Source organism: Mastacembelus armatus, chromosome 11, assembly GCF_900324485.2.
Source record: "Mastacembelus armatus chromosome 11, fMasArm1.2, whole genome shotgun sequence".
NCBI lineage: Eukaryota > Metazoa > Chordata > Actinopteri > Synbranchiformes > Mastacembelidae > Mastacembelus > Mastacembelus armatus.
The window spans coordinates 21,376,645-21,517,538 of NC_046643.1; the positions used below are offsets into that span (position 1 = coordinate 21,376,645).

Below are 140,894 nucleotides of genomic sequence, written 5' to 3' on the forward strand. Positions count from 1 at the left end.
TCCTCCAAAGCTGCTGGGTTCCCATATGTTCCTTCCAGTTTGGCTCCATCAGGAGCTTCTCCGTAAATGTCCAACCAATGTGAAGCGTCCTGGTCTCTCCACTGCCCCCCCTCCAGACGTTAAAACGACCACATGGATTCTGGTCTGACCGTTCTGACGGAGCTCGCACACTCACACATCGGACAGGAATCAGATCTCGGACCACATATACAGGTAGACCAGATCTGATCTGAGAATATCTGGTTTGGAACATCAGGACTGAGACCCTGCAGCTGTGATATGGACATACTCAGTCCCCTTCACTCTTTACACAGTTTGTGTTGAATTTAATTCTGGTAAAATCCTTATTTTGCCCATAAAGTAAAGTTTGTTCAAATTTAATAAACTTCAAAAACTGAATTCTCATATTTGGAAGACTGTTCAGACTGTTGAGATGTGTCTAGATCTTGACTGGAGCGTCGGAGGCATCGGTGACAGTCAAACATCATTTAACAGAGTCAGCAGGAGGAAACAGATTCGGGGGGGGGGGGGGCAAATGTTGTTAATTTGTGTTTTTAAAAGACAAAGAAAAGCAGCAGATTAAAAAATGAACATGGAACTGCAATTAGGCACATCCCATTTATACTGTAAATATAACCATGACGAGCCAATAAAACTTCAATTATCGCTTCAATTATCTCTTATCACCATGACAACAGGCGGCGACAACTGAAAGACAGTCAAATAACCAACTTGACTGGGATTTGGGAGCCTCAGGCTGTAAACAGAAAAGAGTCTGGAGGCCAAATATTGAGAATTCAGCTGTAAACATGGAAACAGTAACATCATCATCACAGGGTTATAAATTCTTAGGTTTTCAACAGTTTTGTCCTTCAGATATGGAGAGAAATGTGAGACTTTGCAGGTGAGGAGTGATCAGCCAGACAAAACTCAGCTTGGATCTGGATAGATGGAGTCAGGTGCTCCCTGTCATGGTTGGATTGTTCAGGTGTCGACATAAAGCATCTCTGAGAGTACGAAGAGTGAACCTCCTCTACAGATCCTGTTTTTCTTATTCCGTTCAGACGACAGCGTGACTTTATAGGATCCCACCTCCCCCTGCCGGCTTCTCTCTCTGAGCTCACGGTGCAGGTGGAAGATTTAACACCTGTGTTAAGGTCTGAGCTTTCATTTCATTCTCTGTGTTTCCTCTTCATTTCATTTGATTCCTTACCAGCTTCCCATGAGGACCGTGGCTCTAAACGGACACTCGGTACTTTAAAAAACTACATTAAAACCTCTTTTGGAACCTTCTAATGTTCCTGTGTGGGTGAGGCGTGTCCTGGTGGGATTTCCGTAGTGGTGTTTGTAGACCAGGAGCCCTCATCCATCACAGCAGGACCACCAGACTGAAAGAGACACAAAAGGACCACAAAGCATGCAGCTGTGTTGTTTCCTGTCAGGGGAATAATAAGGTTAGATTATAAATAGTTATCCAATTTAGTCTAATGTTTTATTGGTCATTATACGATGATTTAAGGGCTCCACTTTTCAGTCTTAGTGTGTCTGTCTGCTCTAATGACTTCAGGGATGGCTGATTTATAAAAGACTTGTGTTTTAGCTGAGATCCTTTCTGTGGCCTGAGGGAGGAGAAAAAGCTTCGTTTTAATGTGCGTTTTATTGCCTTTATTTGACACCTGACGGTACATGTGCTACGAGGTTCTCTGTCTGCAGCGCGGTGCTGCATGCAGGAAGTTCAAAGTTCCGATTCCTGACGAGTGTTTGCTAAACAGCAGCTGTGTTTCCGGTCTCTTACAAGTCCACGTGGATGCAGACTAGGAGTTGGACTGCGGTGACACTCGGGCTGGTTTCAGTGGAAACGTTTTCTACGTGCAGTGATCTGTTCAGGGCTGTCGTGTGAACGCAGCCTGTCAGGGGTCTTGTGAGGACACGGCGGTCGAGCCAACTGGTCTGTCAGAGCTGATGCATCCGAGACAAGCGGCCATTAGTTCGTGTAGGGATGAGGGTGGGGTTTCGGGCAGGCGGGGTCAGATTGACGCGACAAATGTTCTCATGTTAAAGGGATTATCACCGAACAGAGGAGGGAAGCACCACACACTGACAGAGCAGCCTGCAGGGACTATTTTTCACCTCGGCAGGACACTGCTTTAGGAATGAAGAGGAAAGTTAAAAAAAAAAAAAACAAACCAAACCAAAACACAGGCATCCCAAAGAGTGCAGGCCTGAGTCAGCACATAGATGAAGCATGCAAAGTTTCCAGATGAGGGAGGAGAATCAGAAAAGGCTGCAGTGAGTGTCTGAGCTGACAGAGGTGAATTATTTATTCTCATGTTCTGCTGTGGCAGTTAACAGAGAAGTGCAGCGGCGTATTGTGGAGGGACGGCGGAGAGAGACGCCGTGTCGTTTGCACCATTTCCCCTCTTTTTTTTTCCTGATTGAATAGATACGAGAGGTGTGATGACTGTTAGCAGGTTGCCAGCCAGCGTGTTAGTGTGAATAATGACATCTCCCGTTTATCTGAGATATCCACTGTTTGAAAAAAAGACTGACAGCATAAAATTAAAAAGAAATACTTTTTGTAAAGGACAGCCGCCAGCTGGAGGCTCTGATTGACGAGCCAGTGCTGTTTCTCCAAACTGCAGCCAAGTGATTTGGAAAAGGCTCATAAACAGTTAAAAGACGGACACAGCGACAGACACGTGCGTCAGTGAGTACGACCTGATGTAAGTTCCTTACACGGGCCGCGGTCTGCAGCACAGCGAACGCTGCAGGAGACAGCGAATGCAACACGGGTCGTAAAATCCCGCAGAGACTTCGGCGTCTGTGCTCGTCAGCGTGGCGTTCCTACAGCCTGTTGGCTGCAGCTGTACGCAGTGACCACTTGGGTTTGCCAAGTGAAAAGAGGTAAATCCAACTGCTGCAGCAAAACCAGCCTCTTTGTACAAATGGTGATGCACAGTCACTTATTTCACAAGCGTAGAGACTTAGAGGGAATAAATGAAACAGGAAGTGAAACACAGGCAGAAGTTTAGGTACAAACCTTCTTATTGATTCTGCAGCGAGAACTGTCTGATTGTGTTTTATGCCTAAGAGCCTTTCAGTTAATTAGACACTTCCCTGCTTTTAGTTGCCTTGCTAGTCCCATACAACAGCGTGTGTGTGTGTGTGTGTGTGTCACGTTTCTCCACCTGATAATAAATATCAGGCTAATGCAGCAGCAGCAGCCTCGGCATCACATTTGGGAACTGCAAACTTTGAGACTGTGACTGAAAATAGATTTAAAGGTCCTTAGTGTGTTTCCTGTGTTGTTTTGTTGTTTCGTAGTATTGTGATCATATTCACCTGCAGTTTGTCAGCTTGCTGCAGCCTTGCAGCTGCATCTCCATGACCTCACCGGGTTTGAATCCATTTCTCTTTTTTTTTTCGTGAGGGAGCCGAATGAATGCACGAGTGAGGAACCAGCCAGAACAGCTGCGTGTTACAGCCTATGTGTCGGTGCTGCAGTCCGGTTTGCGTGCAGGCGCTGGGGTATGTAGGCCGACGCAGGGAGGGAGGAGGGGTATAAGGAGAGAGGGGAGGGTATAGGAAGAACAGGGTGAAGAGAGGAGACTTGTCCTCAGAATGACCCACAGCAGCAGCAGACAGCCTCTCTCTCTCTATATATCTCTCCATACTCGCTCGCCCTCTGCTGCGTAATCAGCTGAAAAAGGGAAGAAAAAACCAAAAAACCAGAAAAGCATGGCCTGCACTCTTAAACCTCCTCTGAGAACGGTTCAGTAAGGAACCCCAGAGTTTAAACCCCTGAATCCAGCAACTTTTTCCACAGGAAGATGATTATCATTAAATTTGCACAAAAGAAATAGTTTTTTTTTGGTTTTTTTTTTGTCATTTCAGCAGCTACTGAATATTCAAATATGATGTGCAAACAGTTTGAAAGCCACGATTGTCTTTGCTCCACCTGCCATGTGCGTTTTCAGTTTGGTTAACTTTAACAGTTGAGGCCGTTTCAGGTTCAGTGGGTTGGACCATGTGTTGGTTTGAACCTCCCATGGTTTCATGTAGAACCACTTGTTTCAGGGTGTGTGAAGCTTTAATCTCGAGGTTTAGTCCTCACTGGGTGGACATACAGTATAGACACACACACACACACACACTCTGGCCTGCGTGTGTGTGTGTTGGTAGAAGTAGGTCAGTAGTGAAAGGGTTCTGCTGTGTCCTCGGCTCGGCCCGTCACACCACTCGTGTCGACTCCAATTTTCTCTTCCTCATCATTCCTCCTCCTCCTCCTCCTCCTCCTCCTCCTGCTCCTCCTCCCTCTTCTATCAACCCCCTCCTCCTCCATCCATGTCTCTGGTCTGATTAGGGAGGGGAGCAGGTCCCACCCCTGGTTCAGTCGGGTCCTGTGCAGGTTAACTCTTCATTGCCCACCTCTCTTCCCTCCCTTGTTTTTTTCCCCTTTCCTGTCGAGCGAGGCTGGCGGTCTGCTGGTGTTTTCACACGGGCCCCTGCCAGACCATTTGCGGCGTGTAACTGGTGTTTTCGAGGGATACCCGATGCCGCAAAGTGGGGAAGAGCTCAGTGTTGTCAACAAGGACCTGAGTCAACCCTCCTCCCCCAGCAAAACAAACAAAAACTGGTATTTTCAAAAAAACTGGCTTCATGTTTCCAGCCAGTAAACTTCCAGGAAGGCTAGATAATGCCCAGATTTGTGAACAAATGGTGTCTTACCTAACCCTGACCAGCTTTACATGATTTACAGTAGAGTTTGGAGAGGCGAGTGTTTGAGCTCACACTGCCATCTGCTGGAAACAGATGCAAAAACAAGAAGCCAAAACCATGTCTGCACCACACAGACGTGCCAAAACGCCCCAACATGGCTCCCGAAAATGTCTCTGTCAACCTCATGAACAAATTCACCCCAAATCAACACCGACTTCCCCCCAAAAACACAACCAGCCCCACAATCCAAAGCTCAGGCTGGTCCGTCGACAGGTAAGAAGGTGTGGTGGAGTACGGAAAGGTTGTGGGTAGATTCTGGAGAACAGTGTGCTGCTCAGACTGGTAGGACTGGTTTCTATGGTGCTGCTGGTTTCTATGGTGTTTCACCAGGCGCTGAATACCTCGAATGATTCAGGCGGGTCAAGGACAAAACATCCAGCCTGAGTGTGGGAGTCCGACTAAAAGAAGCTGCTGTTCGCAGCCGAGTAAACAGCAGAAGGTGTTTAAACAGGACGCTGACTTAGAGCAGGGAGATGTTTCTGTGCATTAATTATTTAGCAACAAGCAAAACACTTTGAAACTTCTCGACATTTCATTCACACAGTTCAGCCCAGCGACGTATGGAGCAAGTCCTCTTCTAAAACTGTGAACGTAACGTAAATACTGAGGCGTAGACACAATCTGCAGACGCTTCTATCATTGCTGTGGATGCGTTCATCCCCTTTTTACATGACTATTATTGTTAGTGGTATTTCCAGTGGTATTTGTAGTTGTAGTTATAGTATTAGTAGTAGTTCTGGTACTTGTCCAGGAGCAGCAGACAGGGGTTTGTTTGATATGCACAAAGTTCATCCTGCACACCTGAACGTGACGACCCTGACTCTGTTTCAGATCCTCCTGCTGCTCTCAGATCAGCCCAGATCCAGGTTCATCTCCAGCTGAAGGAGTCGGCTCCAGGCGTTGGCCCGTTCTGCCCTGAGCTGTGTGCTGGTGCTGACTCATCTCTACCAGGTAATTTTCTATCATTTACCGTCTCTATAAGTAAACATCAAGGCTGAGGATCGTTTAAAGGTTTTAGTACTACAGGTGATACGTTATTGACAGTACTCTAAGTACACACTTGTCAGGGAACTTGACGTACCAGAGGAAGTTAAATGTTAAAATAAGCATCGTGATGACCTGAGTACATGTTTTAATTAGAGCTGGAAGAGTGATAGTAAATTCCTTTACTGCAGTAAAAGTAGCAGGATTACAGTGCAAAAATACTGCAGTATTACTCCTGCCTTAACACAAGTGTTAAAGGCAAAATGTATTTAAATATATATCAAAGGTAAAAGCAGCGTTTGTGCAGCAGATCCTGTCAGTGTCACTGCATTGATTATTTCAGGGGCAGTTTGTTGAGTGGAAGCAGATTTAACTGCTTCAAATATGAGTTTAATGTGTAACGTCACTGAGCAGCATTTATTTATTGAAGTACTGACTGATCTGACCTTTATCCCTCTGAATAATTGTAGCACGTCAGAAAACACTGAAGAATTGGTCAAATCATTTTCCAGAGCTGATGTTTTAACATGTTGTTGGACCAAAACAGACCAAACAGATTCAGTTTTCAATGGTAGGAACAAAGTTTTGCCATTTAAGAGCCTTAAACTAGAGAATGGCCCTGAAAATGCAGCATTTAGGAACAAAAAAACAGAAAATGCAACCGAACAGAAACGAGCTGCAAAGAGGCTAATAAATTAAAGCTATCAGCTGTGCTTAAAGTCAAAATAACCAGAAAACTTTGTGCTACTCCCTCAACATTTGTCTGTATTGTTTCCAGGGGGCACTAAAAAGTGACGGACATGTATAATATGTAGATTTATATTAAGTAACTCCAGGAGAAGTTTCTGTTCCAAATGAGTGTTTTCTTGTATTTTGTGTATTTGCATGTTTTTTAAGATGTAGTGCGTTGAGCCACCGTAAATATGTCAGTTCAAGGATTAGTCTCAAAATCAGAATAATTAATACATTAATTACTGTTAGTTTAGTTCCGCATGAAGCTCAGGCATGAAGCAGATGGATGGAGACAGATAAACAGACTGATAGATGAGTGGAGAGTGTGTTTTTATTTATTTTTTTAATCTCCAAGAGGAAATTATGGAGTAGGATAAAATGAAAACAACCAAACCCCTAAAAAAGAAAGAAATTTAGCCCTTTAGGCCGTTTAGTAAAGAATATCAGTCAACGCACTTTGGTACGTTAACGTCATTTTGTGAAGAAATTAAAGCGAGACTGGAGAAAAGAAAGAGCAGCTCAATCAAACTTCTTTTTCATTTTATTTTTGCTTGCAGACAAAAAAAAGATATCCATGAAGTCCAGATATAATAAATAAATAAACCACTAAAAACTGTTGGCTATTAAAGCAATTGAAAGGATGGCAGAAAGGCTTAACTTTGCAAAATTACAGAGCTCATACAAGCCGATGACGTCACTGACGAACCAGATCGGAGACGTCTCCAACCCGCTGATTGTTCTGTGATGTTTGCATATCCTAACAGAGTCCTACACGGTTCAGTAAACACAGGAAGAGAGCGCAGAGAAAAGCTAGATAAAAGCTTATTCTTTTTCCCACACGTACGAAAGGTAAAAAGTTCCCGTGGGAGCTGAGCCAAGTGCTTGTGTTTTCTTGTCCCTAAAATATCGTCTGTAATTCTTGTGGAAAACCTGAAGGATATTGTTTACTAGTTCACCCGTATCTGAGCAAAAGAAAACGCACTAATAACTATGTCTTCTTTTTTTTTTTCTCTCTTTAAAGTGATTCATTGACTTTGGTGGCGAGGACAAATTAAAAAAGGAACGCCATCAGAAAGACATAATTATTATTGAGTACTCGTAGTTTCATGCATACAGTATTGAATTCTCTAGAAAAGAAACTGTCAAAGTGTAAATGTCACAATCTTACCGAGTTCGTAGCTTAACTGACTGAGGTAAAGTTGCCTATTTCCTGAAGAAGAGCTCTCATGTCTTTTGTTAAAAGTTTGGACAAGGACACAAACAGAATTTGGGTTCGTCTGCCTTCGAGATGATCAGCTCTGATAAATCTGCTTGTTTAAAAACACCAAAGAAGAAGTGATTTGGGAACAGAGCTGATGATTTGTGCCTAAAGTGAGTTGAAAGTGTAACCACCATCAAATCAGAGAAGGATGCTCCAAACCGTGGGACATTAAAGCAGCTCAAAGAGCTCATTAAGGAAAAACCCCTCCCTCATCGTTTACTTTCTATGGTTTCGTTTTTTTTGAGGTATTTTTCATAATTATTGTGAACCCTGTTTCTCTGACTTGCTTTTCTTTTTCCACCACATCTCCTACATTTCCCAGAGTGTCATTTGACAACCCACTGAGGACCTCTGAACTTCCTGCTTTCAGCAAAAGGCTTGTGCACGGAAAGAGGTCAGTGACACTTTTTTAAAACCCTGAACATCTGGACCAAAAATCACCTGAACTCAATGTCCACTTATTTTTAGATTTCGTTCAGATTTGATTCTTCTCCTCAGCAGCTAAAACACAGAACTACAGTCACATGACAGCAGGCGATTATTAAAGACCATGTGACAGTTAAGAGAGTGATTGGGGAAAGAAAAGAAAAGTGGACCTTGAGTTTTATTTTTTGGTCACTCTGTTTATGGTCAAGCATTGATGCTCAGCTGTGGGATGTTATCTGAGTGAACTTTGTCTCACTAAAAGTCCTGAGAGCGTGGACTCTGCTATGAACCGCCAGGTCCAGAAAGGTGCGTTCTCTGTTAAGCCTCATTTATGCTCTACCTTAAATACGCGTTCGGATACGGACGACAGGTTCTGTGCGTATTCTGCCTCAATTACGTACATAATTTGGTTTTCAGAGTGCTTGCAGATGCGTACCCGTACGTGGGGGCAGTGGTTGACAGTGGAGAGTAATTTCGGTATAACCAATGACAAAAAATTCTCCGTCCGTCCACACGCTGCGATGTATTCTGTGGTCGCACAGACCACCTCTGTCTACTGCGCTCTCTTTTTTTTTTTGCCTCCTGTTGAGTGTTGTACATTAAGAACTGCTCCACCATCGCTGTGTTTACTGTCTTAACCTGACCTCTGAACCCAAAGGTGAACTCTGTCTACACTGCCCTCTAGTGGTTGTACTGCTTAACAACAACGCTAACGCATGAGGAGTATGTGGACAATGATGTTTTGATGTTTGAAATTGAAATGTACCAATTTACATGCGCAAGTTGAGCATAAATGAGGCTTTAGGCTGCTGTGAAGTTGGTGTGTGTTTGTTGAAGAGTAAATAATATTCGCTCTCTTCACGATTGTAAGTAACAAACACTGAATTTCCTTTAGTCCCGCTGCTTTACACCAGTTTCACTGTCGGTACGACCTGAGTTTCATTTCATGTCAGACGACACAACCTGCTCAGAAACGTTGTAAAAGGTTCTGATGGAACATTTGTACTGGGCTGCGTTAAAGTGCAGTACACCACGTTTTAGTCGTGTAGGGTAAATTAACTGAGCTGATGGGAAGAGCAGTGAAGTGGTGTGTGTGTGTGTGTGTGTGTGTGTGTGTGTTGCATCCTTCAGTGATTTGTGTGGTGGCGGGTTTGAAGGTAAATTCATACTGATGTCATTGAAACTGAATGGACTCAAACACCGACATGGAAATTACACCATTTTCAAAAAACTCAAAATAGCATAAAAACAGTATAATGGATTCAGTTTCCAATATATTATGTTGTTCAGACTTTAACATGACTTGGAAAAAAAAATACAAAATGGAAATTCCACATTTTTTAAAATTCAAAACAAAAGCTTATAAACAAAATGGCACTATCTGGAGTTGTCTATTCACAAAAAAAGTGGTTTTAAAAACCTTTTCTTTCAGAACAGCAAATGTTTTCATTGTTAGGGGAGAGGATGTTCCTTTGAGAAAAAGGTCTGATGATTCCTGATATTCTGAAAAGTTGAATATTCATGAGAAAACAATGAGGTCTCACCTCTTAGAAATGTTTTGGATTTTTTTTCCTTTATACAAAGTTTACCCTAAAATGTGGTTTTTCTATTTTTTGTAAGAAAAATGACATGAAAGGCCAAAATAAAAGCCCTCTTATCCCCACCAAAATAAAAGCCGTGTTATCTGTACAGGAGCAGAGCAGGAACTTACTCTTGTGCCGGTGCTGCTTGTTGAGAGGCGTCGTCCTGCATGTTCTGTTGGTCCCCACGTTGCAGTCAAAACAAACTCAATCCTGACGCTTTGTCCTTTCGTTCAGCTCATTAGTCTCAGTGCTTTTCAGCTCTGTCATGACCCAAAGTGCATGTCGAAGGCACAAACCTGTCCTTTCAGTAACATCTGATCCATTTGATCTGTGACTCCGTCCAAACTTCCTGCAGCCATCTTTGGGTCCTGACCCGCCAACTGAGAAACACTGACCGATATCGTCCTCATGTTGTCTCCTTGGTGGGGGGAAGCGACGCTGCAGAAAAAGAAAACCCTAAATGTGAAATCGGGATTGTTTGATGTTCCAGAAAGAAACTTCTGACCAATATTTGTTTCCTTCAGGTTCAGACGATGACCTGACATCAGCTGCACCGGCAGCAGCGAATGATCCGACATGAATGTGAGTGTTTTATTTACAGGGGTCACCTGATTAGCAGATAATTCTGTCTGTGTGTAATATTTATCATTTTATTTAAGGTCATCACTCAGTAACTTTGGTTTGGTTTATCACCTGAACAAAACTTTTTCATTCTCAGTTCTGTTGTTTAATCTTTTCTGTAACTAAATTGATTTATCGATTCTGTTTGTGTCTGGTTCTCCTTCATCCAGGTCGTGGTCTGTCTGAAGTCCTAACGCTGACAACAGGACTCATGAGAAGCTTCTTCAGTTCTGACTGAGGAGAGTTCCTCATATTTATCAGCTGTTGTAGATGCATGTGGGTCACCGGTGGTCCCATAGACCCCCCCGTCTGTGCAGCGACAGGGACTCGAGTTTGACGTAGCTGCATCTGTCTCTCCTCTGTCAGCCGTTGGAGTGTGGTCAGAGTGCAGACCTGCTGTCTTCAGACGAGTCCCTGCTCCTTCACATGCAGCTGGATGCTCAGTCTGTGTTGCGTCATGTGTTTGTGCAGCTGCTGTTTAGTTTCTTTGACGCCTCCAAAACAAGAAGATCCAGTCAGAAGTGTCTACACCAGACAGACACAACACTGTGGTTTCATACGCTGCTGCACAGTCTGAAAAGGATCTGAAAAGACTCTTAGCAGGATGCTGAACTAACTCCACCTCCCTGTGTATCTCAGACCCAGCTCCACCCTGAGGCCCAAACAGCAGCAGAGCAGTGTAGTAGCCAACACCGTTCACTGCAGAAACTAAACAACGGCTGCACAAACACAGGACACAACAGACTGAGCATCCAGCTGCATGTGAAGGAGCAGGGACTCGTCTGAAGACAGCAGGTCTGCACTCTGACCACACATTGATGGCTGACAGGAGAGACAGCAGCAGATGAAAACTGGAATCACCATCACTCCACAGAGGGGGAGAGGTCTATGGGACCACCTATGACCCTGCCTGATGAGGGGCATCAGGACTGCAGTTACCTGGGACTCCAGCAGTCAAAGCTCAGCCCAGTCTGACACTCACCGTTCTGCTCATGTCTGCTCCTCTGCCTGAGGCTGTGATTGGCTGACGCCTTCTGATTCCTCCTGGATCGTCTCCTCCTCCTCATCGTCGTCCTCCTCCTCTTCTTCTTCTTCTTCTTCCTCCTCGTTGCAGTCATCATCTGAGGCTTCCTCTCCTTGTTCTTTCGCCTCCATCTCTCCTTCACTGTCTGCATGCTCTGCTACTGTCTCTTCCTCTTCCTCCTCCTCCTCCTCTTCCTCCCCCTCCTCCTCCTCCTCCTCATCCTCATCACTAAAGGGCTCTTTGCCCTCCTCCACCCTCCTGGCAGTCTCTGAGAACCAGTCCCTCACCTGCTCGTAACTCATGCTGGACTTTATCACCAGATCATCCAGGTCTTTCTCGCTCAGGGCTCGGTGTTTGAGGTAGTAGTCCTTCAGAAACTCCTTACCAGACTTCACCTGCAGGAGGGAGGAAGAAAACAGGTCTCAGCATCAACAGAAACAACATGAGGTATGTTACAAACTCCCATTTCTCTTATTTGGTTTGTCTCAGGAATTCTTTGCTAGTAAGAGAAGGGTCCAGTTATTTACTGTATATTTTGTTTTGCTAAACCACATCTACAGATGTCACTGTGGGGATCAATCAGTCAACACTGCTGTAAGTCAAAACTGTATTTACAAGATTTCTGGATGTAATCAATGTTCTGGTATTTAAACTGTGTCCTAGCTGAGTGAGACTAACACAAAATGACAGCAGTCTTCATCTAAACAGGTTATTCTCTGTCCCTGCTTTACCCTGAAATCTGGTCCCTCACCGTCTGATGCCCCTCCCAAACATCCTGTTTCAGAAGGAACCACCCGACTGCCTACTGAGAAAGACAAGAGGTGAAGTATAATATACACAGTGACCTTGATGGCTGTGGCGCCCCCCTGTGGGGAGCGTTTGCACGGATATGGCCGACGTGTCCTCCTAGACCAACCCCGGAAACGCTTCCTGGACTTCTTCTGGCTCTTGGAGCCACCATTCAGTGCCTCATCCACCTTAAACCCAAAACATATTTCAATTCAGTGCAACTACTCTCAGGTCAATGCCTCTTAAAGAAGTACAAACGTTACTGTGACTGCATTTTTCTCCAGACCGTTGAACTGACTAGGAAATGTTCTTATAGTCAACAGGTAAACAGAAACAGTCCTACCTTTCCACTCTGGTAGAGGTAGTACCACTTCAGGTTGCTGTTCTTGCAGGCGTAGCGTGTGTCTCCGAACCAGTTGACGATGTACGTCCTCGGCAGACCGCTCTCCTCCGCCATCTGGTCGTACTCCTCAGGCGTCGGCCACTGTGTGCGGACGAAGGCCTTCTTCAGGATGTGGAGCTGCTCCGGTGTTTTCTTCGTCATCTTTCTGCCCACAGGGGGAGTGGTCTGTCTCTCCTGAGCTGAGGATGAAGGCACAGCAGCTGGTTTCAGCTTCTCAGTGTCTTCTTCGATGTCTGCATCCTTTGGCTGTGCTGCTGAAGGTGTTTTCCGCCTCTCGGTGAACCAAGCGTCTACCTCGCGCCTCGTCAGCTTTGTCTCCGCTCGCAGTCGGCTCACCTCCTCGTCTGAAGGCATGTCGGATTTCTGGAAGCTGGCCTCCAGGATGAGCAACTGCTCTGGAGTCTTTTCCTTAAACTTTTGTGGCGTGAAGTCAGGGAAGGCATGGCGAAATTTGACCCGTGGGTCACTGGAGGAACCTGAAGACCCCGGGGCATTGACAGTAGTCGGGGAGGAGTCACTGGCGTCGTCGCTGGAGTCGATGATGATGGTTGTGGTGGTGGGGGTGGTGTTGTCGTTGCTGTTGCTGTCGTTAAGGCTGCTGCTGCTGTTGTTCCTGCCTCCTCGACCTCCTGCTGGCGCTGGCGTTCTGCTGGATGAGCTTTCGCTCAGCAGGGCACTGTGATGGTCCTTCGAGTTCCTCTGGTTGTAGCGCGTGTCGCTGAACCACTTCTTTATTGCTCGTTTCGAGAGTTTTGTGACCTGCATGAGTCGCGATATCTCCGCCTCAGTTGCGAACTGCCTCCTGCTGTAGCTCGCCTTCAGTTCTGCCAGCTGCTCCTTAGACTTTTTAGGCTTGGTTGCTGCGGCATCCAAACTAAGCGACATGCTGGTGGATGAAGCAGACAACTCAGTCTTAGATTCTGAAGTCGACGGTTCAGCAGCTTTGGGCTGGTTGCCAGGGGCACCCGCGACCGTCAGAGTGATGGGAGACGCAACCGGCATGTTGCTGCCATTACCGGTCACCTGGGTGAGGACGAGGCCCGGCTGGCTGACGATTTGACACGTCTGAAAGATGGACTGAAGGCCGTTTGTGGCTGCAGCGATGTTGGCGGGGATGACGGTGATGGTCTGAGGGACGGTCTGCACCGTGCCATTAAACTTCTTCCTCCTTGCCTCCTCCACCTGCAGAGAGGAGCAACAAAGAGACTTAAATATTCTGATCCATGATTTTAACCTGCAAAATCAAATCCAATGAGTTTATTTGTAATCTTATGTTTTTGACTAAAGGGCCTCCTGCAACAAAGTCCACATTCAGCATAGTCCCACTGTTACTTTGGATGTGGAGTCATTTCACTATGACACCTAATGTATGCAGACTGATGGTTCACATAAAAGCTACCTGAAAGCTGCATGTCTATTGGTCTGATGTGCTTTTTGTTTTTTAGAACAAATGCAAAAAAAGTGAACTTGTGAAATGTGACAATACTCAGCTGACTCACAATAATTAGGAAACAGCACACGTGGGACAGAAGTGTGAAGTGCAGCCTAAATCAGGGTGTGGGTGTGATATTGTGTGAAAGCATCCTGTGAAGCACCAACCTCCTCCGGCGTCCAGCTGACTCCGTGTTTCAGCCTCTGAGCAGAAAACCACACTTTAATCTGCTCCTCGCTGAACTTGGTCTGTGAAGACAAGCCCATGATCTCCGACACTGACGGATACGGAAACCTAAAACACAAATCAGGGTGGAGCTCAGTTTTCCACACAGACAAAAGTTTCTATGACCACTTTTTCAGAAAACTTCTTACAACGCTTTTTCACAATAAGTTTCTACCACCACTTTTCAGAATAAGACTTTCTACGACCACTTTTCAGAATAAAAATTTCTACGACCACTTTTCACTTTAAAAGTGTCTATGACCATTTTTCACAATAAACGTTTCTATGACCATTTTTCACTTTAAAAGTGTCTATGACCATTTTTCACTTTAAAAGTGTCTATGACCACTTTTCACTTTAAAAGTGTCTATGACCATTTTTCACTTTAAAAGTGTCTATGACCATTTTTCACAATAAACGTTTCTATGACCATTTTTCACTTTAAAAGTGTCTATGACCATTTTTCAGAATAAAAATTTCTACGACCATTTTTCAGAATAAAAATTTCTACGACCATTTTTCAGAATAAGAGTTTCTACGACCACTTTTCAGCCACAAACTATACTATAACCAGTTTTCAGAATAAGAGTTTCTACGACCACTTTTCAGCCACATACTATACTATAGCCAGTTTTCAGAATAAGACTTTCTACGACCACTTTTCAGCAACATACTAAACTATGACCATTTTTTTCCAATAAAAGTTTCTACGACCATTTTTCAGAATAAAAATTTCTACGACCACTTTTCAGCCACATACTATACTATAACCAGTTTTCAGAATAAGACTTTCTACAACCACTTTTCAGCCATATACTATACTATGACCATTTTTCACTTTAAAAGTGTCTATGACCATTTTTCACAATAAACGTTACTATGACCATTTTTCAGAATAAAAATTTTTGACCACTTTTCAGCCACATACTATGACCATTTTTCACAATAAAAGTTTCTATGACCATTTTTCAGAATAAAAATTTCTACGACCACTTTTCAGCCACATACTATACTATAACCATTTTTCAGAATAAAACTTTTTGACCACTTTTCAGCCACATACTATACTATCACCAGTTTTCAGAATAAGACTTTCTACAACCACTTTTCAGCCACATACTATACTATCACCAGTTTTCAGAATAAGACTTTCTACAACCACTTTTCAGCCACATACTATACTATAACCATTTTTCAGAATAAAAATTTTTGACCACTTTTCAGCCACATACTATACTATGACCATTTTTCAGAATAAAAATTTCTACGACCATTTTTCAGCCACATACTATACTATGACCATTTTTCAGAATAAAAATTTTTGACCACTTTTCAGCCACATACTATACTATGACCATTTTTCAGAATAAGAGTTTCTACGACCACTTTTCAGCCACATACTATATTATGACCATTTTTCAGAATAAGAGTTTCTACGACCACTTTTCATTCACATACTATGACCATTTTTCACAATAAAAGTTTCTACAACCACTTTTCAGCCACATACTATAACCAGTTTTCAGAATAAGACTTTCTACGACCACTTTTCAGCCACATAATATACTATGACCATTTTTCAGAATAAAATTTTCTATGACCATTTTTCAGAATAAAACTTTTTGACCACTTTTCAGCCACATACTATACTATCACCAGTTTTCAGAATAAGACTTTCTACGACCACTTTTCAGCAACATACTAAACTATGACCATTTTTTGCAATAAAAGTTTCTACGACCACTTTTCAGCCACATACTATACTATGACCATTTTTCACAATAAAAGTGTCTATGACCATTTTTCACTTTAAAAGTGTCTATGACCATTTTTCAGAATAAAATTTTCTATGACCATTTTTCAGCCACATATTACACTATGACCATTTTTCAGAATAAAAATTTTTGACCACTTTTCAGCCACATACTATACTATGACCATTTTTCAGAATAAGACTTTCTATGACCACTTTTCAGAATAAAAATTTTTGACCACTTTTCAGCCACATACTATGACCATTTTTCACAATAAAAGTTTCTATGACCATTTTTCAGAATAAAAATTTCTACGACCACTTTTCAGCCACATACTATACTATAACCAGTTTTCAGAATAAGACTTTCTACAACCACTTTTCAGCCATATACTATACTATGACCATTTTTCACTTTAAAAGTGTCTATGACCATTTTTCACAATAAACGTTACTATGACCATTTTTCAGAATAAAAATTTTTGACCACTTTTCAGCCACATACTATGACCATTTTTCACAATAAAAGTTTCTATGACCATTTTTCAGAATAAAAATTTCTACGACCACTTTTCAGCCACATACTATACTATGACCATTTTTCACAATAAAAATTTCTACGACCATTTTTCAGCCACATACTATACTATAACCATTTTTCACAATAAAAATTTCTACGACCATTTTTCAGCCACATACTATACTATGACCATTTTTCACAATAAAAATTTCTACGACCATTTTTCAGCCACATACTATACTATAACCATTTTTCAGAATAAAACTTTTTGACCACTTTTCAGCCACATACTATACTATCACCAGTTTTCAGAATAAGACTTTCTACAACCACTTTTCAGCCACATACTATACTATAACCATTTTTCAGAATAAAAATTTTTGACCACTTTTCAGCCACATACTATACTATGACCATTTTTCAGAATAAAAATTTCTACGACCATTTTTCAGCCACATACTATACTATGACCATTTTTCAGAATAAAAATTTTTGACCACTTTTCAGCCACATACTATACTATGACCATTTTTCAGAATAAGAGTTTCTACGACCACTTTTCAGCCACATACTATATTATGACCATTTTTCAGAATAAGAGTTTCTACGACCACTTTTCAGCCACATACTATACTATAACCAGTTTTCAGCCACATACTATACTATGACCATTTTTCAGAATAAGAGTTTCTACGACCACTTTTCATTCACATACTATGACCATTTTTCACAATAAAAGTTTCTACAACCACTTTTCAGCCACATACTATAACCAGTTTTCAGAATAAGACTTTCTACGACCACTTTTCAGCCACATAATATACTATGACCATTTTTCAGAATAAAATTTTCTATGACCATTTTTCAGAATAAAACTTTTTGACCACTTTTCAGCCACATACTATACTATCACCAGTTTTCAGAATAAGACTTTCTACGACCACTTTTCAGCAACATACTAAACTATGACCATTTTTTGCAATAAAAGTTTCTACGACCACTTTTCAGCCACATACTATACTATGACCATTTTTCACAATAAAAGTGTCTATGACCATTTTTCACTTTAAAAGTGTCTATGACCATTTTTCAGAATAAAATTTTCTATGACCATTTTTCAGCCACATGCTATACTATGACCATTTTTCAGAATAAAAATTTTTGACCACTTTTCAGCCACATACTATACTATAACCAGTTTTCACAATAAGTTTCTACGACCACTTTTCAGCCACATACTATACTATAACCACTCATGGTATTAACTAAAAGACACGTCTGGTGATATTTTTATGAGGTTATTATTGCCAAGTCCAGTAAAAAGGCTGAACATCTACTGGTAAGTGCACTCTGTGCAGCCTGCATGATTGATAAAATCTTCAATGAACAACTGTTTTTTCATGGACTTTCTTCACAATAAATAAAAACATAATGAAAAACAAAAAAGTGTGACACCACCAAAGTCTGCCATCTGTAAAGACTCTGGCGGTGACTCCAGCTGCAGTTACCTGTTGTAGGCGCTGACCAGCAAGACGTTGTTGTCCATGGCCGTGTTGTAGGTAGGGATGCTGCTGATGGGGATGAGGAGCTGAGTCTGGGTCTGAGCACTGCTCTGCTGGTTCTGTAGGGCCGACAGCACCTGAGCCAGAGTCCCTGGAGGCAGAACAGCACCCCCGCCGGAGCTGCCTTTAATCTGTAGCATGTTGGGGTTGTTGACCACAATGCTCTGTGGGACGGCCTGGACCTGCACTGGTGTGGAGACGGGGATCAAGCGAGGGGTGACGGGGGCAGGGGTCATGGGGGCAGGTGAGAGTGTGGGTGGCTCCTTGTTCTCGTCATCCTCATCGTCGCTTTCCACCTTGATAACTTCGTTGACGGCCATTTTGTGTGTGGCGGTGAACTTTTTTGGCTCCATTCTGCTCTTGATCCGCATGATGGGCGTCTTGCTGAGGGCGATGCCTCTGCGGGACGTCTCCTCGACCTCTTCGTCCTCCACTTTGACGAAGCTGCCGTCAAAGGTGAGGTCGTTCACTGTCTGTTGAAAGATGGTCTCGTTGTTTCGCTTCACCATCGTCCGGGTGAAGTTGTCCTCTCCGGGGTGGAGACGAGCGTTGTGAGCCAGCAAAGTGTCATAACTGCAGGGAAAGACAATATCTCAGAAATGACCAGAGAAGAAAGTTCTGACCTGACTTCACATCAAAGTGACCACACGAGGAGACAACGCAGACACATCCTGAGCCGTGAAGCTAAAACTCATAACTGCATAAATTAAACAAACAAGTGCACTTCAGTCTAGATCAGCGAGGAACAGATTACTTGATGGGATCATAACAGTAAACTTCATCTTTTCACTTTTTGGCAGGTTTCTCTCCGAACTGATAAGTTACTTGGAGGAGAGTCACTAAACTTTGGTTCTGTTGATGATGGAATTCAGGGCTGGTTCTGGATGTTTTACTGCCAGATGTTTTACTGCCAGATGTGAGACGTCCACCGATGCCCCGAGGAAACATTTCACTACAAACATGTTATAACAGTCACAAGGTTGAATATTTTATTATTTAAAACTGGACTTTTTTTTAGTTTCACTCAACTTCTGGTCTATGCCGTATCATCTTTACCCGAAACGTGTTAGGTATGATCATTTATTTTAACAGCAGCTGGAGTTTCCACAGCCTCAGCTGCAGAGTGGAGCAAACATCTGGACTGACAGGTGATAACTATTAATCTAAATGGACAATCTGGAGATTTTCTTTTTCTATTTTTGGTTTTTGCCTTCAATAAACAAAACGACATTAAACCCACATACAAAACTAAAACCACACAACAAACGTTACTGAGCCAGGTGTACATGCCCGGCCCTCTGTCCTGACACGCAGTCCAAAAACACAGGTGTCCTACCTCTTGGTGTGGTAGTCGCACTCCATGCACACATATGAGGTGTTGAGCACGACATCTGGATGCTCCGAGTCCACGTGCATGGTGAACAGGTTGAGCTCTGACGTCTGGAAGCTGCAGTATTTGCACTCGTAGCCTCCCTCTGCCAGGTTCAAGTCCAGATAGGGGTCCGACATCGGCCTGACGTCGGTCTCCTCTCCGTGCTCCTCCAACACGCCAGAAACCTCTGAGGAGACAGTCACTACTCCGTTACTGCTCTCCGGTTCTGCCACATCTGTGACGTCCTCCATCTCCTGATCAGAGTCTATGGGTTCTCGAGGAGGAACCATGCACGGGGTGGTGGATTTCCTCCGGCTCGCCATCCTGAGCTTCGGTAAGTACTGCGTCTAGCTGAGTCTTAGAGCTGTCTCAGTTCACGTCTTGGCTCCATAAAGTGGGACGTCGTCAGTCGAAATGTTTCCTCTGTCGTCTTTAATTCCTGAGGATAAGAACAATGAGAATATTTGAGTGAAGACGAAGTTACTTCTGGTTAAATCAACATTCAGACATATTCAGGTGAAGACAGACCAAATGCCTTTCACACTGGGAGACACAACAAACAGACTTGGCCATGGACCTGATTTAAAGTAAATACCTGCCTGCTGATTCGGAGCTGGGCTCTATTTTTTATACCACTCTGACAAAGGCAGGACTGATCCTGCACAATGTGCACTTATGTTTAGTGTATTTTCATGTATATAGTGTTTTAACATATCTACAGTATATTCTGTGTGTTGGAAGGACTAGTCATGTGATCACTGAAGGACTAGTCATGTGATCACTGAAGGACTAGTCATGTGATCAGAGTAACTACTTAAGCTAATTAAAATATCAATTGTTGTTGATGTGTTTTGGGACAGTTGGACAAAAAGCAGTCACAGATTTTTGATTTCATAAAAGGTGTTTAACTATTTTATGACAGTTTATTGAAAAAAATGAGTCAAATCATCGTCATAATATCTGGGAGATTAACAGAATGCATGCTTGCAGGTGCAGAATAGGCCCTGGGGTCCCAGAGGTCTGGGGGTCCCCTGGACCAGGAAGTCTGCAAGAAAAGATGATTGAAAACCACGGAGGGCCAAAATAAAACAACACAAACTGCCTCATCTGTTGTGGGGGCCTGATGTTGGTTCTGGTCTTTCTTATACTGACATGTTTCAAACCAAAACGTGTCGCGGGCTCGACAAAAGCCAAAGTTATGGAAACTGTGGGAACAGGACAAATGCAGAAACAGCGGGCCTGCCCTTTAAAGGTGCCCGATGGACTAATTCACGTTATTAGACGAGGTTTTCCTGCAGGTCCCGGTTCAGGTCCCGGTTTCTGCTTAACAAACGGGTCCCCCCGTTAATCTGAGCTGCAGCAGAACCAGCTGCGCCTTCGGGCTCCGGGGCTGCAGAGGAAGAGGAAGCGGTCCCGGCTAACGTTAGCTAGCTCAGCCCGTCCTCCGGCGGGGGCAGCGGCTGCGAGGCCGCCTCTGACCGGGCTCACACCCCGCCAACAGCCCCCGGTCGGCTCGTCGTGGACTCACCCGCTGAATTGGCTCCCGTTTACCGGCATCTTGCAACGAATAGTTAGCAGGCTAACGGCCGTAGCAGCGTAGCATCTCTGCCCGAGTCTTCCGCCTTTGCCCCAAAAACACCGAGGGTCCCATCTGCTTCAGCCGGGACACGAGCCGACTACCGCCCGCTAGCTCCGGTTCCAAACACGGCCCCCGCAGCTCGCATCGTCCGCTCCGTTAGCAAAAAGGAGAATTTAATGAAAAAGGCACCGAGAGTTGAACGAATCTGACGATGGCCATCTTTGATACCGCGAGCAACGGCGAGAAATGCATCCGGTTTGAGCTTTTCAGAATAAAGCTTCCGTAGTCATTAACGGCAATGAAACAACCGGATGGAAAACACAACAAAAACAACAATAACAATAAAAACAATAAAAACACCCAAACATGTGCACGTGCCGTAAACAGCCTTTAATGCTTTCGTTTTTAAGTTAATGAGAAAAACGTCACAGCGTATTAACATTTAAAGGAAGGTTCGTATGTTAATGGAGACTGGGGTAGTTTTATATATATACTGTGCAATTTATCTTATTGGATTGATTGATTGATTGATTGACAGACAGTTTTTTAAATGATTACTTCATAAATCAATAAACGCCCAGCCTACATGGCTTTACAATACCATTTTTAAACAAACAAAACATCCACTGTCTTTTCCTGAACACTAACTTTATTAAATAACAAACACTAAAGTCAAACAAATGTTCTATATTTCCATATCAATTCACACATCTGTCCCTCTGGGATGTTTTTAAACCTAACAACCTCTAGAGACAAATCTTTGGCTTCTCGACAGATGTGATTTAACTTCCTTTAACCATTGAATTAAATGTATTAATTACATCCTAATTGTATTAACACTCCGTCGGTGACTGGAGTCATTGATGAATCTATATTTTACGTCCTGTGTTGCCTGTTATCTCTGTTGCTGGTCCTTTATTGTGAAGGTGCCCCTGTTAGTCACTGTGCTGAGGTCAGTTTGACAGATTTATTTGTTTTTTTCAGATCAGCGTTTTTTTCAGGGCAGCAGGTTCATGTGCGTCATTGCGTCATAGACAGACGACAGGAGTGTTTTCCAACTGTGTACTATCACATTAAACTAGGCCAATACACCGTGTACTGATGCAGTTATGCAAGAATTTGCAGTAACACTCTGTGCGAAGACTCACACTTAATTTAAGCAAAGACCTAATGTAAAAATACTGTGTACCATCACTACTACAATACTACTAATAGTACTACAACTAAAATAGCTCCGAAATAATCATAGGAGGATACAAAACACGGTACTAGGAAATTAAAAGCATAAATTAGCATATACTGGACTCAAGTAAAGAAAATAAACACCATATCATTGATTATTAAACATACGTGGAACCTGCAAAATATTAAAAACACAGAAAAGAGACAAAAACATCAATAATCAATTTCTGATTTCTTTTTATTGGCTGTTTGGCAGAACCAGAAGTTTCAGGATGGAAAGTGTTTAGTGGTAAACGCTAAACTGAAATGATTAACAATGAAAAGAGAAGCTGCTGCAGAGAAAACAACAGGCCCATGAATATAATTACACCTCACTAACACATTTATTCTAGTTTTGTTCATGATAAAATATTTTAAAGAAATACTGTGTGGTCATAAATATTAATCTCTTATAATACATTATATGAATAAATACTCCATTATAAATAGCATGTCATAGTACACACTTTGAGGTATTTCTGATACTTGATATATTTGATTAACATATCAAACTGTAAAAACAAGAAAGCGCTTCATGTTTAAATGCACTGAGGTTTTATTAAAATAGACCTGGGGCTCAGGAGAAACTGTCAATTTCCTTCTTCATTTCCTGCAAAAAAAAAAAAGACAAACAGGGAAAATGTAAACCTGGAAGCAACAAAATAAACAAACGCTGACAGCACAGATGCTGAGCAGTCACTTTTAAAATGTTTTATTTTCTGCAGTTTGCAGTTGACGATGTGCATTAAGACGGTTTGACATCTGCTCGTGTGGACGCTGCTGTGGTTTTCTGACAGACGTGAACAAACACAACAACCATCAAACGGCAAACAGCTGCGAAATTAAAGCTTTGTGCTTCTGCATCTTAGGCCAAAACAACATCAGAACCTTTTCAGAGCATCGATACTAAGAAAAATGGACCATTTACAACAATACAGGGATGGAGCTGCAGATGAGCCCATCAATAAGGAAATGCTGGGAACAACAGTTTTCCCGAGGTGATTTTCTCAATGTTTAATGATGCAGATCTTTTGTCAATAAAGGTTTAGGAAACTTTGTCTTCCTGAACTTGCGGCTCCCGTGAAACACCAGTTTTAGGCCAGTCTCAGTGAGGCCACTGTACCTGAATGAGCTCTGTCTTGTTGTAGTTGTTTCTGTGTCTGTAGATGCACTGAGCCAGCACAGCATAAAGCTTCTCCAGTGGCTCCACCTCAGCGCCCTCGGTTTTATCCACGACTCTGCTCAGGAGACCCTGAAAAACACAAACCTGGCAACAATAATCAAAGCTCTAGACCGTTTCTGCACCCACCAGGCCTCCACAGTCGCCCACTTTCAGACCCGTGTCTGCAGGTTTCGGTGGCCCAAAGAGTGACCGATGGCAACGTCACCTCCCAGAAAAAGAGTCAAAACTATTTCACCAGATTTGATTCACTTGAAATGACAAATGTAAAGGTAACATCTTTTAAAAATCACTAGGACTGAACACTGACATCTGAAAACAGCACGTTGACTCACCTTCAGTTTGCTGCGATCGACTTCCAGTGGTGGCGTCTTGTCGTCGAGGAGCTCCGGGGATCGGTCCCTGTCGAACGGCCGCATCTGCTCTAGGGCGGCTTTGTTGGCTCTGGTCTCACGGCCGCTACGCTTCTCTGAGGAGGGTGAGGCAGAAATGTTTATCACTGCAGAAAGCAGAACTCATGCCAAGGCTGGTCAACTCATCTAAAAGATCAGTCAGCTGAGTGGGGCTGTGCACAGACACTGCAGGGAGGTGGGAACAGTATTTCAGGCGTATGAAACAGACTTATTGATCACATGAGATTCACTGCTGTGAGTAAATGTACCAGTGGTACTTCTGAAGCCACTGGGTACCTGCAGGTTCTGCTGTCACCTTAAGTGGATCTAAGAACTAATTGCATGTCTTCACATTATCGCATTAACCAAAGCCACAAAGCTCTTCACCCTCCTTGTGAAGCATTTGTACCATGAAGCTGTGTTGGTGTTGATAACTGAGCTCAGCTCTGTGGCAGCCTGGCCCGGAGCCCAGGGCTCTGCAGAGCCTCTGGCCTGTCGTAGCTTGTTGAGCAGCAGCAGGAGCAGAAACAGCGGCCGTACTTTCACTACCTGTTTTACACCCGTTTCATCTGCAGGGCTTTGAAGCTGCAGCTGTCGCTCAGTCACTGTCGAGTGAAGAGCGGTTAGTAGAGCGGGGCACTCAAGCTTCCAGCGTTAGAGGTCCAGCTCCATGCATACAGACCTGATGTGCTCAAACAAACCCCGTTCACTGGCTTCCTGTGTGAGGTCTGGGCTCGATGTCTGAGGTTCAGCCTCACTCTGGAGACGCTGAAATCTGGCTCAGAATGGTGGTCCCCGTTCATAAGGACTCCATTTTGGATGACTGGGGACCCAGTTACGTTGTGATGATACCCGCTGATGGCTGCTGTCAGGTGGCTCTGCTGCTCATCACTGCTCTCTGATGTAGCCGATGAGCTTCGACCAGCCGAGCCGTTCACCAAGCTCATCTCAACTGCTCCATTTTCCTCTGAACATGATTCAGAGTTGGACTTGGTAGACAGAGAGGTGCAGGACGATGAGGCCAGGACAGTTGGCTTCTTTTTCTTGGCTTTCTTAATGACACCGGTGCTCCACTTTGATTTCCGGGGCTGTTTGTAGCGTTTTTTCTTACAGACTGAAAATCAGAGAGGAAATGAGGGTACAAAAAGGGAGAGATCATTACACAGAGCAGAACCTGAAGGTCGGAGGATGGTGAGTGCAATCAAACCCCCTCTTGAGCTCCTCCTCATCTCCTCTCGGCCGCTCATTTCACCTGCACTTTGCCTCTCGTTACTGTTTCTTGCCTCAGCCCTGCTGAAGCTGCCTCTTCCTCTCCTCGTCTGCTCTTTCACTCTGATGCTTAAAATAAAGACTCTGCAGCTTCCTGTCCATGTAGCGTCAGCTCAACTCGCTTTCATTCTCTCGTGTGAACAGTGTTGACTTGAACTGAACTTTTCAATTCACCACGTTTGTTTTCTTGCTAATGAGAAGTGACTTAGTGGAAACTCATGTGCAGCTATTTATTGTAACCAGCTGTGCTGCATGATGTTTCCACATGATGCTCTAAAAGCTGTTTTATCCCAAAAACAGATAAATGGCTCTGCATGTCTTAAAACTCACTATACTGCAGGCTGAGGGGGGGCAGGGGGATTTAGGGTTATTGATCTACTGCAATGATCCAATCACTAGTTCATTTCACTTGTATCTCCTTAAGACAAAGCAGCATCTGTACAACAGACAGACAATACAACACATTCATCAACAGACTCTTTTGAGGACCTGAAGGCATAAAACTGTCCCAGCAGTGAAAGTCTGAAACACCAGCGCTCTTTCTTGTTCCATTATTGAATTTCATGACCCCTTAAGTTTAGTAGAACACAGAGAGAAAAGTTTCTTTAAGGCTCCTGCTGTTCAGCAGCAGGAAGTAAAAGCCAGTCATTGCTGCCTGGTTCTCCAAAGGAAACTTACGTTTGAGTCCAGGGCTGCAGATGCCGTCGGCCTCCTCTGGGTTGGCCTCAGTTCCACAGGAAGAAGCTGCCAGTACAATAAAAGTCTCTTGATTAGTTTGTTGTTAAAGTATAAATAGCAGCTTGCTGAGGTCTAAACATTTAGCGTTTATGTTCTAGAAATGTCACAGCTGCTGTTGCAACCGACAGGACGGCAGGAAGTTTCACCTCTATTGAATCGAGACTCTCTGATCTCCTCGCAGACTCTCTCAAAGTCTTCGTCCAGCTCGTCTCTGATGATGGCTCGGACCGTGTCCTTCAGCGCACATGCACGGTGGCGGATGTGACGGTCTGACACACACACACACACACACACTGTAAACACTGCAGGACTGCACCTGATGATTATACAGTTTAATTTCTGGATGGTGGATGAAGTGTTTAGTCCACAGTACAGAGAAAAGTCACACACTTTCTTCAAATGTCTTGTTTTTGTCTGTAACATCAATTTAACTGAAACCAGAAAATCTTTGGCGTTCACTAAAACGATCGATCGGCCATCCAAATAGTTGCAGATTGAGTTTCTGCTGGTCGATAATTTAACTGATTTAAGACACTGATTGATCTGAGACATCTTTTCTTCACAGTGCACAGGTGAATCCAGGTGAAAGTTCTGCTTCTGCTTTATTTTCCCTGTCAAACCCACTTTTCTCATGAAACACAGGCAGCGACGGATCAGAGCTCAGAGGATTGTGAGGATTTTTACATCAAATAAAATCTTCTGGCTTTACACCAAGCCACAGTGTCTGCACTGAAAATGTCAGACTGCCAGCTGTTTCTTTATGACTGAAGTGGAGCTTTCACCTTATTTCACCTGCTCAGCCTGTTTCATCAAGGCAGCGAAGAAGAGGATAATAAGTTAAACCTCCAGAAAACAAAAATCTTCTGCGTTAACAAATCACAAGTAATATTAAATAACGTTTCAAATGAATACTGAATTTATGCTCCGACTTCTTCTGTCCTTCTGTAACTGTGGTTCCATCCTGCGTACTGGTTCTTGACAAACAGGAAACAGTGTTCACAGTCGTCACTCACCCATGGGATCGCTGTCCGGGTTGTACTCGAGTGCGTTTTGCCAGATGAGGTCTGTGTCGGACATGAACTCTCTGACAGTGACGTACTTGTGCTGGTCGATGTTGGTCAGCAGCGTGGAGAGGTCCATGGGCTTCCTGATCACCATCAGATAGTCTGGGACCTGGAGGAGAAGAGGAAGATTTCTCTGCATCAGTGTGGAGTTAAAGTCGACACATCTACCAAAACTTCAGCAACTTCCTTCGATCTGGAAAAACCGTTGTGGCCACTTGCTGAGACAGGTTATGAACTAAATATTGAGCTGATAGAAACACAGGTCATAGTTCTGGCTCCATATGGACTTTGGTGAAACAGGAAGTGAACCAGCCTGCAGTTTGCTGACTGCTTCCCTAAAATCCACTCACCTCCTCTATGTCGACCGGTTTGGTGAAGGCCTTGAAGCGGCGGTCCAGAGCCAGACGCTCCGTGACGTTACGCAGGAAGAGACGAAGCTCTCGCAACACGTCCTCCTCCTGCTCCTCCAGACGCAGGAGCTCCTGCTCTGACCGCTGGCAGGGGGGAGGCAGGGGAGCCAGAGGAAGGATCTCCATGGCCTGAGTCACTGAAGGAAACATTTTAATCTATTACTTCAACACAACCATTTTTAGAGCTTGTGCTTTAACTTTCAGTCCTGCAGGAAGAGTCTGAGTGAGGATCTCTGGGGACAAGTGAAAGTCTCTAGTCAATGTGTTCAGCAAACACAATGAAACAAGCTTTTCCCCTGTAGACCAGGGGAATACATACATACATGCTTTTTTGTTGGAGGTTGGAGCCTCGGCTGCCTGGTTCAGAATGAGGTCCTGAAAGAAGTTGGTCCTCTCCTGCTGGGTGGGAACACTGATGGTGTAAATCTCACCATAGTCATCCCGAAACAGAGACTGGATCTGGAGACAAAGAATGAACCAGTGAAAAGTTCTGCTTTTTGTGGTGAAAAGAGTTGAAAACTACCATCTGATGAAAGAACATGTGAAAGGAAAAAGGCTTTAAATACACTCTGCATTATTCCTGCCTCGTCTGTGGACCTCCCTCTTACTCCCTGATGTCCTCACAGGAACTATCTTCTCAGAATAGTAGATTTAGCTCCAGTCAGTGTGAGCCTGGTCACTATAACAAGAAGTGTAGATTGTGTGCTGCTCAAGAGCTGCTCACCTCTGGGTCCAGCTGTTGATGGGGGACGCTGCAGGTAGCGAGCAGCAGGATGGGGGAGAAGGAGGGGATGCTGCCCAGCAGGCTGAGGAAGGAGGCCCTCAGTGCTGGCCCAGCAGTCTCCCACCACTGCTGGATGTGGGGGATGTACAGGATGCTGGGAGACGTCCTCTTGGCCTCACAGAACACCTGGGACAGAGAACGATGTTTACCTCCTACAGCATTTACACCTACACGGAGCTAAAGAAACATCTTGAGGCAGACTTGTTTCAGGGTTAGAAGGTTATTCTTCTTCTACAAGAGATTATGTTGATGGTTTTCTGTGATTAAATGATGAGTAGAATATAGTTTTTGTCTGTGTGTTTTTTCATGTTCAGGTTTGTATGTTGTCAGGACCAAAAATCTCATGTGGTGTTTACTGAGGAGCCACCTGGGTGCAGGCTTCCTCCGGGGAGGTGCTGCTGACTCCGAACAGCACCGCGGAGTCCAGGCTTTGGACGGTGAAACGCTCCAGAGCGTGCAGAACCGCAGGAGCCAGATGGGAGGTTTGACCACCATCAGGACTCCCTGCCAGAAGCATCCGTGGACGATAGGACGTCGGGTGTTTGACTGCACTCCTGCAGAGAACAGTAAGAAAGAAAAATAAGAAAAACGTCATTTTGCAAAAAAAAAAAGACAACCTTTGAAAATGAAGTGTCAAATGACATTATATGAAAAATGTTTTGGATATTAACAATTCAGTTTTTCTCTTGACCTGTTGTATCACATTATGGTGTGTTTACATTTTGCTTTTTGATTACAGTGTAAATCATAAAAAGTGAGGAGGTGAATAAAGTCTTTCATTCTGAGATAAACACATGCTGGTCCTGGTCTCAGACTCACCTGGCAAAGTGTAGGAAGTTCCTGCTCCTGGAGGTGGAGGGTGTGGAGATACTGGAGCCCTCCTCTCCGTCATACATCAGGCCGTCGTCAAGGATACCACAGGTCAGATCTGACGTGCAGAAAACAACAAAGAAGTTTGTAAGCAACGTGTAATTTGTCATCTTCGACAGCGGGAGTCTGAAACGTCCAGCTGTGACCCACCTGGCTCCCTCTTCCTCTTCATCCCCTGCTCGGCGTGAGGAAACAGCCTCTGCAGAGCCTCCAGGATGTCCTGCAGGGCAGCGCCCAGCAGCGGGTGGACAACAGGTGAGAGGGGTTTGGCGGGCGAGGCGGCAGAGCGCTGCGAGGCCGGTGACATCTTCCTCATGGCCGCCACAAAGTCGCAGCCGCTGATGGCGATGGACGAGACGTCCAACAGGAGTTTCTGGGACGTGCTGTAGATCTGTGGGTAGCGGCGACGCAGAGCACAGAGTGCTGCCTCTGTGCACACCGCCCTGATGTCAGCGCCACAGTAACCTGAGAGACAGCGAGGTCCCAGAACAAACACATTGAACTCACAGGGTTTACGTCAGGTCAGGGTTTAATGCCAACTAAAGGAACAAAAACTATCAGACTTTCTCACCAACACATTTCTCAGCCAGTTCATCCAGGAAAGCTTCAGACAGGAGGGGTTTCCACTGCCTGGTGTGGATTTTCAGAATCTCTTTACGAGACTGAAACACACAGAACAATGAAGACAGCTGGTGAAATGTGGCCACACAATGAAGAAATATAGCCAAAGGTGAAGAACAGAGATAAACAGAACCGGCAGAACCCTATACTGAAAAACACCAGTGAGAACTGTGCCTTCATGAATCCACTGTGGGGTTTTTATTTCAATGGGAATTGATATATTTTCTGCATCATAAAATATGTTGAATGTACAACTCTGTGCTGAATATACATATTTTAGATTCTGACAGAACACTCTCAGGTGCCTGATCAAACCCAGGTTCACTGTGCAGGACAACAGTCCAGTTCAGGTTTCTTTTACTGGACTTTTATGAAGTTCACTGAGAAATGAAAACCTATTTATGTTGTTTATATTAATCCCCTGTGTATTTGTAGTGCCTGAAACCTTTTTTTGATAATAAGAATCATAGTCAACAAATATGATAAACATAAGTTAAATTCAGAGATTATATTCAACATAATCCTAAAAAACATATTCTCATACAACAGAAAATTTAAAAACACCTCTCTGTCAGGCAGCCCAAAGAGGAACTCTCTGTCGAACCGCCCCGGCCGCCGCAGCGCCGGGTCGATGGAGTCCAGGCGATTGGTTGCTCCGATCACGACGACCTCCCCTCGACTGTCCAGCCCATCCATCAGAGCCAGGAGCGTGGACACAATGGAGCTGCAGGGAACCAGCCAGACAGAAGGACTAAAGAATTAACTTCTGCATGGATGCAATAATAACAGAGTCAAAGTCAGCAGTCAACTGTGAAACACCAGCAAAGTGTGTGTGTGTGTGTTCTGACCTGTGAATCTGGTCCTGTCTGCTGGATCGGACCGGAGCCAGGCCGTCAATCTCATCAAAGAAGATGATGGAGGGACGCATCCGATATGCCTGACACACACCGACACACATTCAACCTCTGCACTTCAAATGATAAGGTCAAGATCATTTCCTAACAGAGAAGTTTTCATTCACCACTGACACTGGGGGATAACTGGTTAGCTGCACTGACACTCAGAAGCTCTAATTAGTCACTAGTCGTGGCAAACATGATGTCCACTGCTGCATGTCGGCTTCAACACAGCAGATACACAACAAAGACTAGGACAACACATTCCTCACTCACTGATTTCTTTCCAATAAAAGACCTTTTTCTAAATAAACTATAAATGGACAGATGGAGCATGGGCTGCACTCCTCCAGCAGGGGGCAGTACAGGTGTGCTGGTGGAGGTGACTGCTACCTGCTCAAACAGCAGCCTGAGCTGCCGCTCCGACTCGCCCACCCACTTGCTGAGGCAGTCGGCTCCCTTCCTCATGAAGAACGCCACCTTCCTGTTGCCATGACTACACTCGTTGGCCAGCGCCCGGGCAACCAGCGTTTTCCCGGTCCCAGGAGGTCCATAAAACAGACAACCCCTGGGGAGGCAGATGGGAAATATTTATTTTCCATTCATTTGAAAGCAGGTATCATATACTGGGCTCTAGGTTTATTTCAACAGACGTGTTTCAGCAGTTACAAAGGATGAAAAATAAACTTTCACACAACCAAAGGTTTGTTTTTTTTATATTATTATAATTTCAACAAACTTTCTGGGGCTTGTTTCCTGATACTGAGTTTGTTACTGATACTAATACTGAGATTTTCAAGCCCGGCCATGATTGGATTACAGCTGGCAGGTTGATCACAAACACTTCTTCCAGCTACATTTATTTGACTCCAGGCACCTGGGAGGCTGGATCTTGAAGTTGTCAAAGACCTCGGGGTAGAGAAGCGGGAAGACGACCATCTCCTTCAGAGCCGAGATGTGACCGGACAGACCTCCGATGCTGTCGAAGCCCACCTGAGGGAAGGAAAGGAGGGAGGTGGGATGCAGACGTGGAACGTGTCATGAGCAGGTTCCACTTTAAGTCTTCACAGTGTAAAGTTTAAATACTGGAACAGACAAAGTAAACTCACAGACTGGTCAATGGACATGGGATCGATGTCTGCCAGACCTGCTCCTGCCGCCATCTTGTCTCTGCGAGGACCCAGTAGATTCTCTGTACGCAGGTCGAGGGGCCGACAGCTGGAAGGAGGAAAGACACCAAAGGAGTCAACGAAACTGGTTTCTGGGCCAGGAGTGAGGACTGGTGTCAACAGTAACAAGATGTGAGCTCTGTCACTGACTTACTGACCTTTCACTGACTCTTTCAACGTTTTGCTCTTCGTCATCAGAGTCGTCTTCATCAGACTGATTCAACATGGTCCTCTTGGTGGGTCTGGAGGAAAAACTAAACCACATTAAACTTAGTCAACCTGGAAGAGCTTTCAGGTGTGAAATCAAAACTGCATCGATGTAACAGTCACAGGGTTTAAACATCTAAAACTTTCACAATGGATGACAACACACCCATGATCTTTGTCTGACCTGAACACTCCTCTGTGAGTTGTGTTTGGTCCAGAGGCGCTGATCCGGAAGGTTCCTCTGGGGAACTCTGCAATAAAAGCACAACTTTAGCAGCGCCTGAGCCTGGACTTTGGAAACACATCCTGACATTTTGATCAGAACTGCCTTTAATTAAGTTGGTAAAGCTAAATAATGCTAATGATTCAGCTTTTCTCTCCTGAATCGTGTCAGTGGTTTTAGTTATGGTTCGGAGCAGTGCAGTACTGACCGCTGCTGGGTCCCTGGTACAGTGACGAGGCTCTGCTCAGTTTGGCCTCAAAGTTCTGGTTAACGCTGCAGTTACTGTCTTCATCTGCAGCCGCTGTCTGCCTGCTGTCCTCATCACCGACTGCACATGGAAACAATAGTTTTGGTTCATTAGACAAAAAAACTATGGGTGATTAAAAAAGCAGCACCTCCATGTCAGATCATCTCTGTCCTTACATTCTCCACTCTGTTTGCACAAACCCTTTTCTTCCTCGCTGTCACTGAGCTCTCTCTGCGGTGGTACTGGTGTTCTGCTCCTCTGGGCTTTAGAGTAGATCTTCTGCAATTTCATCAAACACAAAAACACTAAGAAATTCAAAGCTAAACAGCTTCAGCTGCAGAGGCTCAGGGTTAAAGCATCAGTCCACCCGGCACCCAGTGTGTTTTGTGGACTCTGGCTGCAGAAGCAGCTGCGTCTGTGGGGCCTGAAACACACCTCACTTTAAGAAGATGGACATTTGCAGATCATGACCACATTAAGTACAATGAGTACACCTATGGGGACATGGAATAACAAGCTGAAGTTCCTGATACAAGTGTAACGTCACTCAGCCTGACCCATTCTCTTGACCTGACACTATCAATAAAAGACAAATATGGGACCTTTAATTACAAATGTCCTTCTTCCACGTCCTCTCACTGTGAGTGTTTTAGTGATGGAAACATTCAGTTCACGTTTGGACTGGAGGCCCGTGCATCTAAAGCAGGTCAGCTTTAAACAACAACAAAAACAAAAACAAGGGCCGGTGCTCCCCTGCTCTCGGCTGCCTTCCAATGTGGTGGCCACTGATAGAGATGTCGCCCACTCCCCATGATTGGCAAGCAGAGGGAGGGGGTAGGGTGCAGCTGGGTGCAACGCCCTCATAAAGGCCTGATAAGAGAGGCAGCACCCGCTGATGGAGACACTGTGTGAACACAGTGTTAGTCTGGGTTTCAAAGCTGCTACACATCATCTCAAAGGTCAGAAATGAGTTTTAGAAATGAGCTGCACTCACAGGCAGCTGAACCAGGAAACACCTGCTGAGATGCTCAGACCATAGCACCCTGATTGCTTTTTATTAAGGTCCCCATTGGCTGCTGGTCTGTTACAGTAAAAAGACTTCCCTGTGGTTACTAGGCTGTTTTAATCCAGTAACGACATCACTCACGCCTTCTTTGTTGTTGCTAAGCCGCCTCTTCTTCTTCATGCTGTCCATCCTCTTCAGGACAGACCGGGCCGAGCTGCAGAGAGCGTGAGACAGTGTAGATTCATGGTTAGAGAGAGTGCTTCTGTCTGTCGTTCACATTTGTTGACCCTGATCGTCACACCCTTTACACAGCGGGGTCTTAATGAGCCCAGATTTGGGAGAGATTAGAGCAGTGAATGATTGTCTCCAGGACTGGCACAGACGGATTCAGGCTGAACTTCGTCGGCTGCGTCTTACTTGGTGCTGATGCCATCGAACATATTCGAGGCCTGATATCTGTCGGTTGGCTTGGTCGGCCTGGTGCTTCTCCTCAGCCCGTTGTTGCTACCACCTCCTGCAGAAGTACACAACAATAATATCACCATGTTCAGTACACGAGTTGACTTGAAACTCACCTACTGAAATCGTTTTGTGCCACATGGTTTTTGTTTTGACTTTTTTAAAAAAGACAGTATTGCAAGTGCAAAACACTGGTTGCAGGATATAATATTTGTTAGTTTGGTTTAAGTACAAAAAGATTTGAATGTTTGCCACAAATAAAGACACAATTTTCTACAGAAAATGATTTAAGTTTTAGGTTTGACCCCATTTAAACATGATAAAACACATGAAGCGTCACATACTACACACGTCAGCCAGGCTTCCTTAGCCACATTTATGTGGAACATATATAACAGGTGCCAGTATTACAACTGTATCTAGGTGAAGTACTTTCCACCTCTGTCCTGACATTAGGTCGTACTGGTACCTGTCCTTACCTGGAGTGTTACGAAGTCTTGGAGATTTCCTGTTGACAGGAAACAAGAGTCAATATGAGGAAAAATACAGCATTTATGTTACATTCAGGTCAGGCAGATATTTGTATCTATCTTCATTTAAAAACACACACAAGGTTTCTTAAATGACTATAACCCTAAAGTGTCTATGGAGAGTCTAGACTGTCAGACCGGATGACGCTTCTCGCTGGTTTCACATCTTCATCCTCGTGAGTTTCTGAGTCCGTCTGATTCTGTTCATCTTCAGCATCGAGTCCCTGAAAAATATGTCAAACTTCAGCTCAAAAGGTTTTAATGTTCTGGTTTAATGAGCATCTGGATCTGTGACGACCACAGGGAAGTCTTCATCATCCCACCTGACAACTACTTCCTTTAACTCTGGATCGATTGTTTAGTGAGTATAACATCAGGAAATATATAAACATTACTCTGAAAATACTCTGAAATTGTGTATTAATTTAAATATATATGTATATACTGAGTTTACCACCATAGAAAAGTTATTCCTAATAACTGTAAGTTATTAAATGAACCAAAACAATAATAATCAAACACAATATTATTATAATTATTATTTTCTAACCTGTGACTTTAAACAGCTTTAATGATGTGATTCTCCTAAACTGTCTCTAAACACTGGCTGATAAACCAGAAAACATGTGGTGCAGTAAAAAGTACAAGGTTTGTCAAGTATGAAGTAAGAAACACACAAATACCTTAGAACTGTACTCGGGTATTTGCAGTAAACTGCAGTAAATGTACTTTCAAAACAGTGACTAATAAAATGTCACACACAAACACACTCACGTTGGACTCCTTCTCTTTGACCGTGGTCCCGCTCCGGGTCCCCGGTGCAGCCCACCCCGGGGTCCCGGAGCTCCGGTCCGGTTCGCTCCTTCGCTCCGCGTCCCCTCGGTCCCTGCGGCGGAGCGTCACCATGACAACGCCGCGGCTAGCACGTTAGCGTTAGCTTAACCCTAGCGGCGGGAAATACACGAAAAAACGGGCTTAAACCGGGGGGAACCGCTTTGACTGGCCCGGGGAGGTTTAGAGGAACAGGGGCAGCCCGCTGCTCCGTGTGTCGAGGCGGAGCCGAAACACAAACCGAAAAACACACTCGACAAGCTGCGACAAGCTGCGACAAGCTGCGACAAGCTGCGACGCTCGGACGCTGTGTGGATTCAAAAGCTTGCGTTCTACCGCCGCCTAGTGACGTCACGACGCAGCGGGCCCGGGGCAGCGTGGCCACAGCCCCCAGTGCAGACCAGTATGAGCTGCACCAGTAAGAACCGTGATGCTGCACATGTTTTATGGCAGCCAGACTGCAGCATAAAGCAGAAGGATCCGAACTGGACAAACTGGTGCAAGAAGCTGGTTCGGTGACCGGGTATGAGGCTGGACTCACTGGAGGCTGTGGTGGAGAGATGCTCACAGACAAAGGTAGAGTCCATCCTGGAACACACTGACCATCCCCTTCACAACATCCTGATGGAGCAGAGGAGCAGCTGCAGGACTGGACCATACAGGAGACCCTTCATCCCCACTGCCACAGTGCCACACTCACTCCTATGGGCAATTTAGAGTCACCAATCAACCTGACATACATGTTTTTGGACTGTGGGAGGAAACCCACACAAGCACAGGGAGAACATGCAGACTCCACACAGAAAGGCCCCTGATGGGTTTCAAACCAGGAACCTTCTTGATGTGAGGCAGCAGTGCTAACCACTGATCCACCATGGTGCAGGACAAATAAATCATATCTTCCTAATTCTTGCTGCTCCTTTCAAACACCCTGTGGAGTATTTCAGGCTGAGGTTACAAACTAATGTTTCCTTCTCGTTTCTGTTCTGCTTGTCGATGTGAACTGTACGAATGAGGAAATTAAACACTGCACCAGGATCCTGACTGAGAAAGAGACACCCATGATCTCAGAATGTTTTTCTGTTTATTTACAGTGGACATTAACATAAAGCTCATACACCACATATCAAAGTTAATCACATATGAAACCGAACCATAACAGGTAATATGCATAAAGTATGTCCTCATTCTGATTCTGCAGTACAAAACAATTCACATTAATTCATTGTCCTTCTACTGTCCCCAATGACATTTACTCACAATGTAGAGTATTATACTTACAACATAAGTGCATCAATCAGAAGTTGATTTGAACTTTAGAAACAAATACCTGATATTTGTCCGTCTTACAGTCCACATCATCTTATTGCACAAATAAATTAGAGACTTTAGAACTGATTGATTTTTTTTACACTGATTATCTGAAACTTGTTTGGTTCCATTTCTGTAAAAATGTTTGAACAAGTTCATCACTGGGACTTGTCTAAGTCAACCCACCTCATTTCATGTGTAATACACTTTTTGACAAACACATAATATAAGAAGCAACAAATCCAGGGTTAAAATGGCACAACAGAAAATAACATGACATGTTTCAGAGGCAGATGCAGTGAAGGCACCGAAGCAAATATTTTTGCTTTTGCAAACAGTCAATCAGATATTTCATCCTGACAGACACACGTTTGTATCATTTCAGATTTTTCCATAAATCTTCCACCTGTTTTCATTCATTGTGTAGCTGCATTTTGATGCATGAAAATATATTTCGCCTGAAAACTTCAGTAAAATATTTACAAAATGTTTTAAACACATAAAATCATGTTTTTACCTACTTTGGCTAAAATACATTGAAGCAATTTTTAAACTCACTGCAGAATCAAGTTAAACCACCCAATCAAAGCAATTAAACATAAGATCATCAGTAGTTAAACTGATCAATTATTAACCATCACTTCACCATTCAGGCCTGTAAAGTACAACAGACCTCAGCTTTTATTTTCATTGCAATTTCTTCTTTCAACTCCTGTAAAAGTTCTTTTATATCCATAGAACATTTATTTACCAAGATCCTATGAAACTGATTTTTATTACTTTCAGACTACTTATTACTTATTTCATTCTCAGTCATAAAGATTTCATTTTAAAAGACTGATCTGAGAGCAGTGACAACTACAATGAAACATTCCTGCTCTTTTAATTAAAAACTAAATCTTTTCTTTCAAATTTACATTATTTTAATTTTTAAACAAGTTCCCAAAGCTCCATGTGACGTATGATTTGAGCCCAGACCAAAAGAAATAAACACATGGTTATTTAAAGAATTAACAAGGTTCAGGTGTGAAGAACAAATGATGAATGTATCCACTGATTTTAACTAATGAAATTTCAGCTCTTCACACTTCAGGTTCAATCTCCATGTTGCCTGGTTTATGCATGGTCACCAGTTTCAGGTGGTGGAGTGGAACTCTTGCCTGCAGGAATCAACAAATGTGTTAATTTCCATAGTTTCTACATAAACTTACTGATTTATTGCTTCTATTTTTTTAAGTTTACATCACATCTCTCCAGCAACAGTGTTTCTGTTATTCTGGCCAAACCTACAAACACATAACTTTGCCTCATTGTTCCTGAATGAATGAAATATTGCAAACTGTCTATGAAAGAACACATATCAAAATATGTAAAAGATGATGTTGTATATTTTAGACTGTCTCAAGTAGCTGCATATGGTTTGAGGACAGCTTGGCACACTCATGGCGTTCATTTATCAGATCCTCTGGATTGGTTTCAGGTCACAGGTGAGCCTCCTCAGGAGTTAATCTGTGACACCTTAATGTGCTTTAGACCATCAGTTGTCAGAGGAAGCGTGGGTACAGATTTAAAAGCCCTATCAGTGCTACCACAGTTACTGTACTAGTCCATATTATAGCAATAAACAGTAAAGACCATGTTTATTATTAGAAAGGAAGGCCAAAAACCTGTCTTTTTATAAAAGACAGGTTTTAAACACTTTATCATCAGACCATGAGCCATTAACAAGTTTACTACACGTAATAAATAAAACTAAAACTATTTTTATGTGCGATGACATTTAAAACAGATCTGAAACTTCATTACATTAAAAATGAGCTTGTTTATTACAATTATATAAAAGTGAATGGCACATTAACCCTGACAATATATCTTGATATGGTTATGATGATGAGTATCTTTTAAACATCAAACACAATTTAATTACGTAACATTAAACTTTTACCTTTATTTTGGTCAGTCATGAGAGCCTGTTGTTCTGGGGTGATGGGGCCGTTTGCTACACAAACACAAGCAGAGAGGAAGAATTAAACATCAATCTGTATTATAAAAACATGCATCTATTAAACAATTATTTTTTTCACTACATTTGAAATTCGGACATTTATTTACACACATATAAAAAGAATCAGCACTGTGAATCTTGAAAAATTAAATTCCCATTCCATTCCCATTGAAGTGCAGAGAAATAAAGTACTTACTTGGTTCTACAACCACATCCGGGGAATCTGTGAACAAAGACAGAATTAACAGATATATTGCAAGAACATATTTTATTATCTGAGTAACACTATTAGAATTAAGGAACACTGCTTGAGTCAGTGGCTGTTGTACAAAATGACGTACATCAAAGTGACACTGTAGGAGCAGGTCATAAGAACCATGGGATTTGGTTTTTTTATACTAAACCAAAACATATTTGTAAATAATTTGGGTACTGAAGACAGACTTTGGGCATATTTCAACTGTAAATGCTCTTCATATTGTTAATGAGTGTCTTTTAAACATCAAACACAATTTCATTAGGTAACATTGAAATTTACTTGTCTTGTGACCGTTCATCAGAACCTGTTGTTCCACAGTGGTGATCTGACTTCGTGCAGAAGAGCCTAAACAAATACAGGCACAGAGGAAGATTTTAAGATTAAGATTAAGTTCGTAAAACTATAAAAATTGTACTACCTGTGAATAAAGACAGTCCCCACACATACAAGAACAGATAAACTCATCTCATTGCAAGAACATTTCTATGTGATTATCTCAATGTCTGGAGGACAGAATCACTGGCTTGTCTCTCAGGAAATCTGCTGTTCTATGATGGACCCAGTAAAATGGACAAATCTCACAGCAGAGTCTTCAGTGTTAGTCATTACTGGAAGATTAAAAAATCTGCAGTGAGTGTTTCACCATGTAATAAGGAAACTATAAGCCTCTCTTCCTGCTCTGCTCCAAATATTAATATCAATAACATGTATGTATTAAAACACACAATCAGTTCAGACTAACAGCAGGTTCAACCTGTGTTTACATCTGGACTACAGATGCACAAAATGTTCATGAGTGTAAACGAATGTGACGCCTACAGTCAGGTCACATGACTAAAAGCCACTTTCACAGCATTATGTGTTTTACATTGTGATGCATAAATTATACAGCATGTGTTTGTTTTCTAAACTCAACTGAGAAAACTATTTTAAAAAATGAGAAATCAGCCAGTTATGGTGAGTTTGGTGAATGAAACACCAAAAATAATCACATTGATGCAGACAGCCTAAATATTCACTATTAATCAGTCGTTCACACTTTTACACTGACAATACTAAACAGTTTCAACGATAAATCCTCTTATTTACTTATGGACTTCATGAGATAATTACAATGATAATTTACAGGAAACTGCACAATTAAATCTCCAACTGTAGATAAAACAAACTTCTATAATCTCACAGTATTTATGTCACATCTAGTTCAAGAAAGGCACAAAGCAGGTGTGAAACCCTCCCCCATTGTCTCTGCTGTAAGGTTCTCTTGAATACACTGAATGTTTCTGCATCGTAGTTCTTAACGTAATAATCCCTAATCTAATAATGTTCCAAATATAACAATAATGATGCATTAAGAGAAGCAACAGACCTCAATATTAAACTAAAACGCTCAGTACTACTATTATACTATATTATATATTATACTATAAAACTATACATGGATGGAGAAATCATTATGATCTTAATATTTATTACAGGCTTATTGAAAAGTCTTAGTTTTAACTAATACCTACATAGAAGTTTTTTGCTATACATTTACATTACTTTTTATATTCAGTTCACTCAAAAAAACTTTTGATCGCAGCCTGTCCTGTAATTAAACACATGATTCTGATTTATGACAAACTGGATGTCATTTTTCTAGGTTTGACCGTAACTTTCCAGACCTTCTGCTAAACTAATATCTGATCACAAGCTTTTAGCTCAAGTAAACTCTGACATGTTCCCTGAACCTGAATTTAAAACTACTGTGGCGACTCTAGTAAGAGCCTTAGCCGGTTGTTTCAGACATTACCTGCAGCCTCCTGCAGTAACGTAAACGCTGCAAAAAGACAAAAGGAAATAAAACATCAATGAGAAAATGTTTTTTACCCCATTCCTTCTGAACCCGTACACCTGTGGCCTCGTGAATGACTTCACAGGTGTAGTTAGACACGTCACTCCTCTGAATCTCCACGCTGTCTCTTCTCTGGTAGGTGTCGTCTTCATTTGGCCGAACGCCCGAGGACACCAGCCCGTCAATCTTCTCCAGAATACGGCCATTCCTTTTAATGGACAGGATGATGTCTTTGGGGTAGAAACCTGTGGCCAGGCACGTCAGAACGACGTTTGACTGAACCCTGGCATCTTTTGCAAACACATACACGTCTGGAGGACCTGAAAAAGAAAACATGACGTGAGTTCATGATTACAGAGTGATGGCATAGCAGAATGCTACAGACCAGTGTCACAACATATATCAACCGTTTGTACCACTGACATCCTCAAATGTCTCCTCATAAAGACAATCAATCGTTACATCTACTACAATAAACTGGCCCAATATATATTTCTAATTAAGACACCAGTTTGACACAAAACCACACTGGACTGATGCTAAAATTAGCAACATGCTACATTCAGGGCTATAGATCTTCAGTTCTCTCTATAGTTCGACACTTGCAGCCCGTGTCAAACACTGTTTAACAAAGACACACTGGTCTGTAGAATCATGGCTGGTTCTAATGAAACATCAGCTCCAGCTGTCTGCCCTGTAAGTGAAGAAAAGGTGAAGATCTTAAGATCTTAACCTGATTCCACATTTGATCATCTTACTGATTAATCTCTTCATTAAAGTGCCCTGTGTACTTTTTACTGATGAGGTTTATGAAAACAGAAATCGTTGTCATACATACTGGCTTTTTTTAATTCTTCGGAGCCATATTTCATGAACGTGGTCAACCACTGTACACACTCTTTCTCCAGGTAGCCTCTGGTGTACTCTTTCAGCACCTGAACCTCATCCCACTTCCTCTTGGTCTCTAGAGCCTCTGGAGCCGGAGCAACCCAGACTCCATGGGCGTCATCAAAGGACAGAAAGTCGTCTCCATCGTAGCTGTACATGTACACACCACGGCTGTACGTCAGGTCACCGTCGGTCTGCTCGTCAGCCTCACAGCCCACCATCCACTGAAGGACATGAATGTCTGAAGGGCAGGACAGTGAAACAAATGGGTTAAAACATAAAGATTAGAACTCCACAGCTATCTACAGCCAAGATCGAATGTGTGTGGGGATCTGCTCAAACATTAAAAGGACTGGTACAGAAAAGAAGCTGCAAATAATTATTGATACAAAAATACAAGATACTGTAACTAATCTCATTAAAGTGATGTTGTTTGATAACTGAGCACTAATGACCTGCTCCTGACTTCAGGTTCTATCATGAGAAAGTTGGAACAAACAAATCAAAAGCCCGTCACATTTCATGGAGCTTACCCGTATCATTTTGTCTCTTTCTTTCCATCAGGATTTTGATGTTGACATTGAACCACTGCTGCTTGCTCTGGCGGGACTGTGTTCCTTTGGTCCAGTACTCCTCCTTAAGCTTCTCTTTCATCCAGTCCTGTTTGGGAACTTTCTTTGGGTTGTCACTGTCAAAGTAGTCGATCATCCTGTTGTCCAGCAGACCCATAGCTGTGAACTGATGGATACCCGGGAGCTCGACAGGTCTGGAGAGGGCAGTGTAGATGTAACTGAGGGAATGCTTCCCTGAAGATCACAGAAAAACAGACAGATGCTTATTAGAGAAGGCAGAAAGCTTTCAGAGCCCAAATCACAGAAACTATAGTTGTGCATGTGAAGCAGAGAAGAAAAGACTTGAAACCCAAAAAGATATTTGGGGTCACGGCTAGAGGTCGACCGATATGGGTTTTGTCTGGCCGATGCCGATATTTAGAAATCAAGGCAGCCGATGGCCGATATATGATGCCGATTCTTTCGGCCGATTTTAATTTTCCCCCTTCATCTCACAAGGTATAAAAGTGCCCAGGAATAAAAAGTGTATTATTGTTATGTTTGTAGTATTTTTTGTCCTTGCTTTTTCTGCTCCCATGCTCAGCAACCTCTGGCAGATATTGCACTTGGCCTTCCCTGATGTTGGCTGAGTGAAATACTGCCATACTGGGTTCAATTTCTTTTCAGCCATCAGACTATAATTTAAAAAAACAAAACAAAACAAGATTTGTCATTTTAAACTCTCTTTTTCTATAATTACATTATTCCATGCACATCACAATCCTAATATGTTTTGGGGGAAAAAACAGGATTGATGTATTGCAGGGTACCTGTCATGATCCTGATGTCTGTTGACAGACCCTGCTGTAATTCAAAGGGCCACAGTCTAAGAATATGTGTAAACAAATATGTGCAACAAGTCATTTGCATTCAGTTCAGACCAAACTTCAGGCTAAGACGTGCACATTAACTTTCCTCATTAAAAGTGGATTTTGTGGTGGGAGCATCGTGCCCGTGTTGGGTGTGTCGGACGCACAGACACATTTACTGAGGAACGTTATCCTGCATGTAATTACGTGTTGGAAATGAAAGGTTTTCCCCTGTCATCATTAGCTGAAGTGTGTGTGTATGTGACTATAATCATTTAGCCGCTGGGTCTGTTAGAACTTGTAACAGCCCCACCTTTACCTGTTCGTCTTAAAAGTTTCAGAACATGATTTCATAACTTTCCAGAACTAATAAATCAACCTGGTCACTTGAGCATCATGAACAATGAAAACAAATGCTTTTCCCACACTGTGCTCAAAGTTATGGCCATATGTCAGTTCAGGAAACTACTTTTTAAAATTTTACTTTCGCTTTTGAGCAGGTTCACATTAAAGTGTCAAAACTCTCAACTTACCGCCGCTAACCGTCACTCCTGTCCCCAGAACAGCCAAAAACGTGAACACGAACATTTTCAACACAACGTGGACGTTTCTCTCTCCCCTAAAAACGATGTTTGACCAAAAAACCTGGACTTCAGGGAAGCTGGGGAACAAGCCTTTCTCAGGGCAGGACGAAGGAGGAAAGGGGAAGAGGGAGGAAGAAATGAGAAGAAATGGGAAGAAGTGGGAAGAAGTGGGAGGAGGAAAAATGGAAATTTTGAAGAGAACGAAATTCATACAGGGTTTTTATTACTCTTACAGAACGTCTGACCAAATTGACACTGACAGATGCAATTTTCATTGGATTATTGTAAGATTTGAGACAAAATTTAACACTTTGCTGCACTACAGCAGGGGAAGTTATAGATCCAAAGGTTAGCGGTTCAATCCCCGACGCGGCATGTGTTTGTTTCACTCCAACTCGTACTAAGTGTCATTAAACTTTGTAATTCCATATAATTAACTTTACAAATATTAATTTCATCTATTCTATTACAGCCAGACGTTAAGAGTTTTGCTGCTGAATGTTTGCATATTGTGTTAACATGTAACTAACAATAAGAATGTAAGAATGACTTTACATGTTTTAAATGTTTTTCTAGTCATTGTATACTATCAAATAAGTTGAATATTTGACTTGTTTTTAAAAAAATCTGTGTTAAATAAAAGTAATACTAAGATATAAAGGATTAGAGCACTTGAAAGATGCTTTAAAAATGTAATCCAAACTTTATTACAATCTAAAAATATTATATCCATAATTAAAATCAATATAGAACATCAATATATACAATATTATAATGTGAAAATGTAATATAATAAAATCAATTTAATAGCACAAAAAACTGGTGGTGGTGACCTGCTGGTTGCTGAGCATCAAGGCCAGTTTAGGTCCTCAGTTTCACCGAGTACTCTGCCAGGCTGTCCGCCCTACACCACGCTCATCCACAGCCTAGTGAACAAAGTAATACAATGGAAATCAAAAGTAATCTTACCATCACAAGTAGAAAAACAGCACACATGACACAGTACAACCTGCGGCAAAAAGACCTACCTGACGTTGCTCAGGGACTGCTGGGGTGACGGCCAGGGGTCCTGGGAGAGGAGGCCGAGGTGGCTGCCAGCACAGGAGAGGGAGGGAGACACAGAGGAGAGGCCGTCTGAATACATTTCCTGGGTCTGGGAGCAGGTGACGGTGTCTTTATAACAGCCTGGGCCGTCACAGTTGAATCAGAGGAACCACTGAGGGGGCACCATCAGACCCTCCAAAACCTGTAACCTTACGTGGCACGTTGTCAATCAGTCATACAAAACACAACAGGCATGATCATTTTGTGACATACATTTTGTGTGGTTTATATGGAAACCACAGCTGCATGTCTGCGTTCCTCCAAACACAGACGTCTGTCCCCTCAGCTGCATCGGACATTTCTCAGTCTGTAATATAGTTGAACAGCAAATCCAAAGAATGTGTCCCCTTTTAAGATGACTTCCTATCACTCTGTCCAGCTTTACCTTCTGATACAGATCATGACACTTATTTTGCTGTGGTGCTGCTCTGTTTCCAGGCTGAATAAAATAACATAACACCTGGTACAAAAGCTGGACTTCCAACTGCCTAGTTTGATTATGGATGCTTGTTTTTGACAAACTAGTGTCTGTGATATTTCTGGTAACACACAAATGCACCAGTGGACTTTGGAAAATCAGCATGTTGTGACAAATGTCATGTCAGTGTGGGACATAAAGCTGTACAGCTGTTTAACACAACTAGATTCAGCTCAGTCACATTTAGAGCATTAGAAGGAAGTAAACACACTGTAGTTAAGGTTAGACCTTGTGCAACAACAGCTGCACTAGACAATACAACACAAATCTCATTCCCAATGTGACTTGAAACAACATGAGAATATAATTTAACAGCATAACTTAGCAGCGTTATGACGTTACAGTAAATAGACTGAGGCTGCAGTTAAAATAACATCATGGCTCTGCTTTGTTTTTGACCATCAGATCAGAGAAACATCAGATCTATGTTAGCTGAAAGCTGGACAGGGACGACGGCGATTGGCCGCGAGCAATGACCGTCTGTTTGTTTGAAGCTGGGGAACAATAGTCGACCGTGTCTGCCCGCAAGGACCAGCATTCACGGACTGCTCGTTAACTAGACAGTTTGCATTTAACTTTTTTAGGACGTCGCTACGTGAGACCATTTGACTGACTGGAGCTTAAACAAGTCAACAAATAGCATTTTGTTTATTGGTACTTCTCTTATAAAAAATACTGTATTAGAAACTGGGTTTTCTGCAGTGTTTTATGGTTTAGGCATTCCTGCTACACAGAAATGAATGTTCAAGCTGCAACCATTAAATAATTAGTTTATCATTACGAAAAAAACAATCAACTGTAGGGAAATTTTTTTCAGGAATATTTAATGAATTGATCACAATTAAACTGTGACAATTTCCTTGGTAACACCCTGCATTATACAAATCTCTACAAATTATATAACACAAACATATTTCACCAGTAAGTTCAGCTGGACGTATTTTATATGTGTATAAGATTTTTTTTATTATAATATGTATTGTACAGTACACAACGTGTTACCACAGCTCCGAAAGAAAAGTTAACATCTGTAAGAGACAGTGAACGCACCACTGAAACTTCCTGGTTATTTGTTGTTTTGAAGTTCGTGGTCACGTGACACAATAGGCCTGTATTTTAGATTATATATATGATTTATGGCAATAACTTCTACCAGTGCGATAAAATCATTGTTTGAAAACCAAACAACCCAGAGATATACAGTGGATATAAAAAGTCTACACACCCCTGTTCAAATGCCAGATTTTCGTGATGTAAAAAAATGGCAGCAAGATAAATAATTTCACTGTAGGTATGGTGTTATTTTGGTGATGTGCAGTGCTGTTTTTGCCCCAAATATACCTTTTGGAATTATGTCCAAAAAGTTCAACCTTGGTTTCATCAGACCATAACACATTTTCCCACATGCGTTTGGGAGAGTTCAGATGTCTTTTTGCAAAATTAAGCCGGGCTTGGATGTTTTTCTTTGTAAGATAAGGCTTCCGTCTTGCCACCCTACCCCATAGCCCAGACATATGAAGAAGACGGGAGATTGTTGTCACATGTACTACACAGCCAGTACTTGCCAGAAATTCCTGCAGCTCCTTCAGTGTTGCTGTCGGCCTCTTGGCAGCCTCCCTGACTAGTTTTCTTCTCGTCTTATCATCAACTTTGGACGGACGTCCTGCTCTTGGTAATGTCACTGTTGTGCCATATTTTCTCCACTTGATGATGAGGGTCTTCACTGTGTTCCATGGAATATTTAATTCCTTGGAAATTTTTTTGCGGCCTTCACCTGACCGATATCTTTGAATAATGAGATCCCTCTGATGCTTTGGAAGCTCTCTGCGGACCATGGCTTGTGCTGGAAGATGTGGCTACAAAAATGTCAGAAAAAGCCTACTAGAACAGCTGAACTTTATTTGGGGTTGATCAGAGGCACTTTAATTGGTGACAGGTGTGTGCTGACTCCAGTTTAACATGAGTTTGAATGTAATTGGTTAAATCTGGACACAGCCACATGCCCAGTTATAAAAGGGTGTGCACACTTATGCAACCACATTATCTCAGTTGTTTATTTTTATTTCACCTTCCTAAAAGATTTCTGTTTGTTTTTCAATTACATTGTACAGGTTATAGGTCACATGAAAGGTGGAAAAAGTTGTGAAATTATTTATCTCGATGTAATTTTTTTACATCACAAAAACTGGCATTTGAACAGGGGTGTGTAGACTTTTTATATCCACTGTATTCCTTATAATTATATGTTTGATCAAACGTTTTTGGCAGCTCTGTAAAACTAACGTTAGGTCTGATGATTATTAATGAAGTTACGTTATTATCAGCAGTTTGACCTCGAGCTGTCCTTCCATTAATAACGAACTCTCTCTGTGACTTTTTACATTTGTGTTTTCCGTATAGTTTAGAGACAGTGGCACTGAGACAAAGACAGGAGGCAGAGCTGGAGGTAGCAGAGCTGAAGATGTTGAGGTTCTCTCTGGGAGTGACGAGGATGGATAGGATCAGGAATGAGGACATCAGAGGGACAGCTCATGTTAGATGTTTTGGAGAAAAAGCCAGGGAAGCCAGATTGAGATGGTTTGGACATGTTCAGAGGAGGGACAGTGAATACATTGGTAAAAGGATGCTGAGGTTAGAGCTGCCAGGAAGGAGGCCTAGAGGAAGACCAAAGAGGAGGTTCTTGGATGTAGTGAAGGAGGACATGAGTGGATAGTTGGTGTGGGTGAGGAGGAGACAGAGGATAGGGTTAAATGGAGGCATTACGGATCCATTCCACACAAGTTGGTGGAAACCTCGCTTGACCAGTACCACGTTCCAGGCAAGATCAAGGACCTCATACTGGACTATTATATCTGCTTCAGTTTGAGAGTCACTTCCGGAACAGGAACATCAACTTTCCATTGGCTTGAGAAGGGCATTATCACTGGATGCACTATTTCTGTGATATTGTTCGCCTTGGTTATGAATATGCTGGTGAAGTCAGCAGAGGTGGAGTGTAGAGGCCCACTCACCAACTCAGGTGTGCGGTAGCCCCCTATCAGAGCATTTATGGATGATCTGACAGTGACTGCAACATCAGTCCCGAGCTGTAGATGCAAGGCCTGGAACATGACATTACCTGGGCCCGGATTAACTTCAAGCCAGCCAAGTCCAGGTCCCTGGTTGTGAAGAAGGGGAAGGTGACAGACCAGTTTCGTTTCTCACTAGGAGGCATCCAGATTCCATCTGGGGGAGAGAAACCAGTTAGGAGCTTGGGTAAGATCTATGAGTACACCTTGAAGGACACTGCAGCAATCCGGGCAACAACGGAGGAGTTGGGAACCTGGCTACCAGGCAAGTTTAAAGCCTCTACCAGCATGGCATTTTGCCGCGACTCCTCTGGCCACTGCTGGTCTATGACGTGCCAATGACCACCGTCGAGTGCTTCGAGAGGAAGGTCAGCTGTTTCCTGCGGAAGTGGTTGGGCCTACCGCGAAGCTTCAGCAGCACCGCCTTGTACAGGAGGAACAACAAGCTGAAGCTGCCCTTCAGGAGTCTGACGGAGGAGTTTATGGTTCCCCGAGCAAGAGAGGTGCTGCTGTACAGGGACTCCAGTGACCTCCCAAAGCACAAAAGTAAGAACCGGCAGGAAGTGGAGGGCTCATGTGGCAGTCAACCAGGCTGAGTTACGGTTGCAACATAGAGAGCTGGTGGGAACAATGGCATCCGGATGGCCAGATCTCGGGAGCAATACAAGACCCCACTACAACAAGTCCCAAGGAAAGGAAAAGCGTCAGCTGATCCAGGAGGAGGTCCAAGCAGGGGTGAAGGAAGCCCGCTGCAGTAGGACAGTAGGGATGCGGCAGCAGGGGGCGTGGACCCAATGGGACAAGGTAGCTGACTGGAAGATTTCGTGGACAGAGCTATGGAGATCTGAGCCACACCGCATTAAGTTCCTCATTCAGTCTTGTACGATGTCCTAACAAGCCCGTCCAACCTCTTCCGCTGGGGCTTGACTGAGACTCCACTGTGCCCTCTTTGCCAGGGATGACGATCGCTGGAGCACATCTTGACCTGCTGCCCAAGGGCACTAGGAGACAGGCATTACCACTGGCGTCATGACCAAGTGCCAAGGTCATTGTGGAGGCCATTAGCACAGGGATGTCCACCAGTAAATACCAACAACCAACAAGGCAGTCCATCGAATCAGAGTGTCATCATAATTATCGCTGCTTAATTGGGGGGGGGGCAGTTCATGAATGATTGTCTCCAGGACTGGCACAGACAGAGTCAGGCTGAACTTCGTCTGCTCCGTCTTACTTGGTGCTGATGCCATCGAACATATTCGAGGCCTGATATCTGTCGGTTGGCTTGGTCGGCCTGGTGCTTCTCCTCAGCCCGTTGTTGCTACCACCTCCTGCAGAAGTACACAACAATAATATCACCATGTTCAGTACACGAGTTGACTTGAAACTCACCTACTGAAATCGTTTTGTGCCACATGGTTTTTGTTTTGACTTTTTTAAAAAGACAGTATTGCAAGTGCAAAACACTGGTTGCAGGATATAATATTTGTTAGTTTGGTTTAAGTACAAAAAGATTTGAATGTTTGCCACAAATAAAGACAATTTTCTACAGAAAATGATTTAAGTTTTAGGTTTGACCCCATTTAAACATGATAAAACACATGAAGCGTCACATACTACACACGTCAGCCAGGCTTCCTTAGCCACATTTATATAGAACATATATAACAGGTGCCAGTATTACAACTGTATCTAGGTGAAGTACTTTCCACCTCTGTCCTGACATTAGGTCGTACTGGTACCTGTCCTTACCTGGAGTGTTATGAAGTCTTGGAGATTTCCTGTTGACAGGAAACAAGAGTCAATATGAGGAAAAATACAGCATTTATGTTACATTCAGGTCAGGCAGATATTTGTATCTATCTTCATTTAAAAACACACACAAGGTTTCTTAAATGACTATAACCCTAAAGTGCCTATGGAGAGTCTAGACTGTCAGACCGGATGACGCTTCTCGCTGGTTTCACATCTTCATCCTCGTGAGTTTCTGAGTCCGTCTGATTCTGTTCATCTTCAGCATCGAGTCCCTGAAAAATATGTCAAACTTCAGCTCAAAAGGTTTTAATGTTCTGGTTTAATGAGCATCTGGATCTGTGACGACCACAGGGAAGTCTTCATCATCCCACCTGACAACTACTTCCTTTAACTCTGGATCGATTGTTTAGTGAGTATAACATCAGGAAATATATAAACATTACTCTGAAAATACTCTGAAATTGTGTATTAATTTAAATATATATGTATATACTGAGTTTACCACCATAGAAAAGTTATTCCTAATAACTGTAAGTTATTAAATGAACCAAAACAACAATAATCAAACACAATATTATTATAATTATTATTTTCTAACCTGTGACTTTAAACAGCTTTAATGATGTGATTCTCCTAAACTGTCTCTAAACACTGGCTGATAAACCAGAAAACATGTGGTGCAGTAAAAAGTACAAGGTTTGTCAAGTATGAAGTAAGAAACACACAAATACCTTAGAACTGTACTCGGGTATTTGCAGTAAACTGCAGTAAATGTACTTTCAAAACAGTGACTAATAAAATGTCACACACAAACACACTCACGTTGGACTCCTTCTCTTTGACCGTGGTCCCGCTCCGGGTCCCCGGTGCAGCCCACCCCGGGGTCCCGGAGCTCCGGTCCGGTTCGCTCCTTCGCTCCGCGTCCCCTCGGTCCCTGCGGCGGAGCGTCACCATGACAACGCCGCGGCTAGCACGTTAGCGTTAGCTTAACCCTAGCGGCGGGAAATACACGAAAAAACGGGCTTAAACCGGGGGGAACCGCTTTGACTGGCCCGGGGAGGTTTAGAGGAACAGGGGCAGCCCGCTGCTCCGTGTGTCGAGGCGGAGCCGAAACACAAACCGAAAAACACTCGACAAGCTGCGACAAGCTGCGACAAGCTGCGACAAGCTGCGACAAGCTGCGACAAGCTGCGACGCTCGGACGCTGTGTGGATTCAAAAGCTTGCGTTCTACCGCCGCCTAGTGACGTCACGACGCTGCGGGCCCGGGGCAGCGTGGCCACAGCCCCCAGTGCAGACCAGTATGAGCTGCACCAGTAAGAACCGTGATGCTGCACATGTTTTATGGCAGCCAGACTGCAGCATAAAGCAGAAGGATCCGAACTGGACAAACTGGTGCAAGAAGCTGGTTCGGTGACTGGGATGAGGCTGGACTCACTGGAGGCTGTGGTGGAGAGATGCTCACAGACAAAGGTAGAGTCCATCCTGGAACACACTGACCATCCCCTTCACAACATCCTGATGGAGCAGAGAAGCAGCTGCAGGACTGGACCATACAGGAGACCCTTCATCCCCACTGCCACAGTGCCACACTCACTCCTATGGGCAATTTAGAGTCACCAACCAACCTGACATACATGTTTTTGGACTGTGGGAGGAAACCAGAGTACCTGGAGAAAACCCACACAAGCACAGGGAGAACATGCAGACTCCACACAGAAAGGCCCCTGATGGGTTTCAAACCAGGAACCTTCTTGATGTGAGGCAGCAGTGCTAACCACTGATCCACCGTGGTGCAGGACAAATAAATCCAATCTTCCTAATTCTTGGTGCTCCTTTCAAACACCCTGTGGAGTATTTCAGGCTGAGGTTACAAACTAATGTTTCCTTCTCGTTTCTGTTCTGCTTGTCGATGTGAACTGTACGAATGAGGAAATTAAACACTGCACCAGGATCCTGACTGAGAAAGAGACACCCATGATCTCAGAATGTTTTTCTGTTTATTTACAGTGGACATTAACATAAAGCTCATACACCACATATCAAAGTTAATCACATATGAAACCGAACCATAACAGGTAATATGCATAAAGTATGTCCTCATTCTGATTCTGCAGTACAAAACAATTCACATTAATTCATTGTCCTTCTACTGTCCCCAATGACATTTACTCACAATGTAGAGTATTATACTTACAACATAAGTGCATCAATCAGAAGCTAATTTGAACTTTAGAGACAAACGTGTCACAGTCCACATCATCTTATTGCACAAATAAATTAGAGACTTTAGAACTGATTGATTTTTTTTACACTGATTATCTGAAACTTGTTTGGTTCCATTTCTGTAAAAATGTTTGAACAAGTTCATCACTGGGACTTGTCTAAGTCAACCCACCTCATTTCATGTGTAATACACTTTTTGACAAACACATAATATAAGAAGCAACAAATCCAGGGTTAAAATGGCACAACAGAAAATAACATGACATGTTTCAGAGACAGATGCAGTGAAGGCACCGAAGCAAATATTTTTGCTTTTGCAAACAGTCAATCAGATATTTCATCCTGACAGACACACGTTTGTATCATTTCAGATTTTTCCATAAATCTTCCACCTGTTTTCATTCATTGTGTAGCTGCATTTTGATGCATGAAAATATATTTCGCCTGAAAACTTCAGTAAAATATTTACAAAATGTTTTAAACACATAAAATCATGTTTTTACCTACTTTGGCTAAAATACATTGAAGCAATTTTTAAACTCACTGCAGAGTCAAGTTAAACCACCCAATCAAAGCAATTAAACATAAGATCATCAGTAGTTAAACTGATCAATTATTAACCATCACTTCACCATTCAGGCCTGTAAAGTACAACAGACCTCAGCTTTTATTTTCATTGCGATTTCTTCTTTCAACTCCTGTAAAAGTTCTTTTATTTCCATAGAACATTTATTTACCATGATCCAATGAAACTGATTATTACTTATATATCTTTATTTATTTTATTCTTTCGACGATCTGCCCTCAGAGTTTTCACTTTCATGCTGAGAATTTCACTCATTCGTAGATAGATCTCATTTTAAAAGACTGATCTGAGAGCAGTGACAACTACAATGAAACATTCCTGCTCTTTTAATTAAAAACTAAATCTTTTCTTTCACATTCACATTATTTTCATTTTTAAACAAGTTCCCAAAGCTCCATGTGACGTATGATTTGAGCCCAGACCAAAAGAAATAAACACATGGTTATTTAAAGAATTAACAAGGTTCAGGTGTGAAGAACAAATGATGAATGTATCCACTGATTTTAACTAATGAAATTTCAGCTCTTCACACTTCAGGTTCAATCTCCATGTTGCCTGGTTTATGCATGGTCACCAGTTCCAGGTGGTGGAGTGGAACTCTTGCCTGCAGGAATCAACAAATGTGTTAATTTCCATATTTTCTACATAAACTTACTGATTTATTGCTTCTATTTTTTTAAATTTACATCACATCTCTCTAGAAACAGTGTTTCTGTTATTCTGGCCAAACCTACAAACACATAACTTTGCCTCATTGTTCCTGAATGAATGAAATATTGCAAACTGTCTATGAAAGAACACATATCAAAATATGTAAAAGATGATGTTGTATATCTTAGACTGTCTGAAGTAGCTGCATATGGTTTGAGGACAGCTTGGCACACTCATGGCGTTCATTTATCAGATCCTCTGGATTGGTTTCAGGTCACAGGTGAGCCTCCTCAGGAGTTAATCTGTGACACCTTAATGTGCTTTAGACCATCAGTTGTCAGAGGAAGCGTGGGAACAGATTTAAAAGCCCTATCAGTGCTACCACAGTTACTGTACTAGTCCATATTATAGCAATAAACAGTAAAGACCATGTTTATTATTAGAAAGGAAGGCCAGTCAGTCTGAAAATCTCCAGAACTTTGAATGTGCAGCTGCCAAAACCATCGAATGCTATAATCAAACTGACGTTCATGAGGACTGTCCCATCAAACTAACAGAAAAGTCAGATCCTAACATGGTTTTTCAACGTGCTACTTCAGTGAAACATGAAATTATGTTGTGCTTTATAATTTGATTTAACATTATGAATCCAAAGTGCAACTTCATATAAACAAAGATACTCACTTCCTCTCCCAGAGTCACTACTGTTGATAGATGAACTTGAGTCTGTGAAGTAAGAACATGTATGAATGTACTGACACAGCAGCTGTGTAGACACCTGCACATGGGGCTACAACAACTAATTATTTTAATGATCAACTAATTGGTTGATTATGTTTCTGATGAAACAATTAGATTTTTATAAAAGACATATTTTAAACACTTTATCATCAAACCATGAGCCATTAACAAGTTTACTACACGTAATAAATAAAACTAAAACTATTTTTATGTGCGAAGACATTTAAAACAGATCTGAAACTTCATTACATTAAAAATGAGCTTGTTTATTACAATTATATAAAAGTGAATGGCACATTAACCCTGACAATATATCTTGATATGGTTATGATGATGAGTATCTTTTAAACATCAAACACAATTTAATTACGTAACATTAAACTTTTACCTGTATTTTGGTCAGTCATGAGACCCTGTTGTTCTGGGGTGATGGGGCCGTTAGCTACACAAACACAAGCAGAGAGGAAGAATTAAACATCAATCTGTATTATAAAAACATGCATCTATTAAACAATTATTTTTTTCACTACATTTGAAATTCAGACATTTATTTACACACATATAAAAAGAATCAGCACTGTGAATCTTGAAAAATTAAATTCCCATTCCATTCCCGTTGAAGTGCAGAGAAATAAAGTACTTACTTGGTACTACAACCACATCCGGGGAATCTGTGAACAAAGACAGAATTAACAGATATATTGCAAGAACATATTTTATTATCTGAGTAACACTATTAGAATTAAGGAACACTGCTTGAGTCAGTGGCTGTTGTACAAAATGACGTACATCAAAGTGACACTGTAGGAGCAGGTCATAAGAACCATGGGATTTGGTTTTTTTATACTAAACCAAAACATATTTGTAAATAATTTGGGTACTGAAGACAGACTTTGGGCATATTTCAACTGTAAATGCTCTTCATATTGTTAATGAGTATCTTTTAAACATCAAACACAATTTCATTAGGTAACATTGAAATTTACTTGTCTTGTGACCGTTCATCAGAACCTGTTGATACACAGTGGTGATCTGACTTCGTGCAGAGGAGCCTAAACAAATACAGGCACAGAGGAAGATTTTAAGATTAAGATTAAGTTTGTAAAACTATAAAAATTGTACTACCTGTGAATAAAGTCAGTCCCCACACATACAAGAACAGATAAACTCATCTCATTGCAAGAACATTTCTATGTGATTATCTCAATGTCTGGAGGACAGAATCACTGGCTTGTCTCTCAGGAAATCTGCTGTTCTATGATGGACCCAGTAAAATGGACAAATCTCACAGCAGAGTCTTCAGTGTTAGTCATTACTGGAAGATTAAAAAAATCTGCAGTGAGTGTTTCACCATGTAATAAGGAAACTATAAGCCTCTCTTCCTGCTCTGCTCCAAATATTATCAATAACATGTATGTATTAAAACACACAATCAGTTCAGACTAACAGCAGGTTCAACCTGTGGTTACATCTGGACTACAGATGCACAAAATGTTCATGAGTGTAAACGAATGTGACGCCTACAGTCAGGTCACATGACTAAAAGCCACTTTCACAGTATTATGTGTTTTACATTGTGATGCATAAATTATACAGCATGTGTTTGTTTTCTAAACTCAACTGAGAAAACTATTTTAAAAAATGAGGAATCAGCCAGTTACGGTGAGTTTGGTGAATTAAACACCAAAAATAATCACATTGATGCACTTATGGACTTCATGAGATAATTACAATGATAATTTACAGGAAACTGCACAATTAAATCTCCAGCTGTAGATAAAACAAACTTCTATAATCTCACAGTATTTATGTCACATCGTACAAACTCTAGTGGAAGAAAGGCACAAAGCAGGTGTGAGCAGAGACAATGGGGTTCTCTTGAATACACTGAATGTTCTGCATCGTAGTTCTTAACGTAATAATCCCTAATCTAATAATGTTCCAAATATAACAATAATGATGCATTAAGAGAAGCAACAGACCTCAATATTAAACCAAAACGCTCAGAACTACTATTATACTATATTACTACATTATATATTATACTATACTACTATACATGGATGGAGAAATCATTATGATCTTAATATTTATTACAGACTTATTGAAAAATCTTAGCTTTAGATGAGTTTAACTAATAAATTGGAAACTAAGTGTGTATTGCACCTACCAAGAATGCCTTTTCTATACAGGACAAACAGCAGCACTCCAAATCCGACCACAAGTACCACAACCATCACAATAGCCACAATCGTGCCAGCAATGATAGGTGTGAATCCAGATTGTTCTGGAACTTTGTGATCTAAAACACAGAAAACATTTACTTTTTATATTCAGTTCACTCAAAAAACTTTTGATCGCAGCCTGTCCTGTAATTAAACACATGATTCTGATTTATGACAAACTGGATGTCATTTTTCTAGGTTTGACCGTAACTTTCCAGACCTTCTGCTAAACTAATATCTGATCACAAGCTTTAAGCTCAAGTAAACTCTGACATGTTCCCTGAACCTGAATTTAAAACTACTGTGGCGACTCTAGTAAGAGCCTTAGCCGGTTGTTTCAGACATTACCTGCAGCCTCCTGCAGTAACGTAAACGCTGCAAAAAGACAAAAGGAAATAAAACATCAATGAGAAAATGTTTCTTACCCCATTCCTTCTCCACACGCATGTTTGTGGCCTCGTGAATGACTTCACAGGTGTATTTAGACACGTCACTCCTCTGAATCTCCACGCTGTCTCTTCTCTGGTAGGTGTCGTCCTGATTTGGCCGAACGCCCGAGGACACCAGCCCGTGAATCTTCTCCAGAATACGGCCATTCCTTTTAATGGACAGGATGATGTCTTTGGGGTAGAAACCTGTGGCCAGGCACGTCAGAACGACGTTTGACTGAACCCTGGCATCTTTTGCAAACACATACACGTCTGGAGGACCTGAAAAAGAAAACATGACGTGAGTTCATGATTACAGAGTGATGGCATAGCAGAATGCTACAGACCAGTGTCACAACATATATCAACCGTTTGTACCACTGACATCTTCAAATGTCTCCTCATAAAGACAATCAATCGTTACATCCAGTACAATAAACTGGCCCAATATATATTTCTAATTAAGACACCAGTTTGACACAAAACCACACTGGACTGATGCTAAAATTAGCAACATGCTACATTCAGGGCTATAGATCTTCAGTTCTCTCTATAGTTCGACACTTGCAGCCCGTGTCAAACACTGTTTAACAAAGACACACTGGTCTGTAGAATCATGGCTGGTTCTAATGAAACATCAGCTCCAGCTGTCTGCCCTGTAAGTGAAGAAAAGGTGAAGATCTTAAGATCTTAACCTGATTCCACATTTGATCATCTTACTGATTAATCTCTTCATTAAAGTGCCCTGTGTACTTTTTACTGATGAGGTTTATGAAAACAGAAATCGTTGTCATACATACTGGCTTTTTTTATTTCTTCGGAGCCATATTTCATGAACGTGGTCAACCACTGTACACACTCTTTCTCCAGGTAGCCTCTGGTGTACTCTTTCAGCACCTGAACCTCATCCCACTTCCTCTTGGTCTCTAGAGCCTCTGGAGCCGGAGCAACCCAGACTCCACTGGCGTCATCAAAGGACAGAAAGCTGTCTCCGTCGTAGCTGTACATGTCCACACCACGGCTGAACGTCAGGTTACCGTCGGTCTGCTCGTCAGCCTGACAGCCATGCATCCACTGAAGGACATGAATGTCTGAAGGGCAGGACAGTGAAACAAATGGGTTAAAACATAAAGATTAAAACTCCACAGCTATCTTCAGCCAAGATCGAATGTGTGTGGGGATCTGCTCAAACATTAAAAGGACTGGTACAGAAAAGGAGCTGCAAATAATTATTGATACAAAAATACAAGATACTGTAACTAATCTCATTAAAGTGATATTGCTTTGATAACTGAGCTCTAATGACCTGCTCCTGACTTCAGGTTCTATCATGAGAAAGTTGGAATTGTTGAGTTCGTGGTCTTTCTAACCACGTAACAGCATTCGATACGTGGAGCCGTAAACAAATCAAAAGCCCGTCACATTTCATGGAGCTTACCCGTATCATTTTGTCTCTTTCTTTCCATCAGGATTTTGATGTTGACATTGAACCACTGCTGCTTGCTCTGGCGGGACTGTGTTCCTTTGGTCCAGTACTCCTCCTTAAGCTTCTCTTTCATCCAGTCCTGTTTGGGAACTTTCTCTGGTTTGTCATTGTCAAAGTAGTCGATCATCCTGTTGTCCAGCAGACCCATAGCTGTGAACTGATGGATACCCGGGAGCTCGACAGGTCTGGAGAGGGCAGTGTAGATGTAACTGAGGGAATGCTTCCCTGAAGATCACAGAAAAACAGACAGATGCTTATTAGAGAAGGCAGCCTTTCCTAAGACGAACGTCTATCCAAACACTTAGTTTCACCATAAGACAAAATACTTAGAACAACCACTAATCAATAAGTGAAAATACTCCAGAATCTGTGTCATGATTAACAAGGTAAAAAGATACCTGTCAACTAATGTTCTCTTAATTACTTATTTAACTGTTTGTCCTAACCAGTCTCCCTCTGTGGTCACCTACGTTTTAGCAGCTTTCAGAGCCCAAATCACAGAAACTATAGTTGTGCATGTGAAGCAGAGAAGAAAAGACTTGAAACCCAAAAAGATATTTGGGGTCACGGCTTAATGCATAAGCAAAAGAGAATCGTGAACTGTTGAATCATGAACAGACTCAGTGATACCAGCTACAAACTACAAATGCAGCTCATACACTTCTTGTGCTCACAGCCTATTAGAATGTTTTTCAGATGTATCACCTATTGATAACTCTGCATGCTAATAAGAAATAGCAGTATGTAAAAGTGTTGACAAACTGTATGTTTTATTTTCTTTAAATCATTATAAGAACCAAACTCCAATTAGAAATGAAACCAGGAAATCAGACTCAGAGATGAAATCAAACATCAACAGTTGTTTATCACCCAGTTCTGAAGGTTCAACACAAATATCTCAACAATCCCGTCTGTCCACTTGTGACAGCAGTCAGAGGGTGGTGTTCACAGACTGAGCCACAGGCAGACGCACAATGTGACAGCACCACCTTCACCTGTTTTGTCTTCAAGTTTCAGAACATGATTTCATAACTTTCCAGAACTAATAAATCAACCTGGTCACTTGAGCATCATGAACAATGAAAACAAATGCTCTTCCCACACTGTGCTCAAAGTTATGGCCATATGTCAGTTCAGGAAACTAATCGATCTAATTGTTGGAAGCTCAATGTATTTTCTAAATTTAGGACAAATGATCTTTCTGACTGACAGACAACTATAACAGCAGTCCAATAATAAACCAGCACCAACCAAACACCGTCAGGTTCAGGGTCTGAAATTGAAGAATCTACTGCTGATGTGTGTCCTATATGAGGATAAGTTAAAACATATTTGTTTTTCTACCCGTTGGTTTGACAAAACTATTTTATTCTTTAAACCAGCATTTTAGAAACCAAACAATGATTATTCGGCCTGTGTACCAAACACAGAAGAGGAAGCGTGTCAACCTCAAGGCCCGCGGGCCACATCGGACCCCAATACAAGAGACAAAACACCAGGACAAGTACAAAAACCTGGAGACCCAGCAGAAGCCACGAAAGGCAGAAGAGACACCTTGATGTTATTGTTGAAGAATTTATTTATTTGAGGAAAATGTCGTCGCAGTTTGATCAAATCCATATTTCCGGTTAAAACGCTGTCACTTTTACAGGATCAATAAATGTTAATCCTGTTCGGCCGAAACATCGACTGTGTGTTTAATGTTGGCCCCTTGTGCGATTGAGTTTGGCCCCACTGCTGTGGATCAACGAATAAAAGTAAAATCACTAACAAAAGTCTGAATTTCAAAGACGTCACAGCTGTCAGCATTTCACTTTCGCTTTTGAGCAGGTTCACATTAAAGTGTCAAAACTCTCAACTTACCGCCGCTAACCGTCACTCCTGTCCCCAGAAGAGCCAAAAACGTGAACACGAACATTTTCAACACAACGTGGACGTTTCTCTCGCCCCTAAAAACGACGTTTGACCAAAAAACCTGGACCGTGTCCGCCCGCGAGGACCAGCTGCTGCTGCGTCTTTTCACTTCCCGAAACGCTTCTGCTGCATTCACGGACTGCTCGTAAATTAGACGATTTGCATTCAACTTTTTTTAGGACTTCGCTACGTGAGACCATTGGACTGACTGGAGCTTAAACAAGTCAACAAATCGCATTTTGTTTATTGGTACTTCTCTTATAAAAAAATACTGTATTAGAAACTGGGTTTTCTGCGGTGTTTTATGGTTTAGGCATTCCTGCTACACAGAAATGAATGTTCGAGCTGCAACCATTAAATAATTAGTTTATCATTACGAAAAAAACAATCAACTGTAGGGAAATTTTTTTCAGGAATATTTAAAGAATTGATCACAATTAAACTGTGACAATTTCCTTGGTAACACCCTGCATTATACAAATCTCTACAAATTATATAACACAAACATATTTCACCAGTAAGTTCAGCTGGACGCATTTTAAATGTGTATAAGATTTTTTTTTATTATAATATGTATTGTACAGTACACAACGTGTTACCACAGCTCCGATAGAAAAGTTAACATCTGTAAGAGACAGTGAACGCACCACTGAAACTTCCTGGTTATTTGTTGTTTTGAAGTTCGTGGTCACGTGACACAATAGGCCTGTATTTTAGATTATATATGTGATTTCTGACAATAACTTCTACCAGTGCGATAAAATAATTGTTTGAAAACCAAACAACCCACAGATATATTCCTTATAATTAGCTATATGTTTGATCAAACGTTTTTGGCAGCTCTGTAAAAACTAACGTTAGGCTGTTATGCTAGCGTTAGCATTAGCGTTAGCATTAGCGTTAGCATTAGCTGAGACCTCGTTTTGCCCGCCCATAACTAGCGTTAACTAAAGTTACACCAGAACAGTAACACTGTGTTACCGACAGTCCCCGCTGCCTTACAACGTTAAGTCCATATAAATGTAGCGTTAATTAACTGGATAACATCGATAAGTTAATATCGGACCGTTAGCTTTAGTTAGCTATAGTTAGCTATAGCCTGATGAAACACGGACACAGCTAGTTAAGGCGATTCTTATTTCCGCCTCACAAAAGTAACCGACGACGCTGATCTTACCGCATCCAGCTGGCTCTAAATACAGGCACAGCAACGGCAGAACCACAAAGATCCAGACTGGGGTTCGATCCATTTCTTCCAATCTCAAAAATTATGGTTTTAAGGTTAAAAACTGTTGAGAACAACAAACAAACGTATCCAGGGCCGCTGCGTACTGCAGACGTCGTCCAATCATATAATTCGGAGCAGGTGTTGCTAGGCAGACTACACTGGCTCTGGTTGTCAGCCTAGGACAGCTGCGGTGCACAGGCTGCAGCGGTGTGAGGACTTTCTTCATCTTTTATGGAGTAAATCCAAATGTTCTGTTATAAATAAGAGTCCTGCTTTTAAAATCAGTGGTGTTACTGTAAATCCACTGGAGGTACTCAGTTATTTCCATTCCACTTCACACATCTGCTTCATATTTAATAGAAACTGTACTTCCTTAATTTACCTTTTATTTAACTTCTTTACTCATGGTGATTTTTCATACAGGGTTACCCTTTAAATTATGGCACATTAGTTCCTAGTTGGGGTCTTGCTCACGCAGCAGGGGTTGTAGCCAAAAGTGTGGCCTGTCCTGTCGGTGGCACGGACCATTACAGAGACCAGCTCTAGGGGGCGCTGTTCTGTGGTCTGTGTGGCCTGTCCTGTCGGTGGCGCGGACCATTACAGAGACCAGCTCTAGGGGGCGCTGTTCTGTGGTCTGAGTGGCAGCAGTGTGTCCTGTCTGGTCCGTGCCTGCAAGGTGTCTGGTCTGTCTCAAGGATTCGAGGTCCGTGCCGTGCTATCTGTGGTCCTGGTGGTTTGTGGCCTCTATATAAATGCATGTCATTGTATTAAAATCATAATACTAGATCACAGTAATCAGGATTTCGCAGACAGTCCAAAAATAAAATACAGCAGGCATACAGGTCTGTATGTTCGGAAAGTCTTTCGTTTTTTTTTATTTTAATCTATTAATTTATTTTTATTTATTTTTTCAATTCCGCGTCGTATGTGAACCACAAGGAGAGAGAATGAATCTAGAGCTGTGTGGCTCTAGAGCGCTAGGAGCCAGCTGAGGTGGCTCGGGCATCTGTTCAGGATGCCCCCTGGGGAGGTGTTCCGGGCATGTCCCACCGCGAGGAGGCCCCGGGACTATGTCTCTCGGCTGGCCTGGGTACGCCTCGGTGTCCCCCCGGAATTGCTGGAGGAAGTGTCCAGGGAAAAGGAACTCTGGGTATCCGCCCCCACGACCTGGCCCCGGATAAGCGGAAGAACATGGATGGATGGATGGAGTTCTTTATAAAAATATAAAGTTTAGTCATTTAGTCTATAATTGGGTAAACTTGACTTTTTAACTTTTTTTTTAAACCATGGATAACAATTCAGTCTACTTTGGTAACTGTGATCACCTTGGTATTCATTTCTTGTCTATGGAAGCTCATTTCCATTATTTAAATAAAAAATAAAAAGGTCAATCATGATTCAAAGAATTCTCCTGGTATATAAACGTTATGAGATAAAAAACAAATTTTGACATAAAAATCCAGAATTTTGACTTAAGCATATAAGCAGCTCCAAGAAAAACTGATTTCATTTGTAAGAATTTTCTACTAAAGGAAATATCTGTTTAAAATGTGGTTCATGTGAAAGGCAGTTGTATAAAAAACCAAAACAATATCATGTTGTGTTGAACAACGTTGTTTTATCATCTGTGTGCTCCGACTCTTAAAGACATAAAGAATATCTATGTACATCACTTCTGCTAAGGTGTAGGTAATGTCAGGTATTATATAAATTGAATAATTCAAATATTAACAGGACTACAGCTAAAGTGATCAGGGAGGCAGGTAGGAGGGTACTAGGTGTGTCATCTCTGACAGAGGAAAGCAGATAAGGAGACTTGGTGGTGGAATGAGGAAGTTCAGGAGTGTGTTAAGAGGAAAAGGTTAGCTAAGAAGAAGTGGGACACTGAGAGGACAGAAGAGAACAGACAGGAGAATATGGAGATGCAGCGTAAGGTGAAGGTAGAGGTGGAAAAGGCCAAACAAAGGGCGTATGAGGATTTGTATGATAGGTTGGACACTAAGGAGGGGGAGGTGGATTTGTACAGGTTGGAGAGGCAGAGAGACAGAGATGGGAAGGTTGTGCAGCAGGTTAGGGTGATCAAGGACAGGGGTGGAGATGTGTTGACAGGTGCCACAAGTGTGATGGAAAGATGGAAGGAATATTTTGAAGAGCTGATGAATGAGGAAAATGTTAGAGAGCACAGAGTAGAAGAGGTGACTGTTGTGGAGCAGGAAGTAGCAAAGATCAGTAAGGATGAAGTGAGGAAGGCGTTGAAGAGGATGAAGAGTGGAAAGGCAGTTGGTCCTGACAACATACCTGTGGAGGTATGGAAGTGTTTAGGAGAGATGGCAGTAGAGTTTCTGACTGGGCCACTTAACAAGATCTTGGAGAGTGAGAGGATGCCTGAGGAATGGGTCAACAGTCCAGAGCAACGGAGAGTGTGGAAAAGAAGTGAAGAGACGTGTGCAAGCAGGTTGGAACAGGTGGAGGAAAGTGTCAGGTGTGATGTGTGACAAAAGAGTGTCAGCAAGAATGAAAGGAAAGGTGGACAAGACAGTGGTGAGACCAGCAATGTTGTCTGGTTTAGAGACAGTGGCACTGAGACAAAGACAGGAGGCAGAGCTGGAGGTAGCAGAGCTGAAGATGTTGAGGTTCTCTCTGGGAGTGACGAGGACGGATAGGATCAGGAATGAGGACATCAGAGGGACAGCTCATGTTAGATGTTTTGGAGAAAAAGCCAGGGAAGCCAGATTGAGATGGTTTGGACATGTTCAGAGGAGGGACAGTGAATACATTGGTAAAAGGATGCTGAGGTTAGAGCTGCCAGGAAGGAGGCCTAGAGGAAGACCAAAGAGGAGGTTCTTGGATGTAGTGAAGGAGGACATGAGGATAGTTGGTGTGGGTGAGGAGGATACAGAGGATAGGGTTAAATGGAGGTGGATGATTGGCTGTGGGGAGAAGAAGAAGAACAGGACCTCTGGAAGCAAACTCTGCTGAAACCTCCTGACTCTTTATTCAATGCTTATATCTGAGCAAACATATTGGAACATTTACATATTCCTACTTACAATAATACATATTTATGTACATATATTATTACACCTGTAGACTTTGGATTTGACAGATATTTTAACTTTCCCTTTTGCAGAGAAGTGTCATCATTTGATGCTGAGGATGAGACGTCCTGTCTTTCTGTACATTCACTTCAGGTTCAGAGGCTGAAAACACTGAAACACTTTTTGCAGGGCTGGATTAGTGTACTCCATTAATGCATATTTTATTGTGGTGGTTTTCTCCTGTTGTTCGAGCTTTTAACTAAAATCTGTTTGAAATATTTCCCCAAATTTGAGTGTAATCAGTCTTAAACCTTGCGCTGCTTCTTGCTCTTAAAGTTAGTGATCCACTGGGCAGCTTTGCAGTAACATTTAATTTCCACAAATCATTTAAACACAGGCTGTAACAGTGTCTGTTGCCAGACTTCATCAGACATAGTAAAGTGTTGTGTAGCACCACCCTTCAATAGTCTAATAATCTCCTGTTAAACTCCTCTTTCTTATTTATTAAAACTACTCCCTCCCTCTTCAGTTCCACTTGTTCTCCCCTGTGCTCCCCCTGCCTTCATCCCTCCATCCCCAGTCAGTCCATCTTTTCTTCCCAAAGCGAAAACCGAACCCTCCTTTCTCCCGACTGACAGCCTGGAGCCCCCCAGCGATGGAGGTTAAAGCTTCATTTCTCCTGCCCCCGTCCTCGCCCTCACCTCCCTCCTGATAGTGCATGTTCTCCAGAGAGTGAGCCCCGGTGAAGGGTGACAGCAGCCGGGCCGTCACGTCTCCTCTCTGGGCCCTCAGCAGCACCTCTTCCTCCCAGGACCCGTCCCCCTCATCCCCAGGCTCTGGCAGGGCTGGCTGGGGCTCTTGAGGCCAAACGGCCCTGGTGTCATCTCCTGGGTCCTCCAGAGCAGCCCGGGGGTGCAGCAGGGCTGCCTCTAGCTCAGATCCATCCACTGCGGGGGGGGGCGGGGTGTGACGTGACGGTCTGTGGGATGGGGCACAGGAGGGCGAGGGAGAGAAGGGTGAGCTGACAGGCACTGAGATGGAAAGAAAGTCTCATCTGGAAACAGAAACAGTAGAAGTTAATCATCCAGAGGTTATTTTGTGTTTTTAAATCTGTTCTTACTTTCACGTCGTGCAAACATCTCTTAGGTAAAGGTAACAGAAACATCATGACAGTAAAAAACAGGGTACAATCAAAGACTTATTCAGAGCCAACCATTTAAAACATGCAGTGATAACACCAATGTGCACATTTGTAAGAGTCTGGTTTTGATCCGGAGCATCGTCGTCTCGTCAGGTCGTGTCAGACAGGCCACAAAATATAGAAAAAACACAGCATATAAAAATTACAAACAAAAAAAATATGTTATTGAACGAAGCTGTATGTGTTTAGTTCAGTGTTATACTATACCACACATATATATATATATATATATATATATATCATATAGTTATTCCAGCCAAGCTATAGAGTCTTAAAGTAGCAGAAAATATTCCAATCTAAAAAGAGGAGATGCTAAAATCTTGTAGTGTAGCTCCATATGTGGCTGAGAAGGTTCATCACTGGGCTCCTCCTTAGCTGCTTTGGACTCAAATATGGTGTTAAAGTTTTCTAAAGGAGTCAAATACATTTGATAATGAAAATAAATTAGTTACGTCTTTAGCATCAAAGAGGAAACCCAAGGTCAATTGCAGCTCATTTCTTACCTTGTGCTGACGTCCAACCTGCTGTATCTTCTCTGACACTTGTCGTCTCTGACCTTTTTAAAAACTGCCCGTCGTCGGGCCCCCAGGCCGCTGTCACCCATTGGTCCTTCATCTCACGCTGTCAGTCGTCATAACCTTCATTCTTTCAGCTGGGAAACCACAGTCCTCTTCAGCGACGGGGACCAGAGCGTCACCATAATTATCGCTGCTTGATTGTTGGGGCAGTTCACAAAGAGTCAGCGGCCAATTCATTAAAATGTTTGTGAGGACAGAAAGTCTCCAGGAGAGAGGGGGAGGACACGTCTCGCTGGGAAAACACAGACACACCTGAAAGAATGTCATTCCCGCCTTCTGCTCTCTGAGGAAGCATCTCTCTGACAAACTACCGGCCAGTACTCACCTCAAACTGACGGACGTTACTCTCCAGCTTCAACTGCAGACAATTATGTGTCTTCTACATTCAGGCTGTTTGAGGGATGAATGATTCTTTTGTTGTCTGAACCCTAAAGTGAATTAAAGAGGAACAGAGTGAGCCTGAAAACCTTCTGAAACTCATTACTTCTAAAGGATAATTCTGCTGTGGCTGTATTAAGTGTTATCACTCACTGTTATCAGGACTCAGAGGTAATAACTGAGCTCAGTGAAGAAGTTACAGTTTAATGTTAGCATGTCAAGAAAGGTGCAGAAAGAGAAAAAGAGCGTAAACAGCAAAATTAATCACCTAAACAAAAATGAGTCCAGAATCGTTTTCATCGCTCAGACTGAACAAAGAGTCTCTGGGGATTTAAGAGCTACCACAACAATAAGTGTTTGTGAACCCACAATTAAAAGAAGAAGCAGGGAACAGCTGAGAGGCTGCACGGAGCCGATGTTTGGTATTTTCTTCTGCACCTTTGACTCATCAATTATCAATCAAAAGTGAATTATCATTTCTGCTCTACATGTAAACCCATGAAACTCTTGTGGTGCACAGAGTAAATTGGGAGGAAGCACTTGGTAAAACGACTGATGGTTTATTGACACAGGCAGGAAAAGGCTCCACTGGACGAGACGACGGCAGAGAAGAAACTTCTACTCAACGTTGGCTGAAAAACATATAAACCTACAAAAAGACTTGTACAAAATTAGAGAAATATTAAATGTGGAAGTTAATTTTTGTCCATGGAAAAAATTTTCAGTGTCCTTTCAGATGCTTCTTGCAGCCTTTCATCAGCAGATGGTTTGTGTCGCAGTCAAGTTTTCTGACTCTACTAATCCACAGGAGAATTACAGGATCTGTTGAAGTTACAATTTTTAAGATTTGCATCAAATATAATTGTGTTTGATTTTATTGTCAGCATTGTTTCTGCAGCAGCTATTCAATTACCACAAGAATTCCTACTGGTCTGATTCCCTTCAGGTTAAAAACATTCATCTGAGATCTTACAATTACAACTGGCTCTAATTTTACAAAGCCCCTTGTTTGTTTTAAAGGGTCTCCTCTATCAGTAATGTGGTCTGTAAGAACTGTCAGGATCAGCTTCTCTTTCCGCTCCTGCCTCCCCAAAATCCTCATAGGCCTCCAGAGAAGAGATACCCTCCGTTGCATTCTGGGAATCATAGTCCAGGAAGAAGGCAGAGTTTTGCAGCACATGAGGCTGGTTGACGGCGGGACTCAATGGCGGGTCGCCCAGGGGGCTGGTGAGCAGGGACAGCTGCAACTGGTCGATGGTGCTGGTGGGGAAGGGCTGTGATTGGTCGACTGGGGAGCAGGCTCGCGGTGGGGAGCTGGCAGCCACAGTCACGCTTCTTGGGGGAGCGGAGGGTGAGTTGACCTGAGAGTCGTCAGCGGTGAGGGAACGCCTCAGTTTGGCCCGAGCATTTTGAAACCACACCTGAGAGGGTGGCAAAGAAGAACAGAAAAATATTTTAAGTCATCCGTCCAAAAGGTTAACAACTGCTTTACAAAATCTCTGTTCAGTTCAAAATGATAAAACCAGTCCAACAGTTTAAATCTGCAACATCACCTGGACTTCGTACCTGCAGGACTCTCTTGGGCAGGCCGGTCTTATGTGCTAGACAGGTCCAGTCTTTACCATCAGGGTTGTGTTTCTGGGCGAAATAAGACTCCAGTGCTCTGAGCTGCTCGCTGCGGAAACACGTCCTGATTCGTTTGGTCCGCCTGTGGGCTCGTCCAACCATCCCCCTGTCATCCAGTCGTGGCTCAGGACTGCTGACAGACTCCTCCCCCTCACCTGAGACCTGGTTCTGAGCTGTCTCACACATGAATACAGGTTTGTTTTTGTTAGCTGGCAGAGCACACTTCAAGGCTTTTGTGGCTCTTTTAGCTTCTTGTTTTGGTTTTATGGTTTTACTGACAGTTGCTGCAGCTCTTTCACCTTTATTTAGGTGGATCCACCTGTTTACTGTGACTCATGGATTGTGGTTTGTGTTCATCACACATGGTTTTGAACATTACATTGTTGTGGTAAAATCACCAATAGCCCTTTTCATCAAACAAGCCACTGTCCACAACCTTCTCAGCAGCAAAAAGCAGACAGAGACCAGCTGCTGAACACAGCTCATTCCCATAGTTCATAGTTCTGCATAGTTTATTTGAAAGTTGGATGGATGGGGGTGTATTTTCCATAAACACAAATAACTTTAGACACAGAAACAACCCAGCTCTCACCTTCTGTCAGATTTGGTTTGGGCTGTGGATCATAAGACTGCGGGACACTCCCTCCACCATGATAATGAGACTGACAGTAGAGGTTCTGACCCTGCATGCAGTACAGGTTCCCAGGCATTAATTTCACATCACACTCCTGCAAAACATGGTCAACATCATAAGAATATCTGTGTTAATTTAGGATTTTGTACCAGTAATAATACTGAGACAGACTAAACTCAACATCAGGCACAAAGTGTTTCTCTAAATGTTCTGAAACCCTGAGCTAACCTGGCAGGAGAAGCAGTGAGGATGGAAGGTCAGCTCACCGGACCTCATCACTAAGGCAGAAGCTGGGATTGGTTGGAAGCAACGAGCGCACTGACCGCCTCCAAACAACCTGAGCAGGAAGAATAAAAACCAATACATGGTAAGAAGTCCAGAACAATTAACAGGGTTCACAGAGAACCCAGGTTTAACCTCTTCCTAACCACAAAGTCAGAAACACAAACAGGTTCAAACTGTGTGGGTGCAGCATATAAAGACTTCAACCCACAGGGGTTTTCTCAGAATAATCAGAACCACAATTCACCCAGAACGACCAGCGATAAAGACGACACATACATTTGAATCTACTGTGGTGAAACTTAATGAGTAAATGAAAACGGGCCCAGTCTCTGACCTGCAGTAGTCCTGCTGGCAGTAGATGGTCCCGTCTCTCCAGAACAGAGAGGGGTGTGTCTGCAGCTCACACTGACATTGGCTGCAGCGGAGGCAGACGCTGTGCCACACCCTGCCTGCAGCCAATAGGAAGAAGCGGTCAAACACCTGCTCTCCACAGCCGGCACATATTATTGGCTCCTGGATGGAAACAGCTGTTGGAGTCTGAAGTAGAGACCGTGGTTCATTAAGACTTGTACAGCCGATGATGCAGCACATAATATTTTAAAAACTTAATCATTCCTGAGGATGAATCTTTCTTAGTAATTTTACTTTCTTCATGCTCACATTGTCTGCAGCAGCAATGTCCTCCAGCCCTGCCGGGCCTCCACCCAGCTCCACTCCCTCCGCCTCACCACTGAGGTCACTGCCGTACAACAGGTCCTCGAGGGTTCGGTCGTCTGGCGACATCATGACTGTCTTGAGGAGGTGGAGGAGCTAATTACCAGTCCTCTCTGCCCTCATTAGGGAGCTATGCATGTAATAGTGCTATTATTAACAACAGCAGCAACAGTGACACAAACAGGTAACAACAGACACACAACGTGAAGACCATCGTCATTTTTGTTGTTTTTATGAGTGACACAACAGCTGTAGGCCACATGTGTACCAGCTGCTGAGACTAAGGCCAGAATTAAACTGCACACATTTCATCATCTTTACATTTGTTCCCTGTGTCTGTGTGGGTTTTCTCCTCCCACAGTCCAAACACATGCAGATCAGGATTAGGGTCTGAACCCAGGTGGACCCGGGGCCTTTCTGTGTGGAGTCTGCATGTTGTCCCTGTGTCTGTGTGGGTTTTCTCCTCCCACAGTCCAAACACATGCAGGTCAGGATTAGGGTCTGAACCCAGGTGGACCCGGGGCCTTTCTGTGTGGAGTCTGCATGTTGTCCCTGTGTCTGTGTGGGTTTTCTCCTCCCACAGTCCAAACACATGCAGGTCAGGATTAGGGTCTGAACCCAGGTGGACCCGGGGCCTTTCTGTGTGGAGTCTGCATGTTGTCCCTGTGTCTGTGTGGGTTTTCTCCTCCCACAGTCCAAACACATACAGGTTTGGTTGGTTGGTGACTCTAAATTGCACGCAGGTGTGACCCCACCTCTCAACCACTGCATGCTGGGATTGGCTCCAGCCCCCCGCCTCCCCCAGATCAGCAACATGCCCATATAAACCCGACAGGTCACAACATTAGAGCTTAATGAAACTGGAGTGAGGTAGGAGGTGACGTCATGACTATTAATCAGTAAAAATAAGTACGTCGTCCTCATACCTGAGTACAAACATACAGAAAACAAGCCAGAAAGCAGCCACAGTTTCCCCTTTTATCCAGACAGACAGGAGGAAGGACATAAATAAGATCTTACCGTTTTGGTTCAGAGTGTCCTAGTGGGGTATTTTCCACTGAGCGTGCTCCGAACGAACCTTCAAACAACACGACCCTTTAAGAAGATCCCACAGGGTTTGTGAAGTCCTGAGCGTCTTTCTCTTCGCTTATAGAAAAGTCGTCAGTGGGGAAAACAGACTCCTTTCTCTACCTGGCGTCTCTCCTGAATGTCTTCTGTCTATTGACATCTGTCTTTGAGAGACTCCCCTTCCACCTGGCTGCTCTCGCTCCTCCAGGTGTCTCTCCTGTCTTGTGGTTTTGGGATCAGTTTCCCACTCCGAGTGCTTACCTGAGATCTGCTTCCACCTCATCCTCGACCAATCACGTTCAGAGCATCTGAAGTGACAGCAGCATCAGCACCTGTCCGTCCCACCCCCCCCCGGCTGTCCCGGGTGACGTCCCAGTGGCTCACACCTGTAAACAAGAGGCCCAGGTGGCTCTGAGCGCAGGTAAAAACCGAAGTGATTGGCCACCTGGTGAGCTGATGGGTGGGAGTGCTGCACCCCAGGGACCAATTAAAAAAAAACAAAGGCTGTTTAAAGAGACATCTGGGACCTGCCCTCCAGGATGAAAAGACGGCAGGACTCGACTGTTCCCTCGATCCCTCGGCTGTTTGGACCAAAGGTTCTTCTTCCATGTGACCTTTTCCTCCCTGTTTCACTGAAAAACACAGATACAAGAAGATTAAAGCTTTGCCTGTGTCCAAAGAGGGAGAGAAGACATTAGAATAAAGACGAATATGAACAAATAAGACAGAAATCAATTAAACCCAGAGACAGGAGGCCTTTGTTTTTAATATTTGACATTAAAGAGGCCGATTAGCTTCAGTTGCTGGTGCAGCCTGTTCGAGCATCACGACCATCTCACTGTGCTCTCTGCTTATGGCCAGTCTGGACCTGGTTTCACTGCTTGAACCATCCACAACAATCATTTGTCGGGGCTTCGAATACAAAACTCACATCAGTAACCATGGCAACAGACAGGTTTCAGTACTAAAGATAAACCGTTTCAAACAGAAAACTATCAATGTTGTTTCAACTATCAATATGTTCAAGCCAGAAAGACTATTTCAATCTCACAGATTTCTCAGCTTAGTCTAAACCTCATGTCAACTTTTAAACATCGTCTTTGTGTGAAGTGCTGAAATACTGAACACACTGTGATACTAAATTATCTACAACGACATGATGATGTTCTTTGGTTATAATGAGTGAGTTGTAGAATCTGTTGGTCTAAAGAGAAAACTCAGTAAAACACATACAAGGCTTCCAATTAATGTGATTTACGAAGCATCATGGTTGATTTCTTTACCTGAAATTGTAAGTCAATTTACATACTAATTCTATTTCTGGATATAAAATCATAATTAAAACTAAATTGATAACTGGACGTTTTAAAATTAACTAACTATAATACTGTCAAAATGTTTTATTTTGTTTAAGGGAAAAGTAAAAGCTACAAAAGCAAACAATTCATTTAAGGTAATATTTTTATTAAAATATTTTCTATTTTGAATGACCCAGTTCCAGGGGCAGGTACAAGAAACAAAACAGGAAACAGCTCAGTTAAAACTGTTGAGGCCACTGGAAACAGGTGAGTGATTGAACAGGTGAGTTCAGGTGAGCAGGGAAAGGAGGAAAAGTCCAGAGACATCTAGTGGCTGAATGGAAAATGGAAGGAAAGGATTTCTGTTTCAACAGGGATGGTAACAGATCCTTGTATACAATCACAATGTGAACAGCTGAAACTAAAGTGTTTGTGCTGCCACTTCCTGAATGTGGACTGTGGCTCATATATAAAAGGTCTAAGGTCAAAGTGGTTGAAGCCACTGACTTGGCTCAGTACAGCTCAGGACAGAAAACTTCATACAGCTCAACCACATGGGGGCACCAGAATGCTCATATCAATCTGTACTGCCCTCTTCACTGAAAACAGACAAGTGATGACAAATAAAATCAACAATAAACATGAAGCTCAAAGAAAATGGATTCTCATCAGATCCATGTCCATGTCAACAGGAAAGTTGGAATCAGGATGATTTTGATCAGATTTGTGTTTAGTTTGTCCAGTGAACAGTGTTGGCTCCTCGCTGCACTGACCTGCAGACACTACACTGCTCTGCTGCTGAGAAAAACATTTCCTGATAACCTGCTCTGTGTGGGTGTGTGCTCACGTCTTTTACCAACACATGCATGTTGGATTTCCAAACTCTTGCTGTTTTGAAAAACTTAGAAAATACTTTCAGTTTCCCAAAGTTTTAGATTCACATGGTTTTTATAGTTTGTCTAAATAGTTTCATCAATGCAAAGACTGGACGATGCAGCTTCCTGGCAAAAGAGAGTAAAGGGGTGGGGTGTGAGCGATACTGTTCTTGCTGCTACTTCCTGAATGTTCTTAAATCACACGGAGCAAGAAACCCAACAGCAGCATCTGGATTTACACAGTTTAACAGAGTTTACTATACTAGTACACAGGTTTTACTGCAGTATAGCAGCCAGTCAACACAGTGTGGGAACAGAAAGTGAAGTTTATCTACTGATCAGCTGTCTCAGTCCTCTGAAGATGTCCTCAGATATTTATGCCAAACCAGATGTTTCACGGAAGGTGAGACACAACAGAAGGGTGGAGGAAGATGGAGAGTGGGAAGAAAGGGAGGTGCAGATCTACGAGACTGCAGACGATGTCAGAGATGATCCCACTGGTTTTCAGTCTGAGGAAGGAGGTAAGTGAGAAATTATCAAATCCACTTCAAACCCACAGAGACACAGGGGGGGAACATGCAAACTCCACAAAGAAAGGCCCTGGGGTTGAACAGCATTCAAACCTAAAACCTTCCTGCTGTGAGGCCACAATATGACACCACTGCAGCACCGTGGCCCCCCCATGATAAATCAGTAATCTAACAATTAATGCTTATTTGTCAGTTGTGCCTTTCAATCATGTTGGACCTAAAGTTTGTTCTTCCCTCAGTATGTTACACTGATCTTTCCAACCCAAGCTCCTGCAGCCCATCACACATCAGTGTTAGTTTCTATACAGCGACATGTGCAGTATGAAGTCTTTCCTAAAGTCAGTCGGATGATGTTCTGTTAACAAGCTGCTGACAAAATGTACAGTACCACAGCTTTTCACGTCTTCTGTTGCTGCTTTTATCAAATGGAACATTTAACTGACCAGTGTTGTTTCAACTCTGGGAAAGACACTTTTACACTGAGCACAAAGAGCAACCACAAGGCAGGAAGAAGTGGGACGTGCACAATGACCACATCCGTAGAGCTAAGACCGACTGAAGACTATTTTAATTCAAGGGTGTCAGGTGGAAAATTCAGTGGTTCATCATAACTGAAACTGTCAGATCAGTGGTTTAACAAAGGTGTTAAAATAGTTTGTCACATCAGTGACGCTGCTGACAGGCTGTTGACAAGACGCCACCACAGCCACAGATCTAACCAATGATGCTAGAGTGTGAGGTCTAATGGTAGAAGCAGAGGATGATGGGTAATAAGTGTAGCTGTGTTTGGTTAAACTCGCTCTGTGTGCTTTGCCTGTGCAGGACCACACAGTCAGAACCATCCTCCAGTCCAAAGAAAACCTCTGAGAGGAGCTGCAGTGTGTCTGGGAGTGCTGTGCCTTCTGATGATGGTTGGGATCATCTCCCTGTCCATACGCTGTAAGATTCAACACGACCGCTCAACTCATTAGCAGCAAACACTAAACAAGTTCACATGATGCCAAACAGAGACTGTTGGTCTGTGAAGCACAGTGATGACACTTTCCCCCCAACATCACTGCCCTGCTGCCCTGATTTGAGTCTGTCTTCATATAATACTGACATATGTCCAGGCAAAGAGTCATTGGTGGCTGTGATCAGTCCTCCTCTCCAAACTGCCTGTGAAGTGATCCCTTCACAACACAACTCCACTGTAAGAAACAGACACACAATCCACCGTCGTCCTCCTGTGTAAAAATGTGAGGACGCCAAAATACACAGAGACATTTTCATTCAGCATTTTTCAATGAGCTCTAATTATTTTATTCCTTTAACTGAATTCATCTGCTTGGTGACAACAGTTGACAGTTTTCAGTGCAGCTGCTGTAAAAAGTCTGAGTGAGTGAATGTTCATACGACTGAACATCAGAACATGATGAAGGTGTTAGTTCCTCATCAAGTCTGAACCTAAAAAACTGCACAGATCACACGTCACATTTCCTGTGTCAGAAACTGCTCAGCTCTTTGTTTCTCTGTGTCTCTATTAATAGTGTGTGGACATTCAGCAAAGTGCTGCACAGTGCTGCTGCAGAGTAACACAACTTGTATCTCTGCAACAAACAACCTTTTCAGCAGGACTTGAGTTTCTCACTTTATTGAAAAGGTTTTTCCAACTCCATTGCATGGATCATATAGTCCAGTAATTCAACTTATAACACACAAATGAAGGTTTTCATGAAACAGGAACAAAGTGCTTCAAGTATCTGTGGCTGTGGGTGGACCTGCTGCTACTTCCGTCATGCCCTGTTGAAAGCTGCCTGACTCAGACAGAAACAGACAGTGAAGACTGGTCCAAAACAGCTTCAGGTGCTTTTTAGCTCTTTGTCCCTCAACATGTCTGCAGACATTCAGTCTGTGTCAGATGTGAGGGTGAAATATATCAGAGGAGTCCCAGAGGACACAAGAGAGACAGACAGAAGCCAGGATGGACAGCAGCTCACTGATGTTGGCTTACAACAAGCTGGTGAGTCTGAAATCATCAATATTAGAAGAGAAAAGCTGATGCTGAGTCTTAGTGGCTGCAATTTGACAGGATTTTTACACAAACTGGAGCTTTTCAGTTTGACTCTTGCAGAAAAACCAATTCTATTATCATCCAGTCCAGTTCCTGTAAGTGCAGAACAAAGAGGATCAACTTGTGTGAGTCAGTATCAGGTCACTTTGTGCTGGAAGTTGGTCAAAGTGCAGGTCAAATGTCTTTGTTGGCAGCAAGCAGATGCATTCAATGACAGGAATAAAGGACAAAGAGCTGAATCAAAGTGTCTTCTCTGTGGATTTGGCCTCTGCAGGAAGACACAGTGAGAAGAAGCTTCCAGCTGTGAAAAGAAGCAGGTTCAGAGTTTGGACAGGGGCTCTGGGAGTGCTGTATCTGCTGATTCTGGCTGCCATCATCATACGCTGTGAGGACTTTTATTCCACTGTCTTCACTGTTTTGGTTTTCCACATTCAAACTACAGGTTTTTGTTTGGGTCCTGGTCTTACTTGGTATTTCAGCCACCGCAGAGTCACTTCCTGTCTAGTGACGACGCCCTGAGTGAGCTCAACACACGGCAGGTTCAAGAACAGTCGGCTCAACAAATAACTGAACTCTAGATTAAAGCTGTGACTGTGATGGTTAATAAAACACAGGAAGTAACTCAGCTATGTCTTTATAAAGCAGAATGATTTGATGTCGTCTGTTTCTTCTGGTGTTTTTCTCATCGGATTTTTCAGTGACATTAGAAAACAACAACCTGAGCAGCAGCTACTCAATATTGGAGAAAAAAACTGCTGGTAAGATTTTTTTGAACTAACAGGCAAATACCATAAAACACATGATCCAACTTCACACTGCATCAACATTTTCATGTTTTATCTGCTGCTGATTTTCTTAAGACATGGCAGCCAACAACAGTCAGTTACAGGAAGAAGTGAAGAAGCTGAAGGACAAAATTGAAGGTGAGAAAAGTTTAAAAACTATGATCAAATATCAGAATTAAACCAGTTTCTATGATATCACTGAAGAGTCACTTTGAATTCTAACTGTCTAATGTAGTTGAACAGTTTTGCTGTGTGGATATTTGTGTTGGAGGTAATCACTTCAAATGAGAGTGACGTCGTATTTACAGAGTAAAGAACCTGAAAGTGAAAAGTGGAGACAGAAAGATCTGAACCTACACAGTGAAAGTACAAGTCTTATCAGTCTGACACTGAATGACATGAACTGGCTTTAAAACACTTGTCTCACATTAAGGGACGTGGTGTCCTGAAGGATGGACGAGATTTGGATGCAGCTGTTACTTTAAATTCACTCAGGAGAAATATTGGTCTGACAGTAGGACAGACTGTCTAAACAAAGGAGCTGATCTGGTGTCGATAAACAGCAAAGAGGAGCAGGTGAGTGTGTTTGTTACTGTGTGTGTGATCTCTGATGTAACTGCCAGTGATCTGTTCCTTGTGTTTCTGACCTGCTGCCAGTCTGGGACCTGCCTCCTGTCTGGACCCTGATGGATTTATTTGCCTGGTTAAACAGCTTTCAGGCTGCACAACTGGAAACCTCTTCACTGACTAGTGATTCTAGTAAAGGGCCTGGAATTCAACCTGTTCTGCCTGTGTGGACTGTACAGGCATTTGGGTCCACGTCACTGCTGCTTTTCTACATCAACTATCATGGAAGCTGATTTTAAGGCCATGGATATTATTATTTCACATACTGGAGATTTTAAGGCCTGGATTGGTATTTTTGGATTTGGAGTTGGTTTAGGTCACTGCACATTTGCAGTAAAACACAAAAGTCTTGGTTAAAGTGACAAAAACAGGAGGTCTGACTGATTCTGCATGAACTGAGCTCTAATGGTTCAGAGAATTTAGAGACAAAAGTTCATGTAAGGGAAATATTTCATTATTCAATTCATTCTCAATATCTCAAAAACCCTCCAAATGTGTGTGTTGGTTTGAAAAACACATTCTGATAAAATGACATGTTAACTTTGGTTTTACTGTGACAACGGTCGGTCTATGAGAGGAGCTGATCTTCATCAGTTCTTTGGCTGTTTCTGATTTATGCTCCATGGAGGAAAAGAAAAGTTGCAGCAGATTTAGTTTTTCCTTCAGACAGACTCACAGGACGATTTTACTACAACAGAAATACTGAATTATGAATGGAGAAATAATTATTGTCTCTTGTCAACTATTAGGAATTTGTCACAAAGCTGAATGTGAAGGGACAGTCCTGGATCGGTCTACGGACTGTACAGGAAGGATCGACATCTACCTGGAAATGGGTGGACGGATCAGCGCTGACAGAAACGTGAGCCAGTGTTTTGTTTCTATTTCAGTACCATCAAAGTCATTATTGGAAACTAACAGAACCATGTGTTAAAGGCAGGACAGCAACACATGTTCAAAGGATTTTCTCAGTGTTGCTTTGGAACAACCTGCAGATGTTGAATCCAATGAAAGAACGTGAACAGAAAACTGAGTGTTTGAATGAAGAGCTGGACTTGAGCTCTGTTCATCTGCAGTCTGTGATGAGGTCCAGTAACAAGGACTCAGTCTGAAAGAGTCAGGATTCAGAAAGTCTTCAAAGCCCTGGTCACAGTTCAGCTTATTGAACGTGTGTGCTGCTCTGTATCCTCAGACAGAAAAGAACAAACTGCTTCTCAACTTCACAAGTCAAACAAATGTGACTGCAGGTCCTTTAACTTTAGCTCAGCATGAAGGACGACCTGCCTCTTCTCTGCTCTTTAGAAAGGGAAGAACATATGAAGGAAAAAGCTGAATATGACCATTAGTCCCAGGGATGGATTAAGAGAGCAGCTTTACAACCAGTTTGTCCTGCTGGCAAACTGAGCTACTGCAACTAAAATCCCTGCAACCCACAAAGTCTTTTCATCATAGACGACCATTGAAAACTGATGTGAGTCCAACAGTTGATTGAACACCTCAAACTGCACCAGCTCCATTATTACTTCTCTGTCATTCATTTCTCTAGCATTAAGATTTAAAATTGGTCAAACCTTTAAAGCTGTTTCAGAGAAACCCTACTGAGCATGTGCAGGGAGCTTAAAAACCAGGAGTCAGACCAGGACCAGAGAAAAGGTCTGTGGAGTATGAGCAGAGTAACTTTCATTGGAATGAATGGATGCCATGTCTAAGTCCTGGATCCAGTTTTCATAACACATCTGGGACCAGACTCATACCCATAATCCTTTGTGTTTGAGGTGTCTGCAAATCCCCTAAAAATAATGGAAAATATCTGAAATATTCAAAGTGAGATTCAAGTTTATGTGAATATGAAAATAATCAGGAGTTTCAGCCCAGTTTAAAACTATATTTTATTTGTCCACAGGTTCAGGGCAACAGGACATGGAAATCCCACAAGCGGGTACTATGCATCATGTTGTGACCAACAAGGAAAATGGACTCAAAGTTATTATTATGACAATAAAAAGACCTGGATCTGTGAGAAAAAGATTCCCTGGTTCTGCTGATGACAGAGGGCTGTGGACTGTTGGGATGAAGCTGTTTGTCCAATCAGACCAAAGACACCAAACTATGAAAAGCTCTGCATGAGCCTCAGAGTCATCTTCCATTAGTTCACATGTTCAACCATCTGGATTCCATAGACATTGTCCCTCTGTGCTCTATGGTGCAGACAGAGCAGTGGGGCTGGAAGTCGTCCACACAACAACTACATGTGCACTCACTGACTCTGTCGTCCCACAGAAGGGTTAGAATAAAAGTGAACTGCAGCTTGTCTTTACTTTGCTTTACTTGCTTTATTCATGAGTCTGTTGCTGCTCAAACTGCTCAAAGTGTCTTCTTCATTTTCTCTGATACACCTGGAGTTAGTATCTGCTTCGTTTGACCTGGACCAGGGTCTTTTCTTCATCTAAACATGTGTCACATTAACCACATTAGAAAATACTGTAAAGAACCAACAAACTATTAAAGGCTTCTTCACCAAATGCATTGTCTAATATCATCAGTGTGTCTGGGGAATTCTTTGTGAAAATACAAACATGTGGTCAGGATGATGCAGCAGTGTCTGTGCAGCTGGAAAAAGGCCTCTGTCATGTTTCTACTAAGACACAACAACCAGAGTCCAGAACAGCAGAGTAATCCAAAACCAGGACACACAGGGAAACCAGGAAGAGACAGGAACAGCTGGAAGTCTATGGTATAAAAGTGAAACCAGAGCAGTATATTTACTGGGGAGAGTGATCAGGAGATGAGGAGCAGGTGTGCTGGTGAGTAGAGGGTCAGCTGAGAAGAGGCACAGACAAAGTTTATTCAAGATGGCATCATGGATGGATATCCAGAGACATCTGGTGGCTGGATGGAGAATAGCAGGTCTTGTAACTTTCCAAGTTGCTGAAGAAGTGAGAATGTGGGTGAATGCAGACAAAGAGGTGGACAAAACATAATGGGCAAGAATTCTGATATGGTCCTTAACTGACATCAAGTCAATGTGATATGTTTGGGTGTAGATACAAGTCAGGAAGGAGCCCTGCTTCCAAAAACTAACTCGTCGCCAGGACTCCACGATCTTAACCCTCTGGGGTTGACGCACACGCCGGTGCGTTTTGACGCATCTTTTTCTTAATTCATAAAAAACTGTCCTCGGAAAGTCAAAGTTCTCCCAGACAAATAATAGGTTGTACAGATGTGGTCTGACTGCTGGTGCATGAGGGAAGTGGGACAGGTGTGTCTGTAGGTGAGGGGAATCTGAGGACGTCTAGTGGCTGGATGGAGAATGGCAGGTATTGTAACTTTCCAAGGTGCTTCTCAGGGGTGGATGCTTATTTATTAAAATCTGAAAGGTGGCTTTAACAAACTTACATGCTAAGTCAGAATCCACCATATTATAAACGAGGTGCAAATCACTATTAGAAACATCATGCATGAAAACCTGCTCATTGAAAACGCTGAGAATTTTGTTTAAAAATATATCTAAGTTTAGTTTTAGGAAGCCTACAGGTTCTAAAACAAGCAACTGCACAATGATCACTAACATCGTTACAAAGTACCCAGGCGGCAGCATATTTGTGTGGAAAGTTCCTCAGAATAACATCAAGCAAAGTGGACTTGTCCAAATGCTCAGGGTTTAACCAAGTTGCAGATAGCCAGTCCCAGTTTAAGTCACCCAACAGAACCAACTCAGTGTCTGACAGTTTATGTAGAATGTCCAAAAACAGTGACGGCTTCACGTGATGCCGAAGGTGGACGATAACATCCTATTACTGTGAGCTCGGTGCCGTTAGCAAGGTTTAACTTCATCACTAACATTTCAAAACATCTGGTTTAGTGAACGAGTCCACCAAGGTACAGTCCAATGACGTCTTTGTATAGACTGTAACTCCTCCTCCTTCGTTTACACCATCTGTCCTGAACACATTATATCCATCAATGTGGATCATATCATTCGTGACTGATGGTTTTAACCACGTCTCTGACAGAACTATAACGTCACAGTCAGTTTGCTTGGCCCAGAGACCAATTGCGTCTATTTGGTTCAAACTGAGCACTTAAAAAAACACAATGAGTCTCTCCAACATTTGATATTTGTATAAAAAAGATAACTTACATCTCTTGCAATACTGCTGTTGGGACGTCCCTCAATCAAATGTCTTTTCTGAGTTTTGGTAGATTCAAGTATAATTGTTGAGTCTGAACTTGATGAGCCTTCAGATGCAGGAGATGGAGATTATTCTGACAAACATGAGGCTCCTGAAGAAGAATCCTCAACACTGTCTAAGAACACACAAATAGCACTGTGATGAAAAACTGTGTTCAAACTGTGCAGATAAAATCTACACTAGCAATAAATTAATAACCAAAAAATTCTCACGGATATTAGTTCGCAGTGTCAGTAAGATCCTCCCGACTGTCGTATCGCGCTAAATCAACCACATGCTATACACACTTTATGCTAGCAATCGGACACTTCGATGAAAAACGGTTTAAAACAGCAAAAAAAAAAAGAAACACTTGAAAATGTTCGTAGTCCAGTAAATAAACTTCACATAACATTGTTCTAAATAAACATGTGCTGATATTGAGCTAAAAGATGAAATTTGAAAGAATTGAACTTACCGCGATGACAGAGAAAATGGCGACTGGAAAAATCCAGCTCCGCATTTCTTCACCGGAAATAAAGGCGCGGTCCAGTTTGACTCTCCGAGTGTGAAACTGTGGGAAACTCCCAACATTTACTCCAACACTAACTCTGCTAGTGTTGGTTTTTATCGGCTCAGTGTTAAAACGACTCTGAATTTTGTTCATGTCATGTTACGGTGGAAATTTAACCCTGGCAGATTTGCCAGTCTTCCCTTTGTTCCCCGGTAACTATTTGCCAACCATGTTTATATTTAGAAGATTTTCAACCGGACATTAACGAAGGTCAAACAAAAATCAACGAGTTTCAATTATGGGCATCTGTTTGTTGTTGGTTTCATCAGTTTGTCACTGTCTGACTGTGACTTTAGACACATAATGTGGAAATAACTGCAAATCAACCAAAATGATCACCATTGATTAGATCTTACATGAAGTTGGAGCCACGTGGTGTTGATGGAAAAGTCCTATTGTTTATGTTTGCCTGTGATTTTCACGTGTGCTAATATTGATTTAGTTGTTAGCTTTTATCCAGGATTCAAGAGCTGCTTCAAATACCAACACACGACGGAGCAGAAAACCACCATGGGGAACAAAGGTACTGGGGAACATAGGGAAGACCCCCTTTCAATCCAGTAGAAAGCCCAGTAGTGAGCCAGTGAGAAAAAGGAGCGACATCAGAGTATGGTATAGTAACAGAGTATGGGGAGATCCAGAGAGAAGGGACCATTGTGTCATATTCCAGTCCATGATTCACTGCTGTTGTCAGCATGAAACCACCTGACAGGTGGAGTAAACAAAGCCACCACACTGGACACATTGTTTGTTGATTCCTTGTTTAGGTTGGAAATATAGCAGGAAAATACAGCAGGTGGCTCACCGAGTGCAGATGAAGCAGAAAACAGTGAGATGATACGCAGAGATCCTTTTTCTCCCCTGGTTACTGCAGTCCAACAAGTGGATCCCGAGAAGGCCTAGGCCTCAGCAGTCTGGGTTTACAGTGCTGTAGTTATATGAAAGCACCTGATCAAATGCATCATCTAAAATCCCCAAATTAACTGGTGGACATTGTTCTTGAGAAGTAACACACATTCATGTGGAAATGATGTGAAATGTCGCCCATAAAAACACAAAAACTTAGACATCAGGCACTGACACACAAACAACGGACTGACTTGGGGCCATCTTGAGCTGGGTCTTTTACAGGAAGCATGTGCAGAGAGTGACAGCAGCAGGACTGTGAGCGTCCTGTGGGTCTGAGCGACTTCCTGCAGCACTCGTCCAGGACAGGTGAAGGACACCAACAGGTAGTGGGGAATCAGCAGTGGCTGCAGCTGGACACAAGATGAATTCATGATGAAAACAGGTTTAGCAGTTCACTGAGTTTCAGATAAAGTGGATAACAATTATTTTATATTCTCTAATGTGGCTTTTTGCTTCAGTGTCAACACTGACAAACCACATTGGACCTTTGTTTTTCAAGGTGTTAGATTCTCACCAAGTCTAAACCTCAATACCTGCACAGATCACACGTCACATTTCCTGTGTCAGAAACTGCTCAGCTCTTCGTTTCTCTGTGTCTCTATTAATAGTGTGTGGACATTCAGCAAAGTGCTGCACAGTGCTGCTGCAGAGTAACACAACTTGTATCTCTGCAACAAACAACCTTTTCAGCAGGACTTGAGTTTCTCACTTTATTGAAAAGGTTTTTCCAACTCCATTGCATGGATCATACTGTTCCTGAATGTGAACTGTGGCTCATATATAAAAGGCCAAAGGTCAAAGTGGTTGAAGCCACTGACTTGGCTCAGTACAGCTCAGGACAGAAAACTTCAAACAGCTCAACCACATGGGGGCACCAGAATGCTCATATCAATCTGTACTGCCCTCTTCACTGAAAACAGACAAGTGATGACAAATAAAATCAACAATAAACATGAAGCCCAAAGAAAATGGATTCTCATCAGATCCATGTCCATGTCAACAGGAAAGTTGGAATCAGGATGATTTTGATCAGATTTGTGTTTAGTTTGTCCAGTGAACAGTGTTGGCTCCTCGCTGCACTGACCTGCAGACACTACACTGCTCTGCTGCTGAGAAAAACATTTCCTGATAACCTGCTCTGTGTGGGTGTGTGCTCACGTCTTTTACCAACACATGCATGTTGGATTTCCAAACTCTTGCTGTTTTGAAAAACTTAGAAAATAGTTTCAGTTTTCCAAAGTTTTAGATTCACATGGTTTTTATAGTTTGTCTAAATAGTTTCATCAATGCAAAGACTGGACGATGCAGCTTCCTGGCTAAGAAAGTAAAGGGGTGGGGTGTGAGCGATACTGGTCTTGCTGCTACTTCCTGAATGTTCTTAGACCACACAGAGCAAGAAACCCAACAGCAGCATCTGGATTTACACAGTTTAACAGAGTTTACTATACTAGTACACAGGTTTTACTGCAGTATAGCAGCCAGTCAACACAGTGTGGGAACAGAAAGTGAAGTTTATCTACTGATCAGCTGTCTCAGTCCTCTGAAGATGTCCTCAGATATTTATGACAAACCAGATGTTTCACGGAAGGTGAGACAAAACAGAAGGGTGGAGGAAGATGGAGAGTGGGAAGAAAGGGAGGTGCAGATCTACGAGACTGCAGACGATGTCAGAGATGATCCCACTGGTTTTCAGTCTGAGGAAGGAGGTAAGTGAGAAAATATCAAATCCACTTCAAACCCACAGACACACAGGGGGGAACATGCAAACTCCACACAGAAAGGCCCTGGGGTTGAACAGGATTCAAACCTGAAAACGTCCTGCTGTGAGGCCACAATATGACACCACTGCAGCACCGTGGCGCCCCATGATAAATCAGTAATCTAACAATTAATGCTTATTTGTCAGTTGTGCCTTTCAATCATGTTGGACCTAAAGTTTGTTCTTCCCTCAGTATGTTACACTGATCTTTCCAACCCAAGCTCCTGCAGCCCATCACACATCAATGTTAGTTTCTATACAGCGACATGTGCAGTATGAAGTCTTTCCTAAAGTCAGTCGGATGATGTTCTGTTAACAAGCTGCTGACAAAATGTACAGTACCACAGCTTTTCACGTCTTCTGTTGCTGCTTTTATCAAATGGAACATTTAACTGACCAGTGTTGTTTCAACTCTGGGAAAGACACTTTTACACTGAGCACAAAGAGCAACCACAAGGCAGGAAGAAGTGGGACGTGCACAATGACCACATCCGTAGAGCTAAGACCGACTGAAGACTATTTTAATTCAAGGGTGTCAGGTGGAAAATTCAGTGGTTCATCATAACTGAAACTGTCAGATCAGTGGTTTAACAAAGGTGTTAAAATAGTTTGTCACATCAGTGACGCTGCTGACAGGCTGTTGACAAGACGCCACCACAGCCACAGATCTAACCAATGATGCTAGAGGGTAAGGTCTAATGGTAGAAGCAGAGAATGATGGGTAATAAGTGTAGCTGTGTTTGGTTAAACTCGCTCTGTGTGCTTTGCCTGTGCAGGACCACACAGTCAGAACCATCCTCCAGTCCAAAGAAAACCTCTGAGAGGAGCTGCAGTGTGTCTGGGAGTGCTGTGCCTTCTGATGATGGTTGGGATCATCTCCCTGTCCATACGCTGTAAGATTCAACACGACCGCTCAACTCATTAGCAGCAAACACTAAACAAGTTCACATGATGCCAAACAGAGACTGTTGGTCTGTGAAGCACAGTGATGACACTTTCCCCCCAACATCACTGCCCTGCTGCCCTGATTTGAGTCTGTCTTCATATAATACTGACATATGTCCAGGCAAAGAGTCATTGGTGGCTGTGATCAGTCCTCCTCTCCAAACTGCCTGTGAAGTGATCCCTTCACAACACAACTCCACTGTAAGAAACAGACACACAATCCACAATCCTCCAACATCAGAACATGTTGAAGGTGTTAGTTCCTCACCAAGTCTAAACCACAATACCTGCACAGATCACACGTCACATTTCCTGTGTCAGAAACTGCTCAGCTCTTTGTTTCTCTGTGTCTCTATTAATAGAATAAGAATAAGAAAACCTTTATTTGTTCCACAATGGGGAAATTGCATTGTTGCAACAGTAAGTACAAAAACACAGCAGAGAGCCAGAAGTAGCAAGATGTGAAATAAATAGGAAATTAAAAATATTTTAAAAAGTACTAAGAATAGAACTATGAAGCTACAAAGACTGTAAGTATATACAATATGTGCCTATGGGTATGTACAGTATATGGACATCACTAGATATATAAATAAATACCAGGTAAAGTGACTACAGTATATTGCACTGATGTGATTTACATTATACTACACTCACAATAGATGGATGACAAATGTACAGTTAGCAGTGATCATTGTAGAGTCGGACAGCAGCAGGAAGGAAGGACCTGCGGAATCTCTCCTTCACACAGCGAGGGTGAATCAGTCTATCACTGAAGCTGCTCTCCAGGGCAGACAGGATGTCCTGCAGGGGGTGACTCATGGTCCAGCATAGATGTCAGCTTAGCCAGGACCCGTCTGTCCCCCACCTCCCTCACTGAGTCCAGAGGACAGCCTAGGACAGAGCTGGACTTCTTGATGACCTTGTCCAGCTTCTTCCTTTCCCTCTCCGTGATGCTGCTGCTCCAGCAAACCACACCGTACAGGATGGCTGATGCCACCACAGAGTCATAGAAGGTCCTCAGGAGTGCCCCCTTCACCCCAAAAGACCGCAGTCTCCTCAGGAGGCAGAGTCGGCTCTGGCCCTTCCTGTACAGTGCATCTGTGTTATGAGTCCAGTCCAGTTTGTTGTTCAGATGAACACCCAGGTACTTATAAGAGTCCACCGTCTCAATGTCTATTTCCTGGATGTTCACTGACGAGGGGAGAGTAGACCAATGTCTGCGGAAATCCACCACCATCTCCTTGGTCTTCCCCGCGTTGATGAGGAGGTGGTTCTGCTGACACCAGTCCACAAAGTCCTGCGTCAGTCTTCTGTACTCTGCATCATCGTCATCCGTGATGAGCCCGACAATCGCAGAGTTGTCAGAGAACTTCTGCAGAACACAGCCGTCCGTGTTGTGTCTGAAGTCTGCAGTGTAAAGGGTGAAGAGGAAGGGGGCCAGGACGGTCCCCTGGGGGGCCCCCACACTGCAGGTCAGGATGTCGGACACACTGTCCTGGGCTCTCACAAACTGCGGTCGGTTTGTGAGGTAGTCCAGGATCAACTCCGCTAGGCCAAAGTCCACACCAGCCTTCTCCAGTTTGTCCCTTAAAAGCAACGGCTGTATGGTGTTGAATGCGCTGGAGAAGTCAAAGAACAGAATTCTCACAGCACTGCCGGGCTTCTCCAGGTGTGCCAGAGTACGGTGAAGCAGGAAAATGATGGCGTCCTCCACTCCGATGCCGGGTCAGTAGGCGAACTGCAGCGGGTCCATCGCTGAGCTCACCACAGAGCGGAGGTGGCCCAGGACCAGTTTCTCCAGTATCTTCATCAGATGGGACGTGAGAGCCACCAGCCTGAAGCTGTTGAGATCCTTAGCGTGCGGTGTCTTGGGCACTAGTACCACACAGGAAGTCTTCCAGAGCTGTGGTACCACCCTCAGCTTGAGGCTCAGGTTGAAGACATGCTCCATAACTCCACACAGTTCGTCTGCACAGGACTTAAGTAGCCTGGAGCTGATGCCATCTGGTCCAGCTGCCTCCTCCTCAGTTCACTCCTCACCTGGACTGGTGTGAGGGACAGGGCAGGGGGGTAGTGTGCTGGAGCGGTGGGTGAATCCATGGAGCTGTGAAGTGGTGGGGTGATGGGGTGGGCCTGAGGTGTGAAAGGCTGAGGGAGTGGGGCATTGTCCCGGTGCCGGGGAGAAGGCCTGCAGCTGCGTGGGGGGATGAGAGGGTGATTGATCAAACCTAAGGAAATGCAGATTTAGATCGTTAACCCATTGCAGATCCCCCTCAGCCTGGGCATGGTGTGCTTTGAAACCTGAGATGGTCTTCAGGCTCCGCCACACTCCACTGATGTTCTGCTGCTGCAGCTGCTCCTCCATCTTCCTCCTGTAGCTGGCCTTCTCCTCTCTGATCTTCCTCCTCAGCTCCTTCCGTACAGTCCTCAGCTTCTCCTTGTTCCATGATCTGAAAGCTCTCTTCTTCTCCTTCAGGAATAGTTTTTATATCAGGGGTAATCCATGGCATGCTGTTTGAAAAACATCGCACAGTCCAGGAGGGTACAGTGTTTTCGAAGCAAAAGTTTATGTAGTCCGTGATGCAGTCTGTAATGGCGTTGACATCCTCCCCATGTGGGTCATAGAGCTCTGTCCATACAGTGGTGTTAAAGCAGTCCCTCAGAGCCTCCTCGCTCTCAGTAGTCCACCTCTTCACCACACGTGGCACCACAGGCTGCAGAGAGACAAAGTTGTGGTCAGCTCTCCCCAGGGGAGGGAGAGAGGATGAAGAATATGCCTCCTTGGTGTTGGCATAGAACAAGTCCAGTGTTTTATTGTCTCTGGTGGGGCAGGTGACATACTGGGTGTATGTGGGCAGATCAGATGTGGGAGACGCGTGGTTGAAGTCTCCAGAGATGAGGAAGAGGGCCTGTGGGTGATGTGTCTGAAGACTGCTGGTGATGGAGAGCAGCGTGTCACAGGTTGTGTCTGCGTTAGCAGAGGGAGGCATGTACACTACTGTCACAATGACATGCGTAAACTCCCGTGGCAGGTAGTATGGCCGCATGCTAACTGCTAACAGTTCAATGTGTGGTGTGGACATTCAGCAAAGTGCTGCACAGTGCTGCTGCAGAGTAACACAACTTGTATCTCTGCAACAAACAACCTTTTCAGCAGGACTTGAGTTTCTCACTTTATTGAAAAGGTTTTTCCAACTCCATTGCATGGATCATATAGTCCAGTAATTCAACTTATAACACACAAATGAAGGTTTTCATGAAACAGGAACAAAGTGCTTCAAGTATCTGTGGCTGTGGGTGGACCTGCTGCTACTTCCGTCATGCCCTGTTGAAAGCTGCCTGACTCAGACAGAAACAGTGAAGACTGGTCCAAAACAGCTTCAGGTGCTTTTAAGCTCTTTGTCCCTCAACATGTCTGCAGACATTCAGTCTGTGTCAGATGTGAGGGTGAAATATATCAGAGGAGTCCCAGAGGACACAAGAGAGACAGACAGAAGCCAGGATGGACAGCAGCTCACTGATGAATAACTGAACTCTAGATTAAAGCTGTGACTGTGATGGTTAATAAAACACAGGAAGTAACTCAGCTATGTCTTTATAAAGCAGAATGATTTGATGTCGTCTGTTTCTTCTGGTGTTTTTCTCATCAGATGTTTCAGTGACATTAGGAATTAAGCAGCTGAAGATCAGAAACAACAACCTGAGCAGCAGCTACTCACTGTTGGAGAAAAAAACTGCAGGTAAGATTTTTAAACAAACAGGCAAATACCATAAAACACATGATCCAACTTCACACTGCATCAACATTTTCATGTTTTATCTGCTGCTGATTTTCTTAAGACATGGCAGCCAACAACAGTCAGTTACAGGAAGAAGTGAAGAAGCTGAAGGACAAAACTGAAGGTGAGAAAAGTTTAAAAACTATGATCAAATATCAGAATTAAACCAGTTTCTATGATATCACTGAAGAGTCACTTTGAATTCTAACTGTCTAATGTAGTTGAACAGTTTTGCTGTGTGGATATTTGTGTTGGAGGTAATCACTTCAAATGAGAGTGACATCGTATTTACAGAGTAAAGAACCTGAAAGTGAAAAGTGGAGACAGAAAGATCTGAACCTACACAGTGAAAGTACAAGTCTTATCAGTCTGACACTGAATGACATGAACTGGCTTTAAAACACTTGTCTCACATTAAGGGAAGTGGTGTCCTGAAGGATGGACGAGATTTGGATGCAGCTGTTACTTTAAATCCACTCAGGAGAAATATTGGTCTAACAGTAGGACAGACTGTCAGGACAAAGGAGCTGATCTGGTGTCAATAAACAGCAAAGACTCATAGTTTGGTAAAATGTGTAGCATCTTCCTGCAGACGTCTGTGGACCTAAGCCGCCTTACGAGGAAAAGTCATCTCTGCCCTTTTTTTTTTTTTTTTTTTTATATTTATTTTAAACAGAGGGACTTTGCGGGGGATTCTTGAAAATAGATTAGCTTCACACAGACGTCTTCTAACTGTTACAGTACTTACAGGTAACTCCAGACTGTCTTTGATCATCCTGGAGCTGATCATTGGCTGAGCCTTTGCCATTCTGGTTATTCTTCGATCCATTTTGATGGTCGTCTTCCATTTTCTTCCATGTCTCTCTGCTTTTGCCGTCCATTTTAAGGCATTGGAGATCATTTTAGCTGACCAGCCTATAATTTTTTGCACCTCTTTATAGGTTTTCCCCTCTTCAATCAACTTTTTAATCAAAGTATGCTGTTCTTCTGAACAATATCTTGAACGACCCATTTTCCTCAGGTTTTCAACAAGTGCTGGCTTCATCCTTAAATAGGGGCCACCTGATTCACACCTGTTTTTCACAAAATTGATGACCTCACTGATTGAATGCCACACTGCTATTTTTTTTAACACACCCCTTTCAACTAATTTCCCAATTGCACAGCCTTAACCCTCTGGGGTCTGAGGGGGTTTTTGGGGCCTGGACAAATTTTGACATGTCCTGACATTTGTGCTTTTTTCAGTGTTTTTTAAACATATTAATGTCTAAAGTCTAATAACACTGTAATCAGCACAAAATTGGCTACAATAATATATGAGCTTCAAGTTTATACATTATTGTGTTTTTGAGAAAAAAGTGTTTATGCATGGCTAGTGAAAAACTACAATTTTTTACTCACTGAAATAAGGCCATAAAACACAAACAGAACATTGGTTCACAAGACTTTGGAGACCAGCATGTTGTAGGCTAAAGTGTTTACTTCAGAGTGCTGTGAATGTCATCTTGTTCACACATTCACAGTAAACAATACACTGATTTAAATTTTCTAAGACACTTTTTGTCCAGAAAGGCCATATGCAAGAGGGTGTGTCTGAGGATGAATAGTCATGTGATTTACCTGAGAACACAAAAGACGCACTGAACGACCAGACAAAGACGCGCATAATGAGCCTTTCAGTCAATGTAGATGGGACGGATTAGTGCTGTACAATACAACACAATGAGGAGCAAACGATCCTCATTTGAGTTAAAATCAGTGTTTTTACTCTGAGGACAAGCTAAACTATTTGTCTCTGTGTGGAATGTAAGGAGCGCCGCTTCACGTGCGTAACGCGCCATCATCCAAACGCGTCGAAAAAGTGAGTAAATTCTATGATGAAGTTTGATATTTTATGTCATTTCTCGGGGGCGTGCACATATTTACCTGGTTCACCTGAGATTATTTACATGTGAACAGTGGACAGTGTACAAGGCGGGACCGCATTACCTGTAATGAGGTGAGACGGGAAAAAACGGACTTCTCCTTACGTTCATACGGATTAAATAAAAAGTGATGATTTGTTTTTGACTTGAATTGTTTCACTCAAAAGAAAACATTTCAAGCTTTCTAGCCATATAATTCTTATTTTTATGAGCCAAGTATTCGCTGAGATTCTGGTTGTTTTATTTACGCGTCTGTGAAGAGAAATGGCAGAGACAGAAAAGTCCGAGAGCGCACCCTTTCGGCTTTCTTTATTTAGAAAAAGCACAACGTTTTGTTGTTATTATGATGGTATACCACTAAAACTAGACCCTTTACAGATTTGAATGATATGCTTCTTTTATCTGTACGATCAGAAGTGACGGAGCAATTTAAGTTTGTTTCGGCCTTATCAGAAAAAGATGCGTCAAAACGCACCGGCGTGTGCGTCAACCCCAGAGGGTTAAGCAGCCTTGGACATAAACCACCAGGGACCAGCTGCCTTCCCACAGTCTTTGTAGCTGCAGCCTCACCCCTGTTACTGTGACAGGTGGTGGAGCCTGCCCAGGTGAGGGAGCAGGTGTAGCTACAGTAGTAGGGGTGGCACACAGGTGGAGAACAAGGAGGAGATGAAGAAGGAGACACTGGAGGAATGGGGGGGTATGACTGGACAGGCTGGGGCAGAAGTCCATTTGCCTCAGTGTCAAACCTGTTGAAGAACCTGTTGAGTTCATTGGCTCTGTCCACATCAGCCACTGGTGCCTGGTTGTTCTTTCTGTGTAGCCAGTGAAGATGTTAATTCCCCCCCACACCTCTCTGATGTTGTTGTGCTGTAGATTTCTCTCTATTTTGTTTCTGTAGTCCTCCTCAGCCTGCTTTAATCTCCTCTTCAGCTCATGTCGGACATGTTGGAGTCTTTGTCTCCATCTTTAAATGACTCCTGTTCCTGGTTAAGGTTTGACTCAATGTCTCTAGTGATCCAGGCTTTGTTATTAGGGAAACAGCCACAGACTTGTATCTCCATCTCCTGCCTTTAGTTTAGCACCAGCTCAGCATCCATGGAGAGACTTCTTCAGCTCAGCTGGAATAGGGTGGTCTACTCTAGATCTGATCTGCTGTAGTAAGAGGAGCTCATCTCTTGTGTAGGTTCTTCTCCCCACAGCAACATCCATCAGTAATTAAGCAAAATGAGACAGTAGTTGTCAAAAATACGTCAGAAAGATGGAAAAACTCAGGACTTGACAAGACTTTGCTGCCAAAGGACTAAAGCACAGGAAGTAACTCAGCTATGTCTTTATAAAGCAGAATGATTTGATGTCGTCTGTTTCTTCTGTTGTTTTTCTCATCAGATGTTTCACTGACATTAGAAATCGAGCAGCTGAAGATCAGAATCAACAACCTGAGCAGCAGCTACAATCAGTCACAGAATGACTTAAAGCAGCTCCAGGAGAAAATTCACAGTAAGATTTTTTAACAAACAGGCAAATACCATAAAACACATGATCCAACTTCACACTGCATCAACATTTTCATGTTTTATCTGCTGCTGATTTTCTTAAGACATGGCAGCCGACAACAGTCAGTTACAGGAAGAAGTGAAGAAGCTGAAGGACAAAACTGAAGGTGAGAAAAGTTTAAAAACTATGATCAAATATCAGAATTAAACCAGTTTCTATGATATCACTGAAGAGTCACTTTGAATTCTAACTGTCTAATGTAGTTGAACAGTTTTGCTGTGTGGATATTTGTGTTGGAGGTAATCACTTCAAATGAGAGTGACGTCGTATTTACAGAGTAAAGAACCTGAAAGTGAAAAGTGGAGACAGAAAGATCTGAACCTACACAGTGAAAGTACAAGTCTTATCAGTCTGACACTGAATGACATGAACTGGCTTTAAAACACTTGTCTCACATTAAGGGAAGTGGTGTCCTGAAGGATGGACGAGATTTGGATGCAGCTGTTACTTTGAATCAACTCAAGAGCAATGGTGGTATGAAAGTAGGTCGGACTGTCTGAACAAAGGAGCTGATCTGGTGTCGATAAACAGCAAAGAGGAGCAGGTGAGTGTGTTTGTTACTGTGTGTGTGATCTCTGATGTAACTGCCAGTGATCTGTTCCTTGTGTTTCTGACCTGCTGCCAGTCTGGGACCTGCCTCCTGTCTGGACCCTGATGGATTTATTTGCCTGGTTAAACAGCTTTCAGGCTGCACAACTGGAAACCTGTTCACTGACTAGTGATTCTAGTAAAGGGCCTGGAATTCAACCTGCTCTGCCTGTGTGGACTGTACAGGCATTTGGGTCCACGTCACTGCTGCTTTTCTACATCAACTATCATGGAAGCTGATTTTAAGGCCATGGATATTATTATTTCACATACTGGAGATTTTAAGGCCTGGATTGGTATTTTTGGATTTGGAGTTGGTTTAGGTCACTGCACATTTGCAGTAAAACAGAAAGGTCTTGGTTAAAGTGACAAAAACAGGAGGTCTGACTGATTCTGCATGAACTGAGCTCTAATGGTTCAGAGAATTTAGAGACAAACGTTCATGTAAGGGAAATATTTCATTATTCAATTCATTCTCAATATCTCAAAAACCCTCCAAATGTGTGTGTTGGTTTGAAAAACACATTCTGATAAAATGACATGTTAACTTTGGTTTTACTGTGACAACGGTCGGTCTATGAGAGGAGCTGATCTTCATCAGTTCTTTGGCTGTTTCTGATTTATGCTCCATGGAGGAAAAGAAAAGTTGCAGCAGATTTAGTTTTTCCTTCAGACAGACTCACAGGACGATTTTACTACAACAGAAATACTGAATTATGAATGGAGAAATAATTATTGTCTCTTGTCAACTATTAGGAATTTGTCACAACGCTGAATATGAAGGGACAGTCCTGGATTGGTCTATGGACTGTACAGGAAGGATGGACATCTACCTGGGAATGGAAATGGGTGGACGTATCACCGCTGACAGAAACGTGAGCCAGTGTTTTGTTTCTATTTCAGTGCCATCAAAGTCATTGTTGGAAACTAACAGAACCATGTGTTAAAGGCAGGACAGCAACACATGTTCAAAGGATTTTCTCAGTGTTGGTTTGGAACAACCTGCAGATGTTGAATCCAATGAAAGAACGTGAAAAGAAAACTGAGTGTCTGAATGAAGAGCTGGACTTGAGCTCTGTTCATCTGCAGTCTGTGATGAGGTCCAGTAACAAGGACTCAGTTTGAAAGAGTCAGGATTCAGAAAGTCTTCAAAGCCCTGGTCACAGTTCAGCTTATTGAACGTGTGTGCTGCTCTGTATCCTCAGACAGAAAAGAACAAACTGCTTCTCAACTTCACAAGTCAAACAAATGTGACTGCAGGTCCTTTAACTTTAGCTCAGCATGAAGGACGACCTGCCTCTTCTCTGCTCTTTAGAAAGGGAAGAACATATGAAGGAAAAAGCTGAATATGACCATTAGTCCCAGGGATGGATTAAGAGAGCAGCTTTACAACCAGTTTGTCCTGCTGGCAGAGTAACTTTCATTGGAATGAATGGATGTCATGTCTAAGTCCTGGATCCAGCTTTCATAACACATCTGGGACCAGAATCATACCCATAATCCTTTGTGTTTGAGGTGTCTGCAAATCCCCTAAAAATGATGGAAAATATCTGAAATATTCAAAGTGAGATTCAAGTTTATGTGAATATGAAAATAATCAGGAGTTTCAGCCCAGTTTAAAACTATATTTTATTTGTCCACAGGTTCTGGGCAACAGGACATGGAAAACCCACAGACAGGTCCTTTGCATCATGTTGTGACCAACAAGGAAAATGGACTCAAAGTCATTATAATTATGAAAAGACCTGGATCTGTGAGAAAAAGATTCCCTGGTTGTGCTGATGACAGAGGGCTGTGGACTGTTGGGATGAAGCTGTTTGTCCAATCAGACCAAAGACACCAAACTATGAAAAGCTCTGCATGAGCCTCAGAGTCATCTTCCATTAGTTCACATGTTCAACCATCTGGATTCCATAGACATTGTCCCTCTGTGCTCTATGGTGCAGACAGAGCAGTGGGGCTGGAAGTCGTCCACACAACAACTACATGTGCACTCACTGACTCTGTCGTCCCACAGAAGGGTTAGAATAAAAGTGAACTGCAGCTTGTCTTCACTTTGCTTTACTTGCTTCATTCATGAGTCTGTTGCTGCTCAAACTGCTCAAAGTGTCTTCTTCATTTTCTCTGATACACCTGGAGTTAGTATCTGCTTCGTTTTACCTGGACCAGGATCTTTTCTTCATCTAAACATGTGTCACATTAACCACATTAGAAAATACTGTAAAGAACCAACAAACCATTAAAGGCTTCTTCACCAAATGCATTGTCTAATATCATCAGTGTGTCTGGGGAATTCTTTGTGAAAATACAAACATGTGGTCAGGATGATGCAGCAGTGTCTGTGCAGCTGGAAAAAGGCCTCTGTCATGTTTCTACTAAGACACAACAACCAGAGTCCAGAACAGCTGAGTAATCCAAAGCCAGGGAACACAGGGAAAACCAGGAAGAGACAGGAACAGCTGTGAGTCTGTGGTATAAAAGTGAAACCAGAGCAGTATATTTACTGGGGAGAGTGATCAGGGGATAAGGAGCAGGTGTGCTGGTGAGTAGAGGGTCCAGCTGACAGGAGGCACAGACAAAGTTTATTCAAGATGGCATCATGGATGGATATCCAGAGACATCTAGTGGCTGGATGGAGAATGGCAGGTCTTGTAACTTTCCAAGGTGCTGAAAAAGTGAGAATGTGGGTGAATGCAGAGAAAGAGGTGGACAAATCATAATGGGCAGGAATTCTGACATGGTCCTAAAATTGACATCAAGTCAATGTGACATGTTTGGGGGTAGATACAGGTCAGGAAAGAGCCCTGCATCCAAAAACTAACCAGACTCCAGGACTCCAGGCTCGGCGTTCTTCACCAAATGCATCATCAGATTTGCAGTTGTCTATGGACACACTGGCTTCTTCCAGTTAAATAATTAGAAAACCAGTTTAAAACATTACTACTTAAACCTATATGTTGTAGACTTTGAAAGAGGAGACCATGATCTACAGTGTCAAATGCTTTAGACAAATCAATATACAGTGCAACACTAGATTTATTGCTATCTAGAGAGAATCTATGGGATTCAAACACTTTAGCAACAACAGAGGGTCTAGAAAGCAGTTGATAATTATCCAAAACACTGGGGTCTCCACCTTTTAGTAGAGGGAGGACATAGGCCAGCTTTCAAGAACTAGGAATTGACCCATTACAAAGGCTAAGGTTGAAAATAAAGGGAATGGGACCAGCAATCACACTTGCTGCTTTTAAAAGATAGGGCTCACTTTGATCTGGACCTGCTGGTTTTTTACAATGCAGACTGGATCAGGCTTTAAAGACTTAGGATTGTGAAATATAGAAAAATTAAAACTATTTACAAAACTTTAAGAATTGCTGATTCCATTACGGGGGGCATATACTGGGAGGTTTGATTGGATATTTGAACCTGAACTGATCAAATATTTATTAAATGCATCTGCTATATTGTTTTTACCATTAAGTTTGTTTTGACCTATTTTTATTAATTCAGGGAAAGTAGGAGGGTTTGGAGTTCCTGCTGATGATTTATTATTATTATAAATATCTAAAATTACATTCTACAATTACAAGAACAACCTCACTTACCCATGACACTCTACCATGTCTGCCACAAGTATGTTCACCAGTTTTCTTCTTGTCCCATCACACAGATGGTTTGTTCTCTCTCATTCTTTGAATATTTGGTCACCACCTGGCTTTGAATGCAGGTCAAGCCTGAAACAACAATTGTATTGCATTCAAACTGAGCACTTAATAAAAGACAATGAGTATCTCCAACATTTACTATTTGTATAAAAAGGATAACTTACATCTCTTGCAATACTGCTGTCGGGACGTCCCTCAATCAAATGTCTTTTCTGAGTTTTGGTGGATTCAAGAATAATTGTTGAGTCTGAACTTGATGAGCCTTCAGATGCAGGAGATGGAGATTATTCTGACAAACATGAGGCTCCTGAAGAAGAATCCTCAACACTGTCTAAGAACACACAAATAGCACTGTGATGAAAAACTGTGTTCAAACTGTGCAGATAAAATCTACACTAGCAATAAATTAATAACCAAGACATTTTGAGAAACAACTGCATTATCTTACCACTGCAATCTGCAGTCAAGGCCTTGAAAGACGCCTGAGACGAATTCAAAAGTTCATCAAATATGTCTGGATCCACTTCCACTCCTGCACAATCCTTCAGGAACAAGGATGTGAAACTTGCCAAACCAAGTTTTGCCTCCACTAAAACAGAGAAGCTAAAGTTAAAAATACAGTGATACACCCTTAAGACATGGATAAATATAGGATATGCAAACAGAGAGCAAAAAGCACTCAGGTCTTGTTTTCAAGCAAGTGCATTGCATCCAAATGTCATATAATAATAAAGCAGCAATAAAACAAGAATAAAATAGAAGGTATCCCAGTACTGGAGTCAAAGAGGTTACTTTTCACCACTTAAATAACTTCCTTGGAGAAATTCAGGATAATTGCAGACATCCTCTGTCTGTGGTGCCCTGACCCCAACAGGAACCAGCATATTAAATGAAGGTCAAACAAAAATCTACGGGTTTCAATTATGGGCATCTGTTTGTTGTTGGTTTCATCAGTCTGACTGTAACTTTAGACATAATAAAATTCATTTATAGAGCACTTTTCTAAACATATGTTACAAAGTTCTTTACAATAAAAGACATAAAAGAACAACAAAGTCCTAAATACTAAGGAGGATAAAAGGAAGATAAAAGCTCGTCCCCATTTAAAGGATATGAGGGATGGCTTGCCGGAAAAGGTCAAATTTAAGGAGGGCTTTAAAAGATGGTACTGCATCAGCTGATCTTATTTCCTCAGGTAAGTCATTCCAGAGTTTGGGACCTCTGGTTTTCATTCTAACATCGGGGATACATAGAAGATCTCTATCAGAGGATCTCAGGCTATGAGCAGGCTTATACGGCTGTAGCAGCTGGGATATCCAGCTTTGGAGAAAGGCCATGCAGTGCTTTAAAAGTTATTAATAACAGCTTAAAATCAGTCCTAAAACGTATTGGGAGCCAGTTCAAGGAAGCTAAAAAAGGAGTGATATGGTCAATTCTGCTTTTTCCAGTCAAGAGTCTTGCAGTTGAGTTCTGGACAACCTGTTAATTGATTTTTGGCACAGGCAGGTGAATAGACTGTTGCAATAGTCAAGGTGTGAAGAAATAAAAGCATGTAAAATCGCCTCCGTATCCTTAAATGATAAAATTGAGCGTATTTTGGAGATATTTCTGAGGTGATAAAAACATGTCTGGACGGTCTTTGTTACATGGCGCTCCAAGTTTAGTTTAGAATCAAACCAAACACCAACATTTTTTGCGGCGGATGTTGGGTTCTGTAAGAGAGGGTCTGTACAGGGCAGGATATGTTTGGTTATATGTTGTGGGTCAATAACAACTATTACTGTTTTATTTGAATTAAGCTGCAAGTAGTTTTGAGCCATCCAACTTTTTATCTCAGTGGGTACAGAAAATATTCAGACCCCTTTAAATTTTTCACTCTTTGTGTCATTGCAGCCATTTTCCAAAATCAAAAAAGTTCATTTTTTTTCTCATTAATGTACACTCAGCACGCCATCTTGACAGAAAAAAACAGAAATGTCGAAATTTTTGCAAATTTATTAAAAAAGAAAAACTGAAATATCACATGGTCATAAGTATTCAGACCCTTTGCAGTGACACTCATATTTAACTCACATGCTGTCCATTTCTTCTGATCCTCCTTGAGATGGTTCTGCTCCTTCATTGGAGTCCAGCTGTGTTTAATTAAACTGATTGGACTTGATTAGGAAAGGCACACACCTGTCTATATAAGACCTTACAGCTCACAGTGCATGTCAGAGCAAATGAGAATCATGAGGTCGAAGGAACTGCCCAAGGAGCTCAGAGACAGAATTGTGGCAAGGCACAGATCTGGCCAAGGTTACAAAAGAATTTCTGCAGCACTCAAGGTTCCTAAGAGCACAGTGGCCTCCATAATCCTCAAATGGAAAAAGTTTGGGACGACCAGAACTCTTCCTAGACCTGGCCGTCCAGCCAAACTGAGCAATCGTGGGAGAAGAGCCTTGGTGAGAGAGGTAAAGAACAATCCAAAGATCACTGTGGCTGAGCTCCAGAGATGCAGTAGGGAGAAGGGAGAAAGTTCCACAAAGTCAACTATCACTGCAGCCCTCCACCAGTCGGGGCTTTATGGCAGAGTGGCCTGACGGAAGCCTCTCCTCAGTGCAAGACAAATGAAAGCCCGCATAGAGTTTGCCAAAAAACACATGAAGGACTCCCAGACTTTGAGAAATAAGATTCTCTGGTCTGATGAGACCAAGATTGAACTTTTTGGCATTAATTCTAAGCGGTATGTGTGGAGAAAACCAGGCACTGCTCATCACCTGCCCAATACAATCCCTACAGTGAAACATGGTGGTGGGAGCATCATGTTGTGGGGGTGTTTTTCAGCTGCAGGGACAGGACGACTGGTTGCAATTGAAGGAAAGATGAATGCGGCCAAGTACAGAGATATCCTGGAAGAAAACCTCTTCCAGAGTGCTCAGGACCTCAGACTGGGCCAAAGGTTCACCTTTCAACAGGACAATGACCCTAAGCACACAGCTAAAATAACAAAGGAGTGGCTTCGGAACAACTCTGTGACCGTTCTTGACTGGCCCAGCCAGAGCCCTGACCTAAAGCCAATTGAGCATCTCTGGAGAGACCTGAAAATGGCTGTCCACCAACGTTCACCATCCAACCTGACAGAACTGGAGAGGATCTGCAAGGAAGAATGGCAGAGGATCCCCAAATCCGGGTGTGGAAAAACGTATTGCGTCATTCCCAAGAAGACTCATAGCTGTACTAGCTCAAAAGGGTGCTTCTACTCAATACTGAGCACAGGGTCTGAATACTTATGACCATGTGATATTTCAGTTTTTCTTTTTTAATAAATTTGCAAAAATTTCTACATTTCTGTTTTTTTCTGTCAAGATGGGGTGCTGAGTGTACATTAATGAGAAATAAAATGAACTTTTTTGATTTTGGCAAATGGCTGCAATGACACAAAGAGTGAAAAATTTAAAGGGGTCTGAATACTTTCCGTACCCACTGTATGTCCGAGAGGGAGCTTATACAAGGAGAACAGGATTGGTCCCGGCACTGAACCTTGTGGGACTCCGTACTTTACTGGAGAGAAAGAAGACTTGTAATTAACGGAGACACAAAACGATCTATTAGACATATAAGAAGAGAACCGGTCCAGTGCAGAACCAGTTATTCCCACCCAGTGCTTCAGTCGCTCCAACAAAACGTGGTGATCGACTGTATCAAAAGCAGCACTGAGATCCAGAAGGACAAGAACAGAACACAGGCCAGCATCGGACGCCAGCAGGATGTCATTAGTCACCTTTAATAGAGCGGTCTCAGTGCTATGATGTTTGCGAAAGCCAGATTGAAATTCATCAAAAATGTTAGTTATCTGTGGCTTGGAGTAGGAGAATAGAAACATATTTTTCTAAAATCTTCGATATGAAGGGCAATTTCGAAATTGGTCTGTAATTTTCAAGGCAAGAGGGGTCAAGGCCCGGTTTTTTCAAATGCGGTTGCACGCATGCAATTTTAAAATAATCCAGGACAGACCCGGTTGCCAGAGAAGTATTAAAAATGTTAAGAAGAGAAGGAGCAAATCAATAATAGAAATTAAAAACCTGGTTGGGATAATGTCCACTGGGCTAGAAGAGGGTTTCATGTCTGAGAAAATTTGTAGTAATTCCGATAAGAACATAGGAGAAAACCGACTTAAAGTGCTTTCTCTAGGGGTATGGGAAACTTTGATTGGTGAGGCGTTATGGGTAATAGAAGCTCTAATACATTCAATTTTATCATTAAAATAAATTAAAAATTTCTCACACTCCGCATCACTTTCGGCCGGGATGCCGGGAGGGGTTGGGTTAACCAGTTGATCAACAGTCTGAAAAAGAAACCTTGGGTTGTGATCAGATCTGAGAAATATTTAGCTCTGGCATTCTTTACCATAATATTGTAGTGGAGTAATGAATCTTTCATAGCTTCATAATGCACCTGAAGCCCGGTTTTCTTCCATCTCTGCTTTCCTACATTCAGCTTTAATTCTGCGAATACTATCATCTAACCAAGGCTGTCCGCTGGTGGCCTTAAGAGGCAGTCTTTAGAGGAGCAGCTGCATCTAGAGCAGAGGCACAAATATTATTGAAACAGCTGACGATATCGTTTACATGTGATGCGCAGGACTCAACTTGCATTAACATAGTGAAGGTTCTCATGAATTTAGCCGCTGACTGGTCGTTAAATAGACGCCGTTTGACAGTGGATTTTTGGCGTACAATGGTTGGGTGAAGACAGATATCAAATAAAACATTTATGGTCAGAGATGGAATCCTTCAACTCAATGGAGTTTAGAGTCAATCCTAAAGTGAATATTAAGTCAAGTATGTGACCCAGGTCATGAGTGGGGCCTTTTAGGTTTTGAACCAGATTGAAGGATTCAGTTAGACTGATAAACTCATTTGCTAAAGTATTTGTAACATCATCAATATGAAAGTTAAAGTCTACGGCAATAATTACTTTTTCATATCTAACGTCAGCAACATAGTTATAGAACTCCGATAAGAAATTACTGTTTACTTTCGGTGGACGGTAGGTAACAGTACAGCAAACAGGAACAGAGCAGTGGATGAGAAAGGAAAGAGCTTCAAAGCTATTTACCTGCTTTAGTGTGAGAAGGGAGCATTTAAAGTGGTTTTTAAAGACCGCAGCAGCACCACCGCCTCGACCACTTAATCTGGGGGAGTTAAATAAATAAAGCCAGGAGAACAGAGCTCTAGCAACTGGGTACACTCGCTTAATCTCAGCCAAGTTTCGTTTAGGAAAAAGATGTCTAGGTTCTGTAAAAGAATAAGGTCATTTGAAAGAGATGCCTTATTGGAAAGTGATCTGACGTTTAAGAGACCAAATCTTGTACTAGAGGTATTAATACTGGGGCTGGTATGAGGAGGCTTTTCCAATGTTGGCAGGGCAAAATTAAAATTGTTTCTTGGAGCCGCTGTGTGACCTGTTTGCTGTCTGTTGGCGATTATAACAGGGATTTTACTGACTGGAGCATAGAGGGTGCTGGTGGGACGCCCCACAGATGAAGCGTGAAGACAACTAGTGGAAGTAGGAATATCCAAAGCTAATGTATGATGAAAGGGACAAAAGGCAGCGAGGGAACTCGAGCGTGGGGGGATCACAAGACTGGGGCACGTGTTAAAGCGAGCAACTCTGAGATAAAGGTGTGGGGGAAGAAGCACTGGGTGTTACGTGAGGAGATAGTCAATCTAGGGGAATACACTGGACAGCATGCTGTATATTAGCAGATAGCGTGCGGCTGCCCAGGCGATTAGGGTGCAAGCCATCGTTTCTAATGAGTGTGGGTCGGTCCCAGAAAATATTGAAGTTGTCAAAACCAAGATGGTGCGACTTGCAGGCAGACAGGAGCCAAGTATGATGGCTGAGGATTCTACTGTAGCTCCCATTTCCTCTAGCTAAGGTGGGAATTGGGCCAGAGATAAAGACGGACTTGCCACATGATCTTAAAAAACTAAAAAGGGCATTGAAGTCTTTCTTAGTCAGTTCAGAGTGATGAAGACTCGTGTCACAAGATCCCACATGAACAACCCGGACGATGGAAGGAGGAGAGGATTTTAACAGACCCGGAAGTTTAAACAGGATGGCTGGAACCGTCACACCAGGGAACGAGTGAGTGACCCCGTTAAAGAAACGGACGTGTTTGATTATGGAGTCTCCAACAATTAAAGTGGTTGGAGGGAACAGGGGCAGAGGAGAAGGTGGAGAAGGTGCTGGGGTCTGATCAGTTAGGTTGTGACTACATTCGGAGCGCAGGCGATGCATCTGAGACGGGCGCATTGGTGGACACACGGCTGCAGGCACAGGAGAAATGGGGCAAGGGGGAGCAGCCAGCTCGGGACTAGAGCTCGGGAGTCCTCCAGAACGTCTGAGAACCGCCTCTTTCAAGATTTTATGGCACGCAGACGTTGTAGAACTCCGCGGGCGGCACACCCGCCGAGTGCCAGCGGCGGACAGTCTGTATGAACATCGGGCGTCGGTGCTGGTTGGAGACCAAGGTCTGATGGAGCTGAGACAGGAGGTGCATCCGCTGGGTAAACTAATGCATCGGAGGGCAGGGCTGTATAGCGGTTGGAAAGGCTTAACCCAGGACAAGAAGGCTCTCGGCTCCTCTTCCTCCCATGGGTCACGACTTCCACCCAGGAAGAATGGTGGTGGTTAGGCGTTGAGCAGAGGGATGGTCACGGAAAACTACAAGGACCCCACAGAGCATTAGCTAACGCTACCTAGATTGCTATATTTGGTCTCTGAACTTCATTCAGTGAGACACTTTTTGTTTTATCAAATTCTTGACTACAGGCTCGTAAAATCCTTATGGAACACAGAAAAACAGCAGACTGTGACTTTCAATAGCTGTATGTTTCAGCGGCTAGCTTGGATCAGGTTGATCAGGTAGTGAAGCCAAAAATGGCTGGCGTTCGACACGCTCTGGTTCGATACACAAGGATTCAATGTAGAAATAATTGCAAATCAACCGAAATGATCACCATTGATTAGATCTTACATGAAGTTGGAGCCACGTGGTGTTGATGGAAAAGTCCTATTGTTTATGTTTGCCTGTGATTTTCACGTGTGGTAATATTGATTTCTGTGGAACGGTGTATGGGAAATAATATTCTAAAAGGGAGTGGGACCAAGTTAGACTGGATTTAAATGAATCCATGACAGTGTTATTGAATAACATGGTAGGGTTTATAATTTACCAGTTCTCATCTATGCCAAGATTTTTACACGTTGACATTAATATGTCAGAAAGAGGCTGAAACATTTCATATTGTTTAGCTGTTAGCTTTTATCCAGGATTCAAGAGCCGCTTCAAATACCAACACACGACGGACCAGAAAACCACCATGGGGAACAAAGGTACTGGGGAACATAGGGAAGACCCCCTTTCATTCCAGTAAAAAGCCCAGTAGTGATCCAGTGAGAAAAAGGAACGACATCAGAGTATGGTATAGTAACAGAGTATGGGGAGATCCAGAGAGAAGGGACCACTGTGTCATAGTCCAGTCCATGATTCACTGCTGTTGTCAGCATGAAACCACCTGACAGGTAGAGTAAACAAAGCCACCACACTGGACACATTGTTTGTTGATTCCTTGTTTAGGCTGGAAATATAGCAGGAAAATACAGCAGGTGGCTCACCGAGTGCAGATGAAGCAGAAAACAGTGAGATGATAAGCAGAGATCCTTTTTCTCCCCTGGTTACTGCAGTCCAACAAGTGGATCCCGAGCAGGCCTAGGCCTCAGCAGTCTGGGTTTACAGTGCTGTAGTAATCTGAAAACACCTGATCAAATGCATCATCTAAAATCCCCAAATGAACTGGAGAATGTTGTTCTTGAGAAGTAACACACATTCATGTGGAAATGATGTGAAATGTCGCCCATAAAAACACAAAAACTCAGACATCAGGCACTGACACACAAACAACGGACTGACTTGGCGCCATCTTGAGCTGGGTCTTTTACAGGAAGCATGTGCAGAGAGTGACAGCAGCAGGACTGTGAGCGTCCTGTGGGTCTGAGCGACTTCCTGCAGCACTCGTCCAGGACAGGTGAAGGACACCAACAGGTAGTGGGGAATCAGCAGTGGCTGCAGCTGGACACAAGATGAATTCATGATGAAAACAGGTTTAGCAGTTCACTGAGTTTCAGATAAAGTGGATAACAATTATTTTATATTCTCTAATGTGGCTTTTTGCTTCAGTGTTAACACTGACAAACCACATTGGACATTTGTGTTTCAAGGTGTTAGATTCTCACCAAGTCTAAACCTCAATACCTGCACAGATCACACGTCACATTTCCTGTGTCAGAAACTGCTCAGCTCTTTGTTTCTCTGTGTCTCTATTAATAGTGTGTGGACATTCAGCAAAGTGCTGCACAGTGCTGCTGCAGAGTAACACAACTTGTATCTCTGCAACAAACAACCTTTTCAGCAGGACTTGAGTTTCTCACTTTATTGAAAAGGTTTTTCCAACTCCATTGCATGGATCATACTGTTCCTGAATGTGGACTGTGGTTCATATATAAAAGGTGTAAGGTCAAAGTGGTTGAAGCCACTGACTTGGCTCAGTACAGCTCAGGACAGAAAACTTCAAACAGCTCAACCACATGGGGGCACCAGAATGCTCATATCAATCTGTACTGCCCTCTTCACTGAAAACAGACAAGTGATGACAAATAAAATCAACAATAAACATGAAGCTCAAAGAAAATGGATTCTCATCAGATCCATGTCCATGTCAACAGGAAAGTTGGAATCAGGATGATTTTGATCAGATTTGTGTTTAGTTTGTCCAGTGAACAGTGTTGGCTCCTCGCTGCACTGACCTGCAGACACTACACTGCTCTGCTGCTGAGAAAAACATTTCCTGATAACCTGCTCTGTGTGGGTGTGTGCTCACGTCTTTTACCAACACATGCATGTTGGATTTCCAAACTCTTGCTGTTTTGAAAAACTTAGAAAATAGTTTCAGTTTCCCAAAGTTTTAGATTCACATGGTTTTTATAGTTTGTCTAAATAGTTTCATCAATGCAAAGACTGGACGATGCAGCTTCCTGGCATAAGAAAGTAAAGGGGTGGGGTGTGAGCGATACTGTTCTTGCTGCTACTTCCTGAATGTTCTTAAATCACACGGAGCAAGAAACCCAACAGCAGCATCTGGATTTACACAGTTTAACAGAGTTTACTATACTAGTACACAGGTTTTACTGCAGTATAGCAGCCAGTCAACACAGTGTGGGAACAGAAAGTGAAGTTTATCTACTGATCAGCTGTCTCAGTCCTCTGAAGATGTCCTCAAACAAAAATGCCAAACCAGATGTTTCACGGAAGGTGAGACACAACAAAAGGGAGGTGCAGATCTACAAGAATGCAGACAATATCAGAGATGATCCCACTGGTTTTCGGTCTGAGGAAGGAGGTAAGTGAGTATCTAAGTATGTTAGTTTCTATACAGCGACATGTGCAGTATGAAGTCTTTCCTAAAGTCAGTCGGATGATGTTCTGTTAACAAGCTGCTGACAAAATGTACAGTACCACAGCTTTTCACGTCTTCTGTTGCTGCTTTTATCAAATTGATGTTGTTTCAACTCTGGGAAAGACACTTTTACACTGAGCACAAAGAGCAACCACAAGGCAGGAAGTAGTGGGAGGTGCACAATGACCACATCCGTAGAGCTAAGACAGACTGAAGACTATTTTAATTCAAGGGTGTCAGGTGGAAAATTCAGTGGTTCATCATAACTGAAACTGTCAGATCAGTGGTTTAACAAAGGTGTTAAAATAGTTTGTCACATCAGTGACGCTGCTGACAGGCTGTTGACAAGACGCCACCACAGCCACAGATCTAACCAATGATGCTAGAGTGTGAGGTCTAACGGTAGAAGCAGAGGATGATGGGTAATAAGTGTAGCTGTGTTTGGTTAAACTCGCTCTGTGTGCTTTGCCTGTGCAGGACCACACAGTCAGAACCATCCTCCAGTCCAAAGAAAACCTCTGAGAGGAGCTGCAGTGTGTCTGGGAGTGCTGTGCCTTCTGATGATGGTTGGGATCATCTCCCTGTCCATACGCTGTAAGATTCAACACGACCGCTCAACTCATTAGCAGCAAACACTAAACAAGTTCACATGATGCCAAACAGAGACTGTTGGTCTGTGAAGCAGAGTGATGACACTTTCCCCCCAACATCACTGCCCTGCTGCCCTGATTTGAGTCTGTCTTCATATAATACTGACATATGTCCAGGCAAAGAGTCATTGGTGGCTGTGATCAGTCCTCCTCTCCAAACTGCCTGTGAAGTGATCCCTTCACAACACAACTCCACTGTAAGAAACAGACACACAATCCACCGTCGTTCTCCTGTGTAAAAATGCATTCTGAAGCTCAAACCTCATAAGTCAGACCTTTATTAGGTGGGACCTTTGGTCCTGGTGGTATGTTTTGTTTGTTGCTTGTGTTGAGTCCCAGGAGGACACCAATATGTGACACCAGGACAAACGCAGACCGCTGAAAGCTCATCTGACCTTTGGCTGAACTTAAGATAAAAACCAGAATGATTTGATGTCGTCTATTTCTTCTGGTGTTTTTCTCATCAGATGTTTCAGTGAAATTAGAAAACGAGCAGCTGAAGATCAGAATCAACAACCTGAGCAGCAGCTACAATCAGTCACAGAATGACTTAAAGCAGCTCCAGGAGAAAATTCACAGTAAGATTTTTTAACAAACAGGCAAATACCATAAAACACATGATCCAACTTCACACTGCATCAACATTTTCATGTTTTATCTGCTGCTGATTTTCTTAAGACATGGCAGCCAACAACAGTCAGTTACAGGAAGAAGTGAAGAAGCTGAAGGACAAAACTGTAGGAGAGAAAAGTTTAAAAACTATGATCGAATATCAGAATTAAACCAGTTTCTATGATATCACTGAAGAGTCACTTTGAATTCTGTCTAATGTAGTTGAACAGTTTTGCTGTGTGGATATTTGTGTTGGAGGTAATCACTTCAAATGAGAGTGACGTCGTATTTACAGAGTAAAGAATCTGAAAGTGAAAAGTGGAGACAGAAAGATCTGAACCTACACAGTGAAAGTACAAGTCTTATCAGTCTGACACTGAATGACATGAACTGGCTTTAAAACACTTGTCTCACATTAAGGGACGTGGTGTCCTGAAGGATGGACGAGATTTGGATGCAGCTGTTACTTTAAATCCAGTGAAGAGAAAACGTGGCCTAACAGCTGGTCAGACTGTCGGGACAAAGGAGCTGATCTGGTGACAATAAACAGCAAAGAGGAGCAGGTGAGTGTGTTTGTTACTGTGTGTGTGATCTCTGATGTAACTGCCAGTGATCTGTTCCTTGTGTTTCTGACCTGCTGCCAGTCTGGGACCTGCCTCCTGTCTGGACCCTGATGGATTTATTTGCCTGGTTAAACAGCTTTCAGGCTGCACAACTGGAAACCTGTTCACTGACTAGTGATTCTAGTAAAGGGCCTGGAATTCAACCTGCTCTGCCTGTGTGGACTGTACAGGCATTTGGGTCCACGTCACTGCTGCTTTTCTACATCAACTATCATGGAAGCTGATTTTAAGGCCATGGATATTATTATTTCACATACTGGAGATTTTAAGGCCTGGATTGGTATTTTTGGATTTGGAGTTGGTTTAGGTCACTGCACATTTGCAGTAAAACAGAAAAGTCTTGGTTAAAGTGACAAAAACAGGAGGTCTGACTGATTCTGCATGAACTGAGCTCTAATGGTTCATAGAATTTAGAGACAAAAGTTCATGTAAGGGAAATATTTCATTATTCAATTCATTCTCAATATCTCAAAAACCCTCCAAATGTGTGTGTTGGTTTGAAAAACACATTCTGATAAAATGACATGTTAACTTTGGTTTTACTGTGACAACGGTCGGTCTATGAGAGGAGCTGATCTTCATCAGTTCTTTGGCTGTTTCTGATTTATGCTCCATGGAGGAAAAGAAAAGTTGCAGCAGATTTAGTTTTTCCTTCAGACAGACTCACAGGACGATTTTACTACAACAGAAATACTGAATTATGAATGGAGAAATAATTATTGTCTCTTGTCAACTATTAGGAATTTGTCACAAAGCTGAATGTGACAGGACAGTTCTGGATCGGTCTACGGACCCTATACAGTCAGCAGACATCTACCTGGGATTGGAAATGGATGGACAAATCTCAGCTGAGAGAAATGTGAGTGTGTTTTGTTTCTTTTTTCAATTTTAAATTTATGTGCTGATATGAAGCATTTCTTATTCTTACAGACTGAGTGAAGGAGCAGTGGTGATAACACAATGGTTTTCTGTCAAGTGGTTTTGCTTGTTTAGAGCCTCTAATGGTTTTGATGTAGAAGAGTTTACATGTGACCAGGTGATTAAACTGTACTTGATTTGACTAATACAAAATTTCTTCACCTGTGATTTAAAGGTTAATTTTAAGTCTATCAAAACTCCAAGGTATTTTATATTCAGGCACAACTTGTGGCCTCTCCCCTGACACCAAGACAACCTGTTCTACACTGGGACTGTTTGATATTGAAGAACATGGCTACTGAATACAGGGTCTTATCTATCTGTACCTACTGTTTTGGCTACATTAAGTTGTAAGCAACACTGGTTTAACCATGTTGTAAAATGGTCCATAAACTGTGTAAGTTCCTCACAACCCTGTGTGATATTGCTGCCATATGTTTGTATTGTCGTATCATCTACTGTCGTCATTTGAATTAAGATGTTTGGTCATGTTAAAGAATGATCATTTATATTTAAGGAAAATAGTCCTTGTGGGACACCTGTGGACAGATGGAGGCGAGTTTTTTTGATGATTATGGATTTTGACAGTCTGCGTTTATTAATACTTTATGATTTACAGTGTGAAAAGCCTTTTAAAATTCAAGAAATATAGCAGCACCAACACCACCCTTATCTATCAATGATTTTATATTTTCTGTGAGGAAGCAAATTGCAGTGGAATATTAGCTCTGAATCCAAACTAAGTTTCTTTGCGACCGTAGTGTAGGTAGGACACTAACTGGCCTATAATTATAAACAGAAAAAGGATCACCACTTTTCGAGGTTGGAATTACCACTGCAGACTTCCATGCATTGGGGAAGTATTAGTAAAGTATATGTAGGAAATATTTTGAAATAAATTGTTGATGCAATTTGTTTTCCTTTACTTATTGTATAAGAACATTTTCAATTGTAGTTGCTTGAGGGCCCTAAATTAAATGTTGTTTTGAAGCCGTTGCCAGAGCCGGAGCCACAGTCAGCTTTGGTCACAGCCAGAGATGCTACTGTACCACAACTTCAGCTATTTGGTTTTAATGTTAGCAGTAGCTACAGATTAATCAGTTTAAAACCACAGTTAGATAATCGATAATAACTATGCACACGCTCACAAAGCAGTTAGCAAACTGTGGCTAGTTATGTTGTCTCTCATAGCAAAATATAAAAGATGGAAACGCACGATTTCAAAGTAAAGTAAAGGCTTTAATAAAAACACAAAGATAACATTAGTAAAGTTTGTACTTCATACACAGCCATGGAATAAGTAAAAATGTTTATGTTTTGAGGCCAGTCCCACCTTGACCTATTACAAATCCCTTAATGTAAAAGAATCCATCTGCTATTTGCATTTGGGCGCTCTGCCTGTTAGAGGCCGCACACAGCCAGCTGCAGCTACAGATGTGCCCACTGGTATTATGGGCACAGCAAGAAGCTGTGGCTACAGATGGAGCTCAGCCCTACTAAGGTTTTCTGCGTTCGATTATTTGTTTGTATAGCGTTGGGTAGATGAGTATGAGAGCCAGAGTGTACTGCCCATAGCCCACATTTCCCTTTATGTGATTTCTTTCTTTATAGATCGATTCAACATACTTGATGAACATTTTGCCATGTACATGGAATGAATTGATGCCATGTGTATTGCCCATTTTCCATGGCACAGTTTTAGCACTCCTCTGTTCTACTTGACTCGACTCAACTTGGTTTAGATCATTTTCCATTACTATTGAGTACCACCTCAATGTGGGCGGGGCCATCGTACCACAGTGGCGCGAACTGAAACATCAACACCTCCTCATAAGGCCACGGTGTTGTTTTGGAGAGGCGCTGGATATTTGTCTTGCTAAACAAAAGGAAAACCAGTCACTGTTGCCGACTTCAAAATGCTGTGTTTTTGATTCTCGTGTCAGATGCAGTCTGAAGTAGCACCCATGATTCTTCTAGTGATGTGGCCTCCAGTCTGTTGACGTCACATTTTAGTATTGACTCAGCTTGCTTGGAACCTTGTCGAGGAGGTACTAAAAATAGTACCTGCTAGCAGGTACTGTCCTCTAATGGAAAACCAAAAAACAGAGTAAGTTCAAATCGAGCCGAGTACTGCTAGTGGAATAGCCCAATAAGTCCTGGATCCAGTTTTCATGACACATCTGGGACCAGACTCATACCCATAATCCTGTGTGTTTGAGGTGTCTGCAAATCCCCTAAAAATGATGGAAAATATCTGAAATATTCAAAGTGAGATTCAAGTTTATGTGAATATGAAAATAATCAGGAGTTTCAGCCCAGTTTAAAACTATATTTTATTTGTCCACAGGTTCTGGGCAACAGGACATGGAAATCCCACAGCCTGGTCCTTTGCATCATGTTGTGACCAACAAGGAAAATGGACTAAAGGATATTATGAAAATAAAAAGACCTGGATCTGTGAGATATAGATTTCCTGGTTGTGCTGATGACAGAGGGCTGTGGACTGTTGGGATGAAGCTGTTTGTCCAATCAGACCAAAGACACCAAACTATGAAAAGCTCTGCATGAGCCTCAGAGTCATCTTCCATTAGTTCACATGTTCAACCATCTGGATTCCATAGACATTGTCCCTCTGTGCTCTATGGTGCAGACAGAGCAGTGGGGCTGGAAGTCGTCCACACAACAACTACATGTGCACTCACTGACTCTGTCGTCCCACAGAAGGGTTAGAATAAAAGTGAACTGCAGCTTGTCTTTACTTTGCTTTACTTGCTTTATTCATGAGTCTGTTGCTGCTCAAACTGCTCAAAGTGTCTTCTTCATTTTCTCTGATACACCTGGAGTTAGTATCTGCTTTGTTTTACCTGGACCAGGATCTTTTCTTCATCTAAACATGTGTCACATTAACCACATTAGAAAATACTGTAAAGAACCAACAAACCATTAAAGGCTTCTTCACCAAATGCATTGTCTAATATCATCAGTGTGTCTGGGGAATTCTTTGTGAAAATACAAACATGTGGTCAGGATGATGGAGCAGTGTCTGTGCAGCTGGAAAAAGGCCTCTGTCATGTTTCTACTAAGACAACAACCAGAGTCCAGAACAGCTGAGTAATCCAGAGCCAGGACACACAGGGAAACCAGGAAGAGACAGGAACAGCTGGAAGTCTATGGTATAAAAGTGAAACCAGAGCAGTATAGTTACTGGGGAGAGTGATCAGGGGATGAGGACCAGGTGTGCTGGTGAGCAGAGGGTCAGCTGACAGGAGGCACAGACAAAGTTTATTCAAGATGGCATCAGAGATGGATATCCAGAGACATCTAGTGGCTGGATGGAGAATGGCAGGTCTTGTAACTTTTTCAAGGTGCTGAAGAAGTGAGAATGTGGTTGAATGCAGAGAAAGAGGTGGAACAAAACATAATGGGCAGGAATTCTGACATGGTCCTTAATTGACATCAAGTTAACGTGACATGTTTGGGGGGGGTAGATACAGGTCAGGAAGGAGCCCTGCATCCAAAAACTAACTCGTCACCAGGACTCCACAATCTTAATTCATAAAAAACTGTCCTCAGAAAGTCCTCCCAGACAAATAATGGGCTGGACAGATGTGGTCTGGCTGCTGGGCCATGAGGGAAGTGGGACAGGTGTGTCTGTAGGTGAAGGGAATCTGAGGACCTCTAGTGGCTGGACGGAGAATGGCAGGTCTTGTAACTTTCCAAGGTGCTGAAGTAGTGACAATGTGGGTGAATCAGTCATTAAACCCACTGACTCTAAATCTTCTCAGGGGTGGAGGCTTATTTATTAAAATCTGAAAGGTGGTTTTAACAAACTTCCATGCTAAGTCAAAATCCACCATATTAAGGACGAGGGGCAAATCACTGTTAGAAACATCATGCATGAAAGCCTGCTCATTAAAACGCTGAGAATTTTGTTTAAAAATATATCTAAGTTTAGTTTTAGGAAGCCTACAGGTTCTAACACAAGCAATTGCACAATGATCACTAACATCGTCACAAAGTACCCAGGCGGCAGCATATTTGTGTGGAAAGTTCCTAAGAATAACATCAAGCAAAGTGGACTTGTCCAAATGCTCAGGGTTTAACCAAGTTGCAGATAGCCAGTCCCAGTTTAAGTCACCCAACAGAACCAACTCAGTGTCTGACAGTTTATGTAGAATGTCCGAAAACAGTGACGGCTTCACGTGATGCCGAAGGTGGATGATAACATCCTATTACTGTGAGCTCGGTGCCGTTAGCAAGGTTTAACTTCATCACTAACATTTCAAAACACTCTGGTTTAGTGAACGAGTCCACCAAGGTACAGTTCAATGCTGTCAGAATCAGAATCAGAAACGGTTTTATTGCCAGGTACAGCAAAGAACACTTTACAATACTAGGAATTTGTCTTGGTGTCTGGAGCAAGCATATATACAGGAGTATGTACATAGTTTTATAATAAACTAGAAAGAAGAATAAAGAATAAAAATAAAATAAAATAAATACTATGTATAAACAGAAAAGTGACGAGTGCGTGAAGTGTTGTATTTATATAGGTGCCTTTCTGGTCACCCAAGGTCGCCTTCCAGATGAAAGATAAAACAAAATAACTTTATAAAAATAACACTGAACAATATTAATGAAAGAAAAAACACAGTCATAATTAAAAATACTTGAAGACAAATAACTTGAGTGGAGATTTGACTGCAGCCTTACATCATGTAGGATAAGCGGGTCTGAATAAATGCATCTTAAGGTGAGATGTGAGTTTAATTGGAGAATCTATGTTACGGATTATTTATGGGAGACAATTCCAGAGACGTGGAGCAGTACGGCTCAAGGCTCTAGAACCCATGGTGGTCAAGCGGGAAGCGGGTGTAACTAGAAGCCTTGATGATGATGCGTGAGGGAGTGTAGAACTGAATGAGCTCCGTTAAGTAAGGGGGAGCGACATTATGAAGTGCTTTAAATGTGAGGAGAACTATTTTAAACTCTATACGGTATTTGATAGGGAGCCAGTGAAGTTGTTGGAGGGTGGGGGTAAAGTGATGCACTGAAGGAATTTGGGTTACTGTACGGGCAGCAAAGTCCTGAATAAGTTGGAGTTTATGTAGGAGTTTTTGTGGTAGGCCAGTTAGAAGAGAACTGAAGTAATCAATACGGGAGGTGACCAGAGCATGTATAAGAGTGGCAGCAGTGTGTGGGGTGAGGATTGGGCAAAGACGAGATATGTTGTGTAGCTGGAGGTAACAATCTGCAGATATTGTTTATATGGGCCTCGAATGACAGAGTGCCATCAAGGATAACCCCTAGGTTTTTAACCTGAGGAGAGGGAGAAATTGAAAAACCATCGATGCAGAGTGAGAAATTGTTGGACTTGGATAAGGTGGATTTGGATCTTATGAGGAGAACCTCTGTCTTATCGCTGTTAAGTTGCAGGAAAACCAAGTGTTTATTTCGTTTAAGCAGCTGGTGAGACGGGCGTGGAAGAGCAGAGTCAGGCTTTGTGGAGATGTAAAGTTGTGTATCATCTGCATAACAATGGAAACGTATACTGAATTTTCTGAAGATAAGACCAAGAGGGAGAAGATAAATGAGGAACACAAGGGGATCAAGGACAGAGCCTTGGGGAACACCACAGCTGACTGGGAAAGGCTGAGTGTGGAATTTTTTTAATTGCACAAACTGGGTACGATCAGAGAGGTATGAAGTGAACCAGGTGAGAGGTAGGTCAGTGATGCCAATTGTAGCTAAACGGTTTAATAAAATTGAGTGAGAAATAGTGTCAAAGGCTGCGCTCAAATCTAGCAGGACAAGGATTGTTAATAGTCCGGCATCAGCAGACATCAACGGTCGTTGGTAACTTTCACCAGAGCAGTTTCCGTACAATGTTTAGAACGGAATCCAGACTGAAATGATTCAAAAAGGTTATTGTCACTGAGGTGAGTGTGAACCTGCATTGAAACTACCTTTTCCAATATTTTAGAAATGAAAGGAAGATTTGAAAGTGGACGGAAATGATTGCGATCATTAGTATCAGCACCAGGTTTTTTAAGAATCGGAGTAATTGCAGCTGTTTTGAGGGATGAAGGAACAATGCCGGAAGATAGAGAGGAGTGAATAATTCGAGTTATGAGAGAGGAGAGTGAGGGCGTACAGGCTTTAACCAGCTGGGTAGAAGAGGATCGAGCTGACGTGGAAGATTTAGATTTATTAATGAATTCTGAAATTTCAGATTCGGTGGTGAGTTTAAAAGAGGAGAAAAGAGTACAAGACTGGTCAACAGATAGACTGTGAGGCGAGCTGCGTGGGTTATTTGATGAATAAGTTAGCTGTTTATGACATTTAGTGATTTTGGTATTAAAAGGACATAAAAGCACCACACTGAGCAGTGCAATACAGGTGGGGTGGTCAGTGTGTCAGATGGTTTCAGAAAACTGTTCACAGTGGAAAACAAGACTTTTTTGTTCCCTTCATCAGATGCAAGCAGATTATTGTAGTGAGCAGATTTAGCTGAAGTCAATGTGTTTTTATAGAGGAGCACATGCTCACTGTACATTTCTCTGTGTACAGTAAGTCCAGTTATTTTGTATAAGTGCTCCAGGGCCTCTGGATTTGAGCTGATGAAGCTCTGGAGTAAACCAGGGTGCAGAGTGAATAAAGGACAGTTCAGGATTTTAGAGGTGCAATAACGTCCAGGAGGGTCTGTAGTTCAGAGTTGTAGTAAGATACCAGGTCACCAGGGGTGGATAGATGATCACTGTATGGAAGATTATTGATTGCAATAGACAAAGTGAAAGGGTTGATGTTTTTTATGTTCCTAAAGGAAATTGAGCGCTGCTGAGGAGATTTGTATAGTGGAACATTAACAGTGAATGAGATTAATTTATGGTCTGATATAGGCAACTCAGATGAAACACAGTCAGAAGGTGGGGCCTTTTGAGAGAATCGTAAAATTTACAAATTGTTGTAAACGAAAGCCATCAAGGCATGACATAAAGTCCTTTGAGAGCCCATTTAGAGTGTCATCCACATGAATGTTAAAATCACCAAGTAAGATAACGTTAGGACAGAGTGTACAGAGAGAGGTTAAAAATGCAGAGAATTTGGATAAAAATGTGCTACAGTATTTTGGTGATCCGCTGATTTGTAAAACACATGATTCAAATGATGTATATGGAGACAGGGTTAGTGGAGATGCCCTGAAAGTCGCGTTGTAGAGTATCGCGAGACCTCCCCCGCATCCGGAAGTTCAGGGCAGTGAGATGTAAACAAACCCTGCTGGACATGCTTGATTGAGTTCAATTAAGTCATTTTGGTGTTGCAAAGTCTCGACCAAAAGAAAAAAGTCGAACTTCTGATCGTCCATGAGATCATGAATTAGACGCCCGTGCAGGAGAGTGACCGAGTGTTGAACAGTCCAATTTTAAGACTGTTTTTAGAAGACCCCCTTTCAATCCAGTAGAAAGCCCAGTAGTGATCCAGTGAGAAAAAGGAGCGACATCAGAGTATGGTATCGTAACAGAGTATGGGGCAATCCAGAGAGGAGGGACCATTGTGTCATAGTCCAGTCCATGATTCACTGCTGTTGTCAGCATGAAACCACCTGACAGGTAGAGTAAACAAAGCCACCACACTGGACACATTGTTTGTTGATTCCTTGTTTAGGCTGGAAATATAGCAGGAAAATACAGCAGGTGGCTCACCGAGTGCAGATGAAGCAGAAAACAGTGAGATGATAAGCAGAGATCCTTTTTCTCCCCTGGTTACTGCAGTCCAACAAGTGGATCCCGAGCAGGCCTAGGCCTCAGCAGTCTGGGTTTACAGTGCTCTAGTAATCTGAAAACACCTGATCAAATGCATCATCTAAAATCCTCAAATTAACTGGAGGACGTTGTTCTTGAGAAGTAACACACATTCATGTGGAAATGATGTGAAATGTCGCCCATAAAAACACAAAAACTCAGACATCAGGCACTGACACACAAACAACGGACTGACTTGGCGCCATCTTGAGCTGGGTCTTTTACAGGAAGCATGTGCAGAGAGTGACAGCAGCAGGACTGTGAGCGTCCTGTGGGTCTGAGCGACTTCCTGCAGCACTCGTCCAGGACAGGTGAATGACACCAACAGGTAGTGGGGAATCAGCAGCGGCTGCAGCTGGACACAAGATGAATTCATGATGAAAACAGGTTTAGCAGTTCACTGAGTTTCAGATAAAGTGGATAATTATTTTATATTCTCTAATGTGGCTTTTTGCTTCAGTGACAACACTGACAAACCACATTGGACCTTTGTTTTTCAAGGTGTTAGATTCTCACCAAGTCTAAACCTCAATACCTGCACAGATCACACGTCACATTTCCTGTGTCAGAAACTGCTCAGCTCTTTGTTTCTCTGTGTCTCTATTAATAGTGTGTGGACATTCAGCAAAGTGCTGCACAGTGCTGCTGCAGAGTAACACAACTTGTATCTCTGCAACAAACAACCTTTTCAGCAGGACTTGAGTTTCTCACTTTATTGAAAAGGTTTTTCCAACTCCATTGCATGGATCATATAGTCCAGTAATTCAACTTATAACACACAAATGAAGGTTTTCAGGAAACAGGAACAAAGTGCTTCAAGTATCTGTGGCTGTGGGTGGACCTGCTGCTACTTCCGTCATGCCCTGTTGAAAGCTGCCTGACTCAGACAGAAACAGACAGTGAAGACTGGTCCAAAACAGCTTCAGGTGCTTTTTAGCTCTTTGTCCCTCAACATGTCTGCAGACATTCAGTCTGTGTCAGATGTGAGGGTGAAATATATCAGAGGAGTCCCAGAGGACACAAGAGAGACAGAGAGAAGCAGGTTCAGAGTTTGGACAGGGGCTCTGGGAGTGCTGTATCTGCTGATTCTGGCTGCCATCATCATACGCTGTGAGGACTTTTATTCCACTGTCTTCACTGTTTTGGTTTTCCACATTCAAACTACAGGTTTTTGTTTGGGTCCTGGTCTTACTTGGTATTTCAGCCACCGCAGAGTCACTTCCTGTCTAGTGACGACGCCCTGAGTGAGCTCAACACACGGCAGGTTCAGGAACAGTCGGCACAACAAATAACTGAACTCTAGATTAAAGCTGTGACTGTGATGGTCAATAAAACACAGGAAGTAACTCAGCTATGTCTTTATAAAGCAGAATGATTTGATGTCGTCTGTTGCTTCTGGTGTTTTTCTCATCAGATGTTTCAGTGAAATTAGAAAACACCAACCTGAGCAGCAGCTACTCACTGTTGGAGAAAAAAACTGCAGATAAGATTTTTTTGAACTAACAGGCAAATACCATAAAACACATGATCCAACTTCACTCTGCATCAACATTTTCATGTTTTATCTGCTGCTGATTTTCTTAAGACATGGCAGCCGACAACAGTCAGTTACAGGAAGAAGTGAAGAAGCTGAAGGACAAAACTGAAGGTGAGAAAAGTTTAAAAACTATGATCAAATATCAGAATTAAACCAGTTTCTATGATATCACTGAAGAGTCACTTTGAATTCTAACTGTCTAATGTAGTTGAACAGTTTTGCTATGTGGATATTTGTGTTGGAGGTAATCACTTCAAATGAGAGTGACGTCGTATTTACAGAGTAAAGAACCTGAAAGTGAAAAGTGGAGACAGAAAGATCTGAACCTACACAGTGAAAGTACAAGTCTTATCAGTCTGACACTCAATGACATGAACTGGCTTTAAAACACTTGTCTCACATTAAGGGAAGTGGTGTCCTGAAGGATGGATGAGATTTGGATGCAGCTGTTACTTTGAATCCAGTGAAGAGAAAACATGGTCTGAAAGTAGGTCAGACTGTCAGGACAAAGGAGCTGATCTGGTGTCGATAAACAGCAAAGAGGAGCAAGTGAGTATGTTTGTTACTGTGTGTGTGATCTCTGATGTAACTGACAGTGATCTGTTCCTTGTGTTTCTGACCTGCTGCCAGTCTGGGACCTGCCTCCTGTCTGGACCCTGATGGATTTATTTGCCTTATTTGACAACGGTCGGTCTATGAGAGGAGCTGATCTTCATCAGTTCTTTGGCTGTTTCTGATTTATGCTCCATGGAGGAAAAGAAAAGTTGCAGCAGATTTAGTTTTTCCTTCAGACAGACTCACAGGACGATTTTACTACAACAGAAATACTGAATTATGAATGGAGAAATAATTATTGTCTCTTGTCAACTATTAGGAATTTGTCACAAAGCTGAATGTGAAGGGACAGTCCTGGATCGGTCTATGGACTGTACAGGAAGGATGGACATCTACCTGGAAATGGAAATGGGTGGACGGATCAGCGCTGACAGAAACGTGAGCCAGTGTTTTGTTTCTATTTCAGTGCCATCAAAGTCATTGTTGGAAACTAACAGAACCGTGTGTTAAAGGCAGGACAGCAACACATGTTCAAAGGATTTTCTCAGTGTTGCTTTGGAACAATCTGCAGATGTTGAATCCAATGAAAGAACGTGAAAAGAAAACAGTGTTTGAATGAAGAGCTGGACTTGAGCTCTGTTCATCTGCAGTCTGTGATGAGGTCCAGTAACAAGGACTCAGTTTGAAAGAGTCAGGATTCAGAAAGTCTTCAAAGCCCTGGTCACAGTTCAGCTTATTGAACGTGTGTGCTGCTCTGTATCCTCAGACAGAAAAGAACAAACTGCTTCTCAACTTCACAAGTCAAACAAATGTGACTGCAGGTCCTTTAACTTTAGCTCAGCATGAAGGACGACCTGCCTCTTCTCTGCTCTTTAGAAAGGGAAGAACATATGAAGGGAAAAGCTGAATATGACCATTAGTCCCAGGGATGGATTAAGAGAGCAGCTTTACAACCAGTTTGTCCTGCTGGCAAACTGAGGTACTGCAACTAAAATCCCTGCAACCCACAAAGTCTTTTCCTCATAGACGAACATTGAAAACTGATGTGAGTCCAACTGTTGACTGAACACCTCAAACTGCACCAGCTCCATTATTACTTCTCTGTCATTAATTTTTCAAGTATCAAGATTTAAAATTGGTCAAACCTTTAAAGCTGTTTCAGAGAAACCCTACTGAGCATGTGCAGGGAGCTAAAAAACCAGGAGTCAGACCAGGACCAGAGAAAAGATCTGTGGAGTATGAGCAGAGTAACTTTCTTTGGAATGAATGGATGCCATGTCTAAGTCCTGGATCCAGTTTTCATAACACATCTGGGACCAGACTCATACCCATAATCCTTTGTGTTTGAGGTGTCTGAAAATCCCCTAAAAATAATGGAAAATATCTGAAATATTCAAAGTGAGATTCCAGTTTATGTGAATATGAAAATAATCAGGAGTTTCAGCCCAGTTTAAAACTATATTTTATTTGTCCACAGGTTCTGGGCAACAGGACATGGAAAACCCACAAGCGGGCACTATGGATCATGTTGTGACCAACAAGGAACATGGACTCAAAGTTACTATTATGATAGTAAAAAGACCTGGATCTGTGAGAAAAAGATTTCCTAGTCGTGCTGATGACAGAGGGCTGTGGACTGTTGGGATGAAGCTGTTTGTCCAATCAGATCAAAGACACCAAACTATGAAAAGCTCTGCATGAGCCTCAGAGTCATCTTCCATTAGTTCACATGTTCAACCATCTGGATTCCATAGACATTGTCCCTCTGTGCTCTATGGTGCAGACAGAGCAGTGGGGCTGGAAGTCGTCCACACAACAACTACATGTGCACTCACTGACTCTGTCGTCCCACAGAAGGGTTAGAATAAAAGTGAACTGCAGCTTGTCTTTACTTTGCTTTACTTGCTTCATTCATGAGTCTGTTGCTGCTCAAACTGCTCAAAGTGTCTTCTTCATTTTCTCTGATACACCTGGAGTTAGTATCTGCTTCGTTTTACCTGGACCAGGATCTTTTCTTCATCTAAACATGTGTCACATTAACCACATTAGAAAATACTGTAAAGAACCAACAAACTATTAAAGGCTTCTTCACCAAATGCATTGTCTAATATCATCAGTGTGTCTGGGGAATTCTTTGTGAAAATACAAACAAACAAACAGGATGATGCAGCAGTGTCTGTGCAGCTGGAAAAAGGCCTCTGTCGTGTTTCTGCTTCGTTCTGAGCTGGAAGTCTGTGGTATAAAAGTGAAACCAGAGCAGTATATTTACTGCGGAGAGTGATCAGGATATGAGGAGCAGGTGTGCTGGTGAGCACAGGGTCCAGCTGACAGGAGGCACAGACAAAGTTTATTCAAGATGGCATCATGGATGGATATCCAGAGACATCTAGTGGCTGGATGGAGAATGGCAGGTCTTGTAACTTTCCAAGGTGCTGAAGAAGTGAGAATGTGGGTGAATGCAGAGAAAGAGGTGGACAAAACATAATGGGCAGGAATTCTGACATGGTCCTGAATTGACATCAAGTCAACCTGACATGTTTGGGTGTAGATACAGGTCAGGGAGGAGCCTTGCTTCCAAAAACTAGCCAGTCTCACGGACTTCAGGCTCATTTTTCAGAAAAATGTCCTCACAATGATCAAAGTCCTGCAAAACAAATAATAGGCTGCACAGATGTAGTCTGGCTGCTGGTCCATGAGGGAAGTGGGACAGGTGTGTCTGCAAGTGAGGGGAATCTGAGGACATCTAGTGGCTAGATGGAGAATGGCAGGTCTTGTAACTTTCCAAGGTGCTGAAAAAGTGACAATGTGGGTCTTCACCAAATGCATCATCAGATGTGCAGTTTTCTATGGACACACTGGTGTCTTCGGGTTAAATAATTTAAAAACCAGTTTAAAACATTACTACTTAAACCTATATGTTGTAGACTTTGAAGGAGGAGACCATGATCTACAGTGTCAAATGCTTTAGATAAACACTAGATTTATTGCTATATAGAGAGAACCTATGGGATTGAAACACTTTACCAACAACAGAGGGTCTAGAAAGAGACCGACAGTTATCCAAAACACTGGGGTCTCCACCTTTTAGTAGCGGGAGGACATAGGCCAGCTTCCAAGAACTAGGAATTGACCCATTACAAAGGCTAAGGTTGAAAATAAAGGGAATGGGATCAGCAATCACACTTGCTGCTTTTAAAACATAGGGCTCACTTTGATCTGGACCTGCAGGTTTTTACAATGCAGACTGGATCAGGCTTTAAAGACTTAGGATTGTGAAATGACAGAAAAGTAAAAGCTATTGACAAACTTTCAGAATTGCTGATTCCATTACCGGGCCATATACTGGGAGGTTTGATTGGATATTTGAACCTGATCAAATATCTATTAAATGCATCTGCCATATTATTTTTACCATTAAGTTTGTTTTGACCTATTTTTATTAATTCAGGGGGAGTAGGAGGGTTTGGAGTTCCTGCTGATGATTTAACCACCTTCCAGAATTTATTAGGATCATTTAATTATTGATCTATTAAATTAAGATAGTACTCACTTTTAGTATTTTCTATGACTCTAGTGCATTTGTTTCTTCAACCTCTATAATCATTCCAATGCTTAACCCTCATTGCCTGTCTTTGCCTTGGTCCATGCAGAATTACGTTCTCTGATGAGTGTAGCAATGTCTTCATTAAACCATGGATTATCTTTCCCACTGACTCTAAATCTTCTCAGGGGTGGAGGCTTATTTATTAAAATCTGAAAGGTGGCTTTAACAAACTCCATGCTAAGTCAGAATCCACCATATTATAGACAAGGTGCAAATCACTGTTAGAAACATCATGCATGAAAACCTGCTCATTATCATCCATCTGGATCATCATTGTTTGGGGGTCATACCAGCATTCTAACTGGTGCACACTGCAATTTCGTTAATACCGAATCAGTAACAAAGTTTCCGTGACAATATGGGTCCACACCACAAAGTGTTAACTCCTTTTGGAGAGTTGACATCTTCACACTAACTTAGTGTAATTACTGACTCTTTTGGAGTTAGAAATGTAACACTTCTCACCTCTAACCAGTGTTAGTTTTTCACTCACACTCACATGCCATATTGAAAAGTGGACTTTGTTCTCCTGGTCTCTTCAGCAGTCACACTGGACAGTTTTCAACCTCCATGCCAAGTAGCCAGAACCACTCTGGTGATCTTAGAAATGTTCCTATCAAGTAAAATAATCAATGTTACCTATTTGAAGAACAAGCACAGACCCTGTACAAACCCTTATGTTCAATTTAAAGCACTGAGGCCCAGTTATAAAACATCACATGATCTGACATTGCATTGGTGATCCATTCCAAATACATTTTATACATAATCCAACTTTTCATTATGCACCTATTAGGAAAACTACATCCCATACTCAAACATACACTTTACAAATTATCTGACAAAGACACCTACTAATTACAACATGATGCTCTGCAAACTACTGTAGTGAAGGCAGAAACAATTCCTGTTAATGTTGTTAATGATGTTAATGTTAGTACTTACATATCCATTCTTTGAATCTGGGCCCTTCAAGTTTGGGAACTAGCTTGTGATGCCTAGTGCATATGTAATGTGGACATTTACTGGGAGGATCCTCCTGAGAAGAGACAAACATCATAGATCATTCATTTTACACAAATAACAATACATTTTGAGAAACAATTGCATTATCTTACCACTGCAATCTTCAGTCAAGGCCTTGAAAGACACCTGAGACAAATTCAAAAGTTCATCAAATATGTCTGGATCCACTTCCACTCCTGCACAATCCTTCAGGAACGAGGATGTGAAACTTGCCAAACCAAGTTTTGCCTCCACTAAAAGAGAGAAGCTAAAGTTAAAAATACAGTGATACTGTCATGGATTGATAACGGAGGAGACTTCAATCACCAAAAGACTCAGAGTTAGAAGTGAGGGGTTGTTTATTGACACAACTTGTTATGATCTGTGATGACCAGCAGATGGGGCTGATGTTCCGAGTCAGTTGACTATGCAGAGTGGACACAGCCGGACAAATACACGGTAAGGGCGAAAGAGTACAAAAACACATCAGGCAACTCAAGAACAGTCAACAGGCACGGAGAGAACCTCTCTCCCCGAGAATGAGATCTCGACCAGTCTTGAAACAACAGCCTGGAACAAAGCAGAGTCCCGGCAGGACACTCCAAAGGAACTTCCACATGAGATTCCTCTTCAAAGGAAATTCCCCACACACAAAACTAATAGTACAGAACAAAAGTTCAGGCAACACTGAAACCCTATCTGTGACCTTGTTCCAGAAGTTCTTGGTGTCATAAAGTCCCACATCAAGACGTCAGTGTAGCACGAAGTAGAGAACACGTTCCTATCCGCAGGTCTCAAGGTTGGCGACAGACAACCTGGCCAATGCCAATGGCACAACCAGGTGTATAAGAAGCCTCGTGGAGAAAACGAGGCGCAGGTGAAAACAATCAAATCAGGGGAACTGAAAACAACCCCACCGGTTCCTGTCATGATCCTCCAAAATAAAACAAACAGGAAGTCCAGACTGCGGATCATGACACTACCCCCCCCAAAAAGGCCGGCTCCCGACGGCCTTCAAAGAAAAACCCATCCAAAAACCCACGAACCGGGCGGGCGGTGGGTGGTCCTAGGAGGAGGGCGTCCGAGGGAGGGTGGGCGGGCAAAACAAAAAGTCCCAAGCTGAGGCTGCATTGGCAGGTGACCACTCCGGTGGCGTGGGTACGGAACCGCTCTGACGGGCGACCTCTTCGGCTGGCCTGGTTCCGGGACCGCTCTGGTGGACGACCACTCCGACGGATGTGGGTCCAGGACCGCGCTGGCGGACGGCCTCTCCGACGGACGTGGATCCGGGACCACACTGGCGGGCGACCTGTCCGGCGGGCATGGGTCCTAGGCCGGTCTGAAAGGTGGCTCTTTCGGCAAACAGGTCTCCTGGACCGCCTTAGGGGAGCAGGTCCAGGCGTTGGCCAAGGAGGTAACACTGGCTCTGGCAGCTGCGGCTGCAGCGGCTCAGCACCCTCAGATAGCTGCTGTGGCTCAGGGTACTCAGGATACTCACGATACTGCTGCAGCTCAGGATGCACTGGTGGCTGCAGAGGAGGCACTGGCTCCGGCTGCTGAGGCTCAGGACACTTAGGAAACGGCGGCGGCTCAGGATACTCAGGATACTGCTGCAGCTCAGGCTCAGGATGCCCTGGTAGCTGCAGAGGAGACCCTGGCTCCGGCTCTGGCTGCAGAGGAGGCTCTGGCTCCGACTCTGGCTGCTGAGGAGACTCTGGCTCCGAATCCGGCAGCTGTGGAGACCCCGGCTCCGACCCTGGCTGCCGTGGAGACTCCGGCTCCGGCTGCTGCGGAGACCCTGGCTCCGGCTCTGGTTGCTGCGGAGACCCTGGCTCCGGTTCTGGCTGCTGCGGAGACCCCGGCTCCGGCTGCTGAGGAGGCACGGGCTCTGGCTCTGGCTGCAGAGGAGGCTCTGGCTCCGACTCTGGCTGCTGGCTGCTGCGGAGACCCTAGCTCCGGCTCGGGCTGCTGAGGAAACTCTGGCTCCGAACCTGGCAGCTGTGGAGACTCCGGCTCCGACTCTGGCTGCTGTGGAGACCCTGCCTCCGGCTCTGGTTGCTGCGGAGACCCTGGCTCCGGTTCTGGCTGCTGCGGAGACCCCGGATCCGGCTCTGGCTGCTGCGGAGGCACGGGCTCTGGCTCTGGCTGCAGAGGAGGCTCTAGCTCCGACTCTGGCTGCTGCGGAGATTCTGGCTCCGAACCTGGCAGCTGTGGAGACCCTGTTACGCCCCAGCCTAGGGGTTGCCGGAGCGTAACACGATTGTGGAGTTTTTCTCCAAACCTCTTCCACTCTCAACAAACACGAACGAATAATCGAATTACAATTAACACGAATATTTATTCTGTTTAAACACAGAATACAATACAGAATGTACAACACAAACAAAACGCTAATTTAGCCCTACTCAAAACAAAACGCTCCGTGAGCCCTACGATAGTACGAATAATGGAAAACAAACGCAAACGCTAAATATAGCCCTACGATTTCAAACAAACAAAAGATCAAATAACAAAAACGCTAAACAGCCCTATAATATCAATCAAAAGAAACAACACAAAATCACAGGTCGCTAGCCCGGAAACTCCTAAAACAAAACAGGAGAAAACAAAACACAATTGTAGCCTAACTATCTAAGTATTCCTAATCTAAATAACGAAAATCCTATCAATACTGAACTTACCAAAATCGAAACAAAAATCTAATCACTAACTAATTCACTCGAAGTCGAAATCTCTAACAAATAGCTGGGAATGGCAAAGGTGGGAGAAATAGCTCTCTTGAACAGTAGACCGTGGGCTTCTTATCTTCCTTCCGGGAAGTGTTGGACCAATCCCGGAAGTCCAATCCACGGTCCTCGAGTCCACGCCCACTCCAGCATCCGTCACACACACACACACACACACAAACATACACACGAAATGGGGAGGGGAGAGCCAACAACACACATAATGACCCCTAGGGTCATAACAACCCCGGCTCCGACTGGCTGCTGCAGAGATTCTGGCTCCGAACCTGGCAGCTGTGGAGACTCTGGCCCTGGCTCCGCACCCGGCAACTGTGGAGACCCCGACTCCGACTGCTGCGGAGACCCTGGCTCCGGCCCTGGTTGCTGCGGAGACCCTGGCTCCGACTCTGGCTGCTGCGGAGACCCCGGCTCCGAACCTGGCTGCTGCGGAGACTCTGGCTCCGAACCTGGCTGCTGCGGAGACTCTGGTTTTGGTTCCGCACCCGGCAGCTGTGGAGACCCCGGCTCCGACTCTGGCTGCTGCGGAGATTCTGGCTCTGAACCTGGAAGCTGTGGAGACCCCGGCTCCGTCTCTAGCTGCTGTGGAGACTCTGGCTCCAACTCCGGCAGCTGTGGAGACCCCGGCTCCGACTCTGGCTGCTGCAGAGACCCCGGCTCCGAACCTGGCTGCTGCGGAGGCTCTGGCTCCGAACCTGGCTGCTGCGGAGGCTCTGGTTTTGGCTCCGCACCCGGCAGCTGTGGAGACCCTGGCTCCGACTCTGGCTGCTGCGGAGATTCTGGCTCCGAACCTGGAAGCTGTGGAGACTCTGGCTCCGACTCTGGCTGCTGCAGAGACCCCGGCTCCGAACCTGGCTGCTGCGGAGGCTCTGGCCACTCTCTGGGCTCAAGAGGTTCCGGCCACTCTGGTGGTCCCGACCACTCTCTGGACTCAGGAGGTTCCGGCCACTCCGGTGCTAGTAGCTGGGCCTTGTAGTGGGCGTCTCGCACACGACACTGAGGGGCGGGTACCGGCCGGACAGGAGCGGGTTGAACCTCGGCACGGTCGCTTACACCGTGACGCCGAGGGACCGGAACTGGCAGGACAGGAAGCTGCAACCAGCGAGGCGGCACTGGAGGCTGCTGGTCAGGGCGCTCCAGCAGCGTCTGCGGTGGCGAGGATCTGGGGCGGAGCTCCAGCAGTGACGGCTTCGTCGGCACACTGGGGCTGGGAAAACAGGTGGAGACCTCAGCGGGGATGAAGACGCCGTCGTGCTGAGGGTTGGGGACACAGGGCAGGACAGGACGACGCGTTAGCCCGATGTCGGTTCCGCTTCTTCCTAGGTACCCCAGGTGGTGAAACGGCCCACCCAAGAGCCGAGAGATGTGACGCCGAGGACTGCGGGACTAGCGGCGGTACAGGAGGTTCCGGTGGCCGTGGTGGCGAAGGAGATCTTGGCGTTGGACGCGGTGGAGCTGAGTGCTGTCGCCGGGACATACTCCTTCGAGGCAGACCCCCATGCTTGATTGCTAGGCGGGTTCCGAGGAAAGAGTCTCGATGGGGACTCCAGACAGGGTCATCCTCATCGAAGGACTCCCAATCCTCCTCCTCGTCGAAGGTCTCCCAATCCGAACCCCAGGAGGCAGGTTCGGAGACAATGGTGTCCCGGAAAACAGGTGAGGTTGTGGATGCTGAAAACTGTAGCGCCGACAGCTGTGGCTGGTGTCTTACGGGCTGTCCCAGGGGTTGCTGCCTGGAACGGCGGCGGTTTCGGCGTCTGGAGATGGGGTGCGACGCTGGTGGGTTCCACGGGCCAGTGGCAGGCTCATCCCAGGCGTCATCACAAGAATAATCGCTGTCCAACGGGTCGTCCAAATATGACCCCGGAGAGTACCCTCGGACGGGAGGATGCCCAAGTGAGGACCCACTAACAGGGTCGTCGAAAAAAAAACCCCCAAACCTACAAATGGGAACAGCCGTGGCGAACTCATCCTCCGAGTCCTCCAGGGGGCGAGGAGGCCCCCCTGGAGTAAGGCCCCCCTGGAGTACCATGGATCGTGCTTCTTGGCCTGATTGCTAAACCAGGAAAGAGGGTGGATTCGATCCGAGGTTTGCAGCAAGGGATCTGACCAAGATGGGGAGATGGGCTGAGAGTGAGTGAATAAACCCCCCATCCTTAAACACCTCACCGCAGGTGCAGGAGGGAAGTTCGGCTGAGGTAGAGGAAACATTTTGGACTTGGTTCTCCGGTTCCGTCGGGAAGGCATGATGAATACTGGGGTAAGTAGTCCTTTGGTGACTGGGGTTAGCAGATGAAGTCTGGTCCGTCTGTTGGCCAGGTTGTTCTGTCATGGATTGATAACGGAGGAGACTTCAATCACCAAAAGACAGAGTTAGAAGTGAGGGGTTGTTTATTGACACAACTTGTTATGATCTTTGATGACCAGCAGATGGGGCTGATGTTCAGAGTCAGTTGACTATACAGAGTGGACACAGCCGGGCAAATACACGGTAAGGGCGAAAGAGTACAAAAACACATCAGGCAACTCAAGAACAGTCAACAGGCACGGGGAGAACCTCTCTCCCCGAGAATGAGATCTCGACCAGTCTTGAAACAACAGCCTGGAACAAAGCAGAGTCCCGGCAGGACACTCCAAAGGAACTTCCACACGAGATTCCTCTTCAAAGGAAATTCCCCACACACAAAACTAATAGTACAGAACAAAAGTTCAGGCAACACTGAAACCCTATCTGTGACCTTGTTCCAGAAGTTCTTGGTGTCATAAAGTCCCACGTCAATACGTCAGTGTAGCACGAAGTAGAGAACACGTTCCTATCCGCAGGTCTCAAGGTTGGCGACAGGCACAACCAGGTGTATAAGAAGCCTCGTGGAGAAAACGAGGCGCAGGTGAAAAGAATCAATTCGGGGGAACTGAAAAAAAACCCCACCGGTTCCTGTCATGATCCTCCAAAATAAAACAAACAGGAAGTCCAGACTGCGGATCATGACAGATACACCCTTAAGACATAGATAAATATAGGATATGCAAACAGAGAGCAAAAAGCACTCAGGTCTTGTTTTCAAGCAAGTGCATTGCATCCTAATGTCATATATTAATAAAGCAGCAATAAAACAATAATAAAATAGAAGGTGTCCCAGTACTGGAGTCAAAGAGGTTACTTTTCACCACTTAAATAACTTCCTTGGAGAAATTCAGGATCATTGTAGACATCCTCTGTCTGTGGTGCCCTGACCCATTTGCTCACTCCGTTATACTCAACAGGAACCAGCATATTCCTACTTTCTAATAGACAGAACGTCACATACAACCAAATAGAAAATGGATGCACAAAATGATGCAGCTAGAAAAACACACACACGTTTCAATATGACTTTCCTGTGAATGATCCAAGCAGAGAAAATAGACTAATGACAACAAAATCTGCTGGAGCTTAGTGCCCATTGATTCAATCACCAACAGGTGAACAGCTCCTGCTCTCTGCCTGTGGGTCCACCCTAAAGTCAGTAGGCCTGTACGAGTTTCAGCAAGTCCCATTGGAAAAAAAAATTCCACCTTCATTAAAAATTCTCACGGATATTAGTTTGCAGTGTCAGTAAGATCCTCCCGACTGTCGTATCGCGCTAAATCAACCACATGCTATACACACTTTATGCTAGCAATCGGACACTTCGACGAAAAACGGTTTAAAACAGGAAAAAAACACTTGAAAATGTTCGTAGTCCAGTAAATAAACTTCACATAACATTGTTCTAAATAAACATGTGCTAATATTGAGCTAAAAGATGAAATTTGAAAGAATCGAACTTACCGCGATGAGAGAGAAAATGGCGACCGGAAAAATCCAGCTCCGCATTTCTTCACCGGAAATAAAGGCGCGGTCCAGTTTGACTCTCCGAGTGTGAAACTGTGGGAAACTCCCAACATTTACTCCAACACTGACTCTGCTAGTGTTGGTTTTTATCGGCTCAGTGTTAAAACGACTCTGAATTTTGTTCATGTCATGTTACGGTGGAAATTTAACTCTGGCAGATTTGCCAGTCTTCCCTTTGTTCCCCGGTAACTATTTGCCAACCATGTTTATATTTAGAAGATTTTCAACCGGACATTAACGAAGGTCAAACAAAAATCAACGGGTTTCAATTATGGGCATCTGTTTGTTGTTGGTTTCATCGGTTTGTCACTGTCTGACTGTGACTTTAGACATATAATGTGGAAATAACTGCAAATCAACCAAAATGATCACCATTGATTAGATCTTACATGAAGTTGGAGCCACGTGGTGTTGATGGAAAAGTCCTATTGTTTATGTTTGCCTGTGATTTTCACGTGTGGTAATATTGATTTCTGTGGAACGGTGTATGGGAAATAATATTCTAAAAGGGAGTGGGACCAAGTTAGACTGGATTTAAATGAATCCATGACAGTGTTATTGAATAACATGGTAGGGTTTATAATTTACCAGTTCTCATCTATGCCAAGATTTTTACACGTTGACATTAATATGTCAGAAAGAAGCTGAAACATTTCATATTGTTTAGCTGTTAGATTTTATCCAGGATTCAAGAGCCGCTTCAAATACCAACACACGACGGACCAGAAAACCACCATGGGGAACAAAGGTACTGGGGAACATAGGGAAGACCCCCTTTCAATCCAGTAGAAAGCCCAGTAGTGATCCAGTGAGAAAAAGGAGCGACATCACAGTATTGTATAGTAACAGAGTATGGGGAGATCCAGAGAGAAGGGACCACTGTGTCATAGTCCAGTCCATGATTCACTGCTGTTGTCAGCATGAAACCACCTGACAGGTAGAGTAAACAAAGCCACCACACTGGACACATTGTTTGTTGATTCCTTGTTTAGGCTGGAAATATAGCAGGAAAATACAGCAGGTGGCTCACCGAGTGCAGATGAAGCAGAAAACAGTGAGATGATATGCAGAGATCCTTTTTCTCCCCTGGTTACTGCAGCCCAACAAGTGGATCCCGAGCAGGCCTAGGCCTCAGCAGTCTGGGTTTACAGTGCTGTAGTAATCTGAAAACACCTGATCAAATGCATCATCTAAAATCCCCAAATTAACTGGAGAATGTTGTTCTTGAGAAGTAACACACATTCATGTGGAAATGATGTGAAATGTCGCCCATAAAAACACAAAAACTCAGACATCAGGCACTGACACACAAACAACGGACTGACTTGGCGCCATCTTGAGCTGGGTCTTTCACAGGAAGCATGTGCAGAGAGTGACAGCAGCAGGACTGTGAGCGTCCTGTGGGTCTGAGCGACTTCCTGCAGCACTCGTCCAGGACAGGTGAAGGACACCAACAGGTAGTGGGGAATCAGCAGTGGCTGCAGCTGGACACAAGATGAATTCATGATGAAAACAGGTTTAGCAGTTCACTGAGTTTCAGATAAAGTGGATAACAATAATTTTATATTCTCTAATGTGGCTTTTTGCTTCAGTGTCAACACTGACAAACCACATTGGACCTTTGTTTTTCAAGTTGTTAGATTCTCACCAAGTCTAAACCTCAATACCTGCACAGATCACACGTCACATTTCCTGTGTCAGAAACTGCTCAGCTCTTTGTTTCTCTGTGTCTCTATTAATAGTGTGTGGACATTCAGCAAAGTGCTGCACAGTGCTGCTGCAGAGTAACACAACTTGTATCTCTGCAACAAACAACCTTTTCAGCAGGACTTGAGTTTCTCACTTTATTGAAAAGGTTTTTCCAACTCCATTGCATGGATCATATAGTCCAGTAATTCAACTTATAACACACAAATGAAGGTTTTCAGGAAACAGGAACAAAGTGCTTCAAGTATCTGTGGCTGTGGGTGGACCTGCTGCTACTTCCGTCATGCCCTGTTGAAAGCTGCCTGACTCAGACAGAAACAGACAGTGAAGACTGGTTCAAAACAGCTTCAGGTGCTTTTTAGCTCTTTGTCCCTCAACATGTCTGCAGACATTCAGTCTGTGTCAGATGGGAGGGTGAAATATATCAGAGGAGTCCCAGAGGACACAAGAGAGACAGACAGAAGCCAGGATGGACAGCAGCTCACTGATGTTGGCTTACAACAAGCTGGTGAGTCTGAAATCATCAATATTAGAAGAGAAAAGCTGATGCTGAGTCTTAGTGGCTGCAATTTGACAGGATTTTTACACAAACTGGAGCTTTTCAGTTTGACTCTTGCAGAAAAACCAATTCTAGTATCATCCAGTCCAGTTCCGGTAAGTGCAGAACAAAGAGGATCAACTTGTGTGAGTCAGTATCAGGTCACTTTGTGCTGGAATTTGGTCAAAGTGCAGGTCAAATGTCATTGTTGGCAGCAAGCAGATGCATTCAATGACAGGAATAAAGGACAAAGAGCTGAATCAAAGTGTCTTCTCTGTGGATTTGGCCTCTGCAGGAAGACACAGTGAGAAGAAGCTTCCAGCTGTGAAAAGAAGCAGGTTCAGAGTTTGGACAGTGGCTCTGGGAGTGCTGTATCTGCTGATTCTGGCTGCCATCATCATACGCTGTGAGGACTTTTATTCCACTGTCTTCACTGTTTTGGTTTTCCACATTCAAACTACAGGTTTTTGTTTGGGTCCTGGTCTTACTTGGTATTTCAGCCACCGCAGAGTCACTTCCTGTCTAGTGACGACGCCCTGAGTGAGCTCAACACACGGCAGGTTCAAGAACAGTCGGCACAACAAATAACTGAACTCTAGATTAAAGCTGTGACTGTGATGGTTAATAAAACACAGGAAGTAACTCAGCTATGTCTTTATAAAGCAGAATGATTTGATGTCGTCTGTTTCTTCTGGTGTTTTTCTCATCAGATGTTTCAGTGAAATTAGAAAACGAGCAGCTGAAGATCAGAAACAACAACCTGAGCAGCAGCTACAATCAGTCACAGAATGACTTAAAGCAGCTCCAGGAGAAAATTCACAGTAAGATTTTTTTAACAAACAGGCAAATACCATAAAACACATGATCCAACTTCACACTGCATCAACATTTTCATGTTTTATCTGCTGCTGATTTTCTTAAGACATGGCAGCCGACAACAGTCAGTTACAGGAAGAAGTGAAGAAGCTGAAGGACAAAATTGAAGGTGAGAAAAGTTTAAAAACTATGATCAAATATCAGAATTAAACCAGTTTCTATGATATCACTGAAGAGTCACTTTGAATTCTAACTGTCTAATGTAGTTGAACAGTTTTGCTGTGTGGATATTTGTGTTGGAGGTAATCACTTCAAATGAGAGTGACGTCGTATTTACAGAGTAAAGAACCTGAAAGTGAAAAGTGGAGACAGAAAGATCTGAACCTACACAGTGAAAGTACAAGTCTTATCAGTCTGACACTGAATGACATGAACTGGCTTTAAAACACTTGTCTCACATTAAGGGAAGTGGTGTCCTGAAGGATGGACGAGATTTGGATGCAGCTGTTACTTTAAATCCACTGAGAAAAAATGGTGGTATGAAAGTAGGACAGACTGTCGGAACAAAGGAGCTGATCTGGTGTCGATAAACAGCAAAGAGGAGCAGGTGAGTGTGTTTGTTACTGTGTGTGTGATCTCTGATGTAACTGCCAGTGATCTGTTCCTTGTGTTTCTGACCTGCTGCCAGTCTGGGACCTGCCTCCTGTCTGGACCCTGATGGATTTATTTGCCTGGTTAAACAGCTTTCAGGCTGCACAACTGGAAACCTGTTCACTGACTAGTGATTCTAGTAAAGGGCCTGGAATTCAACCTGCTCTGCCTGTGTGGACTGTACAGGCATTTGGGTCCACGTCACTGCTGCTTTTCTACATCAACTATCATGGAAGCTGATTTTAAGGCCATGGATATTATTATTTCACATACTGGAGATTTTAAGGCCTGGATTGGTATTTTTGGATTTGGAGTTGGTTTAGGTCACTGCACATTTGCAGTAAAACACAAAAGTCTTGGTTAAAGTGACAAAAACAGGAGGTCTGACTGATTCTGCATGAACTGAGCTCTAATGGTTCAGAGAATTTAGAGACAAAAGTTCATGTAAGGGAAATATTTCATTATTCAATTCATTCTCAATATCTCAAAAACCCTCCAAATGTGTGTGTTGGTTTGAAAAACACATTCTGATAAAATGACATGTTAACTTTGGTTTTACTGTGACAACGGTCGGTCTATGAGAGGAGCTGATCTTCATCAGTTCTTTAGCTGTTTCTGATTTATGCTCCATGGAGGAAAAGAAAAGTTGCAGCAGATTTAGTTTTTCCTTCAGACAGACTCACAGGACGATTTTACTACAACAGAAATACTGAATTATGAATGGAGAAATAATTATTGTCTCTTGTCAACTATTAGGAATTTGTCACAAAGCTGAATGTGAAGGGACAGTCCTGGATTGGTCTATTCAGAGAAAGTACATGGCCATATAATTGGAAATGGGTGGACGTATCAGCGCTGACAGAAACGTGAGCCAGTGTTTTGTTTCTATTTCAGTGCCATCAAAGTCATTGTTGGAAACTAACAGAACCATGTGTTAAAGGCAGGACAGCAACACATGTTCAAAGGATTTTCTCAGTGTTGGTTTGGAACAACCTGCAGATGTTGAATCCAATGAAAGAACGTGAAAAGAAAACTGAGTGTTTGAATGAAGAGCTGGACTTGAGCTCTGTTCATCTGCAGTCTGTGATGAGGTCCAGTAACAAGGACTCAGTTTGAAAGAGTCAGGATTCAGAAAGTCTTCAAAGCCCTGGTCACAGTTCAGCTTATTGAACGTGTGTGCTGCTCTGTATCCTCAGACAGAAAAGAACAAACTGCTTCTCAACTTCACAAGTAAAACAAATGTGACTGCAGGTCCTTTAACTTTAGCTCAGCATGAAGGACGACCTGCCTCTTCTCTGCTCTTTAGAAAGGGAAGAACATATGAAGGAAAAAGCTGAATATGACCATTAGTCCCAGGGATGGATTAAGAGAGCAGCTTTACAACCAGTTTGTCCTGCTGGCAAACTGAGGTACTGCAACTAAAATCCCTGCAACCCACAAAGTCTTTTCCTCATAGACGACCATTGAAAACTGATGTGAGTCCACCTGTTGACTGAACACCTCAAACTGCACCAGCTCCGTTATTACTTCTCTGTCATTCATTTTTCAAGCATTAAGATTTAAAATTGGTCAAACCTTTAAAGCTGTTTCAGAGAAACCCTACTGAGCATGTGCAGGGAGCTTAAAAACCAGAAGTCAGACCAGGACCAGAGAAAAGGTCTGTGGAGTATGAGCAGAGTAACTTTCATTGGAATGAATAGATGCCATGTCTAAGTCCTGGATCCAGTTTTCATAACATATCTGGGACCAGACTCATACCCATAATCCTTTGTGTTTGAGGTGTCTGCAAATCCCCTAAAACTGATGGAAAATATCTGAAATATTCAAAGTGAGATTCAAGTTTATGTCAATATGAAAATAATCAGGAGTTTCAGCCCAGTTTAAAACTATATTTCATTTGTCCACAGGTTCTGGGCAACAGGACATGGAAATCCCACAGACAGGTACTATGCATCATGTTGTGACCAACAAGGAAAATGGACTCAAACTTCTGATGATAATAAAAAGACCTGGATCTGTGAGAAAAAGATTTCCTAGTTGTGCTGATGACAGAGGGCTGTGGACTGTTGGGATGAAGCTGTTTGTCCAATCAGACCAAAGACACCAAACTATGAAAAGCTCTGCATGAGCCTCAGAGTCATCTTCCATTAGTTCACATGTTCAACCATCTGGATTCCATAGACATTGTCCCTCTGTGCTCTATGGTGCAGACAGAGCAGTGGGGCTGGAAGTCGTCCACACAACAACTACATGTGCACTCACTGACTCTGTCGTCCCACAGAAGGGTTAGAATAAAAGTGAACTGCAGCTTGTCTTTACTTTGCTTTACTTGCTTCATTCATGAGTCTGTTGCTGCTCAAACTGCTCAAAGTGTCTTCTTCATTTTCTCTGATACACCTGGAGTTAGTATCTGCTTCGTTTTACCTGGACCAGGATCTTTTCTTCATCTAAACATGTGTCACATTAACCACATTAGAAAATACTGTAAAGAACCAACAAACTATTAAAGGCTTCTTCACCAAATGCATTGTCTAATATCATCAGTGTGTCTGGGGAATTCTTTGTGAAAATACAAACATGTGGTCAGGATGATGCAGCAGTGTCTGTGCAGCTGGAAAAAGGCCTCTGTCATGTTTCTACTAAGACACAACAACCAGAGAGAGAGGAGCCAAGTGCAGACACACAGGCAGACGGACAGATACATTAAAGAACCAAATTGATCATGTTGTTGACAGCGCTGTAACCTCACTGCGTGAAACGCTTGATTCTGTAGCCCCTCTGAAAAAGAAGTTAGTGATTCAGAGAAGACTATAATTTACATGTTCGTACCTTAAAGCAGGCATCACGAAGGCTGGAAAGGAAGTGGCGTTCCACAAACTTAGAGGAATTTTTTCTAGCCTGGAAAAACAGTCTACTAACATATAAAAAAGCTCTCCGTAAAGCCAGAACTGCATACTATTCATCATTAATAGAGGAAAATAAGAACAATCCCAGGTTTCTTTTCAGCACTGTAGCCAGGCTGACAAAAAGTCACAGCTCCGTTGAGCCCAGTGTTCCCTTAGCTCTCAGCAGTGATGAATTTATGAGTTTCTTTACAAATAAAATCACAACTATTAGAGATAAAATTCAGCAGATGTTTCCTATACCTGCAATAAATGAATCTTCTACTACAGTAGCTCTTGAATCATCTGTAGGACCTCAGTTATGTTTAGACTGCTTCTCTCCTATAGATCTCTCTGAATTTACATCAGTAGTTGCTTCATCGAAATCATCAACGTGTCTCTTGGACCCCATCCTGACTAGACTGCTTAAAGGCACCCTGCCATTAATGAACTCATCTTTATTGGACTTGGTAAATTTATCTCTAGTATCAGGCTACATACCACAGGCCTTTAAGACTGCAGTAATCAAACCTTTACTCAAAAAGCCTAGTCTTGATCCAGGAGTCTTGGGTAATTATAGACCAATATCCAACCTGCCATTTATTTCAAAAATCCTAGAAAAAGCTGTTGCTAAGCAGCTATCAGACCACTTACACAGGAATGAACTATTTGAAGATTTTCAATCAGGATTTAGAGCACATCATAGTACAGAAACAGCACTGTTGAAAGTTACCAACGATCTTCTCTTAGCCTCAGATAATGGACTTGTTTCTATACTTGTCCTCCTAGACCTTAGTGCTGCATTCGACACCATTGACCACAACATCTTATTACAGAGAATGGAGCATGTGATTGGTATCAGAGGAACAGCGTTAAAGTGGTTCCAATCCTATTTATGGGACAGATTCCAGTTTGTTCATGTCCATGATGAACCTTCCACATGAACAAAAGTTAGTTATGGAGTTCCACAAGGCTCCGTGCTAGGACCGATTCTGTTCACCCTGTACATGCTTCCTTTAGGATATGTCATTAGGAAGCACTCTATTAATTACCACTGCTATGCAGATGACACTCAGTTATATCTGTCTATTAAACCTGTTAACACAAACCAGCTAACCAGACTTCAAGCCTGTCTAACTGACATAAAGGCCTGGATGACCAGTAACTTTTTACTTTTAAACTCGGAGAAAACAGAAGTCATTATATTTGGGCCAAAAAATCTCAGAAACAACTTTTCTCAAATTATATCTACTCTAGATGGCATAGCCCTGGCCTCCAGCACTACTGTAAAAAACCTTGGAGTTATTTTTGACCAGGACATGTCCTTTAACTCACACATAAAACAAATTTCTAGAACTGCATTCTTTCACCTGCGCAACATTGCCAAAATTAGGAACATCCTGTCTCAAAATGATGCAGAAAAACTAGTCCATGCATTTGTTACCTCAAGGCTAGATTACTGTAACTCATTACTATCTGGATGTCCCAATATCTCCATAAAAAGCCTCCAATTAATCCAGAATACCGCAGCCAGAGTCCTGACAGGAACTAGCAAGAGAGATCATATTTCTCCTATATTGGCTTCTCTTCATTGGCTCCCTGTAAAATATAGAATAGAATTTAAAATCCTTCTTCTCACATACAAATCCCTTCATAACCTCCTGAGACCCAAGGAAAATAAGTGTATTCCAATTTCTTGTTTTTTGTAATTTCCTACCTATTTTTGGTTTAAAAAACATGTTACAATTTAGACTTTTTAAAATTTATTTTTATTTTTAATTTTATAACATGTCCACTGTAGTGGACCATAGGACCGTTTGGATGTGAACAAACTGTCCACTACAAGGGACACAAGGCAGTGGGCTGGGTCTCAGGAGGATAATCAAGCTCCTTCATACCTCAAAGACCTCATAGTACCATATTACTCTAATAGACCACTTCGCTCTCAGAGTGCAGGTCTACTTGTGGTTCCCAGAGTTTCCAAAAGCAGAATGGGAGGCAGAGCCTTTAGTTATCAAGCTCCTCTCCTATGGAACCAGCTCCCAGCCTGGGTTCAGGAGGCAGACACTCTCTGTACTTTTAAGGCTAGACTTAAAACCTTCCTCTTTGACAAAGCATATAGTTAGGGCTGGCTTCAGGCAACCCTGAACCATCCCTTAGTTATGCTGCTATAGGCCTAGACGGCCCGAGGACCATCGGTGCACTGAGCTCCCCTACCCTAACCCCCTCTCTCTTCTCTCCTCCCACCTCATGTATAATCCACCATTGAATCTTACTAACCTTGTGCTCTCTCTCTCCCCTAGTTTGTGCTCTCTCTCTCTCTCCCCTAGTTTGTGCTCTCTCTCTCTCTCCCCTAGTTTGTGCTCTCTTCCTCTCTCTCTCTCTCTCTGTACCTTCTGCAGGTGTCCCTGGTCCTGGAGCTGTATATCGCTGATGTGCAGTTACTGGTCCCACCAACCTGCAGTGTCTATTTGTTGTTTATTGTTGCTGTTCTTTTCTCTCTGCTCTATCCACTCACCCCAACCGGTTGAGGCAGATGGCCGCCCAAACTGAGCCTGGTTCTGCTGGAGGTTTTTTCTTCCGTTAAAGGGAGTTTTTCCTCTCCACTGTCGCCAAGTGCTGCTCATAAGGGAATTGTTGGGTTTTTAGTTTTAGTTTTTGTAAAGTGCCTTGAGATGATTTGTGGTGTGATTTGACGCTATACAAATAAAATTGAATTGAATTGAATTATTATCTGACAAAGACACCTACTTTTACAACATGATGCTCTGCAAACTACTGTAGTGAAGGCAGAAACAATTCCTGTTAATGTTGTTAATGATGTTAATGTTAGTACTTACATATCCATTCTTTGAATATGGGCCCTTCAAGTCTGGGAACTAGCTTGTGATGCCTAGTGCATATGTAATGTGGACATTTACTGGAAGGATCCTCCTGAGAAGAGACAAACATCATAGATAATTCATTTTACACAAATAACCAATTAAAGAAAAATTAAATAATTGAAAATATCTAAAATTACATTCTACAATTACAAGAACAACCTCACTTACCCATGACACTCTACCATGTCTGCCACAAGTATGTTCACCAGTTTTCTTCTTGTCCCATCACACAGATGGTTTGTTCTCTCATATTCTTTGAATATTTGGTCACCACCTGGCTTTGAATGCAGGTCAAGCCTGAAACAACAATTGTATTGGATTCAAACTGAGCACTTAATGAAACACAATGAGTCTCTCCAACATTTGATATTTGTATAAAAAAGATAACTTACATCTCTTACAATACTGCTGTCGGGACGTCCCTCAATCAAATGTCTTTTCTGAGTTTTGGTAGATTCAAGAATAATTGTTGAGTCTGAACTTGATGAGCCTTCAGATGCAGGAGATGGAGATTATTCTGACAAACATGAGGCTCCTGAAGAAGAATCCTCAACACTGTCTAAGAACACACAAATAGCACTGTGATGAAAAACTGTGTTCAAACTGTGCAGATAAAATCTACACTAGCAATAAATTAATAACCAAGACATTTTGAGAAACAACTGCATTATCTTACCACTGCAATCTTCAGTCAAGGCCTTGAAAGACGCCTGAGACGAATTCAAAAGTTCATCAAATATGTCTGGATCCACTTCCACTCTTGCACAATCCTTCAGGAACAAGGATGTGAAACTTGGCAAACCACGTTTTGCCTCCACTAAAAGAGAGAAGCTAAAGTTAAAAATACAGTGATACACCCTTAAGACATGGATAAATATAGGATATGCAAACAGAGAGCAAAAAGCACTCAGGTCTTGTTTTCAAGCAAGTGCATTGCATCCAAATGTCATATAATAATAAAGCAGCAATAAAACAAGAAAAAAATAGAAGGTATCCCAGTACTGGAGTCAAAGAGGTTACTTTTCACCACTTAAATAACTTCCTTGGAGAAATTCAGGATCATTGTAGACATC

General features: G+C 43.0%; 9 protein-coding genes, 1 long non-coding RNA gene and 1 pseudogene across 24 annotated transcripts; 6 read left to right on the plus strand and 5 right to left on the minus strand.

Moving 5' to 3' along the window:
* Nucleotides 1-2,088: 2,088 nt before the first annotated feature.
* Nucleotides 2,089-12,330, plus strand: LOC113126075 (uncharacterized). Of its 2 annotated transcripts, none has more exons than XR_004463169.1 (7): nt 2,089-2,904; nt 5,611-5,730; nt 8,079-8,150; nt 10,290-10,347; nt 10,557-11,857; nt 11,971-12,004; nt 12,195-12,330. It is a non-coding gene; the product is annotated as an uncharacterized LOC113126075 (long non-coding RNA). The 2 variants fall into 2 exon arrangements; XR_003295260.2 differs by having other exon boundaries at nt 12,119-12,260.
* LOC113126074 (zinc fingers and homeoboxes protein 1-like) lies at nt 7,019-21,288 on the minus strand. The gene is made up of 8 exons (XM_026299868.1): nt 20,995-21,288; nt 19,431-19,905; nt 18,041-18,667; nt 14,202-14,328; nt 12,543-13,784; nt 12,256-12,387; nt 11,369-11,805; nt 7,019-10,203 (listed from the first exon to the last, which is right to left on the minus strand). Exons 2-7 carry the CDS (start codon nt 19,787-19,789, stop codon nt 11,377-11,379), a joined length of 2,916 nt encoding a protein of 971 aa, XP_026155653.1. The 5' UTR covers nt 19,790-19,905; nt 20,995-21,288; the 3' UTR covers nt 7,019-10,203; nt 11,369-11,376.
* A 1,161-nt stretch (nt 21,289-22,449) lies between these two features.
* Nucleotides 22,450-35,472, minus strand: LOC113126222 (ATPase family AAA domain-containing protein 2-like). 10 transcript variants are annotated; one of them, XM_026300170.2, is made up of 28 exons: nt 35,106-35,472; nt 34,470-34,555; nt 34,281-34,309; nt 33,760-33,856; nt 33,484-33,556; nt 32,537-32,615; nt 32,298-32,417; nt 32,033-32,117; nt 31,818-31,913; nt 31,600-31,708; nt 31,368-31,483; nt 30,884-31,058; nt 30,443-30,531; nt 30,159-30,318; nt 29,545-29,635; nt 29,124-29,438; nt 28,923-29,031; nt 28,471-28,657; nt 28,044-28,229; nt 27,643-27,778; nt 27,260-27,456; nt 26,859-27,018; nt 25,992-26,114; nt 25,786-25,851; nt 24,521-24,952; nt 23,782-23,915; nt 23,390-23,518; nt 22,450-22,876 (listed from the first exon to the last, which is right to left on the minus strand). In XM_026300170.2, the coding sequence occupies exons 1-28, from the start codon at nt 35,235-35,237 to the stop codon at nt 22,844-22,846; spliced, it is 3,744 nt and encodes a 1,247-aa protein (XP_026155955.1). In that variant the 5' UTR covers nt 35,238-35,472; the 3' UTR covers nt 22,450-22,843. The 10 variants fall into 10 exon arrangements, 7 of the variants coding, with proteins under 7 accessions (XP_026155955.1, XP_026155951.1, XP_026155950.1 ...); XM_026300166.1 differs by having other exon boundaries at nt 23,390-23,533; XM_026300165.2 differs by having other exon boundaries at nt 23,390-23,533; nt 32,051-32,117; nt 32,513-32,615.
* A 754-nt stretch (nt 35,473-36,226) lies between these two features.
* LOC113125952 (H-2 class I histocompatibility antigen, Q10 alpha chain-like) lies at nt 36,227-43,596 on the minus strand. Its single transcript, XM_026299634.2, has 8 exons — nt 43,416-43,596; nt 41,996-42,268; nt 41,413-41,703; nt 40,610-40,894; nt 39,017-39,082; nt 38,675-38,701; nt 38,419-38,472; nt 36,227-37,633 (listed from the first exon to the last, which is right to left on the minus strand). Exons 1-8 carry the CDS (start codon nt 43,468-43,470, stop codon nt 37,590-37,592), a joined length of 1,095 nt encoding a protein of 364 aa, XP_026155419.1. The 5' UTR covers nt 43,471-43,596; the 3' UTR covers nt 36,227-37,589.
* On the plus strand, nt 43,511-49,264 carry LOC113125953 (uncharacterized; annotated as a pseudogene).
* A 2,594-nt stretch (nt 49,265-51,858) lies between these two features.
* LOC113125951 (class I histocompatibility antigen, F10 alpha chain-like) lies at nt 51,859-61,469 on the minus strand. Of its 2 annotated transcripts, none has more exons than XM_026299632.1 (10): nt 61,302-61,469; nt 58,163-58,435; nt 57,525-57,815; nt 56,722-57,006; nt 56,242-56,373; nt 55,058-55,123; nt 54,716-54,742; nt 54,460-54,513; nt 54,015-54,056; nt 51,859-53,283 (listed from the first exon to the last, which is right to left on the minus strand). In XM_026299632.1, exons 1-10 carry the CDS (start codon nt 61,372-61,374, stop codon nt 53,240-53,242), a joined length of 1,287 nt encoding a protein of 428 aa, XP_026155417.1. In that variant the 5' UTR covers nt 61,375-61,469; the 3' UTR covers nt 51,859-53,239. The 2 variants fall into 2 exon arrangements, with proteins under 2 accessions (XP_026155417.1, XP_026155418.1); XM_026299633.1 differs by lacking the exon at nt 61,302-61,469 and adding an exon at nt 60,074-60,244.
* A 6,109-nt stretch (nt 61,470-67,578) lies between these two features.
* Nucleotides 67,579-69,977, minus strand: LOC113126729 (LIM/homeobox protein Lhx9-like). The gene is made up of 6 exons (XM_026300834.1): nt 69,753-69,977; nt 69,427-69,629; nt 69,036-69,144; nt 68,766-68,901; nt 68,114-68,346; nt 67,579-67,968 (listed from the first exon to the last, which is right to left on the minus strand). The coding sequence occupies exons 1-6, from the start codon at nt 69,876-69,878 to the stop codon at nt 67,579-67,581; spliced, it is 1,197 nt and encodes a 398-aa protein (XP_026156619.1). The 5' UTR covers nt 69,879-69,977.
* Nucleotides 69,978-73,217: 3,240 nt separating this feature from the next.
* Nucleotides 73,218-79,348, plus strand: LOC113126784 (CD209 antigen-like protein A). The gene is made up of 7 exons (XM_026300919.2): nt 73,218-73,568; nt 74,400-74,516; nt 76,329-76,388; nt 76,491-76,553; nt 76,849-76,991; nt 77,792-77,904; nt 78,946-79,348. The coding sequence occupies exons 1-7, from the start codon at nt 73,235-73,237 to the stop codon at nt 79,085-79,087; spliced, it is 972 nt and encodes a 323-aa protein (XP_026156704.1). The 5' UTR covers nt 73,218-73,234; the 3' UTR covers nt 79,088-79,348.
* A 4,745-nt stretch (nt 79,349-84,093) lies between these two features.
* Nucleotides 84,094-121,223, plus strand: LOC113126791 (low affinity immunoglobulin epsilon Fc receptor-like). The gene is made up of 9 exons (XM_026300936.2): nt 84,094-84,403; nt 85,233-85,349; nt 89,055-89,144; nt 89,245-89,307; nt 92,495-92,605; nt 92,706-92,768; nt 93,064-93,206; nt 119,435-119,553; nt 120,593-121,223. The coding sequence occupies exons 1-9, from the start codon at nt 84,244-84,246 to the stop codon at nt 120,723-120,725; spliced, it is 999 nt and encodes a 332-aa protein (XP_026156721.2). The 5' UTR covers nt 84,094-84,243; the 3' UTR covers nt 120,726-121,223.
* On the plus strand, nt 105,912-111,968 carry LOC113126785 (CD209 antigen-like protein E). Of its 3 annotated transcripts, none has more exons than XM_026300920.2 (6): nt 105,912-106,361; nt 106,896-107,012; nt 107,521-107,646; nt 108,101-108,243; nt 109,044-109,162; nt 111,569-111,968. In XM_026300920.2, the coding sequence occupies exons 1-6, from the start codon at nt 106,058-106,060 to the stop codon at nt 111,687-111,689; spliced, it is 930 nt and encodes a 309-aa protein (XP_026156705.1). In that variant the 5' UTR covers nt 105,912-106,057; the 3' UTR covers nt 111,690-111,968. The 3 variants fall into 3 exon arrangements, with proteins under 3 accessions (XP_026156705.1, XP_026156706.1, XP_026156707.1); XM_026300921.1 differs by having other exon boundaries at nt 105,956-106,361; nt 107,536-107,646; XM_026300922.1 differs by lacking the exons at nt 108,101-108,243; nt 109,044-109,162; nt 111,569-111,968 and adding an exon at nt 107,747-108,088 and having other exon boundaries at nt 105,963-106,361; nt 107,536-107,646.
* An 11,242-nt stretch (nt 121,224-132,465) lies between the features above and the next one.
* Nucleotides 132,466-136,589, plus strand: LOC113126788 (CD209 antigen-like protein A). 2 transcript variants are annotated; one of them, XM_033325455.1, is made up of 6 exons: nt 132,466-132,993; nt 133,298-133,408; nt 133,510-133,572; nt 133,868-134,010; nt 134,811-134,920; nt 135,962-136,589. In XM_033325455.1, exons 1-6 carry the CDS (start codon nt 132,810-132,812, stop codon nt 136,089-136,091), a joined length of 741 nt encoding a protein of 246 aa, XP_033181346.1. In that variant the 5' UTR covers nt 132,466-132,809; the 3' UTR covers nt 136,092-136,589. The 2 variants fall into 2 exon arrangements, 1 of the variants encoding a protein (XP_033181346.1); XR_004463176.1 differs by lacking the exons at nt 133,510-133,572; nt 135,962-136,589 and having other exon boundaries at nt 132,466-133,408; nt 133,868-135,137.
* Nucleotides 136,590-140,894: the final 4,305 nt, after the last annotated feature.

Coding starts and splice junctions, on each gene's coding strand:
- LOC113126222 (XM_026300163.2), bottom strand. CDS start 35,237: ATGGTGACGCTCCGCCGCAGGGACCGAGGGGACGCGGAGCGAAGGAGC. Junction 25,852..25,991: donor AGAGTCTCGATTCAATAGAG/GTGAAACTTCCT, acceptor TTGTACTGGCAG/CTTCTTCCTGTGGAACTGAG. Junction 23,534..23,781: donor TCGATCGCAGCAAACTGAAG/GTGAGTCAACGT, acceptor TATTGTTGCCAG/GTTTGTGTTTTTCAGGGTCT.
- LOC113126788 (XM_033325455.1), top strand. CDS start 132,810: ATGCATTCAATGACAGGAATAAAGGACAAAGAGCTGAATCAAAGTGTC. Junction 133,409..133,509: donor GCTCCAGGAGAAAATTCACA/GTAAGATTTTTT, acceptor GATTTTCTTAAG/ACATGGCAGCCGACAACAGT. Junction 133,573..133,867: donor GCTGAAGGACAAAATTGAAG/GTGAGAAAAGTT, acceptor TCTCACATTAAG/GGAAGTGGTGTCCTGAAGGA.
- LOC113125951 (XM_026299632.1), bottom strand. CDS start 61,374: ATGGATCGAACCCCAGTCTGGATCTTTGTGGTTCTGCCGTTGCTGTGC. Junction 57,816..58,162: donor AAAGAGACAAAATGATACGG/GTAAGCTCCATG, acceptor CCTGCCCTTCAG/ACATTCATGTCCTTCAGTGG. Junction 54,057..54,459: donor CATGACTGACCAAAATACAG/GTAAAAGTTTAA, acceptor CTTACTTCACAG/ACTCAAGTTCATCTATCAAC.
- LOC113126074 (XM_026299868.1), bottom strand. CDS start 19,789: ATGGCGAGCCGGAGGAAATCCACCACCCCGTGCATGGTTCCTCCTCGA. Junction 18,668..19,430: donor TGCGACTACCACACCAAGAG/GTAGGACACCTG, acceptor CTTTCCCTGCAG/TTATGACACTTTGCTGGCTC. Junction 14,329..18,040: donor CTGGTCAGCGCCTACAACAG/GTAACTGCAGCT, acceptor TTTGTGTTTTAG/GTTTCCGTATCCGTCAGTGT.
- LOC113126785 (XM_026300920.2), top strand. CDS start 106,058: ATGTTCTTAAATCACACGGAGCAAGAAACCCAACAGCAGCATCTGGAT. Junction 106,362..106,895: donor TTTTCGGTCTGAGGAAGGAG/GTAAGTGAGTAT, acceptor TTGCCTGTGCAG/GACCACACAGTCAGAACCAT. Junction 107,013..107,520: donor CATCTCCCTGTCCATACGCT/GTAAGATTCAAC, acceptor TATTTCTTCTGG/TGTTTTTCTCATCAGATGTT.
- LOC113126729 (XM_026300834.1), bottom strand. CDS start 69,878: ATGATGTCGCCAGACGACCGAACCCTCGAGGACCTGTTGTACGGCAGT. Junction 69,145..69,426: donor TGCCAGCAGGACTACTGCAG/GTCAGAGACTGG, acceptor CTTCCTGCTCAG/GTTGTTTGGAGGCGGTCAGT. Junction 68,347..68,765: donor CAAACCAAATCTGACAGAAG/GTGAGAGCTGGG, acceptor TGTGTGAGACAG/CTCAGAACCAGGTCTCAGGT.
- LOC113126784 (XM_026300919.2), top strand. CDS start 73,235: ATGTTCTTAAATCACACGGAGCAAGAAACCCAACAGCAGCATCTGGAT. Junction 74,517..76,328: donor CATCTCCCTGTCCATACGCT/GTAAGATTCAAC, acceptor CGGATTTTTCAG/TGACATTAGAAAACAACAAC. Junction 76,389..76,490: donor ATTGGAGAAAAAAACTGCTG/GTAAGATTTTTT, acceptor GATTTTCTTAAG/ACATGGCAGCCAACAACAGT.
- LOC113126791 (XM_026300936.2), top strand. CDS start 84,244: ATGTCCTCAGATATTTATGACAAACCAGATGTTTCACGGAAGGTGAGA. Junction 89,145..89,244: donor GTTGGAGAAAAAAACTGCAG/GTAAGATTTTTA, acceptor GATTTTCTTAAG/ACATGGCAGCCAACAACAGT. Junction 89,308..92,494: donor GCTGAAGGACAAAACTGAAG/GTGAGAAAAGTT, acceptor TTTTCTCATCAG/ATGTTTCACTGACATTAGAA.
- LOC113125952 (XM_026299634.2), bottom strand. CDS start 43,470: ATGTTCGTGTTCACGTTTTTGGCTGTTCTGGGGACAGGAGTGACGGTT. Junction 40,895..41,412: donor CGAAGAATTAAAAAAAGCCA/GTATGTATGACA, acceptor TTTCTTTTTCAG/GTCCTCCAGACGTGTATGTG. Junction 37,634..38,418: donor CATGACTGACCAAAATAAAG/GTAAAAGTTTAA, acceptor TGATTCCTGCAG/GCAAGAGTTCCACTCCACCA.